Source organism: Mesocricetus auratus, unplaced genomic scaffold (genome assembly GCF_017639785.1).
Source record: "Mesocricetus auratus isolate SY011 unplaced genomic scaffold, BCM_Maur_2.0 Super-Scaffold_100033, whole genome shotgun sequence".
NCBI lineage: Eukaryota > Metazoa > Chordata > Mammalia > Rodentia > Cricetidae > Mesocricetus > Mesocricetus auratus.
The window spans coordinates 3,378,877-3,523,055 of record NW_024429213.1 but is presented as its reverse complement, the minus strand read 5'-3'; the positions used below and the strand labels follow the sequence as shown (position 1 = coordinate 3,523,055).

Here is a 144,179-nt window from a genome sequence, read left to right as displayed (position 1 = left end):
ATACCATATTACACTGGCCAGAATGGTTAAAATCAAAAACATCAATGACAGTTTGTGCTGGAGAGGATGTAGAGAAGGGAACACTCCTCCACTGCTGGTGGGAGTGCAAACTTGTTCAGCCACTTTGGAAATCAGTATGGTGGTTTCTCAGGAAAATGGGAATGAGTCTACCTCAAGATCCAGCAATTCCACTCTTAGGCATATACCCAAAGGATACACATTCATACAACAAGGACATATGTTCAACTATGTTCATGGTAGTGTTGTTTGCAATAGTAAGAATCTGGAAGCAACTTAGATGCTCCTCAACTGAAGACTGGATGGAGAAAATGTGGTAGAATTACACAATGTTGTATTACTCAGGAAAAAAACAATGAAATCTTTAAATTTACAGGCAAGTGAATGAAACTGGAAGAAACCATCCTGAGTGAGAGAAATCTGGCACTAGGGAAATGTCCACAGATCCACAAGGATGACCCCAACTAGGAATCTAAGCAATAGTGGAGAGACTACCTTAACTGCCATTCCCCTATAATGAGATTGATGACTGTCTTAAATGCCATCCTAGAGCCTTCATCCAGTAGCTGATGGAAGCAGAAGCAGACGTCCACAGCTAAGCATTGAGTCATACTCCTGGAATCCAGTTGTAGAGAGGGAGAAGGGGTGAGTAAAGGGGTCAAGAAAGTGCTACAGAAACCCACAGAAACAGCTGTTCTGAGCAAGTGGGACCACACAGAGCCCAGTAGTAAAGCTGGGGAACCAACATTGGACTGAATCAAGTCCTCTGAATGTGGGTGACAGTTAGGAGGCCTGGGCAGTGTATGGGGCCTCTGGCAGTGGAACCAGTATTCATCCCTAGTGCACACAAATGGACTTCAGAAGCCCATTTCCCCATGGAGGGATACTCTCTCAGCCCAGATACATGGAGGAGGGCCTAGGTCCTCCCCCTAATTATGTGACAGGCTTTGATGATATCCCATGGAAGGACTCACCCTACCTGGGGAGTTGATGGGGGTGAGACTGGAGGGTTGGTGGGAGGCATGGGAGGATGGAATTGATATGTAAAATAAGATTGTTTCTAAATTAATTTAAAAAGGAAAGAGAAAGGAAGAAAGAAAGAGGAGGAAGGAAGGAAGGAAGGAAGGAAGGAAGGAAGGAAGGAAATAAGGAAGAAGGAAGTCCATGGAAACGTAAAAATCCAGATTCACCTCCATGCCCAAGTACTGAGTTTTTGTTCAGAAAACTGTCATGCCTTAGGATGTATCTGTTCTGTAATGAATGGGTTGCAAGATGGCTAGCTTTTCTTTGTGTCCTGAGATTGGAGTTCAATAGAGGTGTAGGATTTTGTTTGGGTTCCAGAGCCAGGTGCCATGTGATGACAGCTCTCCTTTCACTGGATAACTGCAGGGTGTGTAAGGGCTGAAAGGTTGAATGGATTATTATCTACTAAATAAGATCAACAGAAAGCACAGATACTTATGTTGCAATTCATAGCAGTAGCAAAATGACAGTTATGAAGTAGCATTGCAAATAATCACATGGCAAGGATCACCAAACCATAAGGAGAAGTAGTAAAGGGTCACAGCATTAGGATGGTTGAGAACAACTGAATTTATGGGACTTGTGGTAAGAGCAAACATTTCAGAAGTTGGATATGATAGGGGACAGTCTTGGTTAAATTACACTGGATATTCTCTGAGTGCCTGAAAGTTCTCACATGTCCCCAAGAAAAAGGAAGGGTTAACCTTCCCTGGCACTAATAATTCATGTGAGGGAGAGGCTTGTCACTCCAACTTCTAGACCTGTGTTCTATTTGCCATAACCTTGAGTTTTATCACCATTTAGGGACTATCTTAAGCCATTATTGCTACAGAAACCATACAAGTAGGAGACATATTTATCCACAAGACAGATAATTAAGTTAAGACTATTTAGGTACATCACATAAAGGTTCTGGATAGAAAATATGCTCTGATTCTTTTTCAGTCTAACACTGGTCAGCAGATAGTATAGGTTAATGTCCTGTAAAGAAGTCATTCTTTGCTGGGCAATGGTGGTGCACGCCTTTAATCCCAGCATGTGGGAGGCAGGGGCAAGTGGATTTCTGTGAGTCCACAGAGTGAGTTCCAGGACAAGGGCTATGCAGAGAAAGCCTGTTTAAAGAAAGTCATTCTTTATCTTTTTGAGTTAATAAGAAAAACAATCACAGGAATTTTAAGGTAAGAAACTTTGTTCTCAAGTTAATTGTCTTTGTGGATCTCTGAACATTGCCCTAGTGCCAGATTTCTCTTTAAACCTACACGGCTCCCTCTATTAAGGTATCTCTTTTCTTGCTTTCCTCTATTCTCCCCCAACTCAGTTTTCCTCGTCCCTCATGTTGCCCCCTCCATCATGCTTCCAATTTTCTCAGGAGCACTTGTCCCTTTCTCCTTCTCCGGGGAACCATGTGTGTCTCTCTTAGGGTCCTCCTTGTTTCCTAGCTTCTCTGGAGATGTGGATTATAGGCTGGTAGTCCTTTGCTCTATGTCTAATATCCATATATAACACAGTACATACTATGCTTGTCTTTCTGTGACTAGGTTGCCTCACTCAGGATGGTTTCTTCCAGTTCCATCCATTTGCCTGCAAATTTAAAGATTTCATTGTTTTTATTTTTCTCCTGAGTAATACCACATTTTCTCCATCCAGTCTTCAGTTGAGGAACATCTAGGTTGCTTCCAGGTCCCGGCTATTATAAACAACACTGCTATGCACATAGTTGAACATATGCCCTTGTTGTATGGATGTGAAATTGCTGGATCCTTAGGTAGACTCATTCCAAATTTCCTGAGAAACAGCCATACTGATTTCCAAAGTGGCGGTACAAGTTTGCATTCCCACCAGCAATGAAGGAGTGTTCCCCTTTCTCCACATCCTCTCCAGTACAGACTTTCATTGGTGTTTTTTATTTTATCCATTCTGGCCAGTGTAAGATGGTATCTCAGAGTTGTTTTGATTTCCATTTCCCTGATGACTAAGGATGCTGAGCACTTTCTTAAGTGTCTTTCAGCCATTTTTGATTACTCTACTGAGAATTCTCTATTTAGTTCTGAACCCTACTTTTTAATTGAATTGTTCGGTGTTTTGGTGACTAGATTCTTGAGTTCTTTGTATATTTTGGAAATCATCCCTCTGTCAGATATGAGATTGGTGAATATCTTTTCCCATTCTGCTGGCTGCTGTTTTGACTTGTGGACTATATCCTTTGCCTTACAGAAGCTTCTCAGTTACAGGAGGTCTCATTTATTAATTGTCGATCTTAGTGTCTGTGCTACTGGTGTTATGTTCAGGAAGTGATCTCCTGTACCATTTCATTCAAAGGTACCTCCCACTTTCTCTTATAAGAGGATCGGTGTGGTTGGATTTATGTTGAGGTCTTTGATCCGTTTGGAGTTAAATTTTGTTCATGGCAATAGATATGGATCTATCTGCAATCTTCTACATGTCCATATCTAGTTATGACAGCACTATTTGTTGAAGATACGTTCTTTTTCCATTGTATAGTTTTAGCTTTCAAGCTAATTGCCTAAATTTCTATCATATCTCAAAATATCTTTTAAAAAGAACAACCTTGAGTTCCCAGGGACTCTTCTGGCTGACCACACCGTCCAAGTAGCTTCCCTATCTCTCTGCTGGACCCTCCCCAAACACCAAGGAACCTCTGCCCCTGAGGCACAGGCTACTAGTCAAAATTGGTAAGTGACCCACCTACTGGAAAGCTCTTCCTCTTCCTAAATTTGGTTTCCAAGGAACCTTTCCCATAGCCCACTCCATCCCAGCTCTTCTTGATCAGCTGCTGGGACCTGCCCCTGATTCCAGGGACATCTACAACCCAGGCACAAGAACAGCAGTCAGAACAAGGGCAAGACACACCAGCTGAAGAGACCAGCTGCTCAGGTTCAGGTCTCAGCAGTTAGAAGACAGATGAAGACCACACTAATCAGATGAACAGAGAAGCCTGCTGCACTAAAGGCCAAACCAGCCACCAGAAGGCCAACTCCCATCTTGGACAGAGACTCCCAGCTAGATCAGAGGTCACACTGACTTCTGGAAATCCAGGCCACAAAGTCTAGAAAATCAAAGAGCAAATATAAACCAAGGAACAAAATACCCATTCAACAAATCACAAACTCATAAATCAGTAACTATAACTAATCATCCCAAACCCAGATGCCTAAACTCCAGTGTGAAAATGCAATCAACAACAGCCAGGGTAATATGACATCACAGAACCCAGCTATCCTAGGACTGCGAGACCTGAATATTCCAAGGTATCAGACTCTTAAGAAAATAACCTAAAACAACTTTAAGAAGATGATAGAAGTCCTTAAAGAGAAAATGAAAAACTCCCCTAAAGAAAACAAGGGGAAAACAAGAAAAAATTAGAGGAAATTAATAAATCCCTTAAAGAATGCTAAGAATGGCAAAAAACAAACAGGTAAATGAAACAATTCATGACATTCATGACAAGAAAATTGAAACAGAAGCAAAAATAAAACACAAACTGCGGGAATTCAGTAATTGGAAAATGGGGATAAGTGAACAGGAACTACAGAGGCACACATCACCAACCAAATGCAAGAGATGAAAAAGAGAACCTCAAGCATTGAAGGACAATAGAAGGAATATATACATTGGTCAAAGAAAACATTAAATATAGAAAGTTCCTAGCAAAAACCATCCAGAAGATCTGGGACACCATGAAAACACCAAACCTAAGAATAATAAGAAGAGAAGGAAAAGAATCCCAGCTCAAAAACTCAGAAACCATTTTTAACAAAATCACAAAAGGAAATTTTCCTAACCTAAAGAAGGAAATTCCTATAAAGACAACAGAACATACAGAATACCAAATAGACTGGACTAGAAGAGAAATGCCCCTTGGCACATAATAATCAAAGCACTAAACTTACAGAACACAGAAAGAATATTAAAAGCTACAAGGGAAAATGACCAAGGAACATATAAAGGCAGACTGTAAGAATTATATCCAACTACTCAGTGTAGACTCTAAAAGCCATAAGGCCTGGACAGATGTCTTGAAGACACCAAAAAGATCACAGATTGCAGCCCAGACTACTATACCCAGCAAATCTTTCAATCACCATAAATAGAGGAAAGAAGATACTTCATGACAGAGTTAAATGTAAGCAATATCTATCTGCAAATCCAGACCTACAGAATTTACTAGAAAGAAAACTCCAATCCAAGGAAGTTAACTACATCCAAGAAAACACAGGCAATAGATAATTTCGCACCATCAAAATCCAAAGAAGGGACACACACACACACACACACACACACACACACACACACACACACACACACACACAAACTACCACCACCACCAAAACCAACATTGCAATAACATGAATAAACAATCAGTGTTCATTAATATCTCTCAGTGTCAATGGAGTCAGTTCCCCAACAAAAAGACACAGGCTAACAGAATGGACATGAAAACAGGATTCATCCTTCTGTTGCATACAAAAACACACCTCAACATCAAAGAAAGACATTATTTCAGAGTAAAGGGTTGGGAAAAGGTTTTCCAATCAAATGAACCTAACAAGCAAGTAGGTATAGCTATCCGATTTCTAACAAAATAGACTCCAAACCAAAATTAATCAAAAGAGATAGAGAAAACATTTAATATTCATCAAAGGAAAACTCCACCAGGATGACATCTCAATTCTGAACATCTATGCCCCAAATACAAGGGCATCCCCATTTGTAAAAGAAATATTACTAAAGCTCAAATAACCCATCAATTCTCATACACTGATACTGGGAGACTACAACACTACACTCACACCAATGGACAGGATATCCAGATAGAACCTAAACAGAGATATGTTGGAGCTAACCAATGTTATAAACCAAATGGATCTAACAGTCATCTACAGAAGATTCCATTCAAACACAAAGAATATACCTTCTTCTCAGAACTTCATGGAACTTTCTTCAAAACTGACCATATACTCAGCCACAAAGCAAGGCAAGTCTCAACAGATACAAGAACTTGAAATAACCCCTGTATCCTATCAGACCACCATGGTTTAAAGTTGGATTTCAACAACAACAGAAATCCTACATATACATGGAAAACGAATGACTCTCTGTGGAATTACCACTGGGTCAAGAAAGAAATAAACAAATTAAAGATTTTCTAGAATTCAATGAAAATTAATGCATGACCTACCAAAACTTATGGGACACTTTGAAAGCAGTGCAAAGAGGAAAGTTCATAGCATTACATACCAACATAAAGAAATTAAATAAAGACAGAAGAGGCATGGAAGGGAAGGGGGTAGATGGGAATCAGGGGCAAGGGGGAGCAAAGAAGCGAGGGAAACTGTTGTCAGTATGTAAAATAAGTGAAAATGTTATTTAAATAAAATAAATTAGAGAAATCTCATACTATCAACTCAACAGCACACCTGAAAACTCTAACACAAACAAAAAAAGCAGATATGTTCAAGAGGATAGGTGGTAGTAAAATTGAGGGCTGTAACAAATAAAATAGAAGAAAGGAGAACAATACAAAGAATCAATGAAATAAAGAGCCAGCTCTTTGAGAAATTCAACAAGACAGACAAACTAAGTAAAAGGTAGAGACAGAATATCCAAATTAACAAAATCAGAAATGAAAAGGGGAACATAACAGCAGACACTGAGGAAATTCAGAGAATCATTACATCATATTTCAAAAACCCATACTCCACAAAACTGGAAAATCTAAAAGAAATGAGAAAATTTTCTTTATAAATACTACTTACCAAAGTTAAATTGAGATCATACAAATAATTTAATGAGAACTATAACTCCTAAGGAAATAGACGCAATCATTAAAAGTCTTCCAACCAATAAAAGGTCCAGGGCCAGATGGCTTTTGTGCAGAATTCTACCAGTTCTTTAAAGAAGAGCTAATATCAACATTCCTCAAATCATTCCACAAAATAGAAACAAAATGAATATTGCTACATTCATTTTACGAGGCCAGAGTCACTGTGATACCCAAACCACACAAATATTCAACAAAGAAAGCCTCATGAGTATAAAAGCAAAAATACTCAATAAAATATTTGCAAACTGAATCTAAAAACACATTAAAATCATCCCCCATGATCAAGTAGGCTTCATCCCAGAGATGCAGGGATGGTTCAATGTATGAAAATCTGTCAGTGTAATCCACCATATAAAGGAACTGAAAGAAAAAAATCACATGATCATCTCATTTCATGATGAAAAAGCCATTGACAAAATACAGCACCCCTTCATGACAAAGGTCTTGGAAAGATCAGGGCTACAAGAGACATACATAAACATGATGAAGGCAATATACAGCAATGTGATAACCAACATCAAATTAAATGGTTAGAAAATAAAAAGAGAAATTCCATTAAAAATTAAAGACAAGACAAGGTTGTCCATTCTCCCAGTATCTATTTAACATAGCACTTTATCTTTTAGGTAAAGCAATAATGCAACCAAAAGAGATCAAAAGGATACAAATCGAAAAAAAAGAAATCAAAGTATCATTATTTGCAGGCAATATGATAGTATACATAAGCAACCCCAAAACTTCTACCAAGAAATTCCTATGGCTGATGAACACCTTTGGCAAAGTGGCTCTATATAAAATTAAATTTAAAAATGTGTAGCTCTCCTATATACAAATGATAAATATGCTAAGAAAGAAATTAGGGAAACAACACCTTTCACAACATCCACAAATAATATAAATTATCATGGTATAACTCTAACAAGCAATGAAAGACCTGTATGACAAGAACTTTAACTCTTTAAAGAAATAAATTTAAAAAGATATCAAAAATGGAAAGGTCCCCCATACTAATGAATGGTTAGGATTGTCTGAATAAATGACATTCTTACTAAAAGCAATCAACAGATTCAATGCAGCCACCATTAAAATCCCAAAGCAATTCTTTATAGACCCTGAAAAAACAATACCCTATTTCATATGGAAAAAATAAAAAGCCCAGGATAGCTAAAACAGTCCTGTACAATAACAGAACTTCCAGAGGTACCACAATCCCTGATTTCAAACTCTATGGCAGAGATATAGTAATAAAAACTGCTTGGTATTGCCATAATAACAGACAGGTTGGTAATGCAGTTATATTAAAAACCCAGAAGCAAATGTACACACCTATGGACAATTGATTTTTTTGTAAAGAAGCCAAAGCTATACAATGGAAAATGAATCTTCAACAAAAGGTGCTGGTCTAACTGGATACCAGCATGTAGAAGAATGCAAATAGATCCATATTTATCACCCTACACAAAACTCAAGTCTAAGTAGGTCAAAGTCCTCAACATAAATCCAGATACACTGAACCTGACAGAAGAGAAAGTGAGGAATAGCCTTGAGCACATTAACACAAGAGACAGCTTCCAAAATATAACACCAGTAATGCAGGCACTAAGATCAACACTTAACAAATGGGACCTCATGAAACTGAAAAGATTTCTATAAGGCAAAGGACACTGTCAAAAGGAAAAAATGGAAGAACAAAGAATGGGTAAAGACCCTCACTAACCCACATCTGACAGAGGGTTCATATCCATAATATATAAAGAAGTCAAGAAATTTATTAGACATCAACAAACCAAATAATGCAAGTATAAAATGGGGTACACATCTAAACAGACAATTTTCAACAGACGAACCTCAAATAGCCAAGAATCACTTAAAGAAATTCTGAGCATCCTTAGCCATCAGGAGAATGCAAATCAAACAACACTGAGATAACATCTTACACTTGTCAGAATGACTAAGATCAAAACAGCAGTGACAGATCATGCTGGATAGGATTGCAAGAAGGGTAACACTCCTCCACTGCTGGTGGGAGTGCAAATTTGTACAGCCACTTTGGAAATCAATATGGTGATTTCTCAGAAAATTGGGAATTGATGTACCTAAAGATCCAGTTATACCACTCTTGGGCATATATTCAAAGGACACTCCACCGTACCACAGGACACTTGCTCAACTATGTTCATAGTAGCATTATTCATAATAGCCAGAATCTGTAAACAACCTAGATGTCCCTCAACTGAAGAATGGATAAAGAAAATGTACATTTACACAATGGAGTATTAGCTTTTTTAAAAAAATGACATCAAGAAACTTGCTCACTAGTGGATGAATCTATAAAGATCACCCTGTGTGAGGCAACACAGACCTAGAAAGACAAACATGGTATACATTCACTTATAAGTGGCTATTAGGTGTAAAGCAAAGATAACCATGCTACAATCCACAGAGCCAGAGAAGCTTGGTAACAAGGAGGGCTCAAGGGGCAATTGAATGAATCTCACTGTGAAGAGGAAATAGAATAGACATAGCCAGTGAATAGGAATAGGGGTATGGGACTGGATTGATTTAGGGATGGGAACAGGAAGGATTAGGTCAGTGGAAGGGAAAGGAGAGCATACTGGAAGGGACAACTGTAATCAGCTGGCATTTCTGGCATGAGCTAGAAACAGAGCAATGGAACTCCCAGGAATCGATGAGGATGATCCTAGTTAAGATTCCTGGCATTTGGGAATATGGCGCCTAAATAGGCCATCTCTTGTAACCAGGGAAGACTTCCAGGTGAGGGACTGAGGCATCAACCCAGCCACAAACCTTCACCTTACAATTTGTCCTGCCTACAAGATGTGCTGGGGTAAAGACAGTAAATAAATTGTGGGAGTGAACAAGTAATTACTATGCCAGCTGGAGACCCATACCCTGAGAGGGAGTTCCCTAATGATGGACAGGACCCAGAGGTGGGATACCCTAGAGACCTAGGCTAGAACCAAACACAAATGATAAAAAGTCAGTTAAATGATTCCTTAATATATTCTGCTACAATATCTTTGGTGCCTAGTCCAACTGTCATCAGAAAGGCTTCTGCCAGCAACTGATGTAAATAGCCAAACTTTAGGTGGAGCTCAGGAAATCCTGCAGAAGAGGAGGAAGAAGGATGATAGGAGCCAGCTCAGTCAAGGACATCACAAGAAAACCCACAGCACCAACTGACCTGGGTTCATAGTGGCTCACAGAGAACCAATAACCAACGAAACTACATGGACTGACCTAAGCCCTCTGTATATATTACAACTGTGTAACTTGGTCTTCTTATGAGATTCCTAACAGTGAGAGGAAGGGCTGTATCTGACTGTGTTGTCTGCTTTTTGGGAACCTTACCTGGGTTGCCTTGTCCAGCCTTAATAGAAGAAGAGGTGCCTAGTCTCATTGCACCATGCCTAGCTGTTATCCATAGGAGGCCCACCTGTATCTAAAGAGAAAGAGAGAAGGAGTGGATAAGGGGAAGAGGGAAAAGGTAGGAGGAACTTGGAGGCGAGAGAAAATAAAATAAACAACAAAAAGAACAATTTTGAAAATTTGATATAATTTCCCCTTTGTTATAATAAAACCTCAGATTACAAAATCCCATGTAAACTTCTCTTTTCTTTGAAACAAATTCTAAGCAGGAAAGAGAAACTAAAATGTTGAGGCAAATATGAAGCTATTTTAGGAGGGCAAAAAATTCTGTATGCATGTTATTTCTGCATATTACAAATATTTCAATAGATCCTTCTGGAAAGTTCAACACAAAGAAGCTACACTTAACCTTTAATCAAAGAACTCTGTATTTTCTTTTTTCTGCTTGATTTTCCACAATTGGAATGCTGCAAGCAAACTTTCTTTTTCTTAGTGAATTAATATCTTGAAATCAGCACTATTTCTTATCCTGTGTACCGATGAAAATACCATAGCTTAAGAGTTTGTAGGGTATTAAGAGAAAGTTTTGGAGACTTAAATGCTCAACAATGTCTGCTCAATGATGTGGATATTCTTACTAAATTCGGGAGTTTTTTAAAGTCTATCTTTCAAAGTAGTCAATGTGCATTAAACCTGAAATTAAAAGGTCATTGAGAAGTGCCCAGACACTCTGACTCCAATTAAAGTAACTCATAATTCCTCTCTGGAAAACCTGTGGGTGGGGAAAAAAAGGATCGATGCTGATTTTTTGAATGAAGTCTTCTTAGAGGTTTTGGAAGAGTAAGCCCCTTTAAAATGCAAACTAATAGAGGATCACAGAACTATCTGGTGAAAGATACAGTTATATGTAGCCTGCATTAGGTGCTACATATGTTGCATTACTTGCTTGTTGCATTACTAAAACATCAGAGTTGTATTCTGAATTTCCTGCTTCTCTTAAAGATATATAGCTCTCAGCTCCATTCTCATTAGTGGCAGTTGACAGAACTTTAGAGACTATGCCCTTTAGACAGAAGAGGAACCTTGCTATCTCAACAGACTTCTTAGGACAGCTTCCTTGCAGACCTGTGATTGTGGGAACCTGGCTCAATCATTGAGAAATCTGGCCAATGCTTCTTGAGGGAGGGTTCAAAGATACCACATAAGCTAATAGCTCTACTAACTTATAAAGAACTCTTGGATATCCTCATCCTTAGTCACACATGTCTCATCCTGAAAGCTTCTTAAGCAAATTTCAACAGTCTCAGTGAGATGGAACACAGCAAAAAGCCTCAGTGATACACATGAGATGCTTGAGAAAGCCAAGAGAACATCTTATCATCCAGAAGTGTTTCATACTCTGTTCATATTGAAGCCTTAAACAAATTATGAAGTAGGTGAAGTTAATTTTCATTATCCTCATTTCTCCTTTTGCTTATCAAGTGGATAAAATATGGAGACAAGGCAAATCAATAAGCAGAATGGCATATTTGCATGTGAGATATGGGAGCAGAATGTGTTGGAGTAAGGAAGAAAGGAGACTAGAGAACTGGATTTGGACAATGAGAAGAGGAGGATCATCAAGAACAAAATGTGCATAAAAACACCCCGGAAAAAGCCAAGGTGGAGGCAAACACCTTTAATCCCAACACTCATGATGCAGAGGCAAGTATATCTCTGTGAGTTTGAGGTCAGCTTGCTCTACAGAGTGACTTCCAGGTCAGTCATTGCTACTAAACAGAGAAACCTAATACCAAGAGAAAAGAAAGAAGGGAGATAGAAGGAGGAGGGAGAGAGGAAGAAAGGAAGGAAGGAAATGCCATCATTAGTTTGTATGCCCATTCTAATAAAACTAATAGAAACAAGCAAATCAAAAGACTGGGAAAATATCTTAACCAACCCCACATCTGCAGTGGGCTGATTTCCAAAACATACAATGAACTCAAGAAGCTAGCCACCAAAACACCAAACAATCCAATTAAAAAGTGGGCTGCAGAACTAAATAGAGAATTCTCAACATCCTTAGCCATCAGGGAAATGAAAATCAAAACAACTCTGAGATACCGTCTTACACTGGCCAGAATGGCTAAAATAATAATTAAAAAAAAAACGCCAATGACAGTCTATGCTGGAGGGGACAAGGAGAAAGAGGAAAACTCCTCCATTGCTGGCAGGAGGGGAAACTTGTATGACCAATCTGGAAATTAGTATGGCAGTTTCTCAGGAAAATGGGAAAGAGTCTACTGCAAGATCCAGCAATTCCTCTCCTGGGCATATACACTAAAAATGCGCATTCATACAATAAGGACGTCTGTTCAACTATGTTCATAGCAGCATTGTTTGTAATAGCCAGAACCTGGAAGCAACCTAGATGCCCCTCAACTGAAGAATGGAGTACTACTCAGCAAAAAAAAAAAAAAAAAAAACAATGGAATCTTGAAATTCTCAGGTAAATGGATAGCACTGGAAGAAACCATCCTGAGTGAGGCAACCCAGTCACAAAAAGAGAAACACGGTATGCACTCATTCATAAATGGTTTTTAGGCATAGAGAAAAGGTCACCAGTCTACCGTCCACACCGCCAGAAGAGCTAGGAAACAAGGAGGACACCAAGAGAAAAACTCATGTTCCTCCAAAGAAGAGAAGGGAGACAAGAACTCCTGAGAAATTGGGAACACGGGAGTTGGGGGGAGAGAGGGGGGGAGATAGAAAGGGGAAAGAGGGAGAAGGGGGGGAGGAGTACTGAGACAGGGGAGGAATAGAAGAGGGCAAGAAAGGAGATGCCTTAATAGAGGGAACCAGTATAGGTTTGGAGAGAGGTCTGGCACAGAGGAAATGGTAGGGGATCCACGGGGATGACCCCAACTAAGAATCTAGGCAGTGATAGAGAGGCTGCCTTTGATGCCCTTCCCCTGTAATGAGATTGATGACTACCTTGATTACCATTCCTAGAGCCTTGACCCAGTAGCTGATAGAAGCAGAAACAGATATCCACAACTGAGCACTGAGCTATACTCCTGGAATCCAGTTGTGGAGAGGGAGGAGAGATGAGCAAATGAACCAAGATGGAACTGGAGATACCCACAGAAACAGTTCACCTGTCCTAATGAGAGCACACAGAACCTAGTCATAAAGTGGGAGAACCAGCATTAAACCAAACCAAGTCCTCTGAATGTGGGTACCAGCTAGGAGGCCAAGGCAGTCTATGGAACCTCTAACAGTGGAGCCAGCGTTTATTCCTGGGTCACAAATGGACTTTGGGAGCCTATTCCCTGTGGAAAGATACTATTGCAGCCCAGATACAGAAAGGAGGGTTTTGGCCCTACCCCAAATGATGTGTTGGACTTTGATGATCCCCATGGAGGGTCTCACTATCCCTGGGGAGTGGGTGGTGGGTAGGCTGCGGGGTAGGTGGGAAGCATAGGAGGATGGGAGGGTAAGGGAATGGGGGGATGGATATATAAATAAGAGTGTTTCTAAAAATAAAAAAGATTTCAAACACTGATGTATTCACATACAATAGAAACATACCTTTTTTTTAAGAAATGAAATTCTAGTAGGTTCTATGACATGGATTCACTTGAAAGATTATATACTAAGTGAAATTAAACAGACACAGAAGGGCAAACACTACATGGTTATACTTATTTGTTATATCAAAAGAGTGAAGTCATAAATACAGAAAGCTAAACAGAGGCTACCAAGAAAATGAAATCAGTGTTTAAGAAATGAAGAGATTCTGTTTTGGGTGATGGAAAAACTTTTGAAGGTAAATGGTAGTGATGGTCACACAACAATGTGAATGTATTTAAAGATGGTGAATCGTGCCCTTAAAAGTGATCAAATTATTTTATCAATTTTATTTATATGTATTTCCTCAGAAATACATAAAACAGCTTATCAAATTGGTTAGAGCTAGATATGGTAACACACACCTGCTCCCACAGGAGAATCACCAGTTTGAAACCACCCTCAACCTCATATGAAAAATTCCCTTCATCTAAGAAAAAAATGTAGTTCAAGCAGTGTTTGCCTCTGTCTCCTCATCTTTCAAACTATTTATTCATTTATCTTATGTGTATGTGTGTCTCTGTGAGTATGTGGCACATGTGTACAAGTGCCCATAAGAGTCAGAAGAGGAAATCAGTCCTCCTAGAGCTAGAGTAGTACATGGTTTTAAGACACCAATATGGGTACTGGGAACTAAACTGTAACCACTGGGAGTGCAGGAATCCCTCTTAACCACTGAACCATTTCTCCAGCTCTTATTCACATCTTAAAATGATGCAGGGATCCACTAGTATAGTAGTGGTATGACTGTTATGGAAATAATGAACTGTTCTCAGGCTGAATTTGAAGTATTTCCACAAGAGTAAATTCATGCCTAGTAATGTAAATCTGGTCAAAAACCCATGTCTGAAGTGGTGTCAATCTGTCTCCTAAACAATTGTAATTGTATTCATAGACAAGTGCTACTCTCAACTCTAATCAGCAAGGCTTCTCTTTGCAGTGAAGACAGTGAATGAAGAGATATATGGTTTTTTAAGGTCCCAAGAATAAGTGACACTTGAGTGATCAGCCTTAAAGAAACATTTATACCAACCCCAGCAAGGTTCAGGGAACATCATGGAAAGAGAACAGAAACAATGTTTAAGAGTGAAGATAGGGGAAAGGGCTGTGCACCGCCATCTCCTAGGCATGACATAACCAGTGCAAGAGCACATGATCTCACAGTAGCTTTGACTGCCCAAAATGGGCCTGCACACGATTTGGTTATTAACAGTAAACCATGGACCAAGAATGGGATCACAGCATCCCTACCTCTTCCTGCAGAACTATCGGATACTGAAGGATTCTGGAGAATGAGAAATTATTTTCTTTGGATGTGTACCCACATATAAGTCCACCAGTCTCCAATAGACAGATGACCCTTGAAAAACTCAATGGGTCACAAAACATATAAAAAAGACATGAATGTGGGAAAGGAACTTGTAGGGCAAAGGGGTAAGAAGAAAGAAAGAGACATAAGGGAGAATGAGAGGTGACAGTGATCAGAATTCACTATTTGTGTGTGTGTGTGAGAGAGAGAGAGAGAGAGAGAGAGAGAGAGAGAGTATGTGTGTGCATGTATATGTAACTATCAAAGAATGAATTTAATGCAAGTATTTTAAGGAAAATAAAATTAAACAGAGAAAACATTCTTTGATGAATAGTGGCCCTCTGTTACAAGTTTGGATTAGCAGTCAACACTGTGTTCTTTGCATTTTCAATGTCATGACCTATCTGAGAGTTATATTAATGTGAAACTTCATCTCACATCTAGTACACTGGTACAGCCTCATTATTTTTTCCACCAGAATTCCTTTCTCAACTTGTGCCTCTAAGTTTTTCTTAGCTCGGTGTCACTGGCTGCATGTCAAGAACCACTAGAGCAGCAAGTCCATATGTCATGGAGGAGAGTTTTTTTCTTCTAAAATTCCATTTGTCTTCAACTAGAAACATGCGAAGTGTGGACTGTCACATTATATAGTTATAATCTCAACATTTAGAAGGCAGAAACAGAAAAATTCCAAAATGCAAAAGTGTAAAAAATGAGGAAACCTATAGTCACCCACACACCAGACTCTTGTCTCTGCCACACTATAGACAAACTACTTGCTATTACTTCCTGACATGTAACTTGGATATGTTGAATGACTTGCCTCATGTCCTATTTCAAAATTCAGCTAAAGAAATAATCTGATGCCCAGTTGATACCATGTCTGAAAGTCCACCTAATTATCTTTAACAGAATAAATTCATGACTCATTGGGCAACTGAATAAAGTATTGGTGGTAAATAGAAAACTTGCATATTTTTACTTAGAACAATGAGAGTGGCATAGAACATTTGTAGTAGTAATTTAAATGTTAAATTATTTTGCCTATAGCACCTCTTTCCTGCATGGAGATAAGAAACATAAACTTTGCTAAACTTGTATGAACCATAAAACATGCACGGTAACCAATCAGTGACTGACTCTAAAGGAGTCAGTTATCTTGCACTACTCATTTATCTGTGGACTGGAAAGTCAGTGGTGGACCTTTGTACTTCAAGAAATTATTTGCAATTATTATATGGTGGTGATTAAAATTTGAACCATGCTGTTGGGTGGCCTGGAGTGAATAAAATTGTGGTCATGAAAATTCATGTGTATCAGAACAGTGCAAAGTGAAAATTATTTATGATACATATTTATTTACTTGTTATTTTTTCTCTTCTAGAATATAAGCTACATGAGATGTGGGCATTATCTCTTTCGTTTATAATTATACTATGGTTTGGGGGAGTTTTTCGAGACAGAGTTTCTCTGTGTAGCTTTGGAGCCTGTTCTGGAACTTGCTCTGTAAACCAGGTTGGCCTCACATCACAGATATCCAACTGCCTCTGCCTCAAGAGTACTGGGATTAAAGGTGTGAGCCACCACCACCCACCATACAATTGTCTTCTAACTACTTAGAACAAAGGCATGCTATAAAGTAGACAAAAAAAGGAAAGGAAAGGAGGAAAATAAAAGAAAGGAAAAATATGGGAAAATAAGGATGGAAGGATCAGGTTAGATCAATTGTCATATGAAAATAGCACCCATATAAATGGAACCACTTTCTCAGATTTCCAGGTCTTCTCATTTTGAATCTGTTTTATGTGGCTTTATTTCATTGTGACAAAAATTCTGGCAGAAAGAACTTACAGGAGAGTGTACTTAGTTTGGCTCACAGTTTCAGAGAGATTTCAGTTCAACTTCATACGAAAAGCTTGCAATGAAAGCAGCTCCACCCACTAAGGTGGATGTTATGATGGTAGCTGATGAGGAAGTACTCAACTCATGGCTAGAACCAAGGGTGGGTAACATTAAGGCTTTCCCTCTAAATCAAAATTTCCTGTCCCAACTGCCCAGTTCCAAATAACCAACCCAGAGGGTGAACAAGAATTATAAATGCTTGGTTGATAGCCCAGGAGTATTACTAACTAGCTCTTACAACCTAAAATAGCCCATTTCTATTAATCTATATATTGCCACGAGGCTCGTCGTTTTACCTGTCCTTTAGCATGTCTTGCTTCCTGGACTGCTGGCTGGCTGGCATCTCCTCACTCTGCCCTGCTTCTTCCCATCATTCTCAGTTTGGCTTTCCCACCTAACTTCCTACCCAGTTACCAGCCTTTCAGTTTTTTATTAAGCAACGATAGTAATACTTATTCATGGTGTACAAAAGGGTTATTCCACAGCACTTCCCAGACAACCTAGTATCAGACCACAGAGTCTGGCAGTTCTTAGTCTATGTCAAACAATTTGCGTTTTCTCTCCTAAATGGCCTTGTGTGAGGCTGCAGTCATACTGTACAGGATGCTGGGGATTTTCTCTGAGTAGTTCATTCCTGGAGTTTGGTTTCTAGTTTACTCAGAAGGCTGCTGTGTCTGTCCCAAAGCAGATGGGGCAGCTTGGCCAACTCAGAGCAGAAAAGACTGACTTCAGATGAAAACCTTGTGTTTCTGTGACTAAGGACTTAGTCAACTACCTGCTTTAGGGTGTATAATGTACCAGAAAGAAGATATGGAGGACGTAGCAGTCATTCTGGCTACAGAAATGGTTTCCCATGCATTTTTTACTCATGAAGTTAAAAAAGAAAAGGGTGCTAATTCAATCTTGTGGTTGGGGTTATGAGTGAGAAAGTAAGTTTAAATTACCCAGGGAGGCCATCCCCTTAGTCAGAGTTTCAGTGCACTCTAGACTATTGTGTCAATTAAAGCTTATTGAACTTCAGTCAAATACCAAAGAGTCAAATAATGGTCTGTTTAGAGAGTTCCCTTGTCCCCCTCTCTTTCTCCTCTCCTCCTCCTCTTGCTTGTTTTCTTCTCTCCGTCTTACTTCTTTTTCCTCCTTTTCCCCCTCTGTCCCTTTTTTGTGGAAAAACTTGTTGTTGTTTATAAGAATCAATTAATTAATTGAATATCATTTCTTAACATACATTTTATGTTAGGAACTCCTTGTATGTTTTCTTTCATGTTCAGATACCTCTGCTCTTTTCCTCTCTTTCTCCATCTTCCCTGATTCTTCAGGACAGTGCACCACTGTATTTGGGACCTCTTAGAGAATGATCAAACCCTGAAAATGAATGAACTTGACTCCCCAAGGAAAACTGCAAGGGGTCAACAGGACTTAAGGTTTGATAAGAAGAATTAGTTAGCTAGAAGTAGACTTAAGTTTTTTTTCCATTTCCAATATCTGTACTTTTCCTGGTTGTCATTAGCATAAATATTTGAGAGTCAACAAATAAAAGAATTTGAAAAATGTATTGACTGAAAATTTTTGTCACAGACACTCCATTTCAACTGGCATATATCACTCTTTAAAAGGTCTCTTGTTTCAAGCAGCACTTTCTTCTTTCATCTTACTAGGTTCCAATAATCTAGAGAGTCCTGTGGAGAGACATAAAAGATGACACCAACACACCTCCTACCATTACCACTGAAAATCATGCAGAGACATAAGTCAAATCAGTATGCTGAGCTAAATAAATAATGAGAGAAAACACTAAAGAAGAGAAGGTCCAGGCACCCCCTATTTGATTATCAGACAGAACATACCAAAGGACCAAAGGATAGCAGACAAAAGAACACTTTGTGGCCAAACAAAAAAAAAAGTAGCAAAGAGCCTATCAGAGCAGAGATACATCTGGAAGGAGTTGGAAGGTAGAGTTGAAGCAGAATATATTTTAGATGAACTGTATTTGACCAGACAAGAGTCAGGTTGTATCCTGCACAATTGCAGGTTTAGCGAATAATATAATACTGCCAGTATAAAACACAATATGTATGGCCATTGCCTTGGAGCAAAAACTGAAGAAATAGGCAGGTCAATACCTCTTGTGCAGATAAGAAGTAGCCATATGTATGTCCTCGGGAGTCAGGAACTGGTCCTTGTCTTTGGCTCCCCAAATACTTGAAGTGTCTGGCACATTTTCAGTACATGATAGATGCTTCACTTCTCAAATTAATGACCTACAACTCAGTCTTGTCCGACTCCACCAGCTGGTTATTTAAATAATAATGTGGTCACACTATGGGAATAACAGCCTCAGCTGCCAAAAGTATCCCCTTCCCCAGTTATTTCATTATTTCCAATGCATTGTTGGATGTTTCATATGTACTCAAATAGTATCCCTTTTTATACTTTCTCTCTGATTTTTATCCAGGAAATGGAAGTACAGCAGTCATAGTCCCCCTGCCAAATTGCCACCCCTTCTGAGTATGACATAACCTTCTCAGTGCTTATCTCCAGTGTCCTCAAAGCTGCTGTAGTAGATGCCATGGTTACATCATAACTCCTTCTGACCACTGGAATCTAAGCCTTATTGATTTTATGGGAAAATCCCCTCAGGATTATACCAGTATTGCAATTATAGACATGATGATCTGTTGTGTTTCCCAAGTCTGACACAGTCATCCTTCAAACGCAGTGTTTACTTTCTGTCTGGCCCTAAAATGAGCAAAAGTTAGGGACCAAGAAGCCATTTTTACACAACATCCCATGTTTCTTCTTTTGGAAAACAGCATGTATTTGTGACTATAGGCTGTATATTAAAATGAAATGGTTTTATTTCACTGGACCAAAAAGTGTGAAAAAGGTAATGGGGTGGAGGTTGATTTCAAGGAAGGATGAATTCAACAGAGAATGGATAAGAGCACAGTTCAAAGCCATAAGCACTTGTGGCAAACTATTTTGAAGTTATTTGAGGAAGAGCCACAGTTTTAGTTGTAAACACAGGACAAGACACTGGTGTTATATACTGAATGTGCCATAACAAATTCTATGTTGTAGACCTCATTACTGAAATTCTAGAATTTGGCTGGCAATGTCTTTCACAGGTGGTAAAATGGGAGCAGAGCCCTCATGGATGGAATTAGTGCCCTTTTGAGAAGAAACATAAAAGTAAGGATCTCTAGGTCTTTCCATCCTTTCCCCTCTCTCTTCTTCCTCCTTCCCTCAGTCCTCTCTCACTGACATGAAGATCCAGTAAGAAGTTAGCCATCTGCCAACCAAGAAGAGGACCACTCATCAGAACCTGGTCATTCAGGTACATTGATCTTGGATTTCCAGAAAAGTGTTTTCTGTGTAAGCTCCTTAGTCTATGGCATTTTTAATAGTAAAATCAACTGATTAAAGATACAGAAAAATTCCGGGCAAAATATAACAGTGGAATTCTGTAAAACTAGGTTTGAGTCTTAGTGATCCTATCGAGTCTCATAAGGCACTCTTAGTTTCCTTATTTGTAAAATAAGCATACTACTCACCACTTGGGATCTTTGTAAGGATAGTCATCATAAAGCACCTTGTAAAAATATACTACATATACAATAATATGGCCATAACTGCTAATATACTATAATATATTCTCAACCCTAAGGTGATGACTCATCAGGAATCTCTAAAGAAAGCCTTATAATATGTAAGTAAAACTATAAAGAGGGTATATTTAAGGGTTCTGATGTAACTTAATTGGTAGAATGCTTGCCTGGCATCCACAAAGACCTGGGCTCAATCCCCAGACTAGCACAAAGTAGGTATGATGGCATAGACCAATAATCACAGTACTTAGGAAGTAAAAAACAGAAGGATCAAGATCAGCAGCTCAAGGTCATCCACAGCTCTAAGTTGAGTTCAAGGTCAGGTTGGGCTATAGGAGAGCTTGCCTAAAAAAATAATGAAGACAAAAACAGAAGGTAGTTTTTACATATACATTCATGTGTATCACGATGTACAAATCTTAAGTCCAAATAGATCAAAGACCTCAACATAAATCCAGTCACACTGAAACTCTTAGAAGAGAAAGTGGGAATTACCCTTGAGCGAATTGGTAAGGAGACCCCTTCCTGAACATAATACCAGTAGCACACACACTGAGATCGACAATTAATAAATGGGACCTCCTGAAACTGAGACGCTTCTGTAAGGCAAAGGACACAGTCAACAAGATAAAAAGGAAGCCCACAGAATGAGAAAAGATATTCAGTAACCCCACATCTGACAGAAGGCTGATCTCCAAAATTTACAAAGAACTCAAGAAGCAAGTCTCCAAAACACCAAAAAAATGGGATAAAGAACTAAATAGAGAATTTTCAAAAGAGGAGTCTAAAATGTCTGAGAGACACTTAAGAAAGTGCTCAGCATCCTTAGCCATTGCGGAAATGCAAATCAAAACAACTCTGAGATATCATCTTACTCCCATCAGAATGGCTAAAATCAAAAACACCAATGACAGCTTTTGCTGGAGAGGATGTGGAGAAAGGGGAACACTCCTCCATTGCTGGTGGGAGTGAGACTTGTACAGCCACTTTGGAAATCAGTATGGAGATTCCTCAGGAAAATGGGAATCAGTCTACCACAGGACCCAACAATTCCACTCTTAGACATATACCCAAAGATGCCCATTCATACAACAAGGGTGTCTGTTCAGCTATGTTCCTAGCAGTATTATTTGTAATAGCCAGATCCTGGAAGCAACCTAGATGCCCCACAACTGAAGAATGGATAGAGAAAATATGGTACATTTACACAATGGAGTACTACTTACTGGAAAAAACAATGGAATCTTGAAATTTACAGGCAAATAGATGGTACTAGAAGAAACCATCCTGAGTGAGGTACCCCAGTCACAAAAAGACAAACATGGTATGTACTCACTCATATATGGATTTTAGACATGGATCAGGGGAGTGCCAGCCTACAATCCCACTGTCAGTGAGTCTGGGAAACAGAGAGCTTCCCAAGAAAGATATGCATGATACCCTAGAGAAGGGGAATGAGGCAAGATCTCCTGAGCAGATTGGGAATATGGGGTGCGGGGAGAGGGAACCGGGGAAAAGAGAGAAGAGGAGGGGAGAGGAAGACATAGGGGAGCAGGAAGGTTGAGTCAGAGGAAGAGTAGAGGAGAGCAGGATGAGAGATACCATAATAGTCAGTATAGGTCTGAGGAGAGAGCTGACACTAGTGAGATTTCCAGAGATCTCCAAGGATTTCACCAACTGGCAAACTAAGCAATAGTGGAGAGACTACCTTAATAGCCCCTCCCTGATAATGATATTGAGGACTACCTTATATGCCATCCTAGAACCTTCATCCAGTGACTAATGGAAGCAGAGGCAGATACCCACAGCTAAACGCTGAACTGAGCTCCTGGAACCCAGTGACAGAGAGGGGGAAGCGATGAGCAAAGGGATCAAGACCTTGCATGGTATAACTCACAAAGACAGCTGACCTGAAAGGGGGAGCTCTTGGACCCCAGACTGATCACTGAGAGACCATCAGGGGACTGATCCAGAGCCCCTGAATATAGTGTTGGTGAGGAGGCCTCAGCAATCTGTGGCACCTTGATTAGTAGATCAATGTTTACCATGGCGTACGAATGAACTTTGGGAGCCCATTCCACATGGAGGGATGCTCTCTCAACCTAGACACATGGGGGAGTGCCTAGGCCCTGCCCCAGATGAAATGACAGATTCTGGAGATCCCCCATGGAGGGCCTCACCCTCCCTATGGAATGGTGTGGGGATTGGGTGGGGACTGGGAGGCCTGGAGGTGGGGCAAGGGAGGAGGGGAGAGAGAGGGAGCTGGCATTGACATGTGAAGCAAACTTATTTCTAATTTAAATTAAAAAATTGGAAGGTAGTTTTAAGCAGGCCATAGTGGTATGTACCTATATTCCCAGAACTTGAGAGGCAAAAGAGATAAATTATGAGCTTGAGTCCAGCCATGGTTGTATATTAATTTCTAGGCCAATTAAAGCTACAAGGATAGAGCCTAACTCAAAAAGAAATAGTAAAGGTAGCTTTATTTGGTGCTCCTCACATCTTTTTCTCATAGCCTCCAAATCTACTAAGGTGCCCTGATCAATTAACTCACATTATAGTGGCAGCAACTAAATTTTACTTAATTCCCAAAGAGAGGAAAGTAGTCATAGCTTATGACAGAAACTCACGGATAGTAGAAGTTTAGGATGATATCTGATTTTTAGTTCATTCTCCCAAACGCTTCATGTCACATCCTTAAGATGACTCATTAGTCCAGAATTAATTTTGGATTCTAGTTCTTGAGAATTTTATTTCATTGAATATTGTGTGTACTTTGGCCAAAAAGGTTCAGTACAGAAACCTCACATTGGACATCTGTAGATAACAGAACACATCGTTTCCTATTCATCATTGTTTTCAAGCATGCCTCCCAAAAATCAGCATCTCATGGACACATTCCACTTGCCAAAATGATCAACTTCTACCTAATCAAATATCTTTCGAATATTCTGGAATGAGTAATGACCTTATTTCCTCTCGGGGTTATGTTTGCAAGGCCAGAAGTTCCTGGGCAGACTTAATATTGCATAATTTATTTCCATTGACAACTTCCAATAACATAAAGAAGGCTGTGAAAGTGTGATTGCAAATCCTGAGTGTTTTGTGTAATTTATGATGTATTTGGGAACCATTCAGTCTAACATTGTATCTCATGTCTATAGTCACAGCACTAAGGAGGCTGAGGCAGAAGGATTGTTGTGAGTTCATAGCTAGCGTAGGCTACATACTAAATTTAAGGCCAGTCAGCAATAAGTAGTGAAACATTTTGTCTCAAATGAAACAAAAATAAATAATTATTGTTAACAATAGGTTTCATCCTAGGTAATATTACAGCAAGAAACTTCTTGATGTTTACTTCCCTGAAAGATAAAAATCCTACAAACTTTGTCTCTGTCTAAAAACTAAATGAACATGCTGTGGGTTGTGTGACTGGGGAACTAGAGCAGCATTCAGGATAACAGAGTTTGTTTTTTCTGCCCACATTTTATGGTCTGGAAGAAGGGTTCTTCAAGGTACCGCCTCACATTTCACTGAACCTTCTGTTCATTGTGGACAGACCACCTCTGCGAAAGAAGGGAAGAAGTTGGTAAGAGCTTTGTACTGGTTGCTGGCATTAACAAATTTGTTCACCAGTGGCACCCAAACACATACTCGTCGTGAATGCAAATGTCATAGCCAATATTTCAGACATTTCATGAGGAAAATAGCAGTGGAGGTCCTCTGTCTGAGGCAGGGCATCCTGGGAGGAAGTTCTATGGAAGTGTTAAGTGTTTTCTTTTCAGTTGCTTGAAGGTCAACCCAAATCACCTCTTCTTAAAATAGATTTGGGTTTCATAATCACATAAAATGGCCAAACTAGAATATGTCTTAGTTTATGAAACCAGTGAAGCTAAGGGTGTGAGGGTGACTCAGGCTTTCCCCAAGTTCTCTGCTTATTCAGAACCAGGGGTATTTAAATCAGAGCTGATCTTAAAATAGCAGCTGTTTTCAAAAGGCTCAACACTGACTCCTGAATTTATTTGCTATTCCAAGGGTCACTGCGTAGAAGGCCTACAAAAACATATATCTCTGTCTGGTTTTTTCTTCATTTCCACCAAAGAATATATTGATGCTGTTACAAGTCTAGATTCATCAGACCTGATAAAAATACCTTCAATCTCTTTGCTCCCTACAGCAATGTTATAAGAGATTTCGCTCCAGTACTTGTGCATTTGGAAAATAACCTACATAAAAAGATGCTTAATCAATGGAATCTTGAAATTTGCAGGCAAATGGATGGCACTAGAAGAAACCATCCTGAGTGAGATAACCCAGTCACAAAAAGACAAATATGGTATGTACTCACTCATATATGGATTTTAGACATGAATCAGGGGAATACCAGCATACAATCCCACTGCCAGTGAGTCCGGGAAATAGAACCTTCATCCACAGACTGAAGGAAGCAGAGGCAGACACCCACAGCTAAACACTGAACTGAACTCCTGGAATCCAGTAACAGAAAGGGAGAAATGATGAGCAAAGGAGTTAATACTGAGTTGGTTTAACCCATAGAAAAAGTTGACCTCAACAAGGGGTAGCTCTTGGACTCCAGATTGATGGCTGTGTAGAAAGCATGGGACTGACCCAGACTCCCTAAATGTAGGTGTCAGTGAGGAGGCCTAGGCAATATATGGGGCTATGGGTAGTGTTTATCCCTGGTGTACAAATAGACTTTTCATGTCCATCCCACAATGAGGGATGCTCTCTCAGCCTGGACTCTTGAGGGAGGGCCTGGGCCCTGCCCTGGATGAAATGACAGACTCTGGAGATCCACCATGGAGGACCTCAACCTCCCTGGGGATTGGAGTAGATATTGGGTGGGGGACTGGGGTACCTGGTGCGGAGGGTTAGGGAGGAGAGGAGAGAGAGGGAGCTGGGATTGACATGTGAAACAAGCTTGTTTCTAACTTAAATATGAAAAAACGCTGCTTGACAGATAATCTGGAGTACAAAAGTCTTCATTAAAGTCTTTTAGCACAAAAGAATTTCAAATTAGGGCTGAAGAAGTTAGGAACACACATATTTTGCAGAAGGAACTGGGTTGATATCCATCACCTATACAGTGGCTTTGAACCATCTGTAACTCCAGTTTCAGGGTATCTGACACCTTTGGCCTATGTGGGCACCCACACTCATGTGCACATATTCTCAGAGAGACATAATTTTAAAATAAAACAAATATTTAAAAGTTTAAAATTGGAATCTCTGTCTCCCACTCTCTTTCCTATGCCCCCTTCCTCAGCCTCCCAACTCCTGGTAGAAAATCTTGCATGCCTGATAAACAGTATAACAATAAACAAGGTAGGAAGAAAGGGTGTATTTTATCTTACAGCTTGAAGTCCATCATTCAGAGAAACCAGGGAAGGAACTGTAAGTGGGAACTGAAGCAGAAACCATACAGAAGTGCTGCTTATTAGTTTGTTCGTCCTAGCTTTCTCAGTTTGTTTTCTTATTCAACCAGGCACCACCTCCCACAGTCAGCATTGAATAAGAAAATGCTCTACAGACACATGTAAAGGCCAAGATTTTTGAGGCATTTTCTCAGTTAAGATACCCTCTTCTCAGATATGTCAATGTTTGTGTCAAACTGACAAAACCCAAGCAGCACAGAAAATATCAGGATTGCAGTGCAGGTAAGGAGAATTCAGGAGATCCAGATGATTCTTTATGTTGAAAAAATTAGAGCTAAGAATCTGGAGAAAACAAGTCAGCCAGAGTTCACAGATCAGGAAAGACAAAGACCATTCCAGGTCTCTGCAAGCTACTTTCCTTGAGTATGCAGCAGAGCACTGACAAGCACAGGCACAGGGAAAATATGTAGATTGTGGACAAAACCACCTCAAAGGTAATGAATCCCAGGACCGAAGAATCAGGCTTAAGTGGATTTACAAGTCCAAGGTAAAGTTAGGCTACACAGAGAGATACTGGCCCCAAAAATTCACTAATTCGTTTTTAAGAGAGCAGGGGAAAAGTTTGGAAAGTGCTGGATTTGTCCATTTTCACAAGTACAGAGCTGATTTCATGGCTATATACATATGTGAAAACAAATTATATATATTACATTTTTATCAGGTACATATCAATAAAACTTAAAATATAGTGGCTATATGCTAGCAGTATAGAGTTTCTATAGAGAATTCCTTTCTGTTTTACTTGGAATTAATAGCTTATCATAAATAGTTTTCATAGACAGACATCCATTCATTGATTGCAGACATATTTGATTTGAATGCAATGGGCTAAAATCTTTTAAGAGACAAAATTATGGACCAAAATAATACTTAAAAATTGCAAAGTAAACCACCGACAAGATCTCAGTCCATTCAAGAACTGAGTAACTGATAAGGATCCCTTTCCTTGCCCATTATTATGTGTTTACAAAGTGAAAGAGGTTAGTTGCCTCTCTAGGACCTCAATCCTAATCATGACTTATATACTTCCCAAAGGTTTCATGTCCTACCATTATCCCCTTTGCTATTAGAATTTCAACATAGAAATTTTTGTTGAGAAGTAAATACTGAATCCATTGCAGATAATTGGGCAAGAATATTATAGAAGGAAAATGGATGATGGGCTGTTTCTGTACAAGAGAAAAGCCTGGGGTGGAAGACACTTTCCATCCATAAACTCTTCTCAGCCTGTGGAAATGGAAATGACCCCAAAATCAGACTCTAGGTGGTTCATCTCTGAAAGGAAGATCCCAATGTCTTTTACAGATTTGACTCTTTCATTTGAAATGGTTAGGGCAATTTCACATACAAGCAGACAAAGAAATTTGACTAATGCCCCAAATTATGAATAGGACTGAGAGAAAGGAGAAATCATAATGGCATGAATATTCAATGGAATAGGGTGAGTCATATATTGACCTCATCTCAAACTGCGTTACCTTAGAATCAGCACCAGAGTGAAGGGGGGTGGATGATCACATTTGATACAAAGGCCACATCTGAATTAGCAGTGAATACATTGACTCATGCTTTTCAACCAAACGGGGTGTGTGGTGTGTGGTGGGGGAGGAGATAAAGCAACACTGAATCAAGTAGAACCAGCTTGATTTCCCTGCACCAACATCTTCCACATTCACTTTAAGCTCCAAAATGAGGCAGAGGAATGTGTGAGGTTCAGTAGTACTAAGCAAACCTTTTGCTTCTTTTTCATTGTTCTTGTATGGTGTTTGCTCACTTAAAATATTGACATTTTTCAAAAAATATAGCATGAAGATTGGTGGCATGGCTGAACACTTACTGCACAAGTGTGAAGATCTGAGTTCAATCCCCAGCACCCACATAAAAAGTGGACCAGACCACATACTCCCAGGGATATGAGGGTAATGAGAAAAAAAACTTACTAGAGAGCTAAAATGAGATCAGATTAAAGTTGGGGAAGAATTCTATGTTCTATTCAAGTCTTATAGCCAATATTTATTGTGAACTACAGGGCCTCCATGACATATAACCAAAGTTATACCTACAACTAGGAGGGGTGTACATGGAAGAACAAGGGGCAGGCAGGGCTGCTGGGATCTTGCTGGTAGGAAGTTGTAGAAGATTATTAAAGAAGTTTGCCCATGGATCATGCCTTACTGAATCCACATTTCTTTGCAAGACTGTTCTGCTGCTTCTTGAATTCACAGGTAGATTTTCTCACCCCTTCTGTTGAACTGAGTATTTCCTGAAAGTCTAAATAGAGAGAGATTTGCTCAATGGCTAGAGGTGCTTCTCAGTGGTGGACTGCTTAGCAAGCTTGTTCAAGAGCCAGAGGCCAACTTCTCCCATTGCAAAAACAAACAAGCAAACAAACAGAAAACAGAATAATGTTGCTGAGCCTTGCTAATCTTTTAAGGTGTTACTTCCTTCCCTACCCTTAACTGCCAAACATTTTTTCCTTTGTAACATTCATGTGGGGCTTTGTGATTATCCTTGTTTCTGGAAGCTTATAGGAGTGGTGTTTCTTTCTGGGATTTAAGCTAATAAGAGGTGGTAGACCTTCCCTGTATTCTGTCATACATCCTATACATGAGTAGATATCTCAAGATGACTATGAAGCCATGTGAAGTTAGTGGAGGCTCACAATGAAAGAAGCTTGTCCCCTGAGTTACTGACTAGAGCTGAGTGTTCCCATCAAGATGGCATTATACTGGGTCTTAAGGTTTCTATTGCTGTAAAGAGACACCATGGCCATGGCAGCTCTTATAAAGGAAAATGTTTTATTGGAGAGGCTCACTTACAGTTCAGAGATTTAGTCTATTATTATCATGACAGGAAGCAAAGCAACATGCTGGCAGACAAGGTGCTGGAACTGAGAATCCATGCATCTTAATTCATAGGCTGCAGGAAGTGGTCTGAGACACTGTGTGTGACTTGAGCATATATGAGACTTCAAAGCCTGCCTTCACAATGACATACTTCCTCCAACAAGACCACAGATACTCCAACAAGGTGACACCTCTTAATAGTGTCACTCCCTTTGGGGGATATTTTTTTTCAATCCACCACATTATACTCCCTGGCCACCAAAGGCCTGTAGCCATATAATAATGCAAAAAATGCATTCAGCTAAACTTCAAATGTTCCCCATAGTCTATAAGAGTCTCAAACATATTTAAAAGTCTAAAGTTCAAAGTCTCTTCTGAGATTCATGCACTCTCTTAACTGTAATCCCATATAAAATCAAAAGCAAAAAGCAGATCACATATTTCAAACATATAATGGCACAGGATAAACATTAACATTCTAAAACATAGGGAAGTGAGCATAATGAGGAAATACTGGAAAAACAAAGATCAAAAACCATTTGAGCAAACTCCAAACTCTGCATCTCCATGTCTAATGCCAAAGTGCTCTTCAGATCTCCAGTTTTGTTCAGCTGTGTTGACAACAACACACTTCTCTCTCTGGGGCTAGTTACACTCCTGTTAGTAGCTTTCCTCAGCAGGTATCCCTTGGCTCTGGCATCTCCAACATCTTAGGTTTTCCTAGGTGATCCAGGCTTCAACTCCACAACTTAACATAATGGCATCTCTAGGCCTCCATTCAAGGAGAACTCTGAAACATGCCTGGTCTCAATGACTTTCCTTATTTGTAGAGGAAGGTCCCATGATGCCTTTCTTCTATCTTTGGCTCTAAAGCCAGTACCACATAGCTAAAGCTGCCAAGGACTTCTGCTTACTGGGGTCCGAACATGGTTGTCTTGTTTAATTACATCTTCACTAGCTTTCTGTTATAACCATGGTTTCCTTCATTGCCTAAGCTTGGCTGTTCTGGGACTTGCTCTGTAGACCAGGCTGGCCTCAAGCTCAGAACTTTTCCAATATCTGCCTTCCAAGTGCTCGAATTGAAGGCATGCACCACCATACCCATTTGATGGAGGAAGTCCTGTGTATATGTCAATAAAGCACTGTTGGTCAATAGGGAAGCAAGATATATGGGACTAGGTGTCCAGGAGGACTCTGGGTAGGAGAAACACAGGGAGTCACGATGTAGCGTCCAGAGGAGTAAAAGGTCCTGATTCTTTCTCCGGTAAAAGAAATACTTAGATTAACAATTATGGAGTAAATACTTAAGTCAGAGATAGCCAGTAAGAAAGCAAGCAAATGGCCAACAGCTTCATAATTAATATAGCCTCCTGTGTGTTCATTTGGGGACTGCAACCGTGGCAGAGCCCAAGCGGCTGGCAGGGAAAAACCAAAGCAGCTAGCAGAGGAAAACTACATGTTATATAATGGTGTCAGAATGGAATTGAATTTCCACGTAGAGTGACAAAAGCTTTAAAGGAATTTTAGAAACAAAAGAACGGAGAAAAGCATGGGTTTTTGGTAGCAGCATTTTCTCAGATGGGCTCTGTTTTGATAGCAACAAGCAAAGACTCACGCAGCTTGCGGCTTGCTTAAGGGAGTCTTCCTGACTCAGCATAAGCAAAAAAAAAAAAACAGCAAGGTTTTTTTAAGAGGCTCTGTTAACAATTGAAAGGTGTGTACATACAGCTGGAAGTTTTTGCTGGATGTCAGACTGAGACAGTGAGCTAGAGTAACACTTATGCCTGCCATCTTGGAAAAACTGCAGTTTAAACAGCCGTGGTTTTAACAGATAAGACACGTGGCCAGAAAAACATAAAGATTTACAGTAAAGTCAGACTTGGATAAAGAAAAACCTCTAAAGGTTTACAGTGTGTTTAAAAATATGTAAGATTGAGAGAGAAAAAGAAACGGCATAGTGGTAAATAAATAGAGAAGCTGGCTGTGGTGGCACATGCCAGTATGATTTGCTTCAGAGGCAGAGGCAGATGGATTTCCAGAGAAACCCTGTCTCAGAGAAAAATAAATAATAAAAGTAAAAGAAATATTTTAATAATAATAGATAAATAAATAAACCAAGTAAAGATCGAAAATATACAGAGAGTCTGGATACTGTATGCTATTGTGTTTTTCAGTTATTTGATTGCTAAAGAAACAACTGCTAAAGTACACTTCATTATAAATGCTGCTAAATTAATTCAAATTATATCTTTTAAAATGCCTTTACTTCAAAATTTAAGTGTAAGGATATGCTACTTTGGAAAAGATATTTTATTTGTGTTTCCACAGAAAATGGAAAGCTGTGGATTCCTTCCAGGCTTCTGTGGTTTGATGAACCAAGACCCCCAGAAGCAGTGGGCCAGGTGTTCCAACAATGAAGACAGATAAGATGATGCAGCCTTACAGACCCGGAAAATAAGGACTTATACAGGTTTCTGAGTTTTGTCATGATCCCCATGGTATGAACAGCGCCCCAAACCAGCAGGAAGAAGTTTGGAATGAGCGACATCCAAATTCACATATTGTTTATAAATCTTTGTTTTCATTTGAATGGGATTTCTTATAATTGGTTAATGATCACAACCAATCTCTTTTTAAAGGAAAAAGGGGATTATGGTATGGAAATGAAAACTTGGTATTGGTATGGTTTTTCATTTATTGATACAAATTCAAGGTCAATTTTGTGATGTGTATATTTCTCCTCTTGATTAAGTATTGTGTTTACACTAGTCTTTTAAAACATAATGCATAATTAAATACAGACTATAGATAGATACTTATAATAGTCAGAAGTTATAGTTAGGTAAGTTAGGTCTTCTAGATATACAAAGATATATTAGACAATCTTCAAACTTTTCGAAGACCTTCAGAAAATGGTATTTAAAATGGTTTAGGGTTTTTCTTGACAATGAGAAATATCTGCTCCTGGCAGCACCAATTAAGTCTGAGAAGAAGATGGGCATTGAAGAGTCTCGTTATGGAGTTTGCTTTCAACATGGCAAGATTAGCCATTTGGGCAAGAAACTGCTCTTACCTAGACTGCTTGACTGATGCTGTATAAACTGTATATGCAGGACCCACAGGAAAGTGACTGCTGAACTCAAACAGTCCTTCAAGGTTCCTGATTCATGGAAGAGTCTACGAGACTTTCTACAGGACACAGAAAAATGACTAACAGACTGCTGATGCAGATGGACAGTTTGAAATTTCCTGCTTTGCTAAGAAGCCTTCCAGACACACTGTGGCCTATGGGCTGAAGATGGATGCCCCAACATTACAGAGGAACTTCAGGTGACTGCCAGGAATCGAGATGTCTCTGTCAATCCTAGTGTTTATATATTATCCTTCTGTGGTCTTTGATAGAGTTGAAGGCAGATAGTTAAAATTATAGTTTTCCTTAGTTATGAGAAAAGATAAGCTACATACAGAACTTTGGAATCACAAGGATTGGATGGTTGATATTTTCTTTAAATCTTGCTAAATGTTGATGGACAAAATATTGTAACTGTGTTCTTGCTTGATAACTGTTCCGTTATATATAATTTGACTATGTTTAAGTTAAGACCTTTCCTTTTGTTTTGACAGAAAAGAGGAGATGATGGGGGAAGTCCTGTGTGTATGTGAATAAAGCACTGTTGGCCAATAGGGAAGCAAGATAGGTGGGACTAGGAGTCCAGGAGGACTTTGGGTATGAGAAACACAGGGAGTCAAGATGTAACCACTATAGGGATAAGAAGCTTGGAAACTTCTCCGGTAAGAGAAATACTTAGATTAGCAATTATGGGATAAATACTTAAGTCAGAGCTAGCCAGTAAGAAACAAGCAAGGCCAACATCTTCATAATTAATACAGCATCTTGTGTGTTATTTGGGGACTACAACGCGGCAGAGCCCAGGTGACTGGCAGGGGGGTATAACCAAGTCGCTGGCAAGGAAAAGGCTTCTCTTTACACCTGTTTCTAATATTTTCTTTAATTCCTTTTCACAAGTCAGAAAGTTATCTGAGTGAGATCTTGCCCTTGGTCACCACTCCCTTTATTCCATTTCTTTACCTATTTAATCTCCTTGAACACAGGACATAGCTCTGTTCCATTTTCTGGTGTTCCTTTACTCCTCTAATTTTATATTTTGTAATTTACCCTGCACATCCTGCTCCTTTTTACTACAAATCTTCATTAGAGTTACCACTAATAACCATGTGACAGAGTCTATGCTAGGCTGTTTCGAAATTTTGCCTATCAAAAGAATTAACCCCAAAACTCTTCACTTTAGCCTCGGGCAGACTCTTTGGGTAAGGGCAAAAGCAGCCACATTCTGCATCAAAATATCACAAGATTGCTCTCTAGGCCATATAATAATATTCTTCCCCTCTGAAGCATCTTGAGTTCATCAAATCACACTCAGTACCACTGCCTTCCATGTTCCCACTAGTATGGCCCATCAAACAGCATGGGAAGCATTCAATTGCTTTTCTAATCTACAATCCACCGTCCATTTTCCTTCAAACAAAAGCATGGTCAGGTCTATTACAGCAATACTCCAGTCTATTCCTATGAAGAAACACTATAACCATTGCAACTCTTATAAAATTAAACTTTCAATTGTGCTGGCTTGCTTACAGTTCAGAGGTTTAGTCCATTATCATCATGGTAGGAAACAAGGCAGCAAGCAGGCAGACATGGTGCTAGAGAAGGAGCTGAGAGTCTTTATATCTTGACTCACAGGCAACAGGAAGTGGTCTGAGACATTGGGTGTGGCTTGAGAATATTTGAGACCTCAAAGCCCACTTCCACAATGAAACATATCCTCCAACAAGACCACACCTACTCCAGCAAGGCCACACATCCTAATAGTATCACTCCCTTTGGGGACCATTTTCTTTCAAACCATCGCACTCGGTTATATCCGGAGGAAATGAGCATTTAATGTATTAATTGCTTTCAATAGCATCTTTTAAACAGCTACATTCAGGTCAGTATTTGCATTTGGATCTCTTTACACAAAACAAAACACAGAGCTTTAACTTTGAGTGTTTGCTGGTTTCTATGGTATAAATAATCCAGCATTGTATCTGGTTTCAAACTACCAAAGTGATGTCACTGAACTTGGAGTTAGAAAGCACTGCTAACTGATTGTTCTTTGTGAGCCTATATAAACTTAAAACACTACTGTATAATGTGACCTGACTAGTTCAAGTTCACTTTAATTGTTAGCTTTGTAATTGAGGAATTGCCTAGATCAGATTGGCCTATGAAAATGTCTGTGGGGGGGGTTATCTTAATCATGAGCTGACAGAGGAAGTCCCAGCCCTCTGTGGGCAGTACCATCCCTAGGCATGTGACCCAGAGCTATATAGGAAGCATAGCTAAGCATGAACCTATCAGTGAGCCAGAAAGCAGCATTTCTTCATGGTTTGTGTTCCAAGTTCCTGCTCCAGTTCTTGTCCTGACTTCTACAATGATGGACTGTAACCTAGAAGTGTAGGTCAGATAAACTTTTCACCTAGTTGGTTTCAGTAAGAGTATTTTATCACAGAAACATAAAGGAAACTAGAGCGTTTATATTAATTCTATAATTTATCACCAAAATCCATAGATTAGGTAAAACTAGGTCACCCAACCATCCCTCCTATACTTGCTAATACATTGTACTGTGATTTAAGTGTGTAGTTACTGAGATCTGAGGATTATTTGTTAACAGAAATTTAATTTTTCCTTGGCACCTAGCACTGTGTCTTACACATGGCAGGTTTTGCTAAATATTTATAGAACTCAGTTATCAGTGCTTGCTCCTCCCAAAATTTGGATAGATTTTGATCCTCACATCCATTTTTAGTGTTACTGTTAAGACTGCAAACTAAACATGTTCAGAATTCAAATACTCTGAATATCCTTGCCTGTAAATTGAATATATGTAAAGCCATTCATCAGTATGGGGACAGAAGAGAAATGGGTTTAGGAATCAGTAGCTCTTTATATTCCTTCCATTAAATGGTGTAATAATTTCATAGAAACTACATATGTCCTCCTGCATATCTTAAATTGTCTCTATGTTATTTTTAATACCTAAAGTGATGAAAATACTATATAAATAGGTCTACAGAACTAACTCTGTAGACCAAATTGGCCCCAACTCACAAAGATCCACCTGACTCTGCCTCCGGATGCTTGGATTAAAGGCATAAGCTGCCACTAACTGGCTAACTCCCAAATATTTTCAATGTGTGGCTCATTAAATTCACATGTGCAGAATTCATGGATATGGAAGACTAACAAAATATATTTTGTTTTATCCATATTCCTTGTGTGTAAATGTAAATTTGGTGCATTCATGCTATGGTTTATAAGCTTTAAGTTGGCTTGCCAAGAGCAAACTATCTGCCACTTAGAGTGAGGGTGATGATCTATATTTGCACATACTTATTATCCCTGGTCCAAGAAGAGTTCAGAAGGAAGAGTTTTTAAAGCAACATATATATTTCCTAGGCCTAATATTCTAATTTTTCAGTTTTCTGTTCTCATATATCATGTTGTTTTGAAAATGATACCTAAAAATAAACAGGTAAACCAATAAAACTGGATCCTTGACATTTAGAAAGGGGACAAGCTTTAAATATGTCCTACCATGCACAATTCAGAACATGAAGCAAGCTGAATATCAAATCCCTACAGAGATGCTTTTTTACATTCATAAATCATTCTGCAAGTCGTATCAGGATTCAGATTTTTAAAAACACCTTCTTTTGCTCTTTCATTAGATTCTTATTTAAATACGATATACAACTTTGGAAACAAACACCATCAATTGGAGTATGTACTATGTAGTTACAGGTTCAATTTTTCCTTCAAGTCTGTAATAAAAATATGATGCTTATGCATCTCAGGCTGGGACAGAATACGTAGTTTCATTGAGAGATTAAGCACAAACTTGAATGCTAACATAGACCAGAAACATGAGAGACACAGAAAGTTTTAAGATACTGTCCTTCAAAACAGCAGAAAATATAAGATGGAGAGTTTTTCCCAGACACCTGCTCCAGCATGCTAGATGGTTTATTGGCTTTATCCTGTGCAACTATTGTGCAGGTAAACAGAGCAGCTCTGAGTTCATGATTGCAGTGGCCATGTCATATCCAGATATCAGCATTTCATAGCATTCATTCCCATCCTTTTGCTTTTATATTCTGTTTGTCCTCTCCTACATGACTTTCTCTGAGGCTTGTGTGATGGACATAAATGTCCTATTTTTAGGGTTGAATACTCAACAGTCACTTACTCTCAGCATTTTTACCAGTTACAAATTTCTGTACTGTGAAAAGAAGTTGAGAGCAGCACTAATCTATGTGTAGAAGGTAGTTTGGTTACATGTCCATTTAGCAAGACAACAGAAATAGTTTTTCTCCTAGAGTCTATGACCCACCCCCAGCCACACTTTTGACCATGTTTATAATACTAGGCATCAATTCTTTAGTGCAGGCCTCAAATCCAATCATAAAGTGATTGCTTACCTCCATAACTGTTAAGAGAAGCTTTTTCCTTGCTAGCCGCTTTGGTTTATCCCCCGCCAGCAGCCTGGGCTCTGCTGCGATGTAGTCCCCAAATAAACACACAAGACGCTGTATTAATTATGAAGCTGTTGGCCTTGCTTTTTTCTTACTGGCTAGCTCTGACTTAAGTATTTACCCCATAATTGTTAATCTAAGTATGTCTCTTACCGGAGAGGTTTCCGAGCTTCCTACCCCAATGGCGGTTACATCTCGACTCTCCTGTGTTTCTCTTTCCCAGAGTTCTCCTGGACTCCTAGTGCCTCCCATCTAGATTCCTATTGGCCAACAGTAATTTATTGACATATACACAGGACTTCCCCAACATCTCCTCTTTTCTGTTTAAACAAAAAGAAAGGTCTTACCTTTAACATAGTCATTGTATATGACAGAACAGTTATCAAGTAAGAACACAGTTATAACATTTTGTCTGTTAACATTTAGCAAGATCTAAAGAAAATATCATCCATCCCATCCTTGTGCGTCTAAAGTTCTATATGTAGCTTATCTCTTATCATAACTAAGGAAAACTATAATTATAACTATCTGTCTTCAACTCCATCAAAGACCACAGAAGGATAATATATAAACACTAGGATTGACAAAGATATCTTGCTACCTGGACAGTCACCCAAAGTTCCTCTGTAACGTTGGGGCATCCATCTTCAGCCCATAGGCCACAATGTGTCTGGAACACTTCTCAGCAAAGCAGGAAATTTCAAACTGTCCATCTGCGCTGGCAGTCTGTCAGTCATTTTTCTTTGTCCTGTAGAAAGTCTCTTAGACTCTTTCATGAAGCAGGAACCCTGTAAGACTGAGTTTAGAAGTCACTTTCCTGTGGGTCCTGCATGTCCAGTTTATACAGCAACAGTCAGTCTAGGCAAGAGCAGTTTCTTGCCCAAATGGCTAATCTTGCCATGTTGAAAGCAAGCTCCATAACAAGTTTCTTCGATGCCCATCTTCCTCTCAGACATAATTGGTGCTGCCCAGAGCAGACATTTCTCATTGTCAAGAAAAACCCTAAACCATTTTAAATGCCATTTTTCTGAAGGTCTTTGAGAGGTTTGAAGACTATCTATCTGTCTCAAATACATTTCTATATATCTAGAAAACCTAACTTACCTAACTATAAATTCTGACTATTATAAGTAACTATCTATTATCTGTATTTAATTATGCATTACATTTTAAAAGAACAGTATAAGTACAATACTTAGTCAAGAGGAGAAATATACTTATCACAAAATTGACCTTGAATTTGTATCAATAAATGAAAAACAATACCCATACCATAATTCCCCTTTTTACCATTAAAAGGAGATTGGTTGTGATCATTAACCAATTATAAACAATCCCATTTAAATGAAAACAAAGATTTATAAACAAGATGGGAATTGGGACGTCGTTCATTCCAAACTGCTTCCTGCTGGAAGGGGGCGCTCTCCACACCATGGGGATCATGACAAAACTCAGAAACCTGTATAAGTCCATATTTTCGGGGTCTATAAAGCTGCATCACCTTAGCTGTTTCGATTATTGGAACACCTGGTCCACTGCTTCCGGGGGTCTTGGTTCGTCAAACCACAGAAGTCTGGAAGAAATCCTCAGCTTTTTATGTTCTGTGGAAACATAAATTAAAACTCCTTTTCCGAGTAACATATCCTTATACTTAAATTTTGAAGTCAAGGCATTTTTAAAAGATAGAAGTTGGATTAATTCAGCAGCATTTATAATCAAGTGTACTTTAGTTGTTCCTTCCTTAGCAATGAAAAAACTGAAAAACATAATAGCATACAGTATCCAGACTCTCTGTGTATTTTCCATCTTTACGTGGCTTATTTATTTATCTATTATTACTTTATTTCTTTCACTTTCATTTATTTTTCTCTGAGACAGGGTTTCTCTTTGGAAATCTGCCTGCCTCTGCCTCTGGAGCAATTCCTACCGGCGTGCGCCACCACAGCCGGCTTCTTTTTCTCTCAATCTTACATATATTTTTAAACACACTGTAAACCTTTAGAGATTTTCTTCATCCAAGTCTGACTTTACTGTAAATCTTTATGTTTTTCTGGCCACGTGTCTTATCTGTAAAACCGTGGCTGTTTTAAACTGGTGTTTCAAGATGGCGGGCATAAGCGTGATTCCAGCTTACCCCCTCAGTCCATGTTGACATCCAGCAAATGCTGCCACTTCCAGTTGTACGTACACACCTTTCAATCGTGAGCAGAGTCTCTTAAAAGAACCTTGTTGGTTTTTTTTTTCTTTTTCTTTTTCTTTTTATGTCGAGTCAGGAAGACTCCAGTAAGCGAGCCGCGTGAATCTCGGCTTGTGGCTAGCAAAACAGAGCACACCTGAGAAAAATGCTGCTACCAAAAATCTGTGCTTCTCTCCATTCTTCTGTTTCTAAAATTCCTTTAAAGCTTTTGTTGTTTTGCGTGGAAATTCAATCCCACTTCTGACACCATTCTGTTAAGAGAAGCTTTTTCTTTTGCTAGCCGCTTTGGTTTATCCCCCGCCAGCAGCCTGGGCTCTGCTGCGATGTAGTCCCCAAATAAACACACAAGACGCTATATTAATTATGAAGCTGTTGGCCTTGCTTTTTTCTTACTGGCTAGCTCTGACTTAAGTATTTACCCCATAATTGTTAATCTAAGTATGTCTCTTACCGGAGAGGTTTCCGAGCTTCCTACCCCAATGGCGGTTACATCTCGACTCTCCTGTGTTTCTCTTTCCCAGAGTTCTCCTGGACTCCTAGTGCCTCCCATCTAGATTCCTATTGGCCAACAGTAATTTATTGACATATACACAGGACTTCCCCAACACATAACAATCACAACTCTACTGTATTAGTAAGCACATCTTACCTGTCAAGGCAGTATCATAATGTCCTGGTCAGATTTTTTGTCATCTGGAAAGAGGAACCTCAAATGAGAAAATACCTCCATTAGATTGTCTGTTGCCAAGTCTGTAGGGTAATTTTTTAATGAATAATTGATGTTAAAAGCCCAAGCTTTTTAGGGGAAGTACCATCCTTGGCAGGTAGTCCTGGGTGATACTAGAAAACAAGCTGAGCAAGCCATGGAGAGCAAGTCAGTAAGCAACACTTCCACCATAGCCTCTGCTTTAGTTCCTGCCTCCAAGATCCTGCTCTCACTTTCCTTTATGCAGGACTATAAGCTGTAAGATGAAATAAACCATTTCTTCCATGGGTTCCTTGTGGTCATGGTGTTTATCAGAGTTATAGAAACCTAACTAACATATACAGTAATCAGGGTTCACTGTAGACTAAGGCCATAGATGACTTTTATTCACTGATGGGTTTCATAGCACATTCAGACACAGTGAAAGTTAGCCAGCAGAAAGAAAATTTCCATGTCAGTTTTAGCTTGATTTCTGTATGTCCTATAGTGAAAATATGTTGTGTCTTCAACAATACAATTGTACCATCTAGCCATGGTGGGGAACAAGGGCAATGGCAATAGTCTGTGTTGTTTTAGGGGCCTGTGGTACTTCCATGGCCAATAACTTACAGGAAGGTTTCCCATATCTGGTATTAAATTATTTTTCATTTACTAACCCATGTGTTCCATTAGAATCACTGTTCACCCATTCAGGTTACCTCTGTTTAAATTCCTTCTTTAATTTTTTAAAATTATCTTTAAAAGCAATGGGTTTTGAGTTGGGCATGGTGGAGCATGCCTTTGATCCCAGATTTTAGGAGGCAGAAGCAGGTGGATCTCTCTGAGTTTGAGGCCAGCCCAGTACACACAGTAAGTTCTAAATCAGCCAGAAATGCGTATAGAAACCCTGTATCAAAAAGCAAAAACCGTACATCCAGGCCTGAACTCCAGTGCCTGGGGTTTGCCTGGGGATTGCCACAGTGCTTCCCATCCCGGTAGGAGCCAGGCACCCTGGATCCCAGGTATCCTCTTCCACCAACAAGACCAGTGGACCAGCAGGTCCAGGTAAACAAGGCCCCACATCCAGGCCTGCCTTCCAATGCCTGAGGACTGCCTACTGACTTCCACAGAGCTTCCCATCCTGGCTGGAGCCAAGCACCCCAGATTCCAGGTACTCTCCTCCACCAATGGGACCAGGAGACCAGATGAGAGACTACAAACCACAGATTCTTGGACTTCTTCTCCACCCACGGGATCAGGACTAGGACCAGGAATAGAAGAACTACCAGAGTTTTAGACATGCTTGCACCCACCGAAAGGGAACTGTGGCCCCCTAACCACCAGACCAGTAAGGGGCACTTTCTGCACCCACTAGAAGAAGAGATGGGAAAGAGACAAAACAAAAACATGCTCAGCAACAGAAAAACAAATATGACACTACCAGATTCTAGAGATACCACACCAGCAAGACTCCAACATTCCAATGCAAATGAAGCAGAAGAGAATGACCTTAAAAACAACTTCATGAAAGTATAAAAGAGGATATAGGAAAATCCCTCAAAGAAATGGAAGAAAAAACAATCCAAAAAATGCAAGAAATGGAAGAGAAAACAAACCAAAAAATGCAAGAAATGGAAGAGAAAACAAACCAAAAAATGCAAGAAATGGAAGAAAAAACAAACCAATTCATAAAATGCAACAAATGGACAAAAAGACAAAGAAAAATTGCAAGACACAATTCAAACAGTGCAAGGGTTGAAAACTGAAATAGAGACAATAAAAAAAAACGCAATCTGAAGGAAGGCAGGAAATAGAAAAGCTGGGCAAATGGTCAGGTACTACAGATACAAGCACAACCAACAGAATAAAAGAGATGGAAGAGAGAATCTCAGGTGTTGAAGATACACCAGGAGAAATTGATTCATCAACCAAAGAAAATCTTAAGTCCAACAATTCCCTAACACAAAAAATCCAGGAAATATGGGACGCCATGAAAAGACCAAACCTAAGAATAATAGGTATAGAAGAAGGTAAAGAAAACTACCTCATAGGGGCAGAAAACATATTCTACAAAATCATAGAAGAAAAATTTACCAAACTAAAGAAAGACATACCAATGAAGGTACAAGAAGTTTACAGGACACCAAATAGAGTGGATCACAAAAAAATCCCCTCGCCACATAATAATCAAGACCCCAAATATACAGAATAAAGAATATTGAGAGCGGCTAAGGAAAAAGGCAAAGTAACATATAAAGGGAAACCTATCAGAATTACACCTGATTTCTCCATGGAATCTCTGAAAGCCAGAAGGTCCTGGATGGATATTCTACCAACACTAAGAGAGGATGGATGCCAGCCCAGACTGCTATATGCGGAAAAGCTCTCAATTACTATAGATAGAGAAAACAAGATATCCCATGACAAAACTAGATTTAAGCAATACAAATCCACTAACCCAGCCCTACAGAAAGATCTGGAAGGAAAACTCAAACCCAAGGAAGTTAACTACAACCAGAAAAACATAGGCATTAGATCATCCCACTTTACCAACAGCCAAAAGAAAAAAGGGGTGGAATTCCACACATAATTCCACCAACAACAACCATTCCAAATCAAAGAAGAATGAGCAATTAATGGTCATTAATATCCCTCAATATTAATGTCCTTAACTCACCCATAAAAAGACACACGCTAACAGAATGGATTCGAAGACAGAACCAATCCTTATGCTGCATACAAGAAACACAACTCACATTCAAAGACAAGCATTACCTCAGAGTTAAAGGTTGGGAAAAGATTTTCTAATCAAATGGACCCAAGAAACAAGCGGCGGTAGCAATACTAATATCTATCAAATTAGACTTTAAAATCAAATCAATCAAAAGAGGTGAACAAGGTCATTATATACTCATCACAGGGGAAATCCATCAAGATGAACTTTCAATTCTGAACATCTATGTCCCAAATACAAAGGCATCCACATACGAGCAAGAAATATTACTAAAACTCAAATTGCATATAAAGCCCCACACACTTATAATGGGAGACTTCAACACCCCACTCTCACCACTAGACAAGAATAGCAGACAGAAACTTAACAAAGAAGCAAAGGGGCTAATAGAAGTTATGACCCAATTGGCATTAACGGATATCTATAGAACATTCCATCCACATAAAAAAGAATATACCTTCTCCTCACCACCACGTGGAACCTTCTCAAAAATCGACCACATACTTGGCAACATATTAAACCTCAGCAGGTACAAAAAATTGGAATAACTCCATGCATCTTATCAGACCACCTTGTGTTAACATTAGAGTTCAACAACAACACAAATTGCAGAAACCCTACAAAATCATGGAAACTGAATAATCCACAATTGCACCATTCCTGGGTCAAAGAATAAATAAATAAAGAAATTAAAGACTTCGTAGAATTCAATGAGAATGAAGACACAAGACACCTAAACCTATGGGACACTTTGAAAGCAGTGATACGGGGGAAATTCACAAAACTAAGTGCCCACATGAAGAAACTGGAGAATAGTTATACTAGAGAATTAACAGCATAGCTGAAAGCTCTAGAACACAAAGAAGCAAACTCCCCCAAGAGGAATAGAAGGCAGGAAATAATCAAAATGAGGGCTGAAATCAATAAAGTAGAAACTAGGAAAACAATCCAAAGAATCAATGGAACGAAGAGTTGGTTCTTTGTGAAAATCAACAAGATAGACAAACCTTTGTCCAAAGTTACCAAACAGCAGAGTGTGAACATGCAAATTAACAAAATCAGAAATGAAAAGGGGGACATAACAACGGACTCTGAGGGAATTCAGAGAATCATCAGGTCATACTTTGAAAACGTGTACTCCACAAAAATTGAAAATTTAAAGGAAATGGACAATTTTCTGGATAGCTATCACTTGCCAAAATTAAATCAAGAACAGATAAGCAATTTAAATAGACTTATAACCACTATGGAAATAGAAGCAGTCATCAAAAGTCTCCCAACCAAAAAAAAAAAGCCCAGGTCCAGATGGCCTCAGTGCAGAATTATACCAGAAATTCAAAGAGCAGCTTATACCAATTCTTCTCAAAGTATCCCATGCAATAGAAGCAGAAGGGTCTTTGCGAAACTCTTTCTATGAAGCTTCAATAACCTTGATCCACAAGCCACACAAAGACACAACTAAGAAAGAGAACTTCAGACCAATATCCCTCATGAACATTGATGCAAAAATACTCAATAAAATACTGGCAAATCGGATCCAAGAACACATCAAAATAATTATTCACCATGATCAAGTAGGTTTCATCCCAGGGATGTAGGGATGGTTCAACATACAAAAATCTATCAATGTGGGAGGGAGAGGGAACGGGGATTGACATGTAAAACAAGCTATTTAAAATTAAAATAAAACATTAAAAAATCTATCAATGTAATCCACCATATAAAAAAGCTGAAAAACAAAAATCACATGATCAACTCATTAGATGCAGAAAAAGCCTTTGACAAAATCCAACATACCTTCATGATAAAGGTCTTGGAGAGATCTGGGATAATAGGAACATACCTAAACATAATAAAAGCCATATACAGCAAACCAACAGCCAGCATCAAACTCAATGGACAGAAACTCAACGCGATTCTGCTAAAATCAGGAACAAGACAAGGCTGTCCTCTCTCTCCATACCTTTTCAATATTGTACTTGAAGTTCTAGCTAAAGCCATACTACAACAAAAGGAGACCAAGGGGATACAAATTGGAAAGGAAGAGGTCAAACTTTCACTATTTGCAGATGATATGATAGTTTACATAAATGACCCAAAGAACTCTTCAAGGGAACACTTACAGCTGATTAACACCTTCAGAAAAGTGGCAGGCTACAAGATCAACTCAAGAAAATCAGTAGCCCTACTATATACAGCCGATAAAAGGGATGAGAAAGAATTCAGAGAAACATCACCATTTATATTTGCCACAAACAACATAAAATACCTTGGGGTAATGCTAACCAAACAAGTGAAAGACCTTTATCGCAAGAACTTTGAATCTTTAAAGAAAGAAATTAAAGAAGCCCTCAGATAATGGAAAGATCTCCTATGTTCTTGGATAAGTAGGATCAATGTATTAAAAATGGCAATCCTGCCGAAAGCAATCTACAGATTCAATGCAATCCCCATTAAAATCCCAGCACAATTCTTCACAGACCTTGAAAGTATAATAATCAATTTTTTATGGAAAAACAAAAGACCCAGGATAGCCAAAACAACCTTACTCGACAAAGCAACATTTGGAGGCATCACCATCCCTGACCTCAAGCTCTATTATAGAGCTGTAGTCCTGAAAACAGTTTGGTATTGGCACAAAAATACACAAGGAGACCAATGGAATCAAATTAACACCCTGGTATTAACCCATACATGTATGACCATCTGATTTTCGACAAAGAAGCTAAAAATATACAATGGTAAAAAGAAAGCATCTTTAACAAATGGTGCTGGCATAACTGGATACTGGCATGTGGAAGAATGCAGATAGATCCATGCCTATTGCCATGTAAAAAACTTAAGTCCAAATGGATCAAAGACCTCAACATAAATCCAGCCACACTGAACCTCTTAGAAGAGAAAGTGGACCGCCGGGTGGTGGTGGCGCACGCCTTTAATCCCAGCACGCGGGAGGCAGAGGCAGGTGGATCTCTGTGAGTTCGAGGCCAGGCTGGACCGACAGCCTCCAAAACAATACAGAGAAACCCTGTCTCGAAAAACCAAAAAATAAAAAATAAAAATAAAAAAAATAGAAGAGAAAGTGTGTGGTACCCTTGAAGGAATTGGTACAGGAGACAGCTTCCTGAACATAACACCAGTAGGACAGACAGTGAGGTCAACAATTAATAAATGTGACCTCCTGAAACTGAGAAGCTTCTGTAAGGCAAAGGACACCATCAGCAAGACAAAAAGGCAGCTCCGAGAATGGGAAAAAAATATTCACTAACCCCACATGTGACAGAGGGCTAATCTCCAAAACTTACAAAGAACTCAATAAGCAAGTCTACAAAACACCAAAGGACCCAATTAAAAAGTGGGGCACTGAACTAAATAGAGAATTTTCAATAGAGGAGTCTAAAATGGCTGAGAGGCACTTGAGAAAGTGCTCAAAATCCTTAGCCATCTGGGAAATGCAAGTCAAAACAACTCTGAGACAAAACCTCACTCCTGTCAGAATGGCTAAAATCAAAAACACCAAGGACAATTTATGGTGGACAAGTTGTGGTGAAAGGGGAACACTCCTACAATCCCATGACCAGAGAGTCTGGGAAACAGAACCTTCATTCAATGGCTGATGGAAGCAGAGGCAGACTCCCACGGCTAAGCACTGAGCTGAACTCAAGAAAGCCAGTAACAGAGAGGGAGGACTGATGACCAAAGGGGTTAAGACTGGGCTGGTTTAACCCCCAGAAACAGCTGACCTGACAAGGGTTAGGTCTTGAATCCCAGACTGATGGCTGGAAATCCAGCATGGGACTAATCAAGACCCCCTGAACGTGGGTGTCAGTGAGGAGGCCTAAGTAATCTATGGGCCTTAGGTAGTAGATCAGTATTTATCCTGGGTATACACATGGACTTTGGACTCCCATCCAACAATGAGAGATGCACTCTCACCCTGAACTCTTGGGGAAGGGTCTAGGCCCTGCCCTATATGAAATGACAGACTATGGACACCCCCATGGAGAGCCTCACCCTCCCTGGGGAAATGAGGGGATATTGGAGAGGTTGGTGGGAGGGTGTGGGAGGAGGGGAGGGAAAGGGAGAGGGACCTGGAATTGATATGTGAAGCAACCTTGTTTCCAATTTAAATTTAAATATAAAATTTTTTAAATGTACCAATTAAAAAGAAGACTAACAAAAAGCAAAAACCAAAACAAACAAAAAAGGCAATCACTTTCTAATGCCTCCCATACACCAACCTATATAATGTTGTCAAGTCATCCAATATGAGAAATATGAAACAAACTGAAAAAACAAGCAAACAGAAAAAAGCAAGAAATGCATTCATCAAAACGAAGAATACTTCAAAACAAAGGTTTACCCATGTCTTCAGAGAAAGTATCACATCCACAAAACAAGAACACAATGTTAGTAAGAAGACTCAGAATACACTAGGAAGATATTGGGTTAAAGCTCTTGATATATAAGTAGGCACAATGACATTAGTTCAGACTCCTATAACCCATGTAAATGCTGAGTGAGTGTGGCAGCTCAGCCACAATTCCATTCAAGTGGAAACAGGGTATTCCCAGAGGAAGCTGGCTAGCAAAACTGGCTACATTGGCAAGCTCTGGGTTTGACTGACCCTGTCTCAGTGAATAAGGAGGAAGAGCAATTGAGGATGATTCCTGACACCAACTCTGGCCTACACATATAAACTTGTAGACATGCACATGTGAACATACATACATACATACACACACACACACACACACACACACCATTACCACCACCACAACCACACACCCACATACAGAAGGATGGGAGCAAAAAAATATAATTTTAATAGAAATTGAGAAAATATAAAATAGAACGAAATTAATTCAGGATTAAAAACAGAGGAAAGGAAGAAGACTGATTCGGATGATCCAGATTTGTACAACTTGGATTAATTTTGCATAAGGAAACTAAAGTATCTTAAATCACTTCTTCATTTGAAAAACAGTTGTCTTTTTATTTATAGTTTGGTTACTTAACATTATAGGGGTATACAGACAGTTTAAAAGGCAAGTAAGTTATTAAGACTTAGGAGAAGGGCAACAGCTGTCCCTCTGTCTTGTTTCTGTATTCTCTAAACACAAAGTTGGAAAAACAGAAGGGTAAGACATTGTAAACATCACTAATAAAACAATTCCAGAACCCTTCCCCAAACGGAAAACTGGAATCTCCTGTTTGCAAAGCTTATCACAAAGGAGGAGAACAGATCCACATCAAGGCAGTTTTCAATCACAGGACACAAAGAAAGGTTCTTCTTAGAGAAAGACCTGGAAAAGCATCATAAAAAACAAATAGCTCTTTCATAAAGACTCAAAGACCATTGTGATATACTAATTTTCCTCACTAATATTTGCAAAACACTACTAAAAACCAACAAAGCTTGAGAGAAGGGGGCTAAAGAGATGGCCCAGTGGTTAAGAGTGCTTGGTACTCTTTCTGAGAGCCAAGGTTTGCATATACATACCCATGTCAAGAGACTCAGAACTGCCTGTGACTCCAGCTCCAAGGGATCTGACACACTCTCATGACTCGGTGAGAACCTGAACTCATGTGGACAAACATGCATAAACCATTTACCATCTTGTCAAAATTGACAACTGAGACTTTACACGCAATTAAATTATATCTTAACTATGATAACAAAGTGAAGATGCTGACAGTCTTGAAATATTTGCTTTCTATGTCCTCTTTCTTGGGAAATGAGTGGGTTCTGCAATCACAAGAAATAGCATCAAACAAAAAGAATTCAAAGGGCAATGGGAGAGTCAAGAAGAAGGCACAAAGTTGGAGGGATGTAAAAGAGACTGGGGTGTAGCATTGTAGGTACATAGAAAACAAAAATGAAATAAGCAAAAGAAAAATGTTTATTGCCATAATGAAAGAAAAATAAAAGGTCAGATGAGCAGATGGGAGGAAGGAGTGTCTACCTAATATCTACAGATTCCATTTAATGTCAATCAAAATCCTATCAGATTGTCTTTTAGAAATGGAGATGTTTGATTCTAAAATAAACACAAAGATGTAAAGGATTTAAACCAAATAAAGTCTGGTGATACCTCAGTCAGTAAAATATTTGCCTTACATAAACAAAAGTTGAGTCCCCAGAACCCATGTTGAGGAAGCCTGGCACTGTGGTACATACTTGTAATTCCAGTTCTGGAAATGCAGAAACAGGCAGATCCCTGGGGCTCACTGGCCAGCCAGGAAGTCAATAAACAATCCTGTCTCAAAAACAAGGTGGTTGACACCTGAGAAACCACATTGGAGGTTGTCCTCTGGCATCTATACACATTTGCTTGCACATATACATATATGTTGTGTGATGTTTTACCATTATTGCTCTTTGACTCTTTTTAAGGGGCCTGCCATCCAACACCCAAATAAATCACATATGGAAGCTCATTCTTAGTTATTAATGCCTGGCTTTAGCTTGGCTTGTTTCTAACCACCTTTTCTTAAATTAAGTGGTCTAACTTTTCCCTCTGATATTTTATCTTTCTCACGTCTGTGTATCTTACTTTGCTTCTCACTCCACGGCTGGCTGGGTGGCTGGATGGCTAGGTGGCTGGTCCTTGAAAACTTCCTCTCCTTGTTTCTTGCTGCTTGTTCCTCTTCCTTGTTTCTCCTTCTATTTATACTCTCTGCCTGTCAGCCCCACCTACTCTTGCTCCTGCCTCAATATAGGCTGTTTGGTTTATTAGACCATCAGGTATTTTAGACGGGCACAGTAACAGCTTCACAGAGTTAAACAAATGCAGCATAAACAAAAGTCATACATATTAAAATGATATCCTACCTCACACAAACATGCACATATACTTGCTTACAGATATAATAATAATGTAACCAAATAACATTCAGCTAGCCTGAATGTTTTTTGTCACAGTGCCTTTCTGTGCTCAGCCTATAGCACTGGAGTACATCCATCTCCATTCCATCCAGGGTACCCTCCACAGGCCCAGCAGGATAAAGGTGCTTCTAAACTCAGTGTTCACAATGAAACAAATCACAGAATTCAAAATGAAGCATAAAAGTAGACAATATCAATCAGCAAGCAGGAAGTGGTCCATATGTGGGTAGTGAGAAAGAATTTTTCTTATGTTTCTGCTTAAATGTCAGAAACTAATCAAAATGAGGATTAAATGGAATACAACAATACTATTAGTCAATCAAAGAGAGCCTCAGAAGAATTAAAGGTGCCTGAAAAAGAATTCCAAGGAGTTCCAAATGCAAGTGTGATGACACAGGTTCCAAAGAGGGTTGTCATGTCAGGGAGTGTCAGTCCATTCCGTTTCAAGACCAGCAGGCTCAGTCAACTACATGCAAACCTTGGCACTACAGCTACCTCATGTTCTTGTGTTAGGTGAAATCTCACAAGATTTCTAAATTTAGAAGATCTCTGACTCCTCAAAATGAAAAAATTCATGCGGCTGTCAAGCTAAAGAGACTTCGTTTCAGGAAATGGATAGTTAGTCGGCAGTCCTATCACTTGAACATTATCACCACGGTCAAGCTCCAGTCCATCTTCTCCAGATGTTACCAGACAACAGAGACCATTTTCCCTCGGTTCGAGGCTTTCTGTCACTTATCCAGTCTTCCACTCACAGGGCCTACCACCAGATCATGGGTGTGCTAGATCAAAATTGCAGACCTATGTTGGGAGCCATGTCTCTTCCTCAACATGACACCATAAGATACAGCAATTCCAATTTTGACACAACAACAGAAGCAAGTTCAGAGGAGATGACTGCCCTGGATGCAACTTCATTGAGACGACAGATAATCAAGCTGAATAGACGCTTGCAACATCTGGAGGAGGAAAACAAAGAACGAACCAAAAGGGAAACGGTCATATACTCCATTACTATAGCCTTCTGGCTACTGAACACTTGGCTTTGGTTACGCCGCTAGAGGTAGCCTCAGCTCTCAAAAGTAATGCCTTGTCACCTAGGAATATAGAGCTTGCAAACTTCTTTCCTGTTTCTGCCTTTGTTTTTTTATAATTTATTTATTCTTTTAAATTTCAATTTACATTCCAAACACAGTTCTTCCTCCCATCCTTCCTCCCACCTTCCTTTGCCTCCCTGTCAGCCCACACCCAGTCCACTCCTCCTCACAGTTGGGAAGCTTGGACTAGTTGAGGGGCCCCTGGCAGTAGAACCAGGAAATAAACCTGGTACATGAGCTAGCTTGTTGAAGCCCATTCCCTATGGTTGGATGACATGTTCACTGACAATAGGACCATAGTATAACCCTGGTACATGAGCTAGCTTTCTGGGGCCCATTCTCTATGGTAAGATGTCATGCCTTTGCTTTCTAATGCCATTTCTACAACCCATGCCCCCTGCTAATGTATTTCTTCCAAATAGTGGGAAATGGGTAGGCAGTGTAGGTATATTCTTTCTCTCAGCTGTATGTTACTATTGACTAGTTCTGTAGTCATATTAAGTAGGTCTTCCAGTTCTTGTCTTGAAGGCAACAATTTGGTCATGAGTTTTTTAACAAAATTCAGCTAATAGAACACTCCAAAGAGTATAGAGTGGACTTCCCCAGAATGGAAGCCATCCACTGTACTCTGTGTTGTGGAGTTCATAGAAGGGTTTATGAATATTTATGAGGCTGATGGCATATTTGTGCATTAAGTAAGAAAACCCATTTTCCCTTCCAAATCATTATGGTCCAGCTCTCCCCTTTATGGTAATTTTTCTCATGATCTCTCCAAAACGTGGGTGTCAAAACTACAATGCAAGTGATATTACAATGACATCAGGTCTTTTGAGGATGCATATCTTACATTAGTGCACATATGTGGGAGAATGCTTTGTCGCCTTACTTTCTGGAGTGAGGACAACCTACATGCAGCCTCAAGGACGCTCAAACACAAAAGGTTAACCAGATCATAGGAGACACAACTACCAACACCTAACTGGAGTTGTCCTCAGTTGCCTCATAGCTAACTTCTGGCCTACTCATATCAGTAATGTCTATTGCAAGAACACCTCCTGTGCATTTTATAAGTGAGATCTCACCCTTCTTAAAGGGTGGGTCTTTGTTTTGCTTTGTTTTACCTTATCAGTCTGCACAGCTAATTCTCTGAGTAGAACAGAAAAGTATAGAGAGAACAGAATTCAGAAAAACATATTTAAAAGAAAAACAATACTCTGACTTGTTCCTCAAACATTTTGATTGAATGATTTTCTTATTAAGTATTCTTGCATCCACTTTTCAATATTAGCACTTTTGAAATTCTGATCTGTTATCAGGTTTAATTTGGTTTTGAGATTTTGTTTTATGTGTATCGGTGTTTTGCCAGCATGTATGCCTATGCATGCAGTGCCCATAAAAACTAAAAGAGGGTGTCAGAGACCCTGGGAAGAGAGTTGCAGATGGTTTTGAGCTCCCATGTAGGTTCTTGGGATTGAACCCAGGACCTCTGGAACAGCAGCCAGTGCTCTAAACCACTAAGCCATCTCTCCAGCCCTTGTTGCCAAGTTTAAGAAAATTTAGTCACTTAATAGTCCCAGATTTCTGGGTGGTGGCGGCACACACATTTAATCTCAGCACTCAAGAGGCAGAGACAGGCAGATCTCTGTGAGTTTGAGACCAGCCTGATCTACAAGAGGTAGTTCCAGGACAGCCTCCAAAGCCAGAGAGAAACCCTGCCTCAAAAAAATAGTCCCAGATCACCTTGATTGAGCATCTGTGTGAATGAACTTAAAATAATTATTAATATTTCAGCAGCTTAATATGTGCACAAGATTTGCATTCTTATTACCACCTTAATATTGCAGATGTTTTCCCCATGAACACATTTTTACTAATTATTAATTTAAATGCTACAAAATAAGGTACAAATGTAGTGCATATAACAAACTGTCAACCAAAATATGAAATAAAACAAATAGGTTTTGAAAGACAAAGATAAAGTTTACAGATTTTAACTACCAAATTAAACTATTAAGTTGTATGAGTTATCAGTACTCAAGAATATGAGATCTGGCCTTTATTATAGCTATGGCATCTATAACACATAATAGAAGGCATAGAAACAGAATTGTGGTTAACTGACATTTTGTAAAAGAGAGCACAGTGGATGGAGAGACAGCTCAGTCAGTAAAGTACTTACATGGAAGCATAAGGGCTTGAGTTTGATGCACAGAACTCAAATTAGAAAAGAGTTCAGCACCATGGAGTGGCAGACAGACGGATCCCTGGAGCCCACTGGCCAACCAGATAGCTTACTTGACAGTTTCACTGAGAGACCCCATTTAAAATTTAATCAAGGTGATGATGACCGCGAAGTATAACATGCTTATACACACACACACACACGCACGCACGCACACACAGAGGGTAAAAAATAAAAAAGAATGCATGTATGAATTCCCAAACAATAAATAAAAATATATTTAAAGTGAACCTCAATCCTTATTTCATACCACAAACAAAAATTAGATTATTGACTACCTAAACCTGAGCTCAAAAAGGACATCAATAGACATGCCAAAGTGGACAGGAGAAAGTCCAGGATGCCACAATGCTAAACAAAAGTCCACAGGCAAATGAGGAATTCTGAGAGAGGGAGAAATAGTGTTCTTCAGGGGGAAAAAAGCACACCAACTGGTTGTTATCCAATAGCAAATGGTCAGCCCCAAAAAAAAGGCAATTGATTAACGTTATACAGACTGAGCATGTTATATTTAGGACTATATATATATATATCAGTGTTTACCATGGCATATGAATGAACTTTGGGAGCCCATTACATATGGAGGAAACCTCTTTCAGCCTGGACACATGGGGGAGGGCCTAGGCCCTGCTCCAAATGAAGTGACAGACTCTGGAGATTCCCCCATGGAGGGCCTCACCCTCCTTGAGGGATGGTGTGGGAATTGGTTGGGGGGCTCGGGGGCTGGTAAAGGGGCAAAGGAGAAGGGGGGGTGAGAGGGAGCCGGGGTCAACATGTGAAGCAAGCATGTTTGTAATTTAAATAAAAATATATTGAGAAAATTTATATTGAGAAAAAATTGTGGTGTGTATATATCATGGAATACTATTCCCATTTTAGAAGGAACTGTTGCTTTTAACAACAGAAATTAATATGGATGACACTGCACAAGTGAACTGCACAGGTACAACATATACAACACCATATGGTTTCATTCATATATGAACCATAAAACATGGAACTCATGGAAGTAAAGTAGGATCATAGTTAATAGTTGCTGATGGAGGAGGCAGATTGGGAAAAGCATAGATTTTAATCAAAGGATGCAAATCAATTGAACAGACGATTTTGCAATACAATATCCTATGTATTTCAAACTCATTAAAAGTGAATTATACATATTTTCACAATAAAAAGATAAATGTGTGAAACACGATTTTTAATTAGACAGATTTAGTCATTCCACATTGTACCCTACAAATATATTCAGTTATTATTTGTCAACTAAAAACAAATTTTAAAAAGTAAATCTAAGAAATGTAAGTGAAAGTTAATAAATCTGATGTAAAAATGTACAATGTCTGTTCTCTGAATATTGTTAAGAAAAAGAAAAAATAGATGGGAATATATATAAATTCAAGGAAGAACTACCTTATGACTCACAGGCACTTTACCAGGAATACAAAAAAAGGAAATATATGTTCAAAGAAAGCGATCTCATGAAAGTTGCATAATTGTCAAAATCTGAAAGCAACCAAAATGTCCCCTGGAATTGGAATGAATGAACCAATCATGATAGATCCATACCCACACTTCTAGTCACCAAGAAAATGAACAAACTGCAGACAAATGTTACATTAATGAATCTCAAACTATTATGTCAAATCAATGCAGTTCAATTTTAAAAACTGCAGATTTTTTAAAAGCACATTTACAAACACTTCTAGACAGGGCATGGATCACAGACGAATGTGTCCAGTACATGTGTGTGTGTATGCACTTGGGTAAATGAGTAGTGGGAATGAATCTAAAAAGAGCACAAGGAAAATTTCTAGGATGATAAAGTGCTTTGTACCTTGATTGTGATGGCAATTTATCAAACTCCTTCAAATTACACACTTTGAATGGCTGTACTTTAATGTATGCAAATTATACCTCAATAAAATTGTTTCTCTTAAAAACCAATGTAATTCAATACATTAACAGAATAAAGGAGCTCCAAACCAGATGATTATCTCAGTAATGCAGAAAAGCATTAGATAACGTTAACTATTGACTCATAGCAAAAATTATCAGCCTCAGCTGCACTGAAAATTCTGTTTTACAAAGACCCTAGAACAAACATCACTCTGGAAAGATGTTGAAGACTGTCCCTTGGGTACTGATGCGTATATCGTTCACCTACTCTTCCACTTAGCATGTCCAAGTCAGTGCCATTAGGAAAGAAAATCATTAGGAAGAAATAAATCTTAAGGATTTGTGATTGTAGGAAAGTTCTAGTTCATTTTACAAGTAAGTTTATCAACATTAATACAAATTTAACCCCCTCCCCCATATTTTTATAGACCAGGAAAATCCGTTAAGGAGTGAAATTTTCAGTAAATGCTATTTACAGCAGCATTGCAAAAGATCAAATACCTAAAATTTAATCTAATGGAAGAGATGTAAGAACTCCACACATAAAACTGAAAAAGAGAGCAAGGTAACGACTACACGAATAGAAAGATCCCAATAGTAGCACAGCAAGGGACACGATAAAATCTGAATACCTATTTTCCTCCAATAGATCACTGAAATTCCAATTTCTCATTGAAATTGGCAATAGAGTCTAAAGTTTATAGCACAAATGCAAAGAGACTAGAATATTCAAAGCAATATCAGAGAACATTGACTTAGTAGTTCTACTAACAAATACAATGTGGAATTAACACAAGAATAGGCAAATAGACCGTGAACATAGAATAGCTATTGTGGAAATAGATATAAACAACTAAAAGCATTGGATTCATTATGAAAGTTATACTGCAGAGCAGTGAGAAAAACTTTTCAACAATATTGTACAAACTATTGGATTAAACTTCTAGACTACCACACAATTAAAAAAATCATCCCCAGGAACAATATTGATTCAAACATAATGCAACTTTTAAAGTAGAGAAATATTTTAGGTATGATACACAAAACTAGCCTTTATTATTAAAGGGTTGATAGATTAAATCATATGTAAATTGAAAATATCTGTAATTGAAACAATTGAGAAAAAGGAAATCATAAAGATATTTGAAGTAAAATAATGTCTTAGTTAGGGTTTCTAACTTTTGTCTTAGGATTTTTATTGCTGTGAAGAGACATGACCACGGCAACTCTTATACAGGAAAATATTTAATTGGGGTGGCTCACTTACATTCAGAGGTTCAGTCCATTATCATGGAGGAGCATGGCAGTGTGCAGGCAGACATGGTGTTGGAGAGGTAGCTGAGACTTCTACATCTTGCAGGCAAGGGGATGGTCTGTCACACTGAGTGGTATCTTGAGCATAGGAGACCTCAAAGACTGCCCCCACAGTGACACACTTCTTTCAATGAGGTCACACCTACTTCAAGGGCATATCCTATCAAATTATGGGGATAAGTACATTCAAACTGCCATAAACAACAAAAGGATTATATCAAGAGATTTTTATGAAGAATCCCTTTTTTAACAACTCTACCCAATATAAAAAGTGAGCAAAAGTTGCACAAACCCAGACTTCCTGAATGTGGGTGTCAGTGAGGAGGCCTAGGAAATCTGTGGGGCATTGGGTAGTGTTTATTCCTAGCGTACAAATAGACTTTGAGTGCCCATGCCACAATATGGGAGGATCTCTCAGCCAGGACTCTTGGGGGAGGACCTAGGCCCTGCCCTGAATGAAATGACAGTTACTGGAGATCCACCATGAGGGCCTCACCCTCCCTGGGGGATCGGAGTGGAGATTGGGTGGGGGACCTGGTGGGGAGGATGGGGGAGGGGGGAAGGAGAGGGGGGCTGGGATTGACATTTGAAACAAGAATGTTTCTAACCTAAATAAAAAATAATAATTATTATTTTTTAAAAAGTTGAACAAACAAATTACCAAAGTGGATATTCAAATGGCCAATACACATATTAAAAGTACTTAAATTAAATATACTGTGAAATACCACTGCATCTTGTAAAATGGCTAAACTTAAAAATAGTTGTAGCGTAAGTGTTGATGAGGATGTGAAGCAATAGGAATTCCCATTCACAGCCTGTAGAAACGTTAAGTATAAAGATCACCACGCAAGACTGTTCGAAATTATATACGAAAGCTGTTTTATCCCTGAAAACCAGTAGTCTCTCCGAGAGGGGTGGGGCCTATTGAGCATGTGCCTATGCATGATGAAATTTAGAAGGGTCCACTACAGCTACAATGAGTTCATAAGTGCAATAGCTATGCCACGTGTAGAAATCTTTCTGCTGTACATTTCCTCAGTCCTTTGTCTCTCACTTTTTTCACAGCCCCACTTCTGATATGTTCCCTGAGTCTTGTTAGAGGAAATATAGATGTCTTACTAAGGCTGAATATTCCTGCATTGCTTATTTTCTCACTTCAGCCAGAAACCACAGTAGTCAATTCCCACCAAGAGACAATGACTTCCCAAGCCATGAGCTCTTGGCCATGTTTACAGATCCAGGCCTGAGGGGGTTTTGAGAGTAGGCCTCAAATCCAAACAACAGGCGGTTCAGCCACTAGTGTGTACATCCTGTCTGTTACATTATTTTTTTCAGCTTTCAGGTTTCACAGCTGGCTAATATTTCCTCACTTTTCTACCTCAGCATCCTGCATAGCATCAGATCTTCAGCTTCTGATCTTCCCCAATTCCCTCAGTGCTGGATTACAAGTGTGAGGTACCATGCCTAGTTCTATGTAGTTCTAGGGATACAAACCTGGGCTTTGTGCATACTAGGCAAGTATTCTCCAAACTGAGCTAACTCACTAGCCCAACTTTCATTTTTGAGAAAGGGTCTTACTAAGTTTCCCAGACTGGCTTCAACTTCAAATCTTCTTGCTTCACCTTCTCAACTATTTAAAATGATAGGCCTGTTCAGAAATATTTTCCAGCAAAATAGGTCCAACGAAATGATTATGCAACTCTACTGACAGAAATTTAACTCGCAGTCTTGATTGTAGAATTTAGGATGGCAGTAAGCTGGGAGTACCCATAAACGTTGAGCTTTAAACAGTATCATTACATATCAATCACTGGAAGCATCACTGATGTTTGGAACACAAATAGTCCATACTAGAGAGCATCATGAAAAATCTGGAGATCCATCAATTTCATCCCCCACTATATTACCTCTAAACAAGTTACTACACATATCCATAAGTGGACATGTTTTTCAATGTTCACTACACTTCTGTTTGTGATGCAAGAAATGAGGTTTAGGCTCCATCACTGAAAATGGCATGGGTAAAATGTGGTAGCAGCATCCCATAGAGCCCAACATGGAATTTGAAGCAACATGAATAAACATTAAAAAAAGTGCTTAATACGTAAAAAGGTAAGAAACCGAATGAGAGCTATCTAACACAGTACAACTTGTGTAAATTAAATATTATCTGGACAAAATAGGGTACATTTTTAAAAAGACACAGAAACTGACTGCATGATGCACTTTTTAAAGAGTAAAGGAACTAGAAACACAGAATGGTAAATAAAAGGAAAATTTGGGGTGCTGGTTGTAGTTCAGTTATAGAGCAATTACTTCACATGCACTAGACCATAAGATCCTAAGTTCTATTCCTCAGAATTGCAAAACAATGATAGTGTAGAGCCTATCATATGAGGATTTAGTTCCTCTCCCAGGACCACAGAAAAGGGAAGCAGAAAGGTGTGGGGGGTAGGCTAAGGTATAAAGTCAGTATCAGACAGCCTTCATCATAAGCAAATCGTCAAGGTTATCATCACTCCTGGTGGGACACATCCATATAAATGTGCCAGTAGCTAGAATGCACTTAAGGGCATAGCTTCTGTGTAACTGCCTATGTGTAACTGAAAGTTAAGAAGGGGTCATCTTAGTGAAATGAGAGGCAGTCTATAAAATAACTGTCCTCCAGTCCCCTAAAACGTCAGTCATGACAGACAAAGGAAGGATGTGGACCTGTTTCAGGGTCAGGACTACACATCTGGTAACTAAGAGTAGAAGAACAGATGAAATGTTCAAGTAGAAACAAGACAAGTGATGTGAGCATAGAAATCTGAAGGAGATATGGATAGTACCCCCATGTTAATTTTTCTTTCTGTTATTGGCATCTGGAGGATACAGAGCATATGAGAACCATCTATACTAAGATTTCTGGTGTAGTTGACAGAGTGAATTTTACAAATTCCAAGAGTCCAGTTCCGCAGTACTGGGAGGCTGAGGCAGGTGGTATGCTACAAGTTGCAGACCAGCCAGAGACACATGACAATCCCATTTCAAAAATAGGAAGGAAGGAAAATAAAAGGTGCAGGTTAGGGTACTCACTTTAGGGTACAAAGCTTTACAAACATCACCAGAACATTAATTCCATACCCTTTCATCACTCCAAGAAAGCACTTCTGTTCTAACTATCACACATCACTCCTTTCTATCCCTAGGTCGTGAAAACCCTGTCTCTAGAGTTGCGTATTACAGCTACTTTGTGTCATCAGCATTGTATAGTATATGGCTTTTTAAAACTAGTTTTCCTCACTAAGCATGATTTTAAAGTTCACCCACGTTGTAGTCTAAATTTCTACTGTTCTTTTGGTTTTCTAAAATGGGAGACTCATGTTGCCCAGTCTGGCCTTGAACTCCAGATCTACTTATCACCATCTCCTACTCCCATCAGACCCAGTTTATACTTTCTTTTATGACTAAATATTTCAGTTGATGGGCATTGGGGTTATTTCTACCACTTGACTGTAGAAAATACTAACAGTACTGTTAATATGCATACATGTATTTGACTTTGCTTTTAATTCTTTTGGCCATACACCTAGCAGTGGTGACTGCTTATTAATTTTTTCCAGTCCATCTTTTAATTTTAAAAAATTCCTGACATTACAGAACTAAACTGAAATGTATTAATATTCCACTCTTACATTTCCATGACAAACAAAAATTCATGAGCCAAAAAAATTTTTAATGGGAAAAATGGGGAGAAGCTTATAAAACTAAATATGGATATCTCAGCCTAACTGCTGAACAGAGAAAGGAATTAAAACACTTTGAATTAAAAAAATCATGAGTGGATGATAAAGTGTGTAGAAACTGAAAATGTACAAGCTATTTAAAACCTGGAATTGCTGACTGTTGAGAAACTACACAGATGGATCATGGGTGGTGGTGAAGAGCAGGAAGGGATCATGGATGAACCTGCACTGCTCTAGCTGCCCCCATGCCACCTGTCTCCGAGGAAAGCCTGACATTGATAAGATACTGGGCCAGGCTAATGCTGGCAGCAGACCCAGCCATGGTGACCTGCCTATCAGTACATCCTTCCAATGGGTTTGCAGTTTTGATCTTTGCCCCAGACATCTGACAGATCTCATTGATTTTTGGCGCCCTGACGCCAGATTATGCATTATGCAGCCAATCAAATCATTTGGAATGGTGAGTTCACGAGAAGTAGTTTGAGCAGACACATCCAAACCTGCACTGAATCCGGTGTTGTCATGGGTCATGGGGAAATGAGACTGTTGCATTGCCAACTGGTGCAGCTTGGTCAAATTTGGCTGTGGAATGGAATACTGTCCTTGAATGGTATAGGCCTGACCACCTGCAAAGATGACTGGAGAACTCGAGGGCTTGGGCTGGTTAGGGATGGTCACACCCTTCAAAGGGGACTGGGAGACAGTTTCCAGCATGACCACGCAGATTTAACACCCTCAATGATGGATTGAGGGATGCCAGCAATAGTGATTGCCCGCTCAGTTGAGTTGGGGAGCATATCCCCTGCCACCTGGACCTGAGCCCCTGTACTCTCTCTTATTTCCTTGATCTTGCAATCACCTTTCCCAATGAGAGAGCCACACTGACTAGCAGGAACCACCAACCTTAAGGTGACAGGGGTATACTGGCAGCTGTGCTATTGGTCATAGAGCTGCTTATGTCCTCTTCCAGTTTGTCAATGATCATAGCAAAGGCTTTGAGGATGGCATTAGTCTGTCCAGCCAAAGTGATAATTGTCTCAGGACAATTCCCTTCTGAGATGTTGATCCATGCACCACTCTCCTCGTGCATCTCCTTAACAGAGTCTCCTTTCTTTCCGATGGATGATACTGCCAACTTCCTTTCCACGCATAAGTAGCCTGATGGTGAGAATGACATTTAATCCACCTTCAATTACACTGGTGCCCATGTCTAGTAGTAAGAGGGAGCTGGACTTGGAGTGGTCAAGCCTTTGGTCACTGGTGGGAGTGAAAGCCCAAACTGGAGGCGCTAGTCGACTGAGGGGAAAGGGGGAGCAGGCAGGAAGGAGAAGGGCAGGAGGCCTGGGGCAGAACAATAGGGGCGGGCAGGAAGACGAGGGCAGAGGAGTGGGGGTGGAGGAGAAGGAAGGGGGAAAGATACCCCGGGGCAGGTGGAGGGTGGCAGGGGGCGGGCAGGCGGGAGAGGGAGCAGGCTGCAGCTGTTCTGGCTGCTGCCTCTGCTGGTCTGGGCGACTGCTTATTAATTTTTTTAAGAATAACTTTTGATGGCATTTAAGGGAGTCATCAGTCTCATAATAGAGGAAGGGCATTTAAGGTACCCTCTCCACTATTGCTTAGATTCTTAGTTGGGGTCATCCTTGTGGATTTCTGGAAATTTCCCTAGAGCCATATTTCTCTTTAAACCTGTAGTGGCTCCCTCTATTGATGTGTCTCTTTCCTTGCTCTCCTCTCCCCACTCAATTTTTCTGATCCCTCATGTTCTCCTCCCTCCTCCTCTTTCTCCTACCTCTGTCCCCCCCTCCCCCCATGCTCCCAATTTACTGAGGAGGTCTTGTTCCTTTCCCATTCTCCGGTGTATCCATGTATGTCTCTTAGGGTCCTTCTTGTTCCCCACCTTCGCTGGGTTGTGGATTTTAGGCTGGCTGTCCTTTGCTCTATGTTTAGTATGGACCTTCCCCTATAATGAGATTTATGATTACCTTAAATGGCATCATACAGCCATCATTCAATACCTGATGGAAGCAGAAGCAGAAATTCACAGCTAAGTACTGAACTCAGTTGTAAAAAGGGAGGAGTGATGAGCAAAGGGGTCAAGACTAGGCTGGTGAAACCCACAGAAACAGCTGACCTGAACTCGTAGAAGCTCACAGACCCCCGTCTGACAGCTGGGGGCCCTGCATAAGACCAAACTAGGCTTCCTGAATGTGGGTGTCAGTTGGGGCCTCGGCAGTCTATGGGGCCACTGACAGTGGAACCAATATTTATCCCTATAGCAAGAATGGACTTTGGGAGCCCAGTCCACATGCAGGGATACTCTCTCAAGCCAGATACAGGGAGGAGAGCCTAGGCCCTCCATCAAAAGATTTTGATGATCCCCCATGGGAGTCCTCACCCTCTCTGAGAAGTGGATGGGGGTGAGAATGGGGAAGACAGGACTCATCCCGAGTATACACACGGACTTTGGACTCCCATCCAACAATGCGAGGTGCACTCTCACCCTGAACTCTTGGGGGGAGGTCTAGGCCCTGCCCTGGATGAAATGACAGACTATGGACACTCCCATGGAGGGCCTCACCCTCCCTGGGGAAATGAAGGGATAATGGGGGGGTTGGGGGGAGGGCACGGGAGGAGGGGAGGGAAAGGGAGAGTGACCTGGAACTGACTTGTGAAGCAACCTCGTTTCTTATCTAAATTTAAACTGAAAAATAAATTTAAAAAATATGAATTTTAATTTAAATAAAAACTATTTAAAAAGAATTGCTTTTGTGAAGGTGTACCATTTTAAGTTCCTACTAGCATTTCTTAGTATTTGTATTTTGCAATACATTTTATAGCTATACATATATGTCTATCTCTCCAGGTTGTTGGGTTTCTCACTTCTAGACAAAGCTTCCAAACATTTGGTCTATTTATTCCAGGGGTCTCACAGAGACAAGGGGGGGAAAGTTGGGAAAAGATTAGTCTCTGATAATTTGCACTCTTTAGATAAATGTAATAAGTGTCTTAGAGTTTAATGACACCATCTGTGTGTCTACAATTCAACTCAATTTTGTACCTTCTAATTGAAGCTAGCACATTGCAGAACTCAATCTCATAGGCATCCTACTTCACTTGCTAAGTGCTTGTTGCCATTTCTACTTCTCCGTCCAGCTATGTATGTATGTATGTATGTATGTATGTATGTATGTATCAGGAGTTCCCGGGACATTCATGCTGGGGAATTTGTTATGTAGCTCACAGAACCCAAATAAGTTTACTTACCATTGCTCAATTATCCTAAGGGATCCAAGGAAGAGACCAACTGGAAATGTATGTGGTAAGATGTGTTGGAAGACACCTGGCTTGCATTCCTGCCCTAGGTCAAGTGCTCAGTACCATATCCACCTACTTTCTCTATGTCAAGAGTTGGAGGATATTCCATTATATTTATGATAAATCAAGCATTAATGAATGTTGTCATCTGAATGCCATGCCCCATTCATGTTGAAACTTGTGATCAGAAGTGTAACAGCAGTAAGAATTTAAAGATGTGATTAGATTTGGGGGAGCAAGATGTCAAGGGCTACTGGGGTAAATAAGTGTGTTTCACAAATGAAAAGGCCATGAATGAGGGATGGGGTTACGAGAAGTGTACCATGGTTTAAATATGTCCCTTTAAATATTCATGATGAAATTCAAAGTGAAATACTGAGGTAGGGTATTCACAAATTTGACTCCATGCTTATGGACATGATTAAGGCTTGCTGAATGGATTTCTTTATGTGAACCGTATTCAACTCTCTCTCTCACCTTTTTACTACATGAATAAACACCAAGAAGGTGTTTATCAGACGACGAATGTCAATGTCTTAAAACTTGGAGGTGCACCCTAGTTGCACAAATGGACTAAGACAATGATCACTTGGCTGGGAGGAGATTGCAGTAATGGCTCTATGTACTTTGAAGCATGTCTGGGTTCCACATACAATACCACAAGTACGGAAAATAGAGTCACCTATTCAGTCTGAAGAACAGGGGACAGAGGATCCAACCTACTAACCATATCATGGCAATTTGGGCATTTAGGCAACTTCTGGAAGTTAAAACCATCCCTGCCACTCACTGATTAGCATATATTGGCTAAATGCTCTAGACTCCAGTGATCTTGGTGGACGTTACTGTGTGAGGAATAGACCAACTACTGCAATAAAAGATGCTCCCAGTATCCCTATCATTGGGGAAAGTACAAGGGCTTCAGAAACTGTACATGAAGTCTGAATATGTATTTCCTGTTATATCACTGTATTTGGCCATACTTAGAGGATCCATCCAGTATTGCTTTGTCACTTTGAAGAAGGAAATGAAACCTTGGGTATGAAACTCTTTACATCTGGTTCCACAATCAATACTTGGTTTAGTGATAGGCAAACAACTTCAATAAAATTCATGGGTACAGAGATGGAAGAAGACACTCTCCTCTTGAAAACTATCAAGAGAGTTTTATAACTATGAGTTTAATTATATAAACCCATGTTTTATGGAACCATTCAAAACACTTAAAATGCTACCAAAATAGGGGATGGAATGAACTGATAGGAAAGCAAAACTCATACAGAACAGACAGTACAATCTTTTAAAAATTCTAAGCTTTATTTCCATTGAATTCAGCATGAGGGGACAAAAACACGTATTGCCATCACTGGTGATTAATTAGATTAATTGATCTTTACATCACCTGTATTCCGTTTCTGTTTTACTTAAATCATTAGTGTAAAATAGTATAAACAATTAACAAATTTCCCTTTAAAACTTCTATTCCCCCAACTGAGAATTTAAGCCAGAATTGATACTTTAAAAAATATCCATTGTATTTAAATTTATCAGAAGAATAGGCAAACAAACCACATTGTAAAACTTGTATATCTTAGAAACAATTTCCATTCTCTTCTTCCTCACACCATAGAAAGCCATGCTTGAGCTCAATGTCTAAATTGCTTGTCACTTCCATTATACAGGGGCTCTTCTGCTTTCAGAAGGACTACTTAGCAGTAGTGGACAGTTCAATAAATCTGGGGGTGCACTTTCAGGGAACTAACGATGCAGTGAGATGGTGGAACACCATCGATTGTTCAGATTCTTTGAGATAAAGATTTTGGGAGAACAGAAATAAGCCAGGCTCCTGCAGATAGAAGAGAAAGCAAAATGAGGAGGAATAGTGAGGTAGGGGAGCAGTATGCTAAGGTGATTTACTTCCTGTCATCAATAATAGAAAGCATTTCATTATAACATGATCAATCTTATCTTTGGTTTCAGCAGTTGACACGGCTAGCGTAGGAGACTGTTTTGGATGAAATCACAATGAAACCATTAATTGCTGAGGTGATCAACTTCCTGGAGATTCTTTCCTCTATTCCTTCCAATGTGACAAGTTACATTTATTGTGGCTCCTAGAAAAGTGACTCAGAAATATTAGAGATAAAACATTGATAAGGTGGCCAATGGAGAATTGTTTCCAGGTAGCCTGAAACCCAGCAGACAATGTAGCTGTTGCCTAATAAACACAGAAATCTACATTGTATGCCAGGTTCAAGCCCCAGACCTGGATGTTCGGCCTGCAAGTCATCCATGCAATTGACTATTTTAATCAGGATATCAAAATTGTTATGCTTTTATTTACAGAGAGAAAAGAAAACAGAAGTCTCAATTGCTGTAATTTACCTGTAGGTGAAATTTCTCCAAATAATTCTATTGGTTGTCAGTCATCAAGCTATTTTTAAAATGCCCTTTAAGGGTGAAGAGATGTATGGAAGCACAGACGGGGAAGGGAATGGATCTCAAGTTAGGTATATGATACATAAACAGCTATATAGAAAAAGCTATTTTCATGGAGGAAAGAGAGGGATAAAGAGGAAAACCAATGACTCAAACATCCTTGCAGTGTTAGGCACAGAGACCTCATCATTCAAGAAACTCTTCATGACTTCCCAAACACAATGAATGACGAAAGACTAGACTCTGAGAACTGTGGCATGTGTTTTACTTCAGCTAAAGCTACCATTTCAATAACCTTGCTATGGGTATCATAGCATAACTGAAGCCAGATGATGCCACCAGAGACCCAGTAGCCAGATGTAGCTGCTGATTACCAAAGACAGGATCTACACTGGCTACTGAGCCACTGAGGGCACCCTAATCCTTCTGCGAGCAGGACAATTTGTGGCCTTCCTGAGAGAGTCTGTGGAAGAAAAGAAGTCAATTATAGAAATTAATAAAACAATACTAAGAGTTTTCAGTTGTGTATTTTTCTCAAGTTGTAAATATATACAGCTCTTAAACTACCTCTAGATTCACTGACAGAAAGTTATTAATAAAAGTAACCTTTACAAAAGTATTCATAGGAGCACCTCATCAGTTTGTCAGTTCTAACCTGTCCCCTTTAAGACAATACAAGTATAAATTACTAACTAGGTAAGTTCTTTGTTGATTGAATCACTCATTTATCTTTCTGGAAATATACTTACTGGGACACTTTTCTATATAAAGATACAACTTTGAACAAAGACCCCTAGAGATGACAATGAGGGTAGGGAAAAACATGAAAAGAATCCAGCAGATATGCGGTCATACTGTAGAATAAGTAGTTGAAAGTAATAGTACTGTTTTTTCTTCCATGTAATACTTTTTTAATTTTATTATTTTAATTTTAAATAGCTTGCTTCACATGTCAATCCCAGTTCCCTCTCCCTCCCCTCCTCCCGCACCCCACCCCACCATCCCCCCCCAGCCTCCCACCCTATCGCCACTTCCTTCCACATAGGGGATACCTAGAGTCTGTCATTTCACTCAGGGAAGGATCCAGGCACTTTCCTAAGAGTCCAGGCTGAGAGAGCATCCCTCTTTGTGTTATGGACACATGAAGTCCGTTTGTATGCCAGGGATAACCACTGATCTACTGCCCAGAGCCCCATAGGTTGCCCAGGCCTCCTCACTGACTCTCACACTCAGGGCGTCTGGATCAGTCCCATGCTGGCCTCCCAGCTGTCGGTATGGGGTCCAAGAGCTCTCCCCTGTTCATATCAGCTGTCTGTGCTGGTTTTGCCAGACTATTCTTTGCCAATTTGCTCTCTGTCACTGGGTTCCATGGGTTCAGTTCAGTGTTTAGCTGTGGGTGTTTGCCTCTGCTTCCATCATTCACTGGATGAAGGCTCCAGGATGGTTATAGACATCAAGTTCATTATCAGGAATGAGCATTCAAGGTGGTCTTTCCACTACTGCTTAGCTTGCCAATTGGTGTCATCCCTTTAGATCACTAGAGGTCTCACTGGCGCCAGATCTGTCTTCTAACCTATGATTCCCTCTTCCCCCTATCCTACCCCCCCCCACTCAACCTTCCTGTTCCCCCATGACCTACTCTCTCTTCCTCTTCTCCCCCTCTCTTCTTCCCAGCTCCCACTCCCCCTCACCCCTCGCTGTGTTCCGAATCTGCTCAGAAGATCTTGCCTCATTCCTCTTCTCTGGGGTACCATGCACATCTCTCTTTAGGTTCTTTCCTGTTTCCCAGACTCTCTGTCAGTGCAAGTGCAGACTGGCACTATCCTGATCCATGTCTAAAAGTACTATTTTTAAGATAGCTGAGGAGTATGTGGCTGAGGGCCTGACAGTCATGCGGCTTAGGAAAAGAGGGACATACATATATCTAGGGGAGGGAAAGGACCCTGGGAGAGTGAAAGAGGCAAATGTCAAAGGTTTCAAGGCACTCTATCTCTGCATTTGCCCGCCACAGGCAATCATGGTTTTCTACATTTAGGATCATTTTGAAATGTAAAGAACTACGTGACTTTGCTCCAAGCACATACACCTTAGAGTCCTTCCTGCCTTTTTTATGATTTTAAAATTCTGCAGCATTCACTTAGATTTCGGAGGTTATCATCAGGAAGAGAGCTCTCAAAGGCTTACAAATTTCAAATAGTCCAAGTTCAATGGGCATGCAGCTGGACCATAGAATGATAATCAAATATGTGCACAAGCAAGAACAGTGACTCATTACAATATTGTCAGTGGTAAGAAAACACAAACAGCTTTCTGGAAGCCACGGTGTGCTTGGCTCTGTTGGGGAGGACAGGGGTGGGATTGACAAGGGAAGTAGGCTTGTTTCATTGCTTGCTTTCCCCCTTTTAATAGTTACTAACTAACCCTATCTATTAGTTTTATCTTAGCGTTCTCTACAGAGGAGCACACATAATGAGATGACGAATAAAGAGCATTTTCTCAGTTTTTGCCATCTTTTAGCTTCACTGTAAAATAAAGCATTTACAGAGCATACAACCACATCTCATAACTCTCTATAACTATTCCTAATCACCCTTTATAGAACCTTCCAGAGTGAGGTACAGATTTATATTGTTTAGTTCCAATGCCAAGGTTCAACAGATGCTTATTTATAAAGCCCAGTCCATTTTAGCTACAATCTGTAGACTCAGATTTCATGTGTGGAAGAAAGAACTAGGGAGGGGGGGAACACATGCCAATCTCGCTGGGAGGGGGAAAAGAATATATTTCATGGGTGGTCTGGGGGACAAGAACGCGAGGGAGAATCAGGTGAGGGAAGAGAAGTAGGGTTGAGGAAGGGACTACAGGGAAATACAGATATAATTCAAGGATTTGGGTTGGTATGGAAACCTTGTACAGGAGAAACTGTGAAACATATATGAAGGTGATTTGAAAGAATTCTTAAAATAATAGAGGAAACAGAGTTCCAACTGGCCATCTCTTGTCACCAAACCAAGTTTCCAGAACTGGAACTGGTTTAAATCCAACTGAGGTTTAGCCAAAGGAGCCCCACGGGAATGCCAAACAACACAAGCTGTTACAAAGAATAATTTGCTCTCCACAAACAGATGGCAAGGCCCCATTGTTGAAGACAACAACACAGGTCAAGCCGGTGCCTACATAAAACCAACGCTCCCATATTCTAGGGTCTGACATTAGAAAGGCACTCTGTAGATTAACCAAGGAAAAATGTAAATACCAACCCAACCACAGAAACCTTTAATCTACAATCTGTCCTGCCTGCAAAATACATACTAGGGAAATGGTGCCACAAAGCTTGTGGGAGCAGCACCAATGTCTGAATTTATTTAAGGCCCACTCCATGAGATGGAACCCATACTTAACACTGCTTGAGTGACCCAAAAATCAGAGACATAGTCCAGAGACATAGCATAAAAAAGCCAAATATTACTAGTCTTCAAAAAAACAGGAGTATTCTGCTACACTCAGGCCTTTCTCAGGCATCATCAGAGAAGCTTCCTCCTGCAGCAGACAGAAACAAATAAGAGCGCGACAGCCAGACATTACACAGGGAGAAAGACCTCAAAACATATAACTCAAAATAGGCTGTCTCCATCCAATTCCTCCCTGTTAGAGCTCAGGGAACCCTATGAAGAGTAGAAAGAGTGTAAGAACAAGAGCAGATGGAGGACACAAGGAGAACAAGGCCTTCTAAATCAACTGAGCAAAGCTCATATGAACTCAGAGACTGAAACAGCATGCACAGGACCTACACAGGTCTGCACCAGGTCCTCTATATATATTCCAGCTTTCAGCTTAGTGTTTTTTAAAGAATCTCCTGAGTGTGTAAATAAGCAGGTCTGTGATTCTTTTGCCTTCACTTGGGGCTCATTCCTGCTGTTGCTTTGTCTTGTCCAACCTTGTGATGGTTTTTGTTTAATTTTTTCACGTATTTATTGTTATTTTTTAGAAGCCTGAGTGGATCTGGAAGGGAAGGGAGGTGGGGAGGAACTCGGAGATAGAGGGAGGGGTGGCTGTAATCAGGATATATTGTATGAGAAAAGAATCTATTTTCAATAAAAGGGAAAAATTGGAGGGGAGGCCATGGAGGTGTATTTAATCAAAATGAGTCATTAAAATGAGAATTAATCCTATTGTGACTAAAATAACAAAGATGGCAAAACTCCCTTTAAAAAACAGAGCTGTAATGCCTTAAAACTGGGTATTTAACACTTACATTACAAATAAATAAGTAAATACAAAATGAATCTTAGTCCATCTTTAGATTAGAAAAGTGAGTTTTAATTCGCAAAGGCTATCCTATGTATCCTCCAAATTCACTGTATTTAAAGAACTAATATTAATATATTCTTCCATAGGACTTCTCCATCACTTCTTTTTAATTTATATAGCCAATATATGGTGAGCAACCATAAATAAACATTAAAGGTAACTCCATTAGTACCCAATCACTACTCAACTCAACAGTGAACACCTTCGTAAGGAATTTTAAGTACAGCACATTTTCAAAGTTTATGAATAAAATACAAAGACAAGAAACATTATTAAACTACAAAGTCAAGTTACATAATCTTATTACCTAGTAATTAAGCCCCCGTATGAGAAAGAATTGTAACCACGAGATCCACTGCCTGAATCCAATCCACACCACAAAGGAACAAAACACAAACAATTGACTCCCTTTTGGCTGATGACCATTAACATGTGGTGGGAAAGGAGTTTAAAATTGAAGCAAAAACTACTATCTACTGCCAGAGAGTCTGCTTTGAACTGGGATTGACCCTATTACTTGCAATGCTACCCTGGCATTTGAAGAGCACAGCCTCCACAGTTAAAACAGGAGCATCCTACATGATGAACCAGGAAGAAACTTACTGACACTGAAAGTGAAGTTGCCAGATAGAGAACTACACTTGCATCAAAGTTTCGCTAGAAATGAAAGGAATGCTGTGACTTGGAGGGTCATTCAGCTAACGTGAGAATAGAACCACTCCACCTCTTTTGAAGGGTTTTTTCCTCAGATAATTCTATTTTGCCTTCAGAAAATATCCCTAACTTTAGAAATGACAGCTCTGGGGAGAAATTCTGATCCTAAAGTTTGATTGGGAAGTAAATGTAGAAGAAACAGCTACTTGAACAGCACTGGCAGAAGGAGATTTTGAAAGAGTTCAAAGGACCTTTTAAAACTTAAAAAGAAAATAATCTTTCTTTAAAAAGAGTTTCTACACTTTTTAGTTGTGATTTTTCTAATCCCGGTAGTTTTGTACTACATGTCTCCAGAAGCCACCCCAGTGGCATGCAACAGTTAGTGTACTGGCTCGCAGCTAAACACTTTTTAGTTGTGATTTTTGTAATCCCGGTAGTTTTGTACTACATGTCTCCAGAAGCGACCCCAGTGGCATGCAACAGTTAGTGTTCTTGCTCGCAGCTTTCCATTAACTTAAGGATGCAGTCAACTTCTGTCACAAACACATTTATGGGTTTGAAAGAGCACAAGCCAGTCTATGACTTTAACAATGTCACCATTAATTTAAAGTGAATAAAAAATGTCTCCCACTAGATGGGCTGTATGTCAAATGTTCTTTTAAAACTAGACATACACATGGAGGGGGAGACAAGGGGAGAGGGAGAGGAACAAACTGTGATTACCTTGACTATGAGAGACTGGGGTCATGGCATCACAGGTGTTTACATAGATACACACTCATTAAAGTACCCACAGGAATGAAGTATGTGCTGTTCTTTGTTTACCACACTTCAATAAAGCTGTTTAAAAAAATGTGTCTCTCAAATGGTAAAGAACAAAAAAATGTCTAATTAACACTAAGTATAGACTAGGAAAGTAATGCATTTATATACACAGTGTGCCACATGGTTAAATTATTCTGGAGGAGAAACCAGCCTTTTAAATACAGGTGTCTAATTAAAGTACATTTCTGCGAACTTAGATTCCTTCTGCATTATGTTAGAGCACTTGAATTAGGCTATCACCATAACCAGGCACGTGGTGGCAGCCTGTCTAACTCTTGCATACCTGAGATCCTGTGACTACATTGACCAAAAACATTTATACCAGCTGATGGTCACTTGATCCTCACATCTCTATTTAGTAAATTGTTCTACAAGTCAACTTGAAGTTTGAGGTGAATATTTGAGGACATTCTTATTCAAGACACTTTTAAAAAGACATTCTCTGCCAAATAATTCTAGCCTGAACAGGCTTGGGAAGGTTTTGGGTTGGCACAAGATCCTAAACATGCTTCTAAGGGTGAAACCTCTTCCAGCTAATAAAGACAGACTCAGACTAGTTTTCGAAAATAATATTTAGCAATTAGATACATGCTTTTAATCCCTCTGAGTGAAAAAAATCAATTTTTAAACAATTACTAGATGAGAACATAAGTGGGTTTTGATCACTAAATGTACTAAGAGAAAAAGGATAGCTTTAACTTAAGTGACTAGGGTTTTTTGTGTGGACAAATTCCAGAAATAAATTGTCCTCAATCAATTGTATCCCTTCCTCCCTCCTCTCTCTCATTCCACTCTTTAAAAAAAACACGGCATTTTCTAGAAACAGAGAAGGATTCCTGTCCTTAAAATGGGGGGGGATAAAATTATTTGAATCACATTAATGATAAATAAGGATATCAAATAATTGTTTTCTGAACCAGTAAGCAGAAATAATAAGTAAATAAGACAATCAGTTTCTCTAAAAATGAATTCTCAAACTTTGTTAATCACAACCCATTACTAGGTATTTCCACATTTGGTCTCACATCTGAGCCATGTGCAGTTTTCCAAAGACATCTAACATCATAGGCTATAACTACCTATCTCTGTTTTAGGCATTGCCCAACTTTTACACCATCCAATATTTTCATGGTACGGAACTTTTAGTTCTTCTGGAACCCCCCCCCCCAGACAAGTTTTTCTGAGCTCAAATAAGCTAGAGAAGAAGTAAGTAGTGGGCCCTGTGTGCTGGTTGCCCAGCTTCTCCTGCCAGGACAAGGCCCAGGTTTAGGCCTCCTCACAGATGAGAAGAAGGATGCTTTGGGGAATGCTCCCTGATGGCTCTGTCTGTGCTGGTCAGAAAAAGTCACACTGCTCTGACATTAGTTGTTTAGAAATGTGACTTCCTGTGAAAATACGGGTACTTTTAGCTAGTAATTAAATCTCATTCTTTTGTAATTCCCTGGGTGCCAGCAGCATTTTGTAAATATTTGTCACCTAAATCAATCAGAGATCAATCAATTATAAAATGTCTGGGCAGCTATAATATCACAATTCAAAGAAAGCTCACAGAAAACACTGAGACCCTATGGGCAAACATCTCCATTCAGGATAGCACCTATGTATATCTTTATATACTTGACAGCACTGAAGGGTCCTGAGGTTAGGCAGGTGATACCCTCAGAAAGACAGCTTTCACTACAGCCTGTCACACAACCGTGGAAGACTACCAGAAACCAAACCACACTGTGTACCAGACAGAATCCTGTGTTTTGTTTTGTTTTTTAAAAACTATGTCAATGCAAATGGCTCCTGCCACAAAGAAAAAGAGGGGAAAAATGAGCTAACTAATGCAGTGTGAAGACTTGGATAAAAGGTTAAATGTATGCCAACATATACATAGAACCCATTTGATAAGGCGGCCAGCTACAACATGTTCTGCTCAACAAAGAGGAAAAAGAGAAAAAAATGTGGATTCTAGTATAACAAGGACAAAATGGAAAACGGAAGTGAGACTTTAAACAGTGATCAGAAGAGTGTTGCATAAAAGACAGTAGGGACACTGATTTGTTTTATAAACTTGAGAGAATGTGAGAAAGATAGTAGTCCTCGCTTACAATCAAGTATTTGCTGCTCAACGGGTTGTTACTGACATAGTAAAAATGAATCCAGTTCTTCAGCTGGTCAGAAGGGCATGTATTTTGTCAGAAGCAGCTCAGTACCCTGTCACATCTTGATAACAGCATTCTTTTTCTGGCCTCAATTTAGTTGTAGATGCTGGATTGTGCCCATGCTGACGGGGGAAGGGTTTTCACAGCCAGTTCTGTAGAGCAAAAAACAAACACTTAAAGAAACACTGAGCCAGTTAAAAAAGAGTCAAAATTAAGATTAAAAACTAAGAAAACTGGGGCTGGGAACATAGTTAAGTCTGTAAAGCACTTGTCATAAAAGAACGAGGATTTGAATTTGGTCCACAGCAAAGTTTGAAAAACAAACAACAACAACAACAAAGTGTGTGGTGTTCAACTGTAATGCTAGCAATAGAGAGAGATGAAGACAGGTGTATTCCTTGTTTCCACAAGAGCACCTGTCTTAAAGCAAGGTGGACAGCACCCAAGGACAACATTGGTGCTTTACCTCCGGCCTACGCATCAATTGAGAGGAAAACATTAGGAGAGAAAGGCGGGGGGGGTTCTGCTTTCAATTGGAAATCATATATTTTCATACTGCATCATATACAATATAAAAAGGAAGGTGGATACTAGAAAGGGTCACCACTAGTGACAAAGTATGAAGAGGGTTGATAGCCGCTGTAGCAAAAGCAGAAACAGGTGAGAGAAGACAGGTACTGACACTCCACGGTGCATGGCTGATGCAGAAGATGAGAAAACCTGAAAGGTTGGCAAGAGACTACAGTGACTTTGATGAGTTTAATTAAAAAGTTAGAAAAGGATGGAGGAGTTCAGAGTCCACAAGAAAGGGAAGATTAATCTTAAGCCCGGGGGAAGGCTAGAGATGAAGGAAGGAGGCCTTTCTTCCTGTGCAGAGGAACAGACTTCATTACTAGGTTGAAAGGGGAAATAACAGGAAGAAAATTGCTGTTTATATTGATGGTAACTAACACAGGGGAAATCTGCTTCCTCTTTCTGTTAGGGGCAAAAAGGGGTCAGGAGAGGTGTGCCTTGAAAAGATTGGCTGGAAGAGAGGTAGGGCTGGACATGCTGGTCAATGTGCCCTAGGAATGCAACTATCAGTTTAAAAAGGAGAGGCCTGGCTCTAGTGGCACTAGTACTATGTGAGGCCCTGGCTTCCATAGCCAGCTCCCTCTCCCAGAAAAGACTCTTTTCTCCTGAACTCCTGGCTCCAAGCCTCTAACACCACCCCACGTTGGTTCTCCTAACTATGCTATCAAGACTGGTTCAGATTCTCATGGGAAATTACTAAGCGTTTCCTGACACGGTCCCTCTCGTACGCCTTACTCTGATGGCCAAACTCTCTGCAGTTTGGGGAACCAAGTGGAAAAGAAGAATTCCAAACATGGTCATTCTTTTCCTTTCCCATCTTAACAGTGGTAGTGCTAATACGGAAATCCCACACAGACTGGAGAGGGCTATCATGCCCATCACCACATTTCTTCCAGAGCTGTCCCTGTGAAAACCGGCAGGGAGCAGAATCTTTAGTGATAAAAGAGCAAAATGGAACAAAGCAAAAGACTTTGCCTTGATTTTCATTTCCACACAGAATTTATATTCTTTGTTCACCCTTACTACTCAACCAGAATACAAGCCACAAAAAAAAACCAAACAAACAAAAATACCACCAAACAAAAGAAACAGCCTGCAGGTTTTTTTTTTCACTCTGTTACAAATGAGAAATGCACACAGCACCATCTCCCTACAAAGTTGATGGTGTCCTTTCAGTTTCATAAACTTACTTGCCCACAGAATTCTCATACTCCCCCAAGCATGTCTGTTAGTTACCATCTCCCAGAGAACTGAAGACTATACTCAGACCCTTCATAGTTTATGACACATGCTGATGACAAGTTTGGGTGGCAAATTATGTAATGAGTGTTCGGGAGTCATTTTCCTCAAAACCACAAATGGGAAAAAGAGACACAATGAAGGACATTTAGCATGACAAATATCTGGAGAATAAACATGCTACCAACATAGCGCAGGTGCAAAAAGATACCAGGTATGGATCAGTTTTCCAGGGAAAGAAACCTTCAACAGCGGCTGCATTTCCCTGTGGTTTTGTGAATCATCTGAAACCAACTATTTATTATTTAGTGTCCTTGTGGGGAGAATTGGAAATGAGCTCAGAACCTTGACCAAATAGTCAATGATGAATTTGTGAAAATAACAAAGTGTATGGAGCAAGTAGCAAGAGAGAATCGTGACCTTGCTCACCAAAGGGACACAAGGGTTCCGTGATTCAGGAAACAGCTTGGCATTTCTGAGCCTATTTATTCTTCAATCAAAAGGAAATAATACTGAGACACATGACCACAGAAAGGCTTGCACACAATGAGGTGGGTAGGTACCTTACAAGCTGAGGCCAGTTCCTGAGGCTTCAGCCTTGTTGCATAGGAGCCCTACACAATGGTGTAATCATGTTTCTAAAGGCAGCATGCAGCTGCTCTATCAATTGAGTGGGGGGGGGCACTTTACAAAAAAATACATTCATTTACAGGACAAGGGGTGCTGAAAGATATGGGTGGCTACAGACTACATTCACTGTTGAACTTTGGATGCTCACCTATCCTAGAAAGTCCTATATTTCTATACCAAAACCATTAAAACTCTGGTTGATCCTCCCTAAGAGAGGGTAAATCTAGATTTTACCAAACAGGGACATTTTCAAACCCTCCATCTACTATAATGATGATATCTTGTTTTCTTCAGATTCTTCTAAAATCAAGGAATAACCAACATGCATTAACCACACATAATTAAGTTAAATGATGAGGAAGTCTGGAAAACAGAATCACCCATGAAACATGTGCGTAAATAAGTGAAATTATCAACTAGATATGGTTTCCTGTGCCCTTCTCCACCCCTTCCCTCTTACTATCCACCCCTCTGTTCTCCACTTGATGCCACTCATCTTTCTGACATTTTTTGCATTTTCTATAAATTTGGGTAAACAGCATTACATTCAGTGTCTTATAAGGGTCCCTTCACTTTATTTAAGGCTGTAACTTTTTCCATTACTGAGCAACATCCATTGAGATACACCATGATTTGTTTGTCTATTAAGTTGCAGTTGTACATTTGGGGTTCTCTAGTTCTTGACCATAACTAACAAAACTGGTATGAACACTCACATACACACGGCTTTCATGTCCCTTTAAACAAGAAAGCTTGATCACATGGTAAGTGTATTTTGATTTTCTAAGAAACTGCCAAATTGTCTTCTAAAATATTTTTACAATTTCACAGTTCTTCCTAAACGTCTGAGCCATAAACCTCTGCATTCTTAACTTCCACTTGATTGTCAGCATCTTAGCTATTCAATTAGTGTGTAGTTTTCATGTACATTTCCTTAATGACTAATGATGATGAATATCTTTCATGAGCTTCTCTATACAATATGGGTATCTTCTTCAGTGACAAGTCTTTTGAGATGTTTTGCCCATGTTTTAATCTTGCTGGTTTCTTATTATTGAAAATGTTATCAGTTTCTATGAGTGGCTGAAATAAACTTGATCAGTTTTTACAAAATTAACGGTACAAAAGTTAACAAAAATTTCCATAAAATATTTTCTAAAGCCGGTTATGTTTATGATGAGCTTGAAACTCTTTCAAAGCTTGAAAAGAATTTAATTGTTTATGACTATACCATCAAATCCCAGAACTTAGTGAAAGAAGTAATCCCATATACTACATGGTACCCCAAAAAATCCCCCTGGTTACTCTTATGAAAAATTACCCAATTTTCAATGATAAGTCACACTTCAAATCCTCTAATTACACACGAGTCCTACTGATTCTATTTTATAAAACAATAAATTCTCATATTCAAACTCAGGCACATATGCAACTGTAAATACAGTTAAAAACCCGTGTCACATTGTTTATGCACACAGTGGCAGATAAAAATGTGACATGTAAATAAGAACATTAATGCCCAGTTGAGGTATGTTAACTGACAGCTAAATTGAAGGGCTTGCTCTGAGGGAAAATAGGCCTGGTTGTGTTGTGTGGCACCAGCAGGTTACAGTTGATGTGGGTTTCCTTTTAGATGCCTGGAAAATGACTCTGCTGACCACATCCACATTCTGAAATACTTTTTGAGAACTTGTAACCAAACTGCAGGAACTGACTCATTTTGCAGTGCCCAGCCACCACCACACAATCGTTTCGAGGAGATTGAAGAAGGCAGAAACACCAAGGTTTCAGAACACAGGCAGAAAGTTGTCTAGATTTACATGGGAGGAGGGAGAAATCCCAGGGCACAGAGAACAAGGAATGGGTCCAGGAGCTTAGGTCTTCAAAGATGGACTGAGAACAACACAATCCTGACAGACAAAACATGCACTGTTGTCTTCAAGGCAAGAAATCATCTATTTCTGGAACGTAATGAATCTAGTGGAGAGATGTACACAGGTTGATTTCACACAAAATGGTACCTTAAAAGGTCATTCCTGAATTCCTTATCAACTCATCTACTCAGCAAAGTGATGCTCAATCATAAACACTCCCTTGCTTCACAGGATATAAGCAGGAATGGGCAGCATGTCTGGAATATCAGGCTGACACCTGGGCTTGGAAACAGAGACTTTCCACCACCACCTCCCTGTCAATTTCCCCATCTTCCTCTTGGCTGCGTGTGCATGGGGGGCCCAAGCCTCTCTTTGGTTTCATATGAAGTTCTTGAGTGAGGGTCAGGGAAGGAAAAAGAGCAGCATATATAGCCCTTCTCCCCCACCACAGTGTTCCAAAAGTATTCATTTCTCCTTCACACAAGTGAAACAGATAAGTCAGTTTCAGCCAGAGGCAATGATAATATCCGGCTCAGTTGAACCAAACTATAAACAACAAACCAGTAAGTCTTTTATGCAGGTGGGCCCCTTACTAAAAAGAACTCAGGGTTAACAGGAATGTATTCCTAACTAGTCAGGCCAGATGATAAGAAGTTTGGATAAAGGCTCAGGTATCATGAAATAAGATCTACTTAGGTAAGATCTATGAGTCCTATTTGTTGTCAGGTCTAGTCTAGTTGTCTATATAATGGTATGTATATCCCTTATGTCCATTTGCACACTTGCCATGAAAACTTCCAGATGACACTAACTGCACATCCTTTACACACAAATCAAGACTTTCAGTATCAGATTACAAAAAGAACAATAGGGGCATTTATGGCAATTATTGCTCTACCTTTCAGGAATGGTAAGTACTTGTTTTTCAGTACAACTTTAAGACAAAGGGTATATAAATTCCCACCTTTCCCAGCTGCTTTAATTTTTCTAACTTCCCTTTTTGTCTCCAGTTGTAAATCAGTAGGATTTAGCAATTGTGTAGCCTGTGTGAAACAAAATTTTCTTACATATTAATGAGGGACCTTACTAATCGACTGAATGCAAAATAGAATTAGAAAAAGAAAAAACACCTAAGCAAAGACATGCCTGTTGAGAAGAGAGATACAGGTAAAAATAAATCAATCAAAACATGACATTAATAGTCAACGTTCTCACTCTCGGAATACATAGAATGGGAGGAGGAACTAAGCACATTGAGCTCATTCATTATTCTTTACTAGGAGCTTTGCAATAAACATAATTAGAATCACAAAAGTAGCATTGTCAAAGAAAGCCCTCTAAAAATTGTACCGACTTGGTTTATAAAATACAAAGGGAAAGTCACCTCTCTAGGTTCCCTATGGGCATCATATACATATTAATGCCCTTCTTATAGTTAGTTAGTGCCTCATACCTTCAGCATCTTTCTATGGAGTCCATCTTACTATGTGTCCATTGCAGTTCTTTCCCTGATCTCCCTATGGGTTTCTCTGAATAAATACCACTGCATCAGAGAGGCATTCCAGTCAGCTCTAGGTAGGCAGTTTCTTTCCAACCCTGTAGTATTCCCTATTTGTCTGCATTGGTTGTTTGTTCTGCCATAACATTTACCAATACGTACCACACATATATTTTTTTTCACTTACCATATAAACAAGGACATTGTTGACTGCTGTACTCTTAGACTTAGAACACTAAAACGAACCTTTCTCTGTGTGGTATCTTTGCCTACATACTTATCAAGTCTACTGGCACTGGAGACAACATTTATTAACACCTTACCAAACAATCTAAACAATGGTTAGGAGTACAGGGGTGAAGGGATGATCCATTTGCCTGGCATTAAGAGAAACGCAAAGGAGAAGAAAGGATAGCTGCTTGACAAATAGGAGTTATTAGCATTAGCATGTGGATGTCAAACAGAATGTGGGAAAATAAGAAACTATGCAATGACCAATTTGTTTGCTTAACTCTGATCTATATTACCGACTCCTCCCATTGGACCATATGCTTACCAGCAATGCAGACGTCACAATTCACATACTATCTTCAATGTCTTTGTGACTAAAAGATACCAGCCGCTCTGATTCGTTGAGAAGAATTTGAATGAGTATTTTTAAAAGATCTGTGAACAGTGAAATCAAGGTTGAATTTACTACTTAATTACAAGTAAAGGTAAACTATATATTCCAGGAGTATTTGTGATTACAGAGTGATTACAAGTAACATTTTTCTCTGGACTGTTAATAGTGTTATTTCTTACTCTCAACACCTTCCACAGTGGTTTACTTGGAGATTAAAAAACAACCAACCAACCAACCAAACAAACAAACAAATAAAAAACCTCTCCAATTTAACTAAGGTGGGAATCAGAGTTTGCCTACTAAAATTATTTTCCAAGATATCTCTGGGGAGGCTTTTTTAAACATTACTCTTCTTTATAGAAATGGTTTGAAAGCTTAGGTATTCTGAAACCATGTTTATAATTTAGCCATGATGAAAGAAGACCTGGTATCTGGGAGAGGTCAATTGCCCCCAAATGACAAGTGTCAAACAAGAGATAGCTACAGAGGGAAGAGGTACAAAGAAGTTTACAGCATATAGCTACTCCTCTCTCCAACCCCATTCCATGTACTCTCATCATGCCTTTTCTCCCTGTTCGCAGGAAGAGGATGAATGAGTAAAAATAAAGATGAATGAATGAACAGAAAAAAAGATGGAAAGAAAGCATGTCTCATTAACATACCCTCCTAGGAGCAGACCCAATTCAAGACCAGTGAGAATTTGCGATTTCCAAGTGCTTTAAACTCATGGACTTAGGTGGGCTGTCCTTACCTAATTTCTAAATCAAATTCTTAGCATTTACAGCAAGAGGAAACTATCAACCTTCAAACTTCATTCCCATGATCTGAAATTTAACACTTGGTACAAACATGAAGTTTTTTGTTTGTTTTTAATGGGCATCAGTGTCTGCTTCCAAGCTCTGTTGCATAGAGAAAGCCTTCAGAACTAGACGGTGATAAAGGTAAAATCTACTAATGAATACAGAATCTCATTCTCTTTGCCTTTCTACCAATAGTCCATCCTGAGGATTCAAGTGCTCACATACCCCCTCCACCCCGTCCCCACCTTCAAAAGAAAACTTGAGAGGAAAAATTAGGGGAAGTTAGATGAGTAAATTTATTAGTGATTTAGATCAACTGAAAACAAGGAATTCCCCTCCTGGACTTCAGTGGCCTAATTAAAACTCATAAAACACCAGTGACTAAGACTGCTCCTACTGATCTGTCAAATAAGAAGTAGCAAAAGTCAACTGTGTACTACAATAGAGAGGCCCAGGTCTGAAGGATGTGACACTTTCTAGAACAGACTCAAAAGATCACTGCTGAAACTTTCAGCTCCAGTCAACTTTTACTCTGCCTTTGGACCCAAAGTACTTCCCATCTGTGCTGGCAACAGCCTATTTGGATTCAGATTCTGTTCCTAAGTAGACAAGTGCCCCAAAGAAAGTTCCTTTGTTTCTCTGTGCTTCTCACTTATGAAGTAGACACAACAGTGGCACTGACAGCTTGATATAAGGATCAGGGTACCTTCGGTGAATCACCTACAGAAGGAGCTACTCCAAACATACTAAGTGTATAACAAATGGCAGCCAACAAATTGTTGCTATTTTAGTTCATCGGCTATGCCCAAACTCACATATATGCTGGCTGAAACCCACAGGCCTGGGGATAAACAAACTGGGAAAAATAAAGTGAGTGGAACACTATCATTCCAGGTCCTCAAGCATGTGTGTTTCTATGTATGATCATATGTGAACACCAGAACTCTCTTTAGGCTCTGGAGTTTAGAGCAACCGATGGAATCAGCTACTGAGGGGCTAAATAAGCTTAATAAAGCACAAGCACATTTACTCCACATGCTGAGGCCTCTACTAGAGTAATAGATCGGACTTGGACATTATTTTGTATGCAGGTAAGCAGAACTGTGCATTGCTGGGCCTACATAAATTCAAGCCATTTTTCTTAGTTAAGAACTAAATTAAGGTCCTTAAGTGTGTACAGGGAGGTGTCAATTGATTATCTTTAAAAAATATTTTATCCATTTTTAAAAAAGAGAATAAAGGCAAAAAAGGACATTAGGTACCCACCAGAACAGCCAGGTGCTTCAAGAACTAATTTTTTTTTTCCTGGCCAAGAAGGACATGCCGTTTAAAATGAATTCTTAGCTTGGCCTTCATGACAGAAGGTTCTACCCTATAGCTTGGGGGGGGGCGTGGTTCAAGACAGGGTTTCTTGGTAAAAGCTCTGGCTGTCCTCAAACTCATCAGCCTGTCTCTGCCTCCTTATGAACATGCACCACTGACAATTCTCTGAAAGGTTATATTTTTTTCCTTTGTAGTTACCTTTTTTCTTTTTTTTTTTTGTTTGTTTTCTGAGATAGGGTTTCTCTGTGTAACAGTGCTGACTATATTGGAGCTCACTCTGTAGAATAGGATGTCGTGAACTCACAAATATCCTCCTGCCTAACCCTCCTCCTCAAATGCTGGAATTAAATGTGTGTGCCGCCACCACCAAGCTTACATTTCTATTTATATACAAAGTTATCATGACATTTATATTAATGTTTTAAGGGGCTTTCAACCAAAATAGATGCTACATACTATAACTAAGAAAAGAAAATGTTTCAGTTATATTGACTTATAAAAGCATCAAATCCAACCTCTATAAGTATCAAATCTGTTACATTACAAAAATTAAAGAAAATAAGCTATAATAATGTATTTGCATTTAACAACATAATTTACCACTAATAGCATGTGTGGTATGTCCTGTGTCTTTGATTAGCTTAAACACTTTAGAATGTATAATTATAATAGTGAGAGTAGTGAGCATGAAGTCGTAAGAACTTGAACCAGAAGATGTTAAAATTATTACATACATATAGCAATTGTTTTATATTGATTATTTTTCAAAGAGACAAGGGCAGTTTAGTAGGTGTTAAGATATTTTAATTGAAACACATGTTCTAATTTTGCTACCCATATCTATGTTTAAAATAGTTAATGAAATGATTTTACTTTGCATGTTCTCCTTAATTCCTACTCTTCCTGGAAAAGAAAATAAATGGTCAATTGTTTCATTTCTATTTTAAAATGGAATGATAATATGTTCTTCAAATTTTGACTATGCAATCTAAACAAGGTTAAGAGAAGTTTTCAGAACTATTAGGCTGGTCTACAGAGCAAGTTTTGAGATAGGTTTTGAAACCCTATCTCAAAAACATAAACTGGAAAAAAAAAGAGAGTCGGAAAAATATTTCTTATCAACAGCATTTCAAAATGAACATAAGGGAAGTTGAAGACAGTGATCAAAATATGTATCTAGAAATCTTAACATCTGTTCAAAGCTAACAAACCAGCATTGGTTAACTAAACTGTCAAGCAGGAACATAAAATGTACAATATGACACAGGAAGTAAGTGCTAAAAAGAAAAAGTGGGAATAGAGGGGCATGAAAATGAAACAGGGAGGGCTAAATTATTCTTGATCACCAGAAACACATAGAGACAAGAGAACCATCGTAGACATGTTTTTGAGAAGTACTGTTAAATGTATCCTTTTCTGGATTGAGTCATGCAGTTCAATTTCTTGGGCTGCCTGATTTCCCAGAGGCATTTTTTTTTGTGCCAAGCATTACTCCTATGCCAAAGAGTCTCCCACTCTGAGGTAACCATTTCTCCCTTCAGTCTAAACCCCCTTCCAGCTAGAAAAAAATAGCTATGAAAAGACTGTTTCCAACTGTATAAGTAAATTCCCTTGGGGTTAAGAAAATTGTATTAATTTGACTTAGTTTTTCCCAATTAAAAAAGTCAGGTTGATTCACTGATAGAGAGGTTAGACCCCTGGCACTCCCACAGTACCACCACAGACCATAGCCATTATATCATCACCTTCTGATGACACTAGGCATGGGGTAAGCAGGAATGAAGGAACCAGGTGACACACCCCTGCAACTCAGCCAAGTTGCAGCGCTTGCAAAACATGGCTCTATTGTTTTCTTCTATGTCAATCTGGGCAATTTGCTTCACCTCTCTGTACAGTTTTCTCTGTATAAAATGGAGTCACAATCCACTCAGTTAATACATGTAAAACATTTGATACTAAAATATGTCTCCTGGGTAACTATCAGGAACGAGTAGGCACTGTACTAAATGTCAGGGATATATTTAGAAAAGTAACTAACACATAGCAGAGCCCAATAACTGTTAATTCAAGAGTCAGAACCCTTATCTGGCCAGAAACAATTAGATTATTATAAATTTTATAAAGAGGGTGATTACTTAACATATACACACATATGTATATAAATACAGAGGAGGTCTAGTACAATATTCCAGAATCAAGTATGTGAATATTTTTGTGATAAAAACATACAGACTTAGTGAGCTAAATAAAGACTACAAGTGGCCTCTTGTAAGCTCAGGTCAGGACTTGTCAGTTTGTGACAAACTTTTCTCCATTTGTTAGAACATTTGGATTGAAATGGTAGATTTATATTTATTAAATAAGTGACAAACCTTACGGAAATCTTTTCCTAATTAATTCTTGCCAAAACCATGGAGGAAGAGAAAATGGGAATAGAAAATGCCTTTAGGCATGGAAAATACACAAGTGCATAATTAATCTATGGTACATATTAATCTAAACCGTCTCTGGCTCCGATATAGTGTTGCCAATATTCTCAGCCTGCCAATTCAGTCAAAAATGTATTTTTGAATAAAAGACAAATTGCTTAGGTTTCTGACTATTGAGTAATATGATTCTGTCTGTTCCATAGGAAAAAGACAAAGGCTAGTCAGCAAATGAAGTGAACAATTGGTTAAAAAGCATGACTCTTTCGAGAGCAGAGGCCTCCACAGTCAGCCTAGGGGTGAAGACTACATGCTATGCCACAGTGGCAAGCCACCTTGCTGCTACCAAAAGAAATCTCCCCACGTTGCATCTGAAGTAAATATTTGCAGTTCTTGTAGAGCCTCCAATAACTGGTTCAAAATGTCCTCACTACTGGTCAGCACTGGACAAAGATGTGCACAAATCTCATGGAAGTTGGCTCCTTATGGCTCCACACGTCGGTACTTAACTCAAAAGTATTGATTTCTTCAAGATCTAAGCTACTACCACTTCCATGGTTATCCCATACACAAAGGCCAAGTCAAGAAGACATGAGACAAATACAGTTTCCTACACATGATGCTTCATGGTTTTTGTTCCCCTTCTTGTTATCCTCCTACTCAGTAAGACTGTAGCAGAAGGTTTGAATGACATTTATGAACTGAGATCTTCAAGGTACATGTCAACAATTATCTGAGTTCTAACAACAGCTAGTCACGTCATTAGTGATTAAAGTCCCCTTCAAATAAAACGTAGACACACCCACACAAGAAAAAAAACAAAACAAACAAACAAAAAAAAACGTGTGTGGGGGGGGATGTTACATCAATAAAATAATCAAAGGTGTACAGTATACTTCTCGAATACTACTGGGGAGAAACAATTGAGGTATATCTCTCAGACGGCTTCCTTTCACTTTGTTGTTTTTGCAAAAACAGAAATGTTACTAATATGTTTACTAAATGACAAAAATACCAATACTTTGAGTAACTCCAGGAGAAAATTCTGAGTGATACTTTTAGATGTATACTTAAACTGAGAATAAAAAAATGGCAAAGTGAATCCAAAAATAAAGCTTTTGGATAATTCTTCTGCAACATAGTTTGTAACATTTACTATTCCAATTTACATTGTATTCCATTTTTATCACAAGACAATGGCTAAATGCCTGAAGAACATCTAAAGGTTTTTTATAGTCTTTTTTCTATGCAGCATGTATTTATTAAATCACCATGCTTTGTCCAAGTATTTACATCAATTACGAGTTAAAATAAATATCACTGAATACACAATAGCAATAGAATATAAATTCTCTAGAAATACTTTCCTGCTTTGTCACCATTTTTTGGTCTTTCTCTCAAACCCATAAGTTCATGTGCATCAGGAAGTCATACCTTAATTAAGTAAAATGACTTGTGGTATTCACACAAATCTGCAATGCCAATGTACTGATTTACAGCTGGATCTGCACTTCACAGCCATGCTTGTCTCTCAATTTAAACAAAAGTCTTTTGGGTGCTATTTATTACCCTAAGAAAAATGATCTTCAAACCTTCAAAGGATGTACACACATTTACTACACTCACTTTCCTCTTCCCTATCTGGACCCCACTCTACGAACAGAGAAACGGTAGCTTTGCTATTCTGTTATAGCTTTCTTTTCTTAAGTTGGGGATTTTATGATTTCAAAAGCAGAATGGGAGCCACAAGTAAGGAAGGTTCATCCAACTTTCAATTTACTCAGAGATACTCAAAGCAAAATAAACATTACACCCCACAGTTCCGTTTATAGGCCATAGTTTCATGTTTACATTCATAAATGAAGATTGCCCAAAATACCTACATAATTACTGACACATAGAATTAGAGGGAAATATTTTAAGTATATATCACATGATTACTTCAACTGACCAATAAGGAACTTGCAAAAAATCAAGCAGCCACACGCTATGTAGTCTTTGCTTATTGTGCTCAATTTTTCTCCACACAATCTTTATTCAGCAAAGTCAAGTAGTAAAACATTCACACTTGTTATAAAACTGTGTTATCTCACTGTCCTTAGGAATACAGGTATTCAAAGCTTTTTGTCTTTTTCTGGAATCCTTAAGAATAGCTGCAGCTCAGGTTCAAAATCAGGACACTAAATGTCAGGTTTCAGAGAAAGGAAGCCTGATTGATACAAAGGCACTCCACCACTAAGAGTGGCTCATGATCATCTTGAAAATGTTATGGACTACATGGAAATAGGCACCCTTTGCTTTATTAACATCATTGAACAGAACAATCTCAAAATCATGACAGAATGCAAAACAAAATCTGTGACCATCATAATCCAATGTTTCGGGTGCATTGCTTCAACTTTCATTTTGTGAAGGTCTAGATACAGGACACAACGGAGAGGCAAAGGAGCCGACTAATTCTCAAAATCGAATTTCAACTTGCTAGTCAGACTGAATGCAAATCTCTATCTATGGAAAGATAATGTATTAACTCAATCAAACAGCCCATTTTGATTTTGTGCTTTCCCCAACTGAAAAGGAAGCCATGTCCAAAAGTAATACCTAGTTCTATTACATATGTTTGGCTAAACTAGTAACACTCGGCTCATTTTATTAATTACCTGGTTTCTCCTCAGCCTTTATGCTATACTGTGGGGCTGTGTGCTTTTTATGTTTTCTGTTCTACACACTTGTTAGGGGTCTGTGAACAATTTTGCAATTCTCCCACACACCATATGATATCTATTAGGGACAATGCCACTTTTCACTTACCGACTCTGGAAAATGCAGTGTTTCCTGGTGACAGAACACTGCAGCTTCCGTTCGCTGAAACTCCTTCTCAGCTTGGTAAATGTGATTATAAAACAGCTTTGTTCTGATCACACGAGGCACTTTTCCTATGAAAGTTTTCTAACGACTTATCTGCGTTTCATTCCTGTGACAAAATGAACCAGACAAAGGGGAAACAGGGGACAGGGAATAAGTCCACACAAGTTCTTGGCACACATTTTCAGCTACATTTTTCTCAGTTTAATCAGTAAGCTAGATTAAAGTGACAGTTACCAGTTCAGGAAGCCAGGGTTTGGTCAAATCAGCCACACGTAATCTGAGTGTCTTCCACTGGTGCGCAGACCCCAGGGCAGCAATTACTTGGTCATCTATCACAAGAGGACTCACTGAACAGACCCCACCCCCACCCTGCCCCTGTTGAGCAGCAGTCAGCAGCAGAGTAGAGAGTGGACAGTCCCCTGACCCGGGACCTCTTATAGGGATCCGCCAATTAGCAGCTGGCCAATCGAAACTAACACCTAGTACCTAAGTCACATGACAGGGCAGTCCCTGTGATTGCAGGATTTCTGAATTACTGGGGTTATACAAAGGACACTCATTCGGGGGGGGGGGCATAAGCCGAAACAGAAAACTCTCTGCCTGCGACAACTCAAGCTTTAAAACAAGTAATACCCTAGCCTCACATGGAATAGTGGAGACCCAGACAGGATGAAAATCAGAAGAATGTCTGGCATGTACTAAAAAATAATTCTATTTTTTAAAGAAAGAGACAAAAAATAATAGTTCTAAAGCAGAGGCTGAGTTTAAAAAAATCTTCATCTGTAAATATACTGTTCATCCTGCTTCTGCCCGTCTCCCTGACAATTTTACATTCAAAACTTCCTTCTGCACAGCTCCACAGAGCCTTGTAGAGCCTCTGTAGGGAAATGGGAGAGGTGTATAACCCTCTTTGCCTTCCCTCAAAGAGTCCAAGAGAAGATTCCTAAGTGATACACGTTTTTTTAAAACACTTGTAAAACTTAAGCAATTTAAGCATCATCAGGACAAATCTTCATGTTAACTACAAATAATAGCCCCCTTCCGAGTTCGTTTTGTACTGTCCTTATCAAGCTCACTTCGTTAAGGAAACAAGCCCATTTCATGAAGTAGCTGCCAATTCATTTTTAACACCCCCAATTTCTCTTAAATACCACCTATGCCTCCCAAAGAACTTCAACCATGAACACCCCTCCCATTTCTTCATTCTCTGAAAAATGGTACTTACAAGTAAGTGTTCCTTGTTTGGGTCTGTCCATTTCTTCTCCCCGTTCCCTGACTTCTGAAGTCAAAACATAGACTCAGCTTCATCTTTCCAAAGCAGATGTCTATTTTGCTCAAGCAAAGCTGCAATAGCTATTTCTCTGAGGCAAGCTCAGAGCGCTGTGCTGCTTGCCATTCCCAATTTATGGAAGGAAGCCTATGTCAAACAAACCAGGTGATGACTCACACTGCCTCCCCCGGCCACATTTTCCCTAGAATGGGAGGGTAGTGTGAGCGCAGCCATTTGGATATGAGTCAGTTTTATTAGACTGGTGGTTGTAGCTGATCTGACAAGCTCAGGTTTTTTTTTTTGTAACTTGTGCATTTAAGAATCAGAACGCATGCTCTAATAGATTTCAAAGCATTCAATCATGTAAACAAGAAAACTCCAAGATTATTTTTAAGCCTCAGTTAAGTTCTAGCCCCACTCCCTAATGTGTAATATTTCAGAACCATGTGTTGGAAATTTTACAACTAAGGTTACTGACCAATCAAGTTCACACAACATTGAGGAAATAAATGTGCAGTCTGCCTCTTTAGCAGCAGAGGAACCCAGTTTAAATCTCGTGTTGGGGCCCATGTGGCAGGTTCTTCAGGAAGTGGTCAGGGACATGAGAGACATTTAAGAGGCTTTCACTTTTGTATGCACTGAAATTTTCACTCTAACTGGAGTCACTCACATAGAAACACAAATATAACAATGACGCCATGCCACCCCAACATCTGAATAGTCTTCTAACATCAACTTGTTTAAAAGCTTAAGACAGAAACATGAAAATCACCATATGAAAAAATCCAAATAAACTGCTTAAAAGTCTCCTTTGCAGTGAAAGGTTCAGTAACTAGTATGAAGGGAGTGGCATTACATGGAGTCAATTGTTCCCAGGTATTACGCAGACAGGAAGAAAGGGAATAATGAGTGCAATTCCCCACGCACAAAAAATCTGAGAGGCTCAGGCAAGCACTTCAACTGCAGTTATCTCTTTTCAGCATACTTCCTTTAACCTTGAGCAAAGTCAGCAACTGCTTTGATGGAGGCTTAGTATTTACTGTTGATTAAAACTTGATGGATAACTAGTTATGCTTCACCTTTTATTTTTATAAACAAGGCAATATTCAAATAGCAATTCCACAACTCAGATGAAAACACAGAAAAGATACACTCACTTAAATAATAATTTTTAATTTTTAATAATAATTAGAGTTAATTCGGAAGTTGATCATTCACTTTGTTAAAAATTCCCCTGTAAGATTTTACTGGAATAAACACCATTCTAAATTTTCATATAGAATCAGTTTTTAGAAATTAAATCTATACAAACTACTTGGAAGCACATTTCCAAATTATACTTTTCAAGTCTATTTTAACTACAATCAACTAGTTATTAAAATCTGTTCATATTTCAACAGGGGCATATTAATCTAGCCACTGCCATTTTCAAAGTAAAGCTTTATTGGCTTAACGACAGTTACCTGCCTATGGTCCACAAAGAACATCAAATGTATATAATTACATAGCTTTCAATGGAAATAAACAGAACATTAACAAAATCAAACACCAAAACTCTGGCACCGAAGAAACTTTAACATCTTTCAAAAGGAGGAAGGCTCTGTTTCAATCATGGTTTCTCCATTCCTAGCTGTGTGTGAACTGGAAAAGGCTGGAAGCAGTCACACACAACATAGGCATTCTATCATTTAAAACAACTTTTAAGACGGCTTTAGTGTTGATAGACAAAAACCTAGCAAACCATCATATTCTGCAGGGAGTTTCAGTATGTGTTCGGGCTTCCCCACTGCATTTTCTGGGGTCTCGGAAAGTCAATGCTATGACCAAATGGAAGCAATCTGAGAACGGGCATTAAGAAACTCCCATCACAGCCAAGCATGGTGACAAAAAGCCTGGTATCCCAGCATATGCAGAAGGCTGGAAGGTTATAGGGCTATGGCGGGAGGATAAGAAGTTAGTTCAAGGCCAGCCTAGGTGAAGTCATGCCTCAAAAATAAAACAAAATTTAAAAAAAGCAGAACTCTCATCCTAGTTGTCCCAGATAGGTAAAGATATTAAGGCTGTCACCAGCCAGGAAAAAGAAGTAGAGGAATTACAGCCTTGTTCAGCACAGAGCACTGTCTATTACCTCCAAACAGCCCCTAATAAGAGGGACAAAGAGTAGTATAAACCCAGAAAAAGTATCTGTTTACTCCTTTGCTTTGCTTTTTTTTTTAGTTCATAAGGCCACAGCATAAAACTAAATTACATTAACCTAAGTGAAACCCAGGCAGTTGGGTGGAGAACCTCAGTATACATTCTCTGTTAGTTTGCATTTCAGAAATATTACTTCCCTCATCCAGGTACAAGAATCTCTGTTTCCATCTAAAAGGTATATGAAGCAGTTCAACCATTCCACAAGCCCTCAGGGAACAAAAGCTAATAGTTTGACTCAGCATGTGACATCTCTGAGGAGCAAGCACGTTAGAAATATGCAGAGCCTCGAAAATCCTGCTCGGCTGAAGGACAAGCAACTGCTCCAACTTGTCTTTAACATGACGGGGGAGGAGAGCAGAATAATGGAGAGGGTGGTTGGGATTACAAATGGGGGATGAGACTCAGGCTCGCCCCTTTGCATGGGAGTTTGGGTTAGAGGCACAGATCTGGTTCAACTCTGCACTAAGAGGTTGGTTTATGGAAGCAGCATGGAGTTGCTCTGTCAGTAACCATAAATTCCAAATAATCTGACTTTGTCAGTTCCAGAAACCTCAACTATAGGACAGGATGAACACAGACAGCCAGAGAGCCAATACTGGCCCTGGGATAGTATTGCCTGAAGGAACTAGAGTAACTTCTTTTCTGTTTTTCATCACCTGGAGAGTGGGCATAAGACGAAAATACAAGGAAGAAATAGAAATCTGCTTCCAAGGTGAGCAGCCACCTCAAGGAGTTGTCTTCCACTCCAGGGGTGGGAAGAACAGCATCAAGCTTCCAAGTCATACTCTTCATTTGAAGGCAAATAATGTGAACTATGATGGCGCATGACTATAACTCCCTGCCTTGGGAAGCAAACACAAATACAATACCACCCTTACCCTGCTTTTCCAAAGCAAAACCAAATAAAAATCATTTCTTCTTTATGAAAGTACTCTGCTGTGAAAGCACATTAGCTTTGTATCCAGTTTCTATAAAAAATTTTTTCAGTATCCTGATGAACTTGCTTCCATGGCTATGCTATGTGAGTGCCTCCACAAACATGCACACAAACTACATGCAGATTTATGTAAGAAACTAGGAGCCTGTCTTTATGAGGGCTGGACTCTGTTCCAAGCTTTTCATGTCATATAAGGAGCTGACTGTCTTCTTGAAATGATTTCACACAGAAGCCGCATACTTCACTCAGAAAATTTTTTATTATTTGTCTCCTGCCCCACCCATTTTTAAGAACGAACTGACTCACTTCTTTGATGACAACATCGTGGGTGGGAATGAATACAGGAGTGGGCAGGGTAGGAGGAGAAGAGGAGGGGGAAGAGGAGGAGGAGGAAAGGAGGAAGGAGCCAAAAGCTGAATCACAGCCATGTGAGTAATCTTAGGGCTTTTTTCTTCTTCCTAAGGATATAAATCAAATTAAGCTTGTTTTGCTGTGGGTGAAGGAAAGAATATAATAATATCATGAATCAGAGCAATTATCAACTATGTGACACTCACTAAAAATTAACTACAATCACTGTTCTCACAAGCTGTCCAGAAGATGCAAGAGCATTTGCTAATCAATTCAATTCTTGACAAAAATCCCTCAAGTTAGAACTCGATGATAACCCTCTTCTCTAAAAAGCATTCCGCTTACACATACATTTCAGAGCCCACTGTGAGATAATCTTTGGCCCTTGGAGGTGAGTGAGAAAAACAAAAGGAGAATACTGGGTAGAGGCCAGGTTACACACTATATATCGAAGACAAAATAATTTATAAGAACAATTTCTCGGAAATTGACCTTAACACCTCAAAGCCATCAACTGGCAATGATGAGTGCATGAGTGGGGCAAACCCTCAGAAGAAAGTGGGCATCTCTGCCCTAATAGTTTGTAGTAAGAAGAAAGTTACTACATGAACCTTTCAGAGTGCCTTAGCCAGAAATACATGACTCCTCATGAATGGGTGGATTTACCGGAAATAATTAGAAAAAAATGGACTGAAGACAAATAAAAATCAAGCATTAACAATGTATGCAGGTGTATAACGTGGGTGGGGAGAGAACAGCTCCCAGGCACACCTCTAGTCAATCACCTGGACACAACGGCAGGAGGACTGCTGAGTTCAAAGTCAACACATACATACAGTGAGACTTGCTTAAAAGAAAGTGGCTAGCTTAAATTAAGTTTTTAAACAACCAAATTAATATTTTCTGGTCCTGGGTAAATGTAGATATTAAGAAGTCAAAAGTGTATTTCCCCCTTGGCAGTGTTGAGTCTGGAACCCAGGTGTTCTGGAATGCTAGGCAAGTGCTCTACCACTAAGTTCTTGCTGTTGGTTTTGCTAAAGCACCGAGCTAACAAGACAGTGCTTTCTACAAAGCCAGTTCTTTACAGAATGATCTACAGAGCTCAAAGAGGACAGTGCTTTTATCACATTGTTAGCTTTTCCAAAGTTCATTTCTATTTATAGGATAGTAATTTTGTACTAGCATCATTACGGGGTGGCTCTAATAAATTATTTCAATACAACTTTAAATATGCCAAGGCTTCCAAGCCTCTTAGGTTCTTTGTACTCCTCAACTTGGAAATGTTAATTAGGAGCAATGAATTCTTTGTGGATGATAATTTGTATACCCAAGTTTGTCTATCTGCAAATCATAACCAAGATATACTATCTATCAATGTGGGGTTTGTATAAAATGAGCCACATCTGTTCTCAGACTGGATGACTTAGCTATCTACACCCTCAGCCTTCAAGTACTCTGCCAAGTCCATATGATTTATTTTTCAGTCAGTATTCTCCAAATTCATAATCTCAAATTTCCTATGTAACAAAACCAATATTCAAGCCCAATTTTGCCACATCCTGTTCTGTGCCTACTAAAACTGGCTAAAAGCAATTTCGAATTCATATTTAATTCTCTCAGGGAAAAAAGGTTCTGTAGCTGAGGAGATCGTTCAATAGGAAAGTAGTTCACTTGCGAGTGAGGACAGGACCCATATTCATTCAGAACCCATGCTAAAAAGAAAGTCAAGTATCATTGTAAAAAAATCAGTAATCCCCGTGCTGGGTAAACCAGAGCAATTGGCTCCCTAGGTCTCAAGGTCTCACTCAATAACATGGTCTAATCTACTCAGAGAGCTCCAGGCCCTGCATCAGAAAAAAAAGTGGAGGAGAAGGAGAAATAAGGCTGTTCTCTGGCCTGCACATATGCACACACAGAAACATAAAACATACAGATGTTCTAAATCTAGGGGGAAACTGAGAAAAAACAGATCTCATCAATCCCCAAAGTAAAACTACCCTAAAGAATCACTCAGCAGTCTGTTTCGGGAGTTTCTGTTCCATAATATGCTAAAGATTTGGAGTGGGAGCAAGGCTGCCAAGCCTTTGTCAAGCTGTGGGAATCACAAGTTTCAGAGGCACCATAGATTTTAAGTGGAATGAATTTCAGACTGATTATAATCGGTCACTAACTATGGAATAAAAGGTGGGGGGATATAGTAGCAAAGACACCCTGGATTGCATGAATGTGGTCAAGGGCAGAGGATGCATATATGGGTGGTAGAGGCATGATCTTTGTTGGGAGGTGACAAAGCAAAGGAGTCAGCAAAAGCAGAAAGCAAGAAGTGGACATGGTGAGTTAGGAGGTCAGTATACAAACAACCCTCATAAAACAGACCACACACATCCTAGGAAACTGGCTTTCATAGATGGAAAACAATGCACTGTTGGAAAACAAGTGAAACAGTAAGAAAAATGGGGAAAGGGAAATTGCCTACTTCTGTCAAGCCACTTCCAGCATAATTCTTTACTACATTCTAAATCTTATCCTTATACCCATAGATAAGTGTTGCTACCACCCCTCCAAGAAGCCTCTCTTTATAGCAAACAGAAGCCATCACAGAAAAACCACAAATAGACACAATACAGAGATGAGAAGATCATAGAGAACCTAACCCCTAACTCCTGCATCTACAGCTCAGGGAACTCAGAGAAAAGGGGAAAGATTCTAAGAGTCCGAATACTAGAAAGCTTGCTGTGAAAGTCTCTCCTAGAAATGGACAGAACAATGGCACTATCAATGGACATGCTAACATGGAAGGGAGAAATTGTTCACGGGGTTCTACCCATAGGCAAAGAGCAACAGGCAACTAATGACTACTGGGGTAAGGAGAATTAGCCACTCCCAGGGATGAGCCACCTCACCCCACTGGTTTTCCAATGCAGAGTGGTAAGCCTTGAAACCATATACACAGACTCGGTGAGTGGTATTTATGCATATTAGCCTATACACCCAAACACATATGTAACAAAACAAAGATGTTCTAGCTAGGGACAAAGGGAATGGGAAAATGGATGTATTTCTGTTTCAATTAAAAACAATAAAAATGAAAAAGTGGAACATGAAAAAGAAGAGATTACCTCATTTGAAGAATTTTATTTTAATAAACTTTAGTTCCCAACCTTGTAGCTATGAAGTTGCTACTTTCCATTTTCCTGTAATGTACCTTTCCACCTACCTCCTAATTTATGCTGACTCACCATTACACAGCATAAGACCAAGCTATCAGAACCATGGAGCCTGTGGAAAAGCATATAGCAGGATGGTGCTGGGACCTGAAACTACCACAAGATTAATGATGCATTGGGTGTGGGCGGTGAAGAAGGGCATGCCTGTTGCATCAAGTGTAGAGAAGAAAGTCATGGCAAACGAAGATTGGATTGAGGCTCTAGGCAAAGGGGAACACTTAAGAGCTGGAATAGGAAGGATAAGGAGGGAAGTAACTTTACATACATACACACATGCACACACACACACACACACACACACACACACATCCCACACTTGTTTTTGAAGGACTAGGTATGGAACCCACAGTCCTGTATGGCCTAGATAAGATCATCTTCAGTGTCAACTAGACTAGATTTGCAATTACCTAGGAAAGACATCTCAGAGCATTTCTGTGGGATGTTTTCAGAGATGTTCAACTGAAGAGGGAAGGGCCATCCTGAACTGAATGTGAGCACCATCACCACATTAAATGGGGTCCTGGACCTTAATAAAATCAAATGTGCAAGTGAACTGAATACCTGCCTCTGGATGAAATGTTACCTACTACCTTCAGCTCCTGCAGCCGCGCATGCAATGAAATAGTGACCCCCCCAAAAAAAATAAGAGCAACACTTCCTTCCGTACAGAACTTGCTTCTATTAGGGATTTTGTCGCAAAGGTGAGAAAAGTAACCAAGCTGCATCTTAGGCCCTTTTAATTTTCATGAGACATGGTCTGTGAACACAAGGATCAAATAATTCTCCCATTTCAAGCAGAGTAACTGGTGCATGTTGTCACAATAATACCTCTACTTCTAGTCTCATCTCAAGACCAGGAATTTTCCTAACGTGAGGAACTGCCTATGTCAAAACTAACCTTTTCTCTCTATTCCACCCTAGCAAGCCATTAGAAAAGAATGAGATAATCTATTCAAAGCCACAGCTATTAACAATTGTAAAAGATGTCACCACAGGTCAAAAATCAGATGCTGGAAACTCCAGATTTCTTTGCAATAACCTCTTATTTTAGGAGCCTATAGCTTTTTAAAAAAAAGAATGAAAATCAAACCTACAGCTGTCAGAAAAATTATCCTCAAACCAATTACAAACAAGCAAAGTCAAATGTTGCCAATGGATAATTAGTCCCAATACTGCAAAAAAAAAAAAACAATGTTGCATGGGAAAACTAAGAAACCCAAGCAAATACCTGTCCAATCCTCACCTTTTCCTGAGTATTCATGTGCAACAGCAACATTTCCTCTCACAGAAAGTGAAATGTAAACACGCCTAACAACAACAAAAACAAACAGCAAAACTAAAGTTCACAATTCTAAGATCCAATTTCATCCGCACTGAAACACTACTCCATTCTTTCAGTTAACACTAGGAAGGTAGCAAACTTCATTACTTAACTATACATAACATGAAACCTCAAAAGACAGACATGCCAGAGATGGGCAAACTATTTTTTCATTGCTTTGTTCTGAGGCATTGAGGAATATCCTCTACTTTCACTTCCCTGCTTATAATGGATCAGCAGGTCTGTATGTAATGTTGTAAGGAGGCATAATACAGCTTCAACTACTTCTACACTCGAAGGTATTGCTCTAAAAGTCTCCCAGTCTTTTCTCCAACATCACTAATATTAAATTCATTCCCTACGACCATCACGTCGTTCTTCATATATTAGGGTACTGTTCCAATGACAACAAACTTTTCTTTCCAAATAACTTTATTGAGAACCTACTTCATAATAGGTATACTCAGTCTATACAGAACCAGGAACACAGACAACACATACAGTCAAGTGAACATTTATTGCCAACTTGTGGATGCCAGGGTGAACAACAACTGTGTACTAACCAGTGCTGGGAAGATTAACAATTGGAGTCTCATCCACTGTCATATGCTCTGTAATTTTAGAAATGTGAAGATCTCAGGGAGTGCCCCAGATAAATCCCCTTAGACTATGTAAAATATTGTAGATGCTGTGGTTTTCCTCCAACTGAGTGAATACACATTACCTGTCACTTATTTCTGACCACATTGCCCCGTACACTCATTCAGTCATTTGACATCTTTCCAATTCCTAACTCCAAGGCACTATGCATGATTTAGGGAATATAGGCAAGAGACAGAGGCTCTACCCTAATGGAGTTTCTCGACTATAATGAAAGGAAATAGAATCAAATAAATACAGAGTAGGCTAGCGGGTGATAAACTGCTCAGAAAGAATAGAGGAGGCACAGGGAGGGGCGGGTTAAATAGCCATAGGAGCAGATTCCAAAAATTGCTAGGCAGTGAATGAAGAGGGCGTGGCAGAAAGGAAAGAACTTGAGGTGGACACATGCCTTCTCGGGGAGAAAAATCAGCAAAAAGTTAAATGTCACATAGCAAAATGAGCAGGGAAGAAAAGAAGAGAGAAATGAGGCTGATTAGGCTGGACAGGCACAGGGATGGCTTCCTGGACCAGTCATACGCAGTTTGATTATGATAGCAAGCTATTGAAGCATCTTTGGAGGATGTTTTAGGACGGCTTTCTTTCAGTTATTACGGCAAACTATCTGACATAACATACATAGAGGTTTTCACTTGGTCCACAACTGGTTTGTTCCATTGCTTTGGGACTGTGCTAAGAGTAAGGGCAGTTGGTTGGAGGAAGATTGAGGCCTTTGAACATGAGGAGTTGGGCCAATGACAGAGTTCAACTAAGGTGTACAGGGTAGTTTTATGTCAACTTCACACAAGCTAGAGTCATGAGAGAGGAGGGATCCCCAACTAAGAAAATGTGTCCATAAGATCCAGCTGTAAGGCATTTTCTCAATTAGTGACTGATGGGGGATGGTCCAGCCCATTGTGGGTGTCTCCATTCCTGGGCTGGTAGTCATGGGTTCTATAAGCCTCTAGCTTCTTGCCCTCGCTGTTTTTAATGATGAACTGTTATATGGAATTGTTATATGTGAGCAGAACAAACCCATTCATCCCGAAGTTGCTTTGGTGGTATCTTTCATCACAGTAACAGTAACCATAAGAAAACAAACTATCAAGGAATACCCTTCAGGGAGTCAATGGCATCAAGAGACAAAATGAAGAGCATGTGATCAGCTGATAAGCTGATGAACGCCAATACCACTACATCACACTGAATTTCAACTGTACAGGTCCTGGGTGTTCTTGACGGGGAAGATGGAAAGACCATTCAGAAATACAGAAAAGCCTATAGAGCTAGGACAGAGGCATGTCAGGTAAACCTAAGAGGTAACTCTGCCAAAGAGAAATGGAACAGTGGCTTCAGGAAGAAGTGGGTGGTAGAACACACGCTGAGTGAACACAGGAGCCTAGCCTTCACTTCTGATGAGGCAAAATGGGAAGGTAAGTCAGAGTGAGCACCCATAGAAGTATATTGGCACAGCCCGTTTGGTTTTCTGCCAAGCTCACCTACCTTCTATGCCATGAGTCTATTTAAGACCCTTTCTTCAGACTTGGGTAATTTGATCTTGTCTGGCGGCTTATTGTAGCTGCTGCCCCACTGGCCAAAGGGAAATTCACAACACATCAATGCATGAATAATTTAAAACAATGAATAAAAAACTATTGGTGATATAACCAAGAATAATCTAATCGCTTGTGACTATAGGCTGAAGAATCTAGCAAGCTTTAAACACACAAGTATTCCGAAAAGCTGTGAGTGATCAATGAGGCTTACCTTTTTTTTTTTTGCTAAGAAACATTAACTCTGAGCAAAAGTGCATCAATAACTGAATACTATGTCAAAGACACAATAACAATGCTTGAAAACCAAGCCCTCTGAATGTGGGTGCAAGCTACGAGGCCTGGGCAGTCTATGGAATCAGTGGAGCCAGGGTTTATTCCTAGGTCACAAATGGACTTTGGGAGCCCATTCCCTATGGAGGGATACTGTTGCAGCCCAGATATGGAAAGGATGGCCTGGTCCCTCCCTCAAATGATGTGATGAACTTTGATGATCCCCCATGGAAGACGTCACTATCCCTGGGGAGTGGGTGGGGGGGTGGGTTGAGCAGTCGGTACGAAGCATGGGAGGATGAGAGGGCAAGGGGATGGGGCAATGGATATGTAAATAAGAGTGTTTCTAAAATAAAAAATTAAAAATAAAGTATGCTATATTCCGGGATTTGGTTGTGAAAAGCAGCAATGAAATTCTTAGGTTGTTATCAAGGACACACACACACACACAAAATGGGTTACCTGAATTAGTTTGTCCCAGATAAGGACAGTCAAATTTGGCTCAGAACACAATCTGCCCAGGTCAAATGCAGGTTCTCCCCGACTCTACTGATCACACGATGTGTAACCTTGGAATTTGCCATAAATAGCATTAAAAACTTTCAGGAAAAAAAATCACAAAAACAGAGCAAAGGAATGTTACATATCCTTAGGCCACCAACTGTACTATGAAATTTGAGGGCATGGAAATTTAAGTTGTAAAACCAATTTCCAGATTGTTTCAATGAGCCAACACAGCTATCACGAAGATTAAAAACATACAATTCACAATTTAGGAGAAGGCAGAACTGGAAATATATTGTTCGCTTGCCTCAGGCTCTTTTTGTCCTCATCACCTCTGAGGTTCTCTTCTGGAACTCCAGAGGGGCAATGGCATAAAACACTGTCTACTGAAGCAGAGAGGAGAATCTACCTTGCAGGGAAATGGCCCTCTGAGGGCTCTCCACTATGAGAAGTGACAGATTTAAGCAAGCTTACTTAGCAAGAACAAGGAGGGGGCCAGCAAGTGAATCAGGGCTACCAACTCTCAGTTGTGATGTGCCGGCATATTGCTGTGGGATTTGGGGCCTGTTGAAATGATACACAACTACCCAATGAAGCTGTGCTGCTATGTGGATACAGCACCTTTTCTCTTCTTTCTTTCTCTTTCATTTGGCTCATTGTCTTGCTTTTGTGGGTTCTGAGGCTTGTGTCTGGTGTTGATGAGGATGGTGTACTCTAGGCAAGTGTCTGCACTGAGCTACATCCTTAGCCTTATAAGCTGAGAAGTCTGAGGAGTGTGATCTCTACCTAAAACCTCATCAATCCATCAGCCTCCCTGCCTCCCCATGTCAGGTGACTAAGAACTCCCAGTGATATTTCAACAAGGTTTGTCCCACCTGTTGTTTCATGAGTTTAGCTCCAGGTGGCAGGAAAACAGGTGTGAGGAATAGAACAAGATGGCATGAGTTGGTTTCCATTTTCAAAGCTACCATATTCAGCAAGGGACAGATGTGCCCAAACAAAGGGAAATGGCATCTCAGCATATGAAACTAAATTTGTTACCTATATACACTATGTGCTCTGAAGACTACATAAATATTGGTTTATTCTTCACATAGAAAACTTCCTTTCAACCTTACAGTACAGTCCCATGACTAGGATCTGGGACAGGAGAAACACACATGATGAGGGCCTTGCCTTTCAGAAATCATAATGTGATCACAGAGACCTGGTAGCAAAGTGAGGAAAGATCAGACGGAGTATATAGCTCTAGTACATACTACAATACACAGAAAAGCTCTAGGCTTCATTCCCCAACACCACAGCAAACAAACAATCAGGAAAAGACTATAAGTCATCTAAGAAAGCAGGAGGACTCAAATGAAACAGAAAGAACACCTTCAGCTTCTTCATTCTTTCTTCAAATGTTCTCTGCTGCCTGCCAGTGCTCAGCCTTCAGAATACTCAAGTGTGTGCTCTAAGATGAGCAACACTCTAATGAACAGCAAGGATTGCCAAGACACAAGTGTGAGCCGAGTGCAGTGCCCCAGCTGGACTTGGAAAGAGTGGAAGAACATAAGTAGCAGGAATAGAACTTCCAAGGACTGGTACCACCATTCCCTTTGTTCTTGCTGTCTCCTTCGCCCCATTCCCCCTTTTAAAGACAGATCATCCCTATAACCTAGGCTATACTTGAATATGATTCTCCCAACCTCAACCTCCCCCATATGCTAGCTAGATTTACAGTCCGCAGTATTCCGTCATCCAGGAATAACTTGGTCTTTCTGCCTGCACTTTTATTCCTAAAGAGAATGAAGGAGTTGCAACTGTAGCCAATGAGCCATGCAGTGGTGGTTCAACTCCATAAAGAGCACATCTCAGAGGCATCGCCCATGAAGCAGGGAGTCCTGCTCCCCAGCTTAAGCCAGCATCCTGGTCCAGGTCTCACCCAAGATACCCCATTCCACATAAAGATCACTGTGGAAAGAAGCTTATGAAACAGGGAGACCTCAAACAAGATTCCCTTCCCAAAGACCAAAGCCACTAATATGTACAAAAGATGAGGACAAATAGGGCTGACAGTGGCACATACTGTTCACCAGGAAAGGCACTTCCCATCAGTCCCATCTTCCTAACTTAACCATGTGGGGGCACAGGTCAAAGGAACCCCATTTCCCAGGTTGGAATTTTGGGAGGGACTGTATTTCTTTTGAGACAGAGTCTCCAAATGTGGTCCTAGCTGTCCTGATATTCACTATGTATACCAAGCTGGACTCATCTCACAGAGATCCGCCTGCTTTCACCTTGGTTTTCCAAATATGCACCATCATGTCTGGTCCAATTTCCCAGGCTTTCAAGCAGTAAACACACTGTAGTATTCCTAAGTATATGGAGTAAAATAACATGCCAATGAGTCAGTGTAGAGTTCCTTCATTGTTCATACCTTCTTGCACATGGTCTAACACATGCATGAGCTCAAAATATAACATAAAGTCAGTATGCCAGTCAGGTATTACATTACAGAGTAAATTATATGTCATTTCCTTTCATGCTTCCTCCAGCAAGATGGTTGGAGGTGTATCTGTGTAACTCGGCAGCAGAGTTCTGCTCAGCATATACAAGGACTAGGTTTCCAATAGGAACACTATGTACAAAAACAAACAAACTAGCAATAATTACCATGAACAAAAGTAATCCAATGCTGTCATTAGGGAATGTTTATTTAAGACATGAGTGCTAAAAGATGGGCTGGGGTGCTTCTTGCCTTTTAGAACCCTGATTCATACAGACAACTGCAAAGAGTATGTTCCTAAGTTACTGAAGCACCTTTGCAGCTCTCATACAATGCATTTTTTAGTGTGTGTTGAGTGTGTATGCACAGGAAGCCAGAGTTTCATGTCAGATATCTTCCTGGACCACTTTCCATCTTATTTTTGAGACAGGGTACCTCGCTGAACCAGGAACTCATCAATTCAGCTAGACTAGACAGCCACAACCCAGAGGTTCACCTGTTTGTCTCCTTAGCAACAAGATTAGATTCATGCTGATGTACTCAGCTTTTACAGGGCTGTTGGAGATCCACTCTCTGGTTCTTACACTTATGCTACAGGTGTTTTGCCACTGACTCATGTCCCCAACACACATTTCAAGGTTATTGAAGGAGTGACACTTCTATCAAAGAAGATCTTACAGGTGGGAAGATAACAAATCTGTGATGGTATTAAGATAATGACTCCTTAGAACTGGAAAAACAGCTATGGTTTAGATTCCAAGCACCCACATAGCAGCACGCGCCCTTCACGCATAGGATCCATTGAATCTGATGCCCTCTTTGGCCTTACAAGAACAGGCATATACATGTTGCACAGACAAGTATAAATGCAAAAATTCATACACATCAAATTAAAATCTAAAAAAATTAAGGACAGTGACTCCAACAACTGAAGTGGAAAACCATAGAGCTTCTCAACAAAAACCAGTGTCCCTGAAATGAGCAGATTCTAGGAACTCTGAGACAAAATCAAGTCTTGCTCATTTAAAGCACACACAACTATGAAGTTGATATGACAGCAGAGCAGTGGCCAGTGTAGGCTAAGTTTTAGGGGACAGGAAAAAGAATGGGAATTAAAGAGATGATGTAGGGCAAGGGCAAGGTGATGGGTTTCCATGTGTGACCCCCTCTCATTTCTACTCCTTTCCTTTTCCATGTCTGTCACACAGACACTGAACCAGTTCTACATGCTGCTAGCTACTGCAGGAATACTTCAACTTACATATTCAGATCTTTCCCTCCAACGTCACAGGTAAATGGTTTCCCTAGAGTGCTTTTATTTCCTATTCCTGCTGCTTCTTTTAAAAGCAGTTTACGGTAGAAAACTTCAAAGTATACGCAAAAATTAAGACAATAGTACATAAGGTACAGTTGTACCTTAAATAATTTTTTCAACAATAATAATAGGAGTAACAACTCTTTAGCTTTGGGTGGTTGAAAACTGATCAGTAGGAAAATAGATATGCAAGGGAAATGTAAACCAACAGGTAGACTGAGTTTTTTTTTCTTTTCAGACAGGGTCTCACTGTAGCCCAAGCTGCCTAGAACTCATTATGTAGCTCAGTCTGACCTCCTCCTCCTTCACCTCACAAGTGTTGGGATTACAGGCATGAATGTGGGCATCAGTGAACATGTGGGAGTTAGTTCTAACCTCTACCGTGTGGGCCCCAGGATCAAAATCAAGTTGTCATGCAAACCAACTCACCAATCAGATAATTTGAAGACATAAGTCTTTGAATGTTTTCTTATGGTGAAATTATTACCAAGTGAAAAGTAACTGTATCATTAATAACTCATCATTAATCTCTAGCTCCATGTTCCACATTTATTTGAAAAGCTATTGGCAAAATTCTTTTTAAATGAGAAGTGATTCTTTTGTATCTTCCTATACTTTTGTTGTCTGTTTGGTAGAAGTCAGGGTGGTATCTTCTTAAATGTAATTTGAAGAACACAGATCACTTTTCAGATAATCAAAGCAGATGCCAATTAAAAACGAGCCACAGGTCCTCTCCCAAGGATAATAATAAAATGCATTCATTGTATAAAATCAGCAACCTTCAGGTGTTCTAGATAAATCCCATCCTTCCTTTATCTCCTAACACTTCCCTTTATCTCTTTTAAAGATTCTAACACACCCCAGCTCTGTTTACTAACCACTTCTCACACTAGTCTATAAGGACAGTAAGTGACAGTCCCTCAGCTTACCCAAGGACAGTGTGTCTAGAGCATGCTAGAGAGAGCAATTCTTCTGCAGCTCAAAATCTCTACATTGAATGGTACAGGGTTTGCAGGAAATCCATGTTCATTCTCTTGTCTTGTCCATTTTCAATCATCTCTAGGGTTCTCCTCTCCTAGAAGCTCACCCAACCTCTTCACTGAGGTTTTAACTTGTGGTAAGTTTTCTGAAATGTCTACGAAAGATAATATTGTACCCCATGTCATGGTTAGTTATTTTTACGGCTCTCTGTCCACATAGGATACTACAGAAAAGTATTGTGGGGGCAGATGAGAACACAGGCCTTCTAAACTGCTATGGCCCTGCAATGTAATACAAGGTACAATCTAATACTTAAAAACAGAACTATACATGGCTAGAGAGGTAGTTTGGTAGTTAAGAGCACTTGCTTCTCTTCTGGAGGACCTAGTTTTGGTTCCCATACCAGGTGATATCCAACCACCTGTAGGTTCAGTTCCAGGAGATCCAACACTACATTCTCTTCTGGTGTCTATGGTACCTACACACATGGTTCACATAAACTCACATAGGCCTACACGCACACACAAATAAAAAAACAAATAAACAAATCTTTTAAAAAGAGATCTTTTAACAACTGACCTATAGTAATGTCATGTGATTCTTACAAAGCAGTGTCTCTACAGTATGATACAGCTCTGGTTTTGACATCTCACTGTTTTTTATGCTTGCTAACAATCTCCTAATTACTAATCCAATGCAGTGTTCCTCATTGCTTTGTGGTATTTAAAGTTCGGAGGCAATTTCATAATGGCCTTACATACCTCAGACTAATTATCAGGCATACAGACATGGTCACCAGCTCATTATCACCTCATGACAAAGAGCTCCAGGCAAAATGGAAGAAGCCCAAATGATGACAGGAAAACAGCTTGAAAAGAATAGAATTAAGTGTATTCTAAACATGAAAACTTTTTTAAAGGCAGCTCATGCCTAAATACTTAATAGTAGTGAACTTCATTTTCTATCCTTTCAGATGACTCTTCCAGATAACTGATTAGTAAGCCACACCCATAAATTTCAAATATGGCATCACATCCAAAATAAGAAAATAAAAAACATACCGTTACCTCCTAACATCACTCAATGGGAGGAATACAATTGATACAGTTTAGAAAGAACTTGAACTAAATAAATACTTCAATTGCTTTTTGGAATTCAATGAACCCTCAGAGGCAGTCTTAAAAACAGTACCCTCAACAAGGGTGTCTAAAAATAGCAAGTACCCCCCAGTACTTGCAACCTCCCACCCAAGTTTCTATGGTGATTGTCACTCCTCTCCCTCATTCCTCCCAGCATATTGTATAATTTATTGGAGACATAAAAGACTGAACATTTATAGCTTTTCATAATACATTTTTTCTCTCAAAATTAAGAATTTGGGACAGAGATCTCTCTAAGATACTAATTGGATAAAGGAAGTCCAAGAACTCTGGGCTGACTGGCTAAGACACTTCACATTTGCAATCAGGAAACACTACAGAGGACTCAAGTAAAAGCCAACTTAGTTGAACAGTCACCAGTGAAATATTAATTACAACTGAAATCTGACATACTCTCCGATGTGCCTTAGGTACAATATATTCCCATGATTAAAAATACATTCCACTTTCTCCAAGTGCAAATTCAATCTGTCAAACGGCATGACAACTCCATAAAGCTGCTGAAATTCTCAAAGCCAACCAGCTGAACATGCTGAATAGCCCTTCTCTACGGAAACGTTAAAAGAAATCTCATGTATCCTTTACAGCCATCCACATCTGAAAATTACATAAGGGTTTTTAAATCATCCCCAATTCGCTGAAGAGCGAACAGGACAAATGTTCATTCTAAACTTACAGTCTCCATACTTGTTGTAAATGGTACCCAAATAAAGATTTCCTTTGTGCTCCTAAGAACACTGAAGGATTTAAGAGTTCTGCAAAATCCCTGTAAGCAGACGTCGGTATAAGCCTCTGTAGGTTGTCTCTTTAAAAGGTGTCAAAGGAAAATCAGATGAAATGCTGTGATCTCCACCCACTGCCACTTAAGACTTACTGCCCACGCACTGCACAGCCCCTGCCAGCATCCTGCATCCACCCTTTCTTTCAAGCCTACTACATTAGACCATGGAAACTCAGGATGTGTGGCCAGAGGCCCCTGCTTTTAAATGCAGCTGGCCTGCTGCGTGGCGTGGCCATGACCTTAGTCACACTTCCCCTGACATCCTGTGAGTGGGCTCAAGTTGGAGCCAGACCTTCCCACTGTGCAGCCCGCCCTGCTCCTGGAAATGCAAACCCCCACTCCCTAAAACATTCCATTCTCACTTCCACAACAGAGCTTCCTGCTTCCCAACTGCTCAGGAACAACAGGTCTTTGAATATCCTTCACTGCCCTGGGAACATCTTAAACCATTTCATCATTCAGTACTAAGGGGCATTTCCACCTTATGTGACACTTTAAGAAACGCTTGTCCCCAATTCTCCGAAAACATGTTAGCTATGGTCAAAATAATCACTTCTAGAGGATGTATAAGCATATTTAAAAGTCAAAATCCCAAACATGACTACAAATTATGTACATTAAAGCTCTCATCATGAAAGAGGCACCTGTTCATTCAGCAGAGTCAATCTGCTGGACTGGATTCACAGAAGCATTATCTCCATGGTCCTTCTTCTAAGCTGGAATGAAAAGATTTCAGAAAATCTAAAGTTTGCCTGGGACTGACAGTTCATGCCTATAATCCCAGCTACTCAGAAGGCTGTCTGGGTTATAAAGTGAGGAGGATCATATCTCAAACAAAAAGTACAAAATGGGGGTGGGCATGTAGGTCAGTGGTTCAATCCTCAATGAGGCATTAGTACAGAAGAAGGGAGGGAGGGAAAAAAATCTTTGTATAATTTATCTTTGAAAATGGAAAATGTCTTTCTCTCCGAGAGAGAGAGAGAGAGAGAGAGAGAGAGAGAGAGAGAGAGAGAGAGAGAGAGAGTTTGAGCAAAAGGCTTTTATGCATGTTTGCTTTTTGGCAAAAAAGGCACTCCCAGCTCCTTCCCCCTTTGTTCTAATGAACAGGTAAATGACTTTTTGTAAAAAATTGACAAACGTGTCCATTCCAGTGAGGTTTCATGGGGTGACGGAGCTAGGACTGACTGTCCAGTGATAGAAGCACCCACATCTTTCTCCAAATTTTCTGATGTAGACTGATTTTCCAAGCAAAGACATAAAGCTTGGGAAAGCTACAGTCAGATGTGGTTCACATCCCCCAGTTTAGCCTCACACCATCATCAAATTCACAATCAGACACGGATGGAGTTGGCACATCTGCTCCCTTCTTAACTAGGGTTCATGAAGACTCTGAAAAGTCAATAGAAGCAGGAAGTCTAGGAAAGACACCAGAACTTAAAATACCAGCAAAATCTGCCTAAGTCCAGGCTTAACACATGGTTGCCACACAGTAGGAGATGCCCATAACTCTCTGGCTCTAGTCATGAATGAGAACTGCCGGTGCTTATAGCCAGGATAGGGGCAGGAGTCTCCATTTCTCTCCTTCCCTAGGCTGTCCCAGGCTACCATACCCAAGTATCCCAGTGGTTTAGATGGCAGCCAGCACCAAGAGAAGTATGTAAAGCTAAAACAAAACCTCCTTTGGGTTCAGCAGAGCTGTGGTTCCAAGAAGGTGGGACTGAATACCATTGTGGTTTGTTGTCCAGTCATTTGGCTGCAGAACCTTAGACACTGTTGGGTAGTGCATGGCAGAAGACAGTAACTAAAGTTCAAGTTTTCTGGCCAAATAACAACAACAACAAAAAAGCATAGAGAAGGAGGAGCTTAGGAAACAAACACCTCTCCTGATTGTTTATAAACTCCCAGGCTTACCTATCAGGCTTGGACATGTAGATCTCAGCAGAAATAACCTACCAAAGAATTGGCAGCAGGTGCTAAGGCTCCGGATTGGCCATCTGGAGCAGACACACAAATCATACTGGCAAAAGATGACACTGAGATAACAGCTTACTGAAGATAAAATGGTAATTGCTCGCTGGGCCTAACCCTGTCAACTGTGCACTAAAAATGAAAACACAGTTCTCCATAGGACTTAAATAGGACCTAGTCTTATATCATAATATTCAAAATATCCCAGATAGAGTCAGCATTACTCAACACAAAAAAGGTAACATGTGCCAATGCTAAATTGGCTAATCAAAAAGCAGAACGCCAAAAGAAAAATGTCCAATTACTAGGAAATTGAACATAACTTCTAAACTATGGGCTAAAAAACAATTTTGAATTGAACAAAAAAATAAAGTATATCAAAATGTGATACAGCTGAAATGGTGTATCTAGGGAAATTTATAGCATTAAATCTTTATATTTGAAACAAATGAAGGCCCCCAAATCAATGATTCAAGCTTCTACTTGAGGAAACTAGAAACATAAAATATAGTTAAACCTAAAAGAAAAAAAATCAAATAATAAATGACTAAGAGCTGAGAGCAAGGAAATGGAGAACAGAAAAACAAGAGGAAAACACTGAAAGCAAAAAGTGATTCTTTGACAATATACAGTGGTTAAAACACCTGACAAAAAATGATTTTAAAAACCACACACACAAAAAACCCTAACAATAAAAAAATCCCAACTTATTAATCCCAAGAACAAAAAGAGGGAGTATCATTACAGATCTGTAGATAATAAAAATGGAATGCTATGAACACATATCTTTGACTTTATGATTTTTTATGCTCAAGAAAGGCATTTGTCTTCAGTGTGTTCTTTTAAACCACCACTGTCAGGTTAATGTGATCCTCATAAGGAAAAGTTTGAATATTTTCCCCCTCTTTTTACAAGAAATTGCCTAAAATAGGTGTTCTTGCTTCCTTAAATGTTTCACTAGTAAATCCAAACATCAAGATCTGAAGATGAAAGATTTTTAACCATGAACCTACTCAGGGCGACAATTATTCCTGTTAACTATTTGTAATGGTTCATTTTGATTACTAACCAACTTGGCTGAATTGAGAAACACTCATGAGATTAAAACAAAGCACAATTCTGAGGGAATCTCTGGGAACACTTATATAGAGGCCTTTGTAATTAATAACTGATTTAGCCCATTCATGAATTTAAAAACTAAATAGACTATTGGGAGGTAGTAGGATAGGGCAAGGTGGTACTTGGTTAGAGGAAATATAACACTTGGCTTGTGTCCTGTGGGTGGTATCTTGCCCTGGACCCTTCATGTTATTGATCCATTCTGCTTCCTGGATTCTGTGTCACAAACTGCTCTGCTATGTATGTCTCTCCCAAACTATAGTAAAACCTCTGAAATAATGAGCCTTTATTTCCTGAAGGTGTTTTTCAGATGTTCAGTCACAGTGATAGTAAACTAACTGTAATGGTATTTCATCAGGTGAGATTGCAAGAGTCACAAGATCCATATGAATTAGAAGAGATAACTCTTGGCCTGATATCTTCTTAATTATCTCAGAAGTACCAGTCTTTTAAGTCCTCATATAGTAGGGGTGGCTGAAGAAGATACAGAGGACTGGCACACACAACTATTAACATAGCCATTTGAATCCTTACAGAATTTTTGAAATGTTCTATGAAGTGTACTGGGATCTGTGAGGCTGGAGGAAAAGAGTGGGTTATTAAAAGGAATTCTCTCCACACCTTTCCAAATCAGAAAAGCTCTTTTCTGAACCAACTTCTGGGACTATCCTGGAATTATTCCATCCTGCAAGCATCAGCTGTCCAGTCATTAACAAAATTTGTCTGTACATAATAAGGAATTTATTTAATTCTTTATTCCTTTGAAGGAAATTCAGTGTTATAGAAGAAGTCTGAAAAGCAATGCTCTCAGATGTCCCAAAGGAGGTGACTCGGGATTCTGGCATAGCTTCCTCAGGAAGGCTTTGGGCCAGCCATTCCCAACCTAAGGCAGGAACTTTAGCTGAGGTTTTGAAGTAAAATCATGGTATCCAACTGACTGGCTACTGTCTCTTAGTCAGACACAAATAGAGACTCATGAAGTTGAAAGCAACCTCATAAATCTTCCTGCCCATGCCCTTGCTTCACAGACTGTGGTCTAACAACAGGAAGTAACTGGTACCTTGTTGAGGTAAAAATGAGATTGAGCCCAAGTCCCAGGGGCTCATCACAATATCCTGATTGGACAGCTATTAAATATGAGGCAATATGCTGGGTGGAGGTAATGCTGCTATCACAGAATTTAAACTTCAGTGAATGTATCCATCAAACTACTATCTAGAAAACTAAAGAAGTAAATGAGTGTTAGCTATTAAGGAGAAATATAGAGTACAAATAAACTACCAAAACCAATCTTCCAAAGACTTGGCTGTCCACCACCAACACAGGCATAGTGAGTAATCCCAACCAAGACATCACTTTCGGAAATAAGGGGCACATATGCCCTTCCTTTTAGTCATCAAATAGAAATCATTCCAAGTCTATAACCACCCAATACTACTGCCCCATATATGAAGCACAATCTGAGAAGAACTTTGAAGTGGTAAAACAAAGGAGCTAGACCAAAAGTAATGACCATGCAAAGAAGTAATCACTATAGGCATGGACGTTTTAAGACCAAGACCTACTATGGCCTGCATACTGCTGATAGATAACTTTGAAGCTAAGAAATCCCCAGAACAGACCCAGCGACCAGCATGACAACAGTCCAGAGAAAAGGAACTCCTAACAGTTCTCTCTTTAAACACAGGAAGAGCAAAGACAGGACATGATGAAAGCTGCATAGATAAAGCACAAAGCACCTCTTTTTTAGCTAAACCCTAGTATAATTAGCACTTCTAATAAAAAATTTCTACCCAGGTTTAACAAATTATCCCTCTAGAGGGGCTCTCAGCAATCGGCATTCTCACAGTGAAAAACATTCATACTCTTTAATGTCCCCCTACACTTTCAAGGATCTATCATGGATCTGAAACTTGAGGGGCAAGTGGCTGCCATTAAAGATTTATATATGGCAAATTACCACGTGGAAGGCTTCAAGAAAACAAGACTACTACCTGCAATACATAAACCAATTCTAGCACAGCAAGCAATCCAAAGATAGGTGTTGTGGCTCAGGCACTCTGGAGATGGAGATTAGGAATGGGTTCTGCTACAGAGAAAATGAGGCAGGCTAACCTGAGCTACGTGAGACCCTGCCTCAAAACAAAAAACAAGAGATTGAGCTTTGTCAATCACAACTATTAATAGATAAACAAAACTTGGTACACAATTGCCTATGAAATAGAAATTCCTGGAAGAAAAAAATAATCAAGTCACCCACAAGGTAACTGAGGCAACCACTCAAAGAGAAATTCCTGGAAGTTTCTAAAGCATACTGCAAACTTGGGTAAACTGACTTCTATCAGGCTGAAAAAGGAAAATCAGGAAACTTTTTAAACATGATTCCCAGTTTGGTACTTAGCACCAAAGAGGCTTGTGACCACTCACCTCAACTATTTGTTCATCCTTCCTTAACTTCTAATAGAGCTTAGTTTGAATTAAAACAGAATGAAGACTTAAAAAATAAGAGCTGGGATTGTACTTGGTGGTAGCCCGGCATACACGATGCCTTTGATCCCACCCTCAGCACCAAGAAAATAAGTGATTTCCTTTTCCCTGTGTTAAGCTTTAAAACTGCATTTGCTCCAGTTAATACTGCTGGGGCAAAAATAATTTATCATCACTACAGGTGGTGAAGCTCCTAAAGGAGCAACTACCAATGACTTAATGGAATTTCTCCCCTGGAAAATTATCAATCATAAATTGGGTTAGGCTGCCATTCTCTCCTAGGCACTCATAAACTGGCTAAGAAAATTCTAAAGTACCCGATATATTTCAGTTTTTCAGTAAAAACATAAGTGGGAAAATGACAATGATTCATCTTGATCCCCATTTGAAAGCCTCAATAGTGAATAAAATCAAATGCAGATACATCAAACTCTTCATTTTTTAGTCTCAGAATTTGGTAAAAAAAAGACTATTTTCCTATGCATGCTCACTGCTGCATCCTCAAGTTCTGTAACAGAGTCAATATTTTTAATATATATGCAATCATACTATTACACAAAAATTCTGCACTATTAAGGATTACCTACAATCTCAACTACTGGGCCATCTAAGGAAGTAGAAACCGTTGGGCCCAGAAGTTTGATGCCATACTAATTAACAAAGAAGACTTAGGTGCTCTGAAAGAAAGTAATTCATACTGATATGCAAATAAGAAAGACATATCAACCACAGAGCCCACTTTCACATATGATTTTTCTTGAGAGACGTTGGTGAGGTCAGATGGGTAAGGAAACCATGCCTCCTATTGTTTGCTAGCTATGCAGCCTTGGGACATGTCTTCAATGTCTCTTGCATGTAGCTATGGCCTTATTTCTAAACAAGGTCAAGCATCTTTTCCTCCCAATGTCAAGGAAGGAATGAAATGTAGTGACCACTTTTCAGAGTCCACCATTTAAATACTAACCAGCGAAATCCCATAAAAACACGTGTCGGGGGTCTGAGGAAACATCTTTGCCGTCTATCCTGTTTTCTGAACTGGAAGTTCTTTGCCCATCACAGTAAGAACTTTGCATTTGCCTGTGACCACAGTCCACAAAGGGAGCTTTCTAACCAGGTGTCTTATGCTATAACCCTCAAGTTGTATAAGTTGGAAAGAAGGAGCTACTCCTGGCCCCAATCACCCAAACACTCCAGAAGCTCGGGCGCTTGGAGAACACCAACAAAGGAGAGTCACCTCAGAACTTGAAGATTACAAGCTCTGCTCTACTGAAACAACCAGCATATAGCCAGTAAATGAACAGCAGCTTGGTATAGCTTCTGTGAACTGTGATCTGACAGGAAGTTGGAACACATCTATTTAACTGAGATTTCAAAAAGGAAATCTGAAACTAGTTGGTTAATTTGCCCTGATGCATAACACATAGACAGACAAAAATGTTGCTAAAACCCTTCCATTTTAAAAGTATAATACATACATATTTTCAAGGCAAGTTTAAGATAGTTTTTTGGTTTGGTTTTCAGATCCTAAGTGATATACAATCAAAAGGTTGGTACTCACAAGGCAGAGCAGCACTGGATCTTTGAGAAAGCATCAGGCAAGCACAAGTATCATCTTGACCTTTTCTCAGGCTGGGTAACTTCAAGGATGGTGAAACTTTTCAGGACTCAGTTTCTCCATCTGTTTATCAAGAAGCAGACAGGGATGGATATAACTAGGTAGGAAATCACTGGTACCTCCAAGTCAGGTATTTTATTACCAAATATGGTTATCCTTAAATATGTAGCTCCTGAAAAGGAATGGATTTTTAAATTATGCAATAATCCAAATTCAAAAGAAGCTTTTTCTAGATGCTTTGTTTACCTAAACGAGACAGTCCATTACAATAACCACCTTCCCTTTCAACAGAATGTCTACTAAATCCATTTTTCAAGTGCCCTGAACCTCTGCTGCAATTAGCAAACTGTGTCTTAGAATGAATCTAGCTACATGCTGGAACTCTCTTGCTGAGTATGTGGTTGTAATGATCACTTAAAATGAGTATAGCACAACGTGATGGCTTCACACTGCAGATGATAGAGAAGAAACCCAGAACTTGTCATCAACAGCTTTGCTAAGCAATGTGGAATGTAGACAAAAGGAGTCTGAGGATTCACAGAATCATTATGTATTGATGAGCAAGAGCAATTCATGTCTGATAAATATAAATTACAACCAAGGCATCAAACCAAACATTCTGTTTTAGAACATTCTCAAATAACAATGGAAGAAAGGTCATGAAAAACAAGTATAGCCAAAACTTGTCTATCTTAAAAGTACAGGCACTTTTGAGTATGAAACAGATTTATAGTACTTATAGAAAAACAGATTACTTAAAAGTAGATCAGCCTGATAATTTAGAGAAAACATGAGGATTTATCAAATACTACATTAATTTATCCCATACATCTTAAGCTTACTATTGCATGTTGCAAGCTTCAGAGTCTGTAATATTTATTAAGAACAGAAATGAAGTGACCTACTGTCTTACAGAACAAAAATGTTCAAAAAGCACATTAAAATGAGCAATCTAGAAAGCAGTTACCTCCACCCAATGACTGTGTTCTATGATGCTCTTGCTTTGTGGAGATAATAAAAATTGCTATAACCAAAGGTTAATAAATCACCCTCGTTGAAAGTCAACAAAAGAAACTTAATTAGAAAACATTACATTAATACAGTAAACTTCACCTTTCAAATTTCTAGGAAACACACAACTCATTTTCTTAATCCAACTCATATCTTTGGCCCTCAACACTGTCCCTAAATTGTCTAACTTAACACCATTTCAAAAAGCTTATTCCAGAAAAATATGAAGCCATTTTTAGTTATAGACAACCAAGTTTAACTAATAAATTTTTCCACTTACTAGAAGAGGAGAAATTTATAAACAGAGTCAAAATGTTGTTGAAGGGCTTAATGATAAACTTGAAGTGTCAAAATAGAGGTTTATGAAATATATAATCATATCCTTATGGAGTATTAGTGTTAAAATTATCTTCCTAAGAATCCAACGGGGGGGGGAGGGGAGGGCACAGGAGGAAGGGAGGGAATGGGAGAGGGACCTGGAACTGACTTGTGAAGCAACCTTGATTCTTATCTAAATTTAAACTGGAAAATAAAATTAAAAAAAAAAAGAAAATAGAAAAAAAAAAAAAGAATCCAAACTCAAATATTTAAAGTTTGACTAGGATAAAGCATAACAGGCGGATTCTATTTCTCTCATTTCTTTGGAAGGTTCTTATGGCTTAGAATCTGTAATGTGACCTAGTATATTGCAATATGTAAATGGATTCATTTGGAAGGTTGCCTTTCATATACAGCTTGTGTGTTCCAAGAAGTGATTTTCATAATTTGTTGTTTTTGGAAGTTCACTGTGTTATTAGAGGCACTGGCAGGGCCAACCCTGGGGTGAGGAGCAACAGCAAAAGGGGTACTTGTGCAAAAGCCTACAGAAAGACCTTGGCCTTCAGTGAGACCTGAGGCTTCAGAATTACCTCAAAGCTACAATGATCTTAGCTGACAGGAATAATAGTTAACAGGCACAAACAGCAACAAAACCAAGAGCAAGTGGCAAGAAACATAACCTAGACTTTGGATAACAAAGAAATGAGAGAACAGTGACAGTCTTACAGTCCTAATGTTTAAATGTCACAATTATTTGAATTATTACAATTATCTGAAACACAAACCTTGGTATTTTAAAGGAAATACTTGGAGGTTAAGAGCACTAGCTGGTCTTCCAAAAGACCTGGGGTTCAATTCCCAGTACCCACACAATGGCTTACAACCATCTGTAACTCCAGTCCCAGGGGATCTTATACCCTCTTCTGACCTCCACAGACACAAGGTATGCAAGTGATATACATCCATGCAGGCAAAACTCATATATAAAATAAAAAAGAAAACTAATTTTAAAAAAGAAACTATTTGATGCATTAGGCTGTGCAATTTTAGGAATTTTCTCTTTTATTTTCCAATTTTGGTTACCACCAGAACAAAAACTGTTAGCCAAATGAGGTTTACTTTGCAATTGCTTTGTGATGTCTTCCCTTTTTCACCTGCTATTGTACACAAGAACAGCAATCAAAAGACAAAATGTCATAGTCCCCAAATGCTCACTTTCCTTTTTAGGTAACATGAGAAAATTATGAAAGATGAGTGACTACTTTTCAAGACAAGTAAGACTTAGAAAACCCATTGCAAACATATAAAAAGCCAATCATGAGAGATGTATACAAACAGGATAAATATTTTTGGGTCAAAAGTCTTGCCTTGCTGGGCATTGGTTGTGCATCCCTTTAATCCCCGCACTCGTGAGGCAGAGGCAGGAGGATCTCTGTGAGATTGAGTCTAATTTGGTCTACAGAGCAAGTTCCAGAACAGGCTCTAAAATAATACAGAGAAACCCTGTCTCAGAAAAAACAAAACACATACACACACAAAAGTCTTGCCTCATTATGAAACCTTTACATTTTTCTAAGTTTTGGCTATTTTCAAGCAAATTTTACAACAGCCATAATCCCAAGAAGTATTTTTAGTAAGTAGCCTTTGAACTGATAAAGAACTGTTTCAGACTCTGGAGCATTAGGAGACATGAGTAAAAACACCGTGAGATCCTGGATGGGATCCTGGAACAGATAAAGGTCAAAAGTGGAAAAATTCATGAGTCTAAATCGAGTCTGGAGGTTGGAACCTTTGTACCATGTTAATTTCCTGGTTTTGATAAGTATGGCTAACTGAGGAAGCTAGAAACTCTCCACAATTTCTTTAACTCTTCTGCAAATAAAGTCAGTTCATAATAAATAATCTTTAAAAATGAACACAGCAAGAGAAAAACTTATTTCATGTTATATTAAGAACCTAGGGGCGCTGGAGAGATGACTCAGTGGTTAAAAGCACTGGTTGCTCTTCCAGAGGACCTGGGTTCAATTCCCAGCACCCACATGGCAGCTCACAACTATCTATAACTTCAGTTCTAGGGGTTCTGACACCTTTGCACCAACATATAAGAAGGGAAAATACCAATGCACGTAAAATGAAGATTTTAAAGAACCTAAACCATATGGAGTTGTGGTGATACATGCCTTAATCCCAATATTCTAGAGGCAGAGACAGAAGACCTTTGCAGGTTCAAGGCCTACCTAGGATACATAGGGAATCCCAGGCAAGGGTTACACGTTGAGTGAGACTGTGAGTGAGACAGAAGAAAACAAAGAACCTAAATCTTTTGAGAACTCAACAGCAATGAACATGAGTGAAATGACTCCACTAGATGGCACTCTATTTTCTTCAGTGCCCAAATGCCACATCCATCCATATCCTCTAGCTTATTCTTGACACATTAAATAGGCACAGTTCTTTATATAATAGATTCTATGATTTCACTGACTACACAAAATAAGTTTCTGCTTTATTTCCTAGAAATGCCTTCTTTCGGGAATCAAGCTTCACTATCATGCCAGAACACTAACACAAGGTTTACCAATCCAATCACTCAACACTAAACTGTTCCTTTGTACGACTGTCCTTTGTACAATCTGATGAAATTCATTCCTTTTAATGTTTATCAATAGAACTTTCTGTCCTCCTACAGACTTAAAAACTCCACCCCATTCAGACAGCAAATCCCAGTAAAGCAGCAAGCAACCTCTTTCAACCTTGTTATAGTTATAGGTCTGTTGGGATGCAAGACACCTCCTCCTGGGCAAAAAAAAATCTACTGCTCAAAAGAATTTTAAAAAATAATAATTCAACCATTTCAGGGTGTCCCAATCAAAATGAAAACATTCATGCTCCTCATCTCCCTATTTCCAAAAACATGAATTTGAATGAAAAGTGTTCAGGCTCTTAAATTGTACACATTAAGTCATTATAGTGATTTAAAATGAACTGGGGATTGAAGACATGAATCAGCTTTTCCAGAGGACCAAGGGATTTTTTTATTTTTTATTATAAGCACCCACATGGTACCAGGCAAACATCTGTAAGTTCAGTTCCAGAAAATCTGGAACATCTTTTCCTAGCCTCCAAGGCTACAAAGCATGCACATGGAGCACAGACATGCATGTAGGAAAAACACCTATATATACATAAAATATTTTTTTAAAAAAATGAACCTTGAAGTTGGGCATGGTGGTACAAGGCTATGATCCACTCATATGACTGAGGCAGGAAGATCAATTTCTAGTCTTGTACTTCTAAGTTTGAACAAAACCGAACTTGGCTGTGGAGGAGAGAAGAATTACTCCCAAGTTCCCCAAAGAGATTCCTTTCTTATGACCAACAATTTGGCTACCTTTTATATAAAAGCAACCTTTAAATAGCTCCCTTCTACTTAGAGTCCTTCTAAATTCATTATTGTTACTCATTATGAGTTCACCAGTATTAGTCAGCACAAGTTGGTTAGTCACCGGGTTTTTAAACCACCCCCTCTCCCCTTTCTGCTTTTCCTTTCCCTCTGGTATTTTGTAACATTTGAGAGGATGAGTAACTATACCCAAGAAACCCTGCTGGGCTTTTCTTCTCTGTGTGTGCTCTAAACAGCAAACGGACCCCTATTAGTAAAAGGAATGCAACTCTTAAGCTCACATGCTTCTCCATGGAAAGGGGCACATCCGGGTTTTAGGGGATAACCTTCAGATTCCAGAGTTTGTTTCAATGGCCATTGTTTCTTATAACCTTATTAGCAACAGCTTGCATATTCAAATGATTTATCACTTTTTTTTTCATAGTAAGCACCTGAGTACCATTCTCTCAATGGGGAAAAATTGCCCTATTCCAGAAATGGGAAATGACCCAAAATATGGGTCAAGCAATGTCCAACAAAATCAATTCCAACTTAGCCGTTCATCTGTAAAGCCTTCTCCAAACTTGGCACCACCCTAGCCATTTTGCCAGAGTGAAAGTAAAAAGTGACCACTAGGAATAATTCCTAGAGACCGTATGGGGTCTATCTGCCTCAAAGCAGATGTTCCATCACAAACAGACATGTTAAGGGAAAAAAAACTCCTGTAACTATGGAGACTACCTACCTGCTTCCCTGCTCTCTGGAGTCCTTATCCTTTCTAACCTATCCTATACCCTCTTCTCTTTCTAAGGAAAGACCCCATTCTTAAGATTAACTATTGTGCCTGAAGCATCTGCCATTCAGATATACATACTAAGTAACTACAAAGCCAAATCTCCAACCCCACCTTCCCTTTAAGCAGACTGGGGGCAGTTTCTTCACCTCCCCACACCAGTGTGACAATTAAAACAAATGATGTGATGAAAGCTTCTCCAGTGAAAGCAGCAGTAATAGATACTGTTGAGAACTCCCAATTTTCCTAATGTTCACAATACTAAGGTAATCTGCTATTGCAAGAAGACCACTTAAATTCTACGTGGACAAATGCCTTCATGAACCAACATGGAATTATAAATTGTGCTTTAGGAAAATTGAACCCAGGGAGGATTTTTGCATGTTATGAAATACTATGATAGGACAGCTTCTCCTTACATGCCTTAGCATAAAGAAAACCTGTGAAAAGACAAAAGCAACAAGTCCCTTCAAAACATTCAATTAATTGCTAGTCTCTTCCCTGAAGTAATTAAGGACCAAAATAAGGGTCAGTCATAAGATAATGCAATAGGGTGTTAAACCTGCCATGAGATATAAACTTGTTCAACCAAGTATATGACAGTTACTGAGGTGCTGGACATATTCACACTCATAAAATTACTTCAACTTTGGTAAAGATTTACCATGTTAGGGGAAAGAATAACCATACAACTGTATTTTTTTTTGATACACATACATAGCCGGGCTTGGCAGTGCACCTTTAATCCCAGAATTCAGGAGGCAGTGGAAAGTGGATTTCTAAGTTCCAAGCCAGCCTGGTTTACAGAGAGAGATCCAGGACAGCCAGGGGTACAGAGAAACCCTGCCTTGGATACCAAAAATTAAAGACACAGACATACAAAATAAAAGGACTTGGGAAATATCTTTTTAAACCAGGATAGACGGCATACACTTGTCATCCCAACACTCAGGAGGCTAACACACAGATCAAGTCTGAGATCAGTCTAGGCTACACAGTAAGATCCTGCCTCAAACAAAAATAAATGTCTCTTTCAAACACTTTTGGGCTAGGCATGGTGGCTAGTGTCTGTAATCTCAGTACTTAGGAGCTGAAGCAGGAAGATTGTTGGTAGTTCACAGCCAGCCTGGATTACACAGTGAGACACTGTTTCAAAATTTTTGGGGGGCTGGAGAGATGACTCAGATTAGGAGCACTTAACCCCAGCAATCACATGGTAGCTCACAACCATCTGTAACGAGATCTGGTGCCTTTTCAGGCACCCAAGCATGCATGCAGACTGAATACTCTATACATAATAAGTAAACCATTCCTTTCCTTTTGGAATACACATTGGCAGCAGTAAATAGGGCCCATGGCTCCCACCTATCTCCCTCACTTTGGAGGATAACTGGTCATGGTCTTCACTGATCAACTGACTAGCCTATCAGCTGGCAAGACTTTAAGAAAACATTTTCTCCTCATTGTCACCTGAGGCAGAACCAAATCAGGTGTCATTGCCATAGAATGTTGCTCTTGCTGTGACATCACCTTCTCCTTCCACTAAGTCGAAGCCAGGCCCTTTATGTAAAACTGTCAACCTTGGGCACCTTGGGGCTTTCCTCCTCCCTCCTTGCTATCCTAGGAGGACAAAGAAGAAACAGAGAAAGGCAGGACAGCTGAGGAAGGAGACATTCTCTTGCACTAGCACAATCAAAGCTCAGAGGCGCCCATCCCATGGCCGCAAGGCACAAGGAACAGTGAGCCTCGCGCACTCTGCAGCACCACATGAGCATCCCTACCGTCAGAGCGACAGAGAGGGAGAAAGGGTGGAGGTTTCTCACAGATTCTATTTACCAGGCACTCACGGATCTGGGAGAACAGACACCACTGAGAACAGGGACCACCCCAGTTGCTGTAAGAGCCTGCCTAGTCAATTTGCTTATAAAATGCAAAAATGGAAGAAATAGAGAAAGGAACACCACATCATTGCCATTCTTCCCCTGTGGGTATTTTCCTTTAAATCAACCTTATCTTTGGCACTGTAACAACACTTTTCAGACTTAAAACCAGATCACAGAGCCTATTACCCATGTGCTTCCTCTGGAGACAGGGCTACCTATTCTGAGTTGAAGTTGAAATCCATATAGAAGTTCTGTGAGAAAACCCCAGAGCACTCAATGGGAAAACCCAGTACCAACCCCAATGAGCTCATAAGTCATCCATCCTTTCCTGGCTACAACATCCATCCCATTCCTGTCTTGCTCCCTTGCCCCCTATTTGCCTGCAACATGTTGTAGTGAAGCCCAGGCAACTTTAGGAGTAAATGTCACCATTTATGACGCTCTTCCGTGATCAACTGAACTGCTTTCATCTACCCCTCTAGGGTACAGTCTAGGGAAATGTAATTCTAAGTAGAGTCCAACGGGCATGTGGGGAGATAGGTATCACAGACTCGTGAATCTAAACCACTTGTACTAGAATTTCAGCTGAGTGACTTCCATATTATCCAAGTGTGAATACCTGATATTAAACATCACACATGGAAATTACATTTCTTACCATGTGTGACTCAAATTGATATTTCTGTGTTCTCTATGGTTTTGTGCTCTACACTGCAAGAAAACCTGTCAGAGGAACATTTGGCAAAAAGCAACAGTAACTTCCCAAATGAAGAAGTGTATACACGCTCACTCAATCTCAGCATTTTCAAAACACAGATGAACCTGGAGGACATCACACCAATTAAAACAAGCAAGTCAGAAACAGACTAATATGCATGAATCCACTTATAATGAGAACTCTAAAGTAGACACTCATTAAAAACAAGGTAGCAGAATGTGGTTGCCAGGAAACTGGGTGAAAGGACTTTGTACATACTTGATTTTCCAAGGTGAGAAAGTTCTAGAGATCCATGGCACATCAAAGTGAGCACAAAAACTGTACTATAACATGCATTCAGCATGATTTAAAAGACAAACTGACCTTATGTTTATCTGTCATAGCAAAAAGAAAAAAAGAAAAACACAAAGTACTACCTTTCTTGTCCATTATACATTCGCTAAACCTGCAGTTTGATATTTAAAAATAAAAAAATGGTTGTTATCATTTTGAAAATGAAACAGTGAGAATTTAGTTGCTTTGAAGACTCAAAACAAATCATTACGAAACTACTGCTTGGGACAAACTGTCATTTTAAGCACACATAATATTCTCACAGCAGGAAGGATCCTGACATTTTTCTCAAATGGTATGCATGGTATGCTAAATTGCCTTCTAAATCAAATGTGACTTTTAGCAAAAGGATATATCACAAGACAGTCTTGGGAACTAAACACCGTGGCTATTATAACAAAGACAGCAGAGTGAATCATTCATTTGTAGACAGAGAGAAGAAGGGTTGATCAAACATTATTAGCCAGTCCCACTTTTCCTTGCTTCCAGCCTGGTTTCTCCATCTACCACTACTGAGCACTGGTTCACCATCCATTCCTCTGAATTACACAAGTCACTCCACAGAAAGAAGAGTGTTAAGAACGATAAACTCGGGCAGGCAGAGCAAAGAAACACAGCAAACCTAAGTCTTCCTTCTAGATACCAAATTGCTTGTAGAACTCATAATTTGCCTTTCCACCATAAAAATCATTACTTAAGGGCATGTGTTGGCATGCTCAGTACTGTTGCTCCTCTAACAGCAATGCGGTGTGCATTCCTATATCATAGAAATCCCAAAACAAGGGCTGTGTAAGTCAGTTTCCCAATAGTTTTAGACTCCTTAGCATTGGGGATCTATGATTCATAAACAAGCTCCCCAGAACATTTATCCAGATTTATTATTCAAGTACGTGAAACCATGAACAAGACAGGAAATGCATTTGCTTAGTTTGTGATTTGCAAACCCTTCCATGTTGTAAAGACAAAGCAGAGAAGTAAATTTGCTTTCTCATATGTATGTATGGGCATGTCACCATTCTTCCTGCTTCAGCTGTCTCAACGAAGGGATACCTAGTGCCACTATCACATATATAGATCACTGCCCCAAAGGTACAAGATAGGATAAAACAGAGAAGCCTGTAATGGTGTGGCCCTGGCAAGTGGAGACACCAGCATAGGAAATGCTGCATGAGGAGCCTACCAGGGATCACACTGGCAGGGGTCTGAGGAAGAAAGGACAGAAACATAGAGGACAAGGTTTAGGGATGCAAAATGAGAAATCCTCCCCAAATTCAGACTGGGCATGCAAGCACTTGTATGACATGCGCAAGGCTGTGGGGTTCACTCTCCAGCACCACTCTGTAAGTTATTTGATACCAAGTCAGCACTCTGGACAGTGAGGGACCAACAGAGCCAACTCAGGTACTGCTTGGATTTATGGTCGACAACCTCAAATGAGCTACTAGGTATTAACTAGACAACAGTATGTTTAACTGACTCAACTACTCTCTCCTCACAGCTCCAATGCCTTTCACTCTCGGTTTGGCAGCTTCCTTTCCTTAGCAAGGTGCATCACTACAGGATTCCCAACCAAACTAATTAAAAACAAAAGACAACCGTCAGGAAAGTAGTGGATTAGTTGAGAAGAGAAAGTATTCAAAGTGAATGACAGGGCAACACAGGAATTAAGCAAAAGTACAGAGAAAGGGGAAAAAGAGCTTACCTCCAAAGTCAGTCACAATACTCCAGGTGCCTTGTATTTGTGTCTTTATGTAATCCCTTACTAAATATTTTGGCTAACGTTAAAGGATTAGAGTAGGAGTCCTGCTAGCTATAGGCCTGTATCTTAAGAAAGGCTGGTAAGGATGGTGAGATGACTCATTAGGTAAAGGTACTTGCCATTCTATCCTGATAACTCTTGAACACATACACACACACACACACACACAAATATATTTTTAATTGATTTTTTAAAATAAGGCAGGCAGTTTCCGTTTTTCTTCAAGCCTTGCTGGACACATCACATACCTATGCCATGCTCACTAGATTTTGTTTGTTTAGTTTTTGCAGGGGGCGTCCTGAGACTGAGATGTCCTGTTACCACCACTGAGATCAGTCTTTCAGCAATCCATAGCATCAATAGCATCAAATATGTAAATAAGCTCCAGATGTTCTTACTGCAGCCTCATGACAGACCCCAAGGAAAACCAGGCAAAGCAGAAGAGATGATTCAGAAACTCAAGCAGCAAGGTTTCCATCTGTACTTTAGTAGGCTATAAAATTCTAATGTATGGCCACTGGAAAACAGCATAGTAGGAGTGGATGGTGTTGAGGAGGCAGAGCAGTCACATAGCTCTAGTGGTAATGTCTTTGCTTATAGTGTATGAAGGCCAGAGTTCAATCCTCATCAACACACACACACACACACACACACACACACACACACACACACACACTTACTTTTGTGTAGTTTATAATCAAAAGTGATTGTGTGGCCTCTCCCTAATCCTGTCAAAAAGAGAAATAAAACTCAGGTGCAAGACAACCCAAGATTCAGGTTGCTTGTTGTCTTAAAGAATCGAGAAATCAAGGGTTACTTGAGGGCTGAAGCTGTAGATTAGTGGCACTTGCCTTGCATGTGTGAGGCTCTGAGCTCACATCTCCAGCACCCAAAAATGTTACTTGATATAGAGAATGAAAGGAATAATAAATACTATGGAATTGGCATGTTATGAAGAAAACTAGAATGCCATTGCTTTCTATTAGAGATTTAATCCAAACTCCATAATGCAAAAATCATTCAAGACCTAACACTTGGTAGAGTGCTTATCTGGCATGCATGAACCCCATTCCATCTGTAGTGCAGTGCAGGTGCATATTTGTAATCCCATCACTCTGAAGTGAAGAAAGGGAAATTTAAGGAATTCAAGGGCTTCCTCAGCTAGCTAGTGTGTTTGAGGCTAGCCTGAGCTACATGACACTGTCAAAGAAAGGAAGAAAGGAAGGAAGGAGAAAGACACATGACTTTTGTTTCCCTTATTCTTCATTTCTGTGCAAAAAAAATTTCTTTTCAACTCTAATTGCTTCTTGCTTTATTTTCTGGGTTTTCTTGGTTTTTCCTATAGAAAATAAATTGTTACTATAGCAATATTTTCCTACCCTGCTATCATTTCCCACTCATTTGTTCTAGGGGTTTTGCACACAGCAACTACACAAATCTGTTCTAAACTGCTCACAGCATTAGGATCCCTGGCAACAAATATCTAAGGATGAATATATCCTGAAACTATGGGAACAGTTAGCTGAATACCACACTTCTAAACATCTCTGCAGTACTATTTGTGCTATATGTATCCCAGATATGTCAATTCTTGGGAGCAACACATCCCTCTATCCTCGTTCAAACAGGCTATGGAAGGCTGCAGCAGTTAGCTTGCTAAATGAGCTAGTTACTCCTCCAGTGAAGCTAACTCCATTAATTCCCTGCATATATAGCTAAAGACCGATTATTTAGTTCTTTTTTAATCTCCTGACAACAGTTACAAGTAAACAGTAAAATCCGTACATGGGTTTTTAGAGTATCTCTAGAAGAGAACTCACCTATTACTGTTAAGTTACTCCAATCAATGGACTCTTGACACTTGTGTGTGTCTTTTTTTGTTTTTTGTTTTTTGTTTTTTGGTTTTTATGAGACAGGGTTTCTCTGTATTGTTTGAGGCTGTCGGTCCAGCCCAGCCTCGAACTCACAGAGATCCACCTGCCTCTGCCTCCCGGGTGCTGGGATTAAAGGCGTGTGCCACCACCGCCCGGCTACCTGTGTGCTCTTATTGGCATATTTTACCAAGAAATAGTTTAAGTAGAAAAATCAAGAAAACAGTTCTGACTAAAGGTTTCCTTGCTTATAAATTCTACCTATAAACTAATAAGTAATGGACTAATGCCTGTCCAAAGAAACAATCAGTTTGATGAGACATTCAAATATAGAAAGTTCTAAAGAAACAATAACTGTCTTTGATTATGAACTTTCAGGAATGAGACTCACCACAAATAAGGTATGTATTAACATGTATGAGGCCACAAGGTTCAATTCCTAGTGACATTTTAAAAAATGACATACAGTTGACTAATAAAACTACACCATTGTACATTAAAGCCAGTGCCTAGTAAGAATATTACCTTCAGGACTTCAAAACGGATTGATTAGTTGGAAGAATTAAAACAGATGTGCAAAGCTTAAAGAGTTCTAATAGGTCTGAATATTAAAAGCCCAGAGTCAGATATTAGAGGGTGAAAGCTGAAAGATCAGAGAAGCAGAACAGCCAGCCACTAGAGCTCCAACCTCTGTGAAATCCTCAGACTGAGAAGAGACGGAGCTCTTGTTTCCTCCTGCCTATATTCTTCTCTCCAGCTATCTCACTTCCTGTACAGACCTCCAGACCTCTATGGTTAACTAGTGACTAGCTCTGCCCTTTGGTCTTCGGGTAAGCTTTATTTGTTAGAGAATAAACAAGATAACACTGCACAAAGCAGCCAACGTCATTGAACCAATGATCCGAGCCTTAATACAAACATAATTTGGCAAAATCTTAGGTGACCTCCATTTTAAAGAAAACAAACTCAAGATGCATAGAGTTCTTTTCTCAACTACACATGTACAGCTACAAAGAGCTTCACATCTTTACTATTGGTACCTTGGACGCTCTATGTAAGCTCTGTGTTTGTAACACGGAATACCCATGGACAGCTGCTTCCAAGCACACACCAGATTTGGCCCCATATACCAGTTTGTCTTAAAACCAAGCAAACACCTTAGGTTGGTTTCATATCATTTCAAATTTTATTTCATTCAGTGTCCACACCATCCTCTTGGTGAGCTAGGTCCCCTTACCCATGATCAACACAGAAAAAACAATACCAAGATTACTACCAAAGACAAGCGGCAACTATAAGAAAAATCTTCTTCCCCAGTTTAAAACTGAACATATCTGCTTCAAAGATTCAAAATATTATGTATATAGCTACTTCCTTCAAGTGGTGTTCCAGAAAAACAGACAATGACTACCAGTATGAATTCCAAATCAAGCCGCCTTCTAACACTTTCTTAAAAACTGCTACTAAATTCTTATTATTCCAAATGTGCTAATTCTAAATACTTCCCAAATTAAGTTTTTAAGACATTAACTATTAGCATTTATTATAATCACATTAAAAAGGAATGATGAGCAAAGGGGTCAAGACTAGGCTGGAGAAACCCACAGAAACAGCTGACCTGAATAAGGGGGAGCTCATGGACTCCGGATTGATGGCTGAGAGTCCAGCATGGGACTTATCCAGACCCCCTGAATGTGGGTGTCAGTGAGGAGGCCTCTGCAACCTATGGGGCCACTGGTAGTGGATCAGTATTTATCCCTAGCATATAAAAGGACTTTGGGAGCTCATTCCACATACAGGAATACTCTCAACCTAGACACACGGGGGGGGGGTCCTAGGCCCTGCTCCAAAGGATATGACAGACTTTGAAGATCCCCCATGGAAGGCCTCATCCTCCCTGGGGAGGGGAAAGGGGATACGATAAGGGGTTAATGGGGGGTAGGGGAGGAGGGGAGTGAGAGGGAACTAGGATTAACATGTAAAACAAGCTTGTTTCTAATTTAAATTAAAAAAATAGAAACAAAAAGGCAGACAATGACATGTAAGTGGCTAAGGCAGGAGGATGACTTTGAGATCTGCTTCTGGCAAATGTCAAGGCCAGACAGCAAGACAGGTCTATAAAAGGCAATTATGCAATAATTCCAAACCAAAATGTCGCTGGAGTACATCCATGATCTAGGTTCAAATTTCTAAACCAAAAATTAAAATGTTTTCTAAGAAGCAACTATAACCATGTTATCCATACTTAATATGCATATGATACTCTTAGGAATGTTGTTAAAATGCAAAAAAAAATCACATTCTGAGATGGGGTACATACACAAAAATAATATAACAAAAAAGCTAACAAGCTCCTGAGCAAATATTCTGATTCCTAGATCACCCTTTAATTAACAGACTCTGTAATAATCATTTGATATCATTTCAAAGCTGTCTCTCCAATCTTTGACTCAAATGAAAACAGAATTTAGAAGGGGACCCTTGAGATGACTAGACCATTAGGTCGGTCACCATGTATTCCTGGCACCTGTTGGCACTTTTGGTCTTTAGTAATGTGTGAAGAGACACGCCACCAACTAAGGAGCAAGAAAGAGAGCATGATGAATCAGTACCTCGATTTTAAGCTTCTGTCATTTTTATTATGTATGAGTTCCCAGTATTCGTTCTTTTTGCGTATGTATGTACGTATACACGTTAGTGTGCATGTGGGACACCAGGTATCCTGCTCAGTTGTTTTGCACTGTGATTGAGCCAGTCTGTCACTGAACCTGGAGTTCTCCAATTCATCTAAGCTATCTATCTCGTCAATGAGCCCCAGGGATCTGCCTGTCTCCATCATCCCAGCACTCAGAATTTTGCTAGCAGTCCTTTGAACTTGAAAGATATTTTAGATCAGCTCCCAAATACTTATTATGTGCTTTGTAGAAGGGTTTATACTGAGGGTGTAGTCCAATGATTAAGGACTTGTCTATCAGTATGAGACACTAGATCATTTCCAAAACCACAGAGTTTAATGAGTATAATCCACAAATTCAACCCATCTTTTCTTTCACAGTTAGAAAATCCATAGCACTGTATACATTTGAGCTAAAAACCTAAAAAGTCAAGTTTCATCCAAATAGCAGCACAAAAAATAGCACATGCAATCCCATGACAAAATACATCTCTGGAGGGATCTAGCATTTGCTAACATTCTGTCTATCACACTGTGTCAGACAAAGTGCACACTTCCCACACAGTGTTTCCTCCATTTCAGAGCCTGTAGGTAGCCATGGACAGAGCCCTCTTTTAAGGTGAGAACCTGATTCTAAACTAACCAGTCTGAACCAGGTGTGGTGTCAGTGCCTATACTCCTCAGCTGACCAAACAGCTGAGGAAGAAGCATCACCTAAGCCCAGGAACTTGAAGCCAGCCTGGGTTAATACATTGAAACATAAACCAACTGGACAGTTTATTTGTGTATGTGTACCTGTTCATAGGTGTGTATGTTTGCACAATCGAGCATGTATGTAGAGGCCAGAGGTCAATGTTTAGTGTTTTCCCTCAGACGCGTCCCATCTTCTCTTATCAGGCAGGGTCTTTCACTGAATGTGGGAGCTTGAAGATTCAGTTAGGCTGGTTAGCTAGCAAGCTCCAGGGATTAACACTCTTAAGGTTGCCTCTCCAATACTGGGATCATAGGTATGTCATCATAACTTGTATGTGGATACCGGAGATTGAAATCAGGTTCTCATACTTCCACAGCCATCATTTTACAGATGAGTCAGTCATCTCCCAGGTCCCAATACATTCATCTTATTTATTATTATTAGTGTATGTGTATGCGAGCACATACTGTATATGTGTAGGTCAGAGGATAGCCCTGGAGTCAGGCTCTCTACTTTTACTTTTACATGGGTTCCCAGGGGTTTGCATGGCCAGCAACTTTACTGCTAAGTCATCTCGCTGCCCCCCATTCCTACTTTAGTTTTTTGAGACAAGTTGTGTAGTTCAAGCTTTCCTCAAACTTGCCATCCTCCTGCTTTATCATCCCAAGTATTATTACAGACACATGCCACCATACTATAGGTTATTACTCAATTATATTTTTATTTTCTGCCTGATTATCTCAACCCCTCCACAAAACAGATGAAATTGTTAGTTTAAGAACTGAATTTGCTGATTTGAATTGGACCATCCTGACAGCCTCTTTTCTTTGCCAAATGTTGTACCCCAGACAGAAGCCGTTTGTTCAACATTATTTTAACAATATGAAACTCAGAAACAACCTATGGCTACCTTTGATAATAATTACAAAGACACCTAATAACACCAGAAAATACACATTGTAAAGTTAAAAGAGCAGATCACTGCAATTACAGCTGTGGGAAGCTATAACATAATCTTTATTACAAAATAGGATCAAGATTTTGCTGAAATTAATCTTATTTTGTCCTCTAATAAGTGTTATTGACATACTGTTTCAATTATATACATGTTTGTCTTCAACTTTCAAAATGCAATGTGGGGCATTTTTAAAATAGCTTTGTGAGCATGCCTTGGCAAAAGTGCAAATAACACACCTTAGAATTTTCCTCGTTATTCTGCAATAAAACCTCAGGGTCATTGGTTACTAGCAACATGACCTTGTGGAAACTAACTACTCTGTACTGTTTCCTCATCCATAAAAGGATTTACTGTCTACTTCTTTACCCATTTAGCACATTAAGCAAGGCAATACAGAGAACACCTGACTCATATAAGCTTTCGTTCATTGTAGCTAATATCACAGAAAACAGATGTAGTCATATCTTAGAGGAAAGACATCAATGAGGCATTAACTAGAGATAACATTCAAGGCCATTCAAGATTCCCAGGAGTTCTCATACTCAGAGGGCTGTGAAAGCACAGATCAGTTTTAAAGACCCTCATGATTATACTGTGCCCACCTACAATTATACGGTAACATCTTTTAAAAGGAGGACAATCTCTAGGGAAACAGACATACTGTTATCAGAATGGGAGAAGGGCTATGAAGTATAAAGAAGAGACCCCTAACATTTCAACACCAAATTGGGGGGAGGTCCTTGAAAAAAATTGCTAAGTACTGTGCAAGCCTAACACTTTGGTGCCGAGGTAAGAGCACCCAATCCTGAGCTATGAGATAGGTGTCTTAAAGAAAACAAAAACTATTAACTACAAAAATCAGGGTGTCAACTAAGAACAGAAGCTCCTAGTGCCTTAGTGGTGACCTTGCCTGAAACAACCCTTGCCACCTCTCTAAGTCAGTTTGAGTCCCTAAGCTTACATCTTTGAACAGAAAAACTGGCTAAAATGATCCCACTATCCCTTCTGGCCCTATATTTCAATGGTTTCCAGTAGACAGTTCGAAATTTGAATCATGTCAGCTGGACTATCAGAACAAAACAAAAAAAACCTTGGAGGTGTGACTGAAAGTCAAGGTGAATATAATTGAAACACCCTTGGGCCATTTTCACATCTTGCTTTAGACAGTGACAGCCACAACAAACAGATGGCTGATGCTGACAAGAGCTGCATCATTAATCCTAATGGTAATTGATGCCTTTTACAGCTTTCTGTTTAGAAAGAGACTTCACACATGTAGAGGTTCTACTTGATCCCTAAAGCAGACTGAAACAAAAGACTACTCAAACTAGTCTACCCCTTCCTTGTTCAACTGAAGATTTTGAAAAGTGAAGAATAGGGGAAGGTAAGTAAAGTCAGCAGTTAAAAGCACTTGTTGCTGTAACAGGTCCCGGGTTTGATTCCCAGCACCCACATGGCAGCTCACAAGAGTCTAATTCCAATTGCAGAGACTCTGATACCCTCTTCTGGCCTCTGCAGACACAAGACAAGCATGTGGTACACAGACATATGCAGGCAAAACACAAACACAGAAAATAAAGTAAAAAAAGTGAGAGGATTTGCCTAAGATACTATAGCAGATGAGTAACAAGCCCAGGACTTGAATTCAAATATTCAGAATTACTACTACTTTTTGTTTAGGCTCATTCTGTTCCTAAAACACCAATACATGCTGCCTTGTTTCCCATTGGTATCACACAAAATTTAAATGAATTAAAATAAATTTGCATTCTAATATTCTGACTTGATACTGACAATATTTTATTGAAACATAAGAACAACTTTAATTTCCAAATGATAAATAGTTCACTGATATCGAAAGAACTGAAACAAGATTAGGAATCAACCAGTGACTTGACCTAAAAGGAAGTCTGTATTAAAATTGGAAGCCAAAAATCCTTTCCAGTCTTCATTTTAACAAAATGCATTACTTACTGTCAGTCTAAAACTATAGTACAGTATCATACTTGACTAGATCATCTTGCTTTATGTAAGGTAACTTAGGATGTTTACAAAAATGAACATTCACCTAGTGACATTTCTCAGAACTTACTTCATAAAGGAATAAATGTAAGAAGCAGCAACAACCCCCTTCAGAAAAAAATAGCTTACAGGAAACAGCCAAAAACTAGAACACAGAGACCGAACACTAAACACTTCTTACCCTGGCTAAGTCTTACCTAGTCTCAAACAAAACACTTTGCTTTCCTTATTTATTTATTTACTTATTTATTTGGTTGGTTGTTTGGTTGGTTAGTTATTTGGTTGGTTGGCTGTTTGGCTGGTTGGTTGGTTGGTTGGTTGGTTGGCTGCTTGGTTTTTTTGAGAAAATGTTTCACCTCATTGCCCTGGATTTTCTGGAACTCAAGATGGCTACTTAACAGCTATGTGGTACTATGCATTCCAGAAGCTAAGACAGCAGGGTCTCTCTCTCCAGTTTGAGCCCAGCCAGGGGTGCAGAGCAAGACCCTGCCCTCAAGACACAAATAACTGCATCTGAACAAGGAAGTGGTTCAAAATTAGTAATCTGAGGGGTTTTATGCTTGGCTTTGCACACATGCAAATCATGCATACTGTCTGTTAATGGTACTCTAGTTCTTTGCAGCAAATTCCCCTCCCAAATGGGAGGGATGGTAATGACAATCATGCCTCATTTTACAAACAGAAGTAAATGTATGCAACAAGCAATCCATCAGCTGAAATTAAAGGGCATCCATTACCAATCTTCTACCTACAAAAGCTTTTCTAGACAAATTAAAACTGGGAAGCTGAAAAGCCTGTAAACAAAATACAGTCTAACTATTCCCAGTTTCCTCCTTTGGAATGAGTCAGCAGGTGCTTACCAACAAAATTCCTTTTTATCATGATTCTACAAATTGTTCAATGTTTAAACAGAAGACTCAAGGGTAGATAAGAACATGCAACTGATGCATATTAAGAAAATGCAGGTCCCCTCTGACAGTTTATCCAGGAAAATCTTATGAGGTTGACATGCAACTATGGAGGAACTCAAAGACACAATCCTTTCCCCAAAGAAAGCTCTTCTGAGACAACCAGATAATCCCATTTCCTTCCTTTGGGGCATATGGGAACTCTAAACTCTTACCACTGTCTGCCAAGAAAAAGGAAAATTCGTAGTAAGGAACAAAATGAATAACGCTTTATGGTCCACAGAGGCTAAGAAAACAGTTTAGTCAGTAAAGTGCTGCTTTGCAAGCATGGGAACTGAATTCAGCCCCTAGAACCCTGCTTTTAGAAAAACAGGTGTGATGGTACATGCTGATAATCCTATAACAAAGATAGATATGGGCAGATCCCTGAGGCTCGACAGCTAGACAAAAACAAGGTGGAGAATCCTTTGACCTATCCACACACACAAGAAGCAAGAGGGAGGGAAATATTAGACTGAAACATAGGATAGTCCCAGGTGCTCAGTAGCAAAAGCCTGAGCTATTAGGCTAGGGGTTTCTATACAGCAGTGTGAAGCCTCCTAACAGTTGTATATTACCAAGGAAAGGTTTTATTTGAAGGTATTCTTCCCAAGTCCATTGACTAACTGAAGGAAAAGAACATTTAAGTTGTCAGTATACTACAAAAAAGTAGCAATGAATCTCCCCCAAGGAGAAGTTCTGCCATCAAAAGTCAAAAGGTACCCAATCTAAAGGATGACATAATCTGAAGTTAATATAGCTCCTTTAGGCATGATGTTAGTACGCAAAGCATTAGAAATATGATTAAAAAAGAACTATGATGCTGGCACTGGGATTAAACTTCAAGGCAGGCTTTTTGACATGCATTCTAGTGATCAAATTCAGGTAATTATGCTAGCACAACAAGCACTTCACTGATCCAGGTTATCTCCCCAGACACTAGAACCATGTTTTGAAACCCAATAATAGCTTTATGCTGAATTATGTGAGAATTAGAAGAGACTTTGGAGATTAGAATCTAACCCTGTGTGAGAAATAGTAATACCAAAGCCCAGAACAATAAAAATAATGTGCTAAGTCACTAGAGCCACTTAAAAACTGACTGCATCAACGCAGCAGCAGCCTCTTGACGTCTAGGCCAACTGCCTAGTTCATATCTCCCCAACCCCAAGTTCCCAAGGAATCATTTCTACAGACATGTATGTTCTTTCCCTGATGCCAAATAAAGCACATTAGGAACTCACTCGCCCTAATGCATAGCGATGATCCTTCCCACTCCCAGTTATATCTGATCTTGCAGTGTTTAAGAATACATGAGTTAGAAGGTTAACTGAAGGTGGGACCACACTAACAGTTTTTTGTGAATGCTTGGTTACCTATGATGTAGCTGTATTCTTTCAGCCATGCAAAACAGACTTTATTGATGCCCTTTCTGTGGTGAAGATATTTTTATCTCCACCCCAGGAAAAATTAGCCATCAAGCACAAAGAATAATGCAGAGGTGAATCTGTGCATAGATACAATCGCCTGTGCACTGTATATATATACAAGTGTCAACAGGTACATATGCACCTTGTATGCATGTCAAATATAATTCAGGAAGAGTTCTTATTATAACAAGTACCTTTTCAGAAAAACAAAGCATGAGTACCCACAAATATTACCTCAATTAATATCCTATTTTCCAGTCTATTAAAGTACTTTCATGTAATGTTATTACTCATCAACTAAAGTATTGATCCTTTAACTAAATTATTTTGGTCCTCAAAAATACTGAATCATGATCATGAGTTTATAATTTTTTTTAAAAAGCTAACCAGAAATCCAATAAAAAATGACCAGTAGATGGGCATGAAGAGATTTCAGTAGTAAATTTCTGCTCTCTGAAAAACTAAAATTAGAAGCATGCCCTATGAAAAAGACTGGAGCAGTTGCTTAACTAGCATATACAAAGCACTGGGTTAGATGCCCAGGAAAATACATACTATGCATAGTGATACCTGTCTATAATCTCAGCACTCAAGAAATGGACACAGGAGAATCAGTTCAAAGTCATCCTCAGCTACACAGAAAGTCTGAGCCCAGCTGTAACCCAATAGATGTTGAGAACACATTTTTGTTCATGTAAGTTACAATTCTTGCTATTTGTGAAAGTCTCACTATAGCCTAAACTGAACTTACCATTTTCATGCCTCCACCTCCAGGGTGCCAGGATTAATTAGGCAGGCAAGCTCTCATTTGATGGCTAAAATTCCACATGCATTTGCAAGCACACAATTTATGGTTTGGGTGGATTATACAGGTTGTGGACTGTTTTGGCGCCAGTGTCTAGTACTGAAGTCACTATCTGAGGATGAAGTGTCTAATGACACTTTAAATGCCTTTTATTCCTTTGCTTTCGATGATTTTAGTGAAAGTCTCTGCAATTTGTATTAACAGGTGTAGATGAGGTCAACATGCCTTTGATTTTCAATTTTCTGAGACAGGATCTCTCTATGTAGCCTAGGCTGGCCACAAACCCATGGTCCCTCCATGTCTACAACCCTATTATTCGGGTTAGTCATGTATCACCATGGCCAGCCTTTTATCTGTAACACTGGCTGAATCCCCTAGCATGCTGGGTAGTCCTGTGTGTACCATTGAACTACATCCCAGTCTAGTATCTTCTTTCTTTTAATTACTTTCAACAATTCTATTAAAGTACACAGATGAGTAAGTACTGAAGCCAGGTTCTGGAAGAAGGTATTCAGTGGTAGTTTACACTATCTATGCAAAAATTAGAGTCACTCCCTATATATCTTAGCATATTAAGCTCCTACTGTAGATCTAAGCAGACATATATTAGTCCTTAAAGAGATTCTTTTTTTTTTTTTTTGGTTTTTCGAGACAGGGTTTCTCTGTATTGTTTTGGAGGCTGTCCTGGAACTCACTCTGTAGACCAGGCTGGCCTCGAACTCACAGAGATCCGCCTGCCTCTGCCTCCCGAGTGCTGGGATTAAAGGCGTGCGCGACCAACGCCTGGCAAAGAGATTCTTGAAGAATGGGGATCAGGCAAATCAAAAACATTTCAACTCATGCTGTCAACTTTCAACAGTATCTAATGGATAGAAAACACAAAAGGTAAGTATTAGTAAACCACCATCACCAGCAGATATTACTTAAGAGCTATACAGCAGATTCCAGAATGTAGAGGCAAGAATGTTGGTGCTCCTTTCTGTAGTACCAGGGAACTCCTTCCCCACACCATAACATTAGAGGTACTTACTTCCACTTCAGTTCAGGACATCGAGGCCAAAAAGGGACTGGAGATGTTTTTGCATAACTTTCACATCAAAAGATGAGGGGCTAACCTTAGGCAAAATTAGACCCATGAGTCAGGTCAAAACTGCATACTACTAGTGCAATAGTGAAATAAAACATCTGTCCCCAGCTGGGTCTAATATCTTATTCTTACTCCTAAGGTGGCTTGCAAAAACTAGCTTCTATTAATATCCTCTATCTACTCTGATTTCTTGCAACAGGATTGCAGTTCCCATCATCATCAGATGTAATCTATTTTCCCACCTTCTTTATCTGTACCTGGCTAACTGAATTCATTCAGACAGCAGTAACCTTTCAAGTCTAGACCTCATATATAAGAAGCCTTATATGCCTTGGTACTCTCTTAAAACTGACCACCCACAAAGTTTAAACAAGCAACAAGCTTGAGCTACCTGGTTACAAACTAGAAAGCCAGAAAAACTCATCCTCCAAACCACTCAAGTCACGAGTGAATATCAGTAGACCGAATAATGCCAGGCTACACGAATTTTCTACTGCTAAAATCAGGATCTAAGGGGTGGTAGCTTGGGCTAAATCTCCTGTTTCTGCCTCATGAGAACTGGGATTATAATTATATTCATTCATTCAACCAAGAAAGGGAGGCAGCACATACAACTTTTGAAATCCCTTTTATGCCACCTATTACAGCACTGGATATCAGCTTTGATCCTTGGGTCACGAATGTGAAATAAGCTTACATAAATTATCAGTCCAAATCCACAACCAGATATGCTCCAAAATCTGAAAAAGCTCCTGCCTGAACCCACAAGATACTCAAAATATAGATATACTAAAATAAATAAAGCTTAAAATTACCACTGTGCAGCATGAATAAGTGAATAAATTATATAAATATAATGTACTTCTGGACTCAAGCATTTTAGAGAAAGGTCTACTTAACTCTGTAGCTAGCTTAAGATGACAGCCACCAAATAAATTATCTTCATGTGCCCTTAGCAATTAAAAAACCTTGAAAGACCAGACCCTGAGGATAGCAGAAAAAAAAAACAACACAGGCTTAGCGAGTGCAGCCTGTGTGGCAGGGGCTAGTAATGGAAGCGCAGAGAACACACTGTGCTGGGACAAGCTTGTCCCTTCAGAGGGTTGTCACCTGTTCAAAGAACTACTCATTGCCGTCTATGGAGAGCGACCTCAACACTAAACAGAGATTTCTTCCTGATGGTCTGCCAGCTGACCCAGGCAGCTGGCAACCAGCTCCTCCTACCACAGGTGGCCGTAGTTAATGAGATGCTTTAAAGCAATACAAGGCCATCATAGTGGTACATGGCTGTAAAGCCAGCATTCAGGCTAGGGCAGAAGGGTCTGCTCCAGTCAGAAGCAGCCCAGGCAGGACTGTTAGTCCCTGTAAATCCCCCTGTTTCAAAAATAAAATTTAAAAGTGAAAAGAACTCTGAAGTAGACAAAAGATTTCCTAGATAGAACAAAAGGCAATAGTTATAAATGAAAAGAAAAATGAATGCATTGTATTTAAAATATCAAAAGGCATGTCAAGAAAAAGGCATTTCAAAAAAAAAAGAACAAAGGATAAAAAGGAAAACCATGGGTTGGGTGAAAAAGGGATTTTTTTCTGAATCAAGGTCTCACTAGCAGCCCAAGCTGTCCTTGAACTAACAATCTCCTTAACCCCAGTTCTTGAGTAATAGGATCATAGGTGTGTACCAAATCATAAGTACTCATACATATACATCTGACAAGACTCACAAAATGTCTTACACTAAAATAAGGGGGATCAAAAGTAATTAAAAATTTGGGTGCAGTGTGTCATGCCATTAATCCCAGCACTTGGGAGCCCAGGGTAAGAGAATCACCAGTTGGAGGCCAACCTGAGCTACATACCAAGTAGAGGGCAAGCCTGAGCTACTGCCTTAAAGGGGGGGGGCAAAAGATCTGAACAGGCGCACAAAGAGTATAAAATAAACAATGGAATCCACAGCATTCAGCATCACTACTCAATTAAAAAGAACGTTTTTTAAACCCACACTAATTAGAATGGGTACTACAGGGGAAAAAACAGAAATTAACAAGCTTTGGTAAGGTTGTGGAGAAACTAGAACCTTCACATTGCTGTTGAGAATGTATAATGATGTATACAAACAGCAAGTTCCCAAAAACATTAAAAACGCAATTCTTCCAGTCACTCTACTTTGTGTATATACTGAAAAAACTTAGAGCCTTAAGGAGGCAGCTGTACCCTTATGTGTACAGCAGCATTATTATCAACAGCCAGCAGGTGGCATCACCCAAGAGTCTATGGACAAGTGAATGGATAGCAGATTGCATACACACACACTATTAATGACAAGTGTTTCAAGATGGGCAGACCTTGAGGCAGTATTCTATGTGAAATAAGCTATTAAGGAGGGGAAGAACAGGAGAAAGAGAATGAAAGGAGAGGAAGAAAGAAACCCAGTAGAAAAGGAGAAGACAACCTATAGTGTCAAATTCATAGACAGAAGCTAGAATGTTGGTTGCCATGACAAAATGGGGGAATAAGACATTATAGTTTAGTTTTGGTTTTATAAGAATTCTTGTGATGAATGATAGGGATAGTTATTTAATAATGTGAATGTAGTTAATGTCATTACCTATATACAAGAAATCAGCTTAAATAATAAATTGCATGCATGTATGTTTTTAATCACAAGTATGTATTTCTAAACCTACAAAAATTACCATTATACCCTTATCAGAAAAGTTAAAATTCAAATTAAAAACGAGGTGTGACTATAGTCTCCTGCTTAGGAAGGAGGATCACTTCGGCTCAGGCATTATAGACCAATCTCAGCAACAAATACAGTGAGAGCGCACAAATAAATACAGAAATAAATAAGTGCTGTTGCTTAAGATGTGGAGAAGAATCAGATCTCTTATACCCCACTGGTAGAATTAAACTGGTACAACCACTTTGGAAAATCGTTGACATAGTCTATTGAAGCTCAATGCTTTAAGTACCACACTGTTTCCTATGTTTATGTCTGGAGAACTGAGTGGGAATGTGAACCAAAGAACACAAGCAATAATGTTTAAAGATGCTTTATTCATTTTAGTCAAATCCTGGACACTATCCAAAGATGTAACAGGAAACAAGTAAATTATCACTCAATATATTCCAAGGAACTACTTATCACTCAACCTGTGAAAAGGGATACACATCAGAGAGTTCCTATTGTGTAATATTATTCATATGGATCTTAAAACCAGATTGAAGCAGCGGATTAAGTTTTGTTGTTTTAATGGCAATTTAGTTTACCTTCATGACGGCGTTGAGATGACAGTCTGGGCAAGAACTCTCCTGTAGTGCTGAAAATGTACTAGGCTTGACCTGTCACGGACTGCCTATTCACAGAAAACATTAAGTGAGCATCAATCATACTTTGGATTAATGCATGTGATACTTTCATTGCATGTTTGCTAGATCTCAAAGGTAAATTATATGCAAAGTAAAGTAAACAAATTGCAACCTTGTTTTTTTTTTCCTAGACTTGCCAGTTTCCCAAGACACCCGATGAATCTGAAGCCTCCTCAGAGCAAACTTCATGTTCCTTTGTTTTTCAGTGGTTCCTTTCCCAAAATAACTCTGTATATATTGGGTTTTTATAGTAACCAGTTTTTATTTAATTTAGTCTATGCTTGGAATCTGCATCTCCTGTTTGCTTTCTACTGGTCAAATGTCCAACTTCACATTGTTGTCTTTTGGGTTTTTTGTTTTGGTTTTTTGGGACAGGGTTTCTCTGTGCAGCCCTGGCTATTCTGACACTCTGTAGACCAGGCTGGCCTTAAACTCAGAGATCTGCCTGCCCCTGTCTCCCATGTACTGGAACTAAAGGTGTTCTTTTGTTGTTTTGTTTGTGACAGGGTTTCACTACATAGCACGGATTCCACCTGCTACTGCTTCCCAAGAGCAATGATTAAAATTATACTCCATCATTATAGTCCTGTCCTTTTTAATTTTCAAAAACATCATGGATGGAATTTATTTTAATTTGTTGTTAGCTCATGCAACCCCACCCCGCAGTTATAAAGGCAGAATGTTAAAAATCACAATGTAGGACTGGGATGGTGTCAGAACACTTCCCTTGTATGCACTCAAGGTCCTGAGTTGCATTCCCAGCAGCATCTCTGGTCACCCCCCAAAAAATTGTGTATATATATGTACATTTATATACTTTATGTATGTATATGTATATGGTGTTATCCACTGTGCAGGTTCACACCTGTGCCAAGTAAGGTCCTGCCACTCACCATCAGCAAATCAATTAAAACTGTCAAACTAAACATGGAAAGCAGAACAACAGGAAATTTATTCAATGTGGACACAATGGGGAAAGAGACAAAGAGATCCAGTATCCTCCAAGCCTGTCAGGGTCCTGAAGTGAGATCAAAGTTTAAATACTGGCCCAAGGATTTGCATATTTAAGCAGTCCTGGCTAAGTTATGGTCCCATCTACAAAGACCCATCATTATCTGGCTGTAAGGTGTTCTGACAAGTTGTTACAACTGTGTGAAATCTCGGTTCCTAGAGATAAGTTCCCCAGCTGGCTGATGGCTTTTCCTTCTCCCAGCATGAGATTCCTGGGGAAATTCCCATTTCTTTGTTGTTCAGTTTCAATAGTCTGATAATCAGATTGAATACCTTCGTTTCTGCCAGGCAGGTTACAGTGTTATATCACACTCCAGTATTTGATAAATACATGTCGCCCCTCGCACAGCTATCCTTTCCATCCACTCACTCACGCTAAGAGAAACCTTCACTCTTTTTCTACAGGGACATTTATTGCCTGACCCTAAATAGTCATTTGGCACAGCTTCCTCTCAAGAAAGGAAAAATGGTAATGTCTTTCCCTTCCTCCTCTGGCTCCTGCCATTAGTAATAAAGTGAATATTAAAGACATTAATATGCAAAATCTTATAATGCAGTAAGAGTCAAATCCGTTTGCCGCACAATTTTACGAACTCGGTTGCCTCTGCATTGGATATAACATGGCCGTAGTTTAGTGAAATGGACAAATTGGTGGGCTGGAAAAGCAGCAAGACAATAATTGTGAAGTGATGAGAAGGCATTAAGCACAGAGAGGCTAGTGTAAAAATTGCCTGGGCTGGGCAAACTGCTTGAATGCTTGCCCAGCATGCACTAAGCCCCAGCATAAACCAGTAGTGGTCGCACACAACCACAATGCTAGCAATTGGGAGAGGCAGAAGCAGGTAAATCAGAAGTGGAAGGAAGCTTGATCAGTGTGATAGTAACAGCAGTCGTTTTTACATTTGCTCAGCGAGACAAGTCAGAAGTGCAGCCGGCAATTCTATAGTTTTAGGAAAAATGTTTAAAAAAGAACCACTCCTTAAAGTGCACCAAGTGCACCCAGTGAAAAGCAATGCTTCTTTCTTTCTCTGAACGGTAAACTGGGGTAATCTGGTGGACTGAATATTTTTATTTAAACTACTACCTGAAATAGATTAATCTTGCTTTCTCTGAGAGCACCTCAAAATATGTTTCACTTCATAAAAGTCAATAGAAATGTCAAAATATTTAGCATAAAAACAAATGGGGTAGTACTACTGGAATGCAATAATTATAAAGTTGGATAGGTGGATTGTCCTACATACCTGTGGTTTTTCGGATTCCTGTGTTTGCTTACTCATGTACACTCAACTCTTATTTTGCAGAAACCACTTCTGGAAGCTTCTGGCTTCGACACTGCCACCTGTAGACATAAAAGAAATAAATCATGTATTATTCATCAACAATACATCTTTCCTCAGTATCTAACAGAGAAAACGGGAGGAAAAGTGGCAAAATATTTGCTCCAAAAGACCAAAGTGTTCTTTCTCCCAACGACACATACCTAAGGCGTCTCCTTCCACAGCGGTTCAGTAAAGTAGTTGATTAGAAACCTTAGAAACCGAAACATACTAAGTCTCACATCATCAACCAAATAGCCTTCTGAATAGTGATGTTAGTTCGGCTGATCCCAGTGCTCGGGAAGGTAGAGAAGGAAAATGAAAATGCATTTGAGACTATTATGGGCTACCTATTAGGTTCCAGGCTTGTCTGGGGAAGAAAAGGAGAGGGAGATGGGGGAGGTAGGGGTGGGTGGATGTGTGTGTGGTGAGTGTGTGACAGGGAGAGAGAGCAAGGGAGTAGGGGAGGGGGAGGGGTAAGGATAGAGAGCACGCGCCCGCTTAATTTACAGCCATTTCGAGACCTATCATTTAAAATCACAAGTCAAATTGCCCAGTATGATAATCTGAGAAAAGAATTCCATAAATTAACTGGATAAAAAGAGATTAAGGGCCCATGCTAAGGTTACTTTATACCAAGATCATAAGATATCTATTTTAAAATTATGATTCCGGTCTGAGCAGAGCTTAGCTCAATCTAAAGATTTTTGGTGGTGTGTCTTCATAGTGTGCTAGCCCTGATTTGAACACAAATAAATCCTAAAAGATCTTCCCTCCATCCTATTAAAATACTGATGGATCCTTTCTTCAAAAAGTAACAGAAAGAACAGAGGGATAAAATATGCATAAGCAATTACCAGGGAATCAGAGAAGGGTGTGTGACAGAGAGAGCGATAAAGACAAACCTTGAAATTCTGTGGTTAATTGAAAATACGAAGAAGCGCCTTGCCCAGCTGCTGCGCTGCAGAGGGCCAGCTCTTCGGGGCTCCAGTCTTCCCAGGACAAGTGGCCACCTCCTCCCTGGTTCCAACGTGCTAAGCCGAGCGCCCACCCCCTGCTGAGACAGAAGACCCCACTAAACCCGCCTTGCTTGCTACCCGGCCAAGTCCGGACTTCTCTGCCCACACCAGAGACGCATCCCACTTACCCATCATTTACTTTAAGCTCGAAAGCTTGTTTTTTTTTTTTTACGGAACTGCGCAAATCCTGACGAACCAAGTCTTCTTGAGACACTAGCCTCCTCCTTTCCAGGGTGTTGGAGCAGGGGAAAGAGAGGGAGGGGGGGAGAGAGAGAGAGGGAGAGAAGGAGAGAGGGAGGGAGGGAGGGGGAGGGAGAGAGAGTCTTCTCCCTTCCCAAGCGCGATCTTAAAGCTGCACCATCCCAAAGAAGGTCTTTGAGTGCCCGCCAAGGACCAATACCGCTCCCACGTGCCTCCAAAAAGCCCTCGTGCAGAGCAAACGTGCACCAGCGCCCGAGGATTATGTGTTCGGCCAGCCCTTGGAGGGACGTTCTGCACCCCTATTACCCCAACCACCCCCCCAGCTTGGACAACAGGAGGGAGCCCCCGTGTGTGGTGACACGCTGGCACACAATACTTAGCAACTCCAGTCTTCCCCAGGCAGTCCTGCCACCAGTCTCCCCTCACCCAGTCCCTTCAGTTCCCACGGACCAGGACCAGGATCCACAGCTCCCTGGTGGCTGTTGGGTGGGGATCGGGAAGGTTGGAGCGACAAAACAACCACCACCCAGATCGCGAGTGGGTAAAGGGTCACGGCCGCCAAACGCTGCAGTGGAAGGAAGCTCGGGTCCTCCAAGGAGTCGGGGTGAGGGCCGCCCCCAGGAGACCCGAAGGAGCGAATCCCACAGGAGGTAGTTCTCCCGCACCTCTCCCCACCTAGCCCGAGCGCGTTCAAAGCGCGCACCCTTCGGGGCAGAGCACCCTCCTCTGGCAATTGGGGCATGGCGGGCCCTTGCCCACGATGGCCACAGCAGCCCTGATTCTCAGGCCACGGCGACCCCAGAAGCGAGCAAGGCGCCACTGTTGCTCGGGGGAGGGACCCACCTGAACGCAGGGTGCGCTCGCCGGTGTGTTGTCTCCCGCAGCCTGAGGAGTCGACCACGGGCAGACCGCGGGACCCCACACGCGGTCTCGCTCCCTCGGAGAAGCGGGCAGAGCTTCTCTAGAGCCCGGGGAAGCTGCCGTCCACCTGGCCTGCAGGTTCTGCTACTGGCTCCAGCGACCAGCGCGAGTCGAGCTTTCATCTCCGCCCCTTTCCCGCCACCCGCGCAGCGCTGCGCTCCGCCCCCCGCCCGCCCGCCCCTCTCTGCGGGGGCCCAGCCGTAGGCTGCCCAGCCCGATCCTCGTGTCGTGCTGCGTGCTGCAGTTCCCTAGTCCCAGGCACCCCGGAGGATTGGGGGCGGCCCGGGGAGCCGCCCCGACCCTCGCCCTCCTAATCTTCCCGCGCTCAACCGGCGGCCAAGGGGTGCGCACCGCGTGCTCTCCCCTGTTCTTCCGCTGGCTCTTCACTCCCTGCCAGGCACCTTCCACTGCCCGGCGGGGGTTAGCCTCGTGCTTTGTGGGAAGCGGGGTAGAGGGGGGTGGGGAAATCAAGTACAGCGAAGTAGAATGAGCCAGTGAAAGGAGGCAAAGAAATAACCATGTCAACTGGCAG

At 39.8% G+C, this 144,179-nt stretch overlaps 1 long non-coding RNA gene and 1 pseudogene across 2 annotated transcripts; both read right to left on the bottom strand.

The window, feature by feature from the left end:
- Nucleotides 1-59,409: 59,409 nt before the first annotated feature.
- LOC121135228 lies at nucleotides 59,410-60,649 on the bottom strand (annotated as a pseudogene).
- A 3,348-nt stretch (nucleotides 60,650-63,997) lies between these two features.
- LOC106022488 lies at nucleotides 63,998-89,345 on the bottom strand. Of its 2 annotated transcripts, none has more exons than XR_005872434.1 (5): nucleotides 88,160-89,345; nucleotides 86,878-87,040; nucleotides 79,449-79,558; nucleotides 73,025-73,230; nucleotides 63,998-64,545 (listed from the first exon to the last, which is right to left on the bottom strand). It is a non-coding gene; the product is annotated as an uncharacterized LOC106022488 (long non-coding RNA). The 2 variants fall into 2 exon arrangements; XR_005872435.1 differs by lacking the exon at nucleotides 88,160-89,345 and adding an exon at nucleotides 87,169-88,151.
- Between the last annotated feature and the right edge of the window lie 54,834 nt (nucleotides 89,346-144,179).